Source organism: Lynx canadensis, chromosome C1 (genome assembly GCF_007474595.2).
Source record: "Lynx canadensis isolate LIC74 chromosome C1, mLynCan4.pri.v2, whole genome shotgun sequence".
NCBI lineage: Eukaryota > Metazoa > Chordata > Mammalia > Carnivora > Felidae > Lynx > Lynx canadensis.
In genome coordinates, this window is record NC_044310.1 from 103,417,126 (window position 1) to 103,561,304 (window position 144,179).

At 46.1% G+C, this 144,179-nt stretch overlaps 2 protein-coding genes and 1 long non-coding RNA gene across 3 annotated transcripts; 1 reads left to right on the forward strand and 2 right to left on the reverse strand.

Annotated features, from left to right (window-relative positions):
• Positions 1-17,515: 17,515 nt before the first annotated feature.
• Positions 17,516-36,283, reverse strand: ACP6 (acid phosphatase 6, lysophosphatidic). The gene is made up of 11 exons (XM_030326027.1): positions 36,109-36,283; positions 35,577-35,815; positions 28,064-28,192; positions 27,818-27,948; positions 27,403-27,482; positions 24,618-24,705; positions 23,611-23,743; positions 22,403-22,503; positions 20,164-20,259; positions 18,352-18,517; positions 17,516-17,714 (listed from the first exon to the last, which is right to left on the reverse strand). The coding sequence occupies exons 2-11, from the start codon at positions 35,790-35,792 to the stop codon at positions 17,571-17,573; spliced, it is 1,284 nt and encodes a 427-aa protein (XP_030181887.1). The 5' UTR covers positions 35,793-35,815; positions 36,109-36,283; the 3' UTR covers positions 17,516-17,570.
• An 80-nt stretch (positions 36,284-36,363) lies between these two features.
• LOC115521068 lies at positions 36,364-86,490 on the forward strand. The gene is made up of 3 exons (XR_003970947.1): positions 36,364-37,825; positions 85,258-85,492; positions 85,909-86,490. It is a non-coding gene; the product is annotated as an uncharacterized LOC115521068 (long non-coding RNA).
• Positions 86,491-96,882: 10,392 nt separating this feature from the next.
• GJA5 (gap junction protein alpha 5) lies at positions 96,883-114,086 on the reverse strand. Its single transcript, XM_030326028.2, has 2 exons — positions 113,957-114,086; positions 96,883-100,013 (listed from the first exon to the last, which is right to left on the reverse strand). Exon 2 carries the CDS (start codon positions 99,979-99,981, stop codon positions 98,905-98,907), a length of 1,077 nt encoding a protein of 358 aa, XP_030181888.1. The 5' UTR covers positions 99,982-100,013; positions 113,957-114,086; the 3' UTR covers positions 96,883-98,904.
• Between the last annotated feature and the right edge of the window lie 30,093 nt (positions 114,087-144,179).

Below are 144,179 nucleotides of genomic sequence, written 5' to 3' on the forward strand. Positions count from 1 at the left end.
GGTGCTATAAGAGCTCGGGAGTACTGGCCTCCGGTTGCTAGGTTCTCAGCATCAAATGCAGCCAAGCCGGGCCCAGCACCTTGCTAGAGACTGAGTCATCCCCACTGCGTTCAAACCAAATATATTTGGTTACAGGGAATCCATGGACGACTGTGATTTATTTCTTTCCCCAAATGCAAAAGGTCTCCCAGGCTTTGGTGAAGTTCTTTATTCTAGCTGTCAGTAGTTGTGCTATTAAAATTTTTTGCACACACGGATTTATTTATTCAAGTGTATATGCACCTTTAATATACTAAGGTATGTAAATAATTAAATGCCAGTTTTGAAATGTCAACACGCTGCCGTGAAGATTAGTTTGTTTTTTCCTTGTCAATGAGGCTGGAGAATCCCTAGAATTCTCTTCATTCCTGCAAGGCCTTTAAAAGTAATGACACCAGTAAGGAAATACAAGGAACAGATCCATACAAAGTACCAGGCATCACTTGGCCCAGGAAAGAAAGGATCTTTGGCATCTGTGTAACAGAGTCCAAGGTTTCAGCAAGGACTGTTATAAGAAGGTCTTACCACCAGTGGAATATGAAGGTATACAAGTTGCCTACGAGGAACGTGCATATGTCTCATTGAGAAGATACATGCTAGCAATGACTATAGAGTATGACCATATTCTGTTCTCTGCATCACCATATTCATGTTGATATCACACCCCGAAATAATTACTGAATTCACCAATAAAGATGACTGGGGCTATACAGAATGAAGTTAGTGATCTTGTGACTACTTGTGACCCCCTTCCTGCATTATTAATCTCTCCCCTGGCTTTCCATCATTCCCATCAGCATACAAACAGGCCCTACTTTTGGTCCTAGGCTTTCTGCTTAGTCTTCTAATTCATCTAGTCACCGTCTGTACGCTAACTCTAGAACTTCTATCTCCCTCTCTGCCTATTCACAGGAGTTCTAGACTTGCAGAGTCAACTGGCGCCTGGACACTGCCTTGTGGGTGTCTTGCAGGCACTTCAAACTTAACAAGTCCCACACTTGATTTCTGAATTTCCCCCACATCTAATCTTCATAAGTGATATAGGTCCATCCACTTAGTTCTCAGCTCAGACACAGGGAGTCATTCTTAATTCTTTACTTCTCACATGAAGCCAGCAGCAAATCCTTTTATGTCTATTTTCCATTCTTCTCTCCATTCCAGTTCAAGTTACCATCTTTCATCTGCTCTATTACATTCATTTCTTGTTTTTTCCTTAAGCTCTTATTTATTGATTTAAGTAATCTCTACACCCAACGTGGGACTCAAACTCACAACCCTGAGATCAAGAGCTGCCTGCTCTTCCAACTGAGCCAGCCAGGTGCCCTACATTCATTTCTTTTTCTTTTTTTAAAATTTTTATTTTATTTTATTTTATTTTCTAAATATAATTCATTATCAAGTTAGCTAACATACAGTGTATACAGTGTGCTCTTGGTTTTGGGAGTGGATTCCCATGATTCATCACTTACATACAACACCCAGTGCTCATCCCAACAAGTGCCCTCCTCAATGCCCATCACCCACTTTCCCCTCTCCTCCAGCCCCCATCCACCCTTAGTTTGTTCTCTGTATTTAATAGTCTCTTGTGGTTTGTCTCTCTCTGTTTGTAACTATTGTTTCCCCTTCCCTTCCCCCATGGTCTTCTGTTCAGTTTCTCAAGTTCCACATATGAGTGAAAACATATGATATCTGTCCTTCTCTGACTGGCTTAATTCAGTCAGCATAATACCCTCCAGTTCCATCCACGTTGCTGCAAATGGCAGAATTTCATTCTTTCTCATTGCCAAGTAGTATTCCATTGTATATATAAACCACATCTTTATCCATTTGTCAGTTGATGGACATTTAGGCCCTTTCCAGAATTTGGCTATTGTTGAAAGTGCTGCTATAAACATTGGGGTACAAGTGCCCCTATTTCTATTTTTAATGTTTTGAGGAACCTCCACACTGATTCCAGAGCGGCTGCACCGGTTTGCATTCCCACCAACAGTGCAAGAGGGTTCCCATTTCTCCACATCCTCACCAGCATCTGTTGTTTCCTGAGTTGTTCATTTTAGCCACTCTGGCGTGAGGTGGTGTCTCAACCTACATTCATTTCTTAACTTCTGCTTCCAGTCTTGCTCTTCTCCAATCTACTCTCCACATGGTAGCCAGAGCGATCTTAAAAAGTATAGCCCAGATACATCAATTTCTTCCTTAAAAATCTGTAATGGCTTCCCAGTGCAATTTGTATAAAATCGAAGATCTTTCACGTGACCCAGGTACCTCTCCAGTTTCACTCCATGCCCTTCTATCCTTACTCACTGTGCTCCAGCCAAACCACTCTAAGTCCAGTATCTCCAGTGTGCCAGGACTCACATACACTGGTTCCTTGGACTACATGCTCTTAACTCCAGCCACTCCCAGTGACTGATGCCTTCACCTCCTTCCGTCCCAGATTGTCACCTCCTCAGGCCTTTTCTGATCATCCATCTAAATACCTGCCCATCCCTACCACACACACACACACACACACACACACACCATTTTGCATCACAACATCCCATTTGTGTCCCTTATAGCAAGGGTTCATTCTATTTCACCCACTCCATGAAGTCAAAAACTGAATTTTTCTGGCTTATCACTTATTCACCAGCATCTAGCATAGTGCCCACCTTCTAAGAGGGATCAGTAAATATCTGCCAATGAGAGAAACGAAGGGTCCGTGTGAGTTTGGGTGGCCAAGGAAAGACATCATGGTGGTTATGGTACATGAGGTGGTCTGTATAATAAAGCTGGGGGTGGGGACAACACACGTGAGGGAATGGAAGAGGGAATGAACAGGGGGAGACAATCAGACCACTTGACATTGAAGGGAACAGCTTCAGCAAAATAGTCATTTGGGTAACAGAATGAAACTGAAAAGAGAGGGAGGGAAGAATGGCTCCAAAAGCCAAGAAAAGTAATCTCATCTTGATATGGGAAGCAGCAGAAGCCACTCTTTGGTCTAGATCAGGGGAACTACACAGTAAGATAATTAGTGTATAAAATGGGTCGGGTCTGGTGGGGGGACTCAGAAGGGACTGAAGCAAGGGGCAGCCCCAAAGCTGGGAGAGCTGACTGGCGGCATGTACCAGTCCTCCAGGGTGGAGGACGAGAGTGAAGAGTGGAGCCAAGAGAGCTGTGAGGGAAGAAGCCCCGAGATTTCATCAGACACGGGGTGGGGGGGGGGAGGAGGAGGGAGGACTCAAACAAGACACCAAGATTTCGAGACCAAGGAACTGAAAGAAGGAATTATGGCGTTGGAAAGGACCTACCTCCTGCTCTGCAGTATCCCTAGCAGGTGGCCGTCCTGTAACAGGAGGCCATGCTGTCGAATAACATCAGTTCTAATATTTAGAAAATTCTGAACACGGGGGCACCTGGGTGGCTCAGTCGGTTAAGCATCCGACTTCAGCTCAGGTCATGATCACACGGTTTGTGAATTCGAGCCCCGTGTTGGGCTCTGTGCTGGCAGTGCAGAGCCCGCTTCAGATCCTCTGTCCAATTCTCTCTCTGCCCCTCCCCTGCTCATTCTCTCCCTCTCTTTCTGTCTCTCTCAAAAATATGAATAAACATTAAAAAAAAAATTCTGGACACAATGAGTCAGGTTTCCGTTAGCTCTTTGGCCATCCCAATTTTGCCCTTAGGAATATAGAATGAGGACAGTCCTTACTTCACAGGCCAGCCTTCCAGATGTTCGAAAACAGTTATCAGGTCCCTCCTAATTTTCTTCTTGCCAGGCTAAATTCCCTGGTCCATCAATCACGACCAATGAGGTCTGGTTTTGGGTTCCCTAATAGCCCCCATAGTTTTATTCTGTTTCATTACAGTTTATAAACCTCTTAAAAGTATGCCACTAAGAACTTAAGACAGTAGTATTTGGTGCCCTAGTAATGTCTGGTCAACACAGAGCCCAGTGAGACTGTTACCCCTTTTATCTAAACAAAGTTCCTCTCCTTGGTGAAAGTTCACCTTCCCCCCCTTTCTGTGGGGGGAATTTTAGGAAATGAAAACCCCAAGATCCTTTTCATGTAAAATTAACCCTTGCCCCTAATTCCGTATATTTTTTGCTTATTTTTTTACCCTGAATTCAGGATTTTACAGTTATTCCTCTTTAATTTCAAGTCCAATTCTGATCTATTATCCTAGAATCTTCAAGTCCTTAAAAACCTGTCCTAAAATCCTTGGCATTGGTTCTCTCTGATTTTCATATCAAAAGCAAAGATGTTAAGATTTTCATCCAAGTGATGAAAGGGTCCAGAATAAAGTCCTGAAGCTCACCATTAAAGCTACATTTTTTTAAAACCCGTTTGTTTTTATTGTGGTAAAAACAAAACAAAAACAAAAACAAAGTTTACCATTGCAACAATTTAAAGTGCATAGTTCTGCAGCAGTAAGGGCATCATTGCCATGCAACCGTCACCACCATCCATCTCTAGGATGCCTTTCATCGGGCAAAACTGAAACCCTGTCCCCAAACAGTAAGTCCCCATTTTGCCCTTCATGTAGCCCTAGCAACCACCATTCTACTCTCCGTGTCTATGAATTTGACCACTCTCAGTACCTCATATAGGTGGGAACATACGGTCTTTGTCCTTTTATGACTGGCTTATTTCCCTTAGTGTAATGTCCTCAAGGTTCATCCATGTGGTAGCAATGTGGCAGGGTTTCCTTCCTTTTCCAGCCTGTGTAATACTCCACTGCATGTATCTGCCACATTTTGTTCATCCCATTCCTCTATCTATGGACACTCAGTTTACTTCTGCCTTTTTGCTATGGTGAATCATGTGCTATAAACATGGGTGTACAAATATCTGTTTGAGTCCCTGTTTTAACTTTTTTTTTTTTTTTGCTTAAACTTCTTTCAGTTTAACTTCTTTTCTCTTTTGACTTTCCTTTTTAAAAAAATGTTTATTTATTTTTGAGAGAGAGAGAGGACAAGCAGAAGAGGGGCAGAGAGAGGGAGACACAAAATTTGAAGTGGGCTCCAGGCTTCTAGCTGTCAGCACAGAGCCCGACAGGGGGCTTGAGCCCACAAACCGTGAGATCGTGACCTGAGCCAAAGTGATGCTTAACCACTGGAACCACCCAGGGTGCCCCTCTCTTTTGACTTCATTACAGAGGTGGAAGTGCTGAATCCTATGGCAATTCTAAGCTTAAATTTTTGAGGAACTACCAACACAGTTTCCCACAATGGCTATATCATTTTACATTCCCACCAGGAGTGTACAAGGGTTCTACGTTTTCTACATCCTTATCAATACTCGTTATTTTCTGGGTTTTTAAAATCATAGCTATCTGATGGCTTATGGTGTGAAGTGGTATCTCATTGTGCTTTTGATTTGCATCTCCCTGATGATGAGCGTCTTCTCATGTGCTTATGGGCCATTTGTATGTCTTCTTTAGAGAAATGTCTATTCAAGTCCTTTGCCCATTTTGAACCGGTATGTGTGTGCGTGTGTGTGTGTGTGTGTGCGCGCATTGAGTTGTAGGAGCTCTTTGTATATTCTGGATAGCAATCCTTTATCAGATATATTATTTGTAAACATATTCTTCCATTCTATGGGCTGCCTTTTTACTCTGTTGACAGTGTCCTTTGATACACAAACGTTTTAAAATTTTAATGAAGTTTAACTTGTCTAGTTTTTCTTCTCTTGCCTGTGCTTTTGGCGTCATATCCAAGAGATGACTGCCGAATTCAAGGTCATAAAGCTTTTCCTCTATGTTTTCTTCTAAGAGTTTTATAGTTGGGACTAATCTTCAGATGGACATCAATTCAGTAGTTTGTTAATTTTTAAATGTACTTTTACAATCACTTATAAGTCCATTATCATCCAGCTCACATTTCCCATCTACCTATTAAGTGATTGATTCTTTTATTTGTTTTTTTAGTCAGAACGTACAAAGCTAGGAATGATGGATACGGCAGCAAACTGGTCAGGGATGGTCACATCTGGTCCTCACCAAGCTCATAGTCTACTAAAAAGTCAGACACGAAACAAGTGATCACAAACACACGTATGACACAACAGAAGAAAAGGAAGTCGCCAACATGTTAAGACTGCGAAACATACACTGGCTGGAAAGATTTTTATTGAATTTCTTGGGAATATTTGATTTATTGGTCTATTAACCCAAACAGAAAAGAGAGTTTGCTCACAGACTTTTACTTGTTAAAGAATCCACTCTAGGGCTTGGGTGGCTCAGTTGGTTAAGTGTCCAACTCTTGATTTCAGCTCAGGTTATGATCCCACGGTTCGTGGGTTCAAGCCCTGCTTCAGGCTATGTGCTGACAGTACGGAGCCTGTTTGGGATTCTCTGTCTCCCTCTCTCTCTGCCCCTCCCTTGCTCTTGTGCTCGCTCTCTCTCTCTCTCTCTCAAAAATAAATAAATAAACGTTTTAAAAAAGTTATACAGAATAAAAAACTCCCCTAAAAAAAAAAAAAAAAGAACCAACTCTAGACCTACTGGGGACAAAGAAGCTCTTGGTCTTCAGATTCTACAGTCTCTCATTTTATGGGTTTTGAAAAACTAGGACCACATTTGCGTTTATATTTTGGTTCTCTGAGATAATTATAACTTGTCCTAGGCTACTCTCTGAAGTAACATCTAGAACTTCTTCCTCTATCTCAGGGTATTATGCATCTGCACACGAAGATCTGAACTCATTAGAAGCAACCAGGTGCTATATGCTCATCTAAGTTTTTCATCCATCCCAACAATGCTTGGCCTTTTTTGGCTTGAAGATGGCTTCCCTTCTTAGAAAATCCTGATTAGGGAAGAGAGAAGGATCTGGAGTTAAATGGTTTCATTTTGTCTTTCCTCTACTAAATCCCTTTACCCAGATAGCGGCCCGTTTTTTACTTCTTCATTATTTTCTCAGACTGTAGCCTAGAGGCCGTTAGCTTCCCCTCCCTGCCCCGCCTCACACAAGCCTCTGGTATCATGGGTAAAAACTGGGGAAGCTGGGAAGCCAGTGCTTGTTGGGGTTGAGGAAGTGCTCAGTATGAAGGGATGGTTTAGCAACTATGTGCAGACAGTTGGAAATAAGAGCAGGGGGACGACAGGTTTGGATTAGCTATGGAAATGTGAATTCCTCCACCGGGAGCTGAGTATGGGTTATCTCTCCGTGGAAGTAAGAGAAGAGAGAACCAAGTGGAGGGCCAGGAACTAAGTCATGAAGGATTGGCACCGTTGGAAGTAGGGGAAGAAATTCCAGAGAAAGAAGCTGAAATTCGTAACATAGGAAGAAACCTTAGAAATGATCCTAGCCCACCTCTCTCGTGTAACTGATGAAGACATGGTTGTCCAGATAAAAAAGAATCAATCCGGTCACTGGGGTAGCTACAAAAGTATAGAGTTGCATAAATCCTGAGGGGGTGGGAAAGTGGCTTGCAAGATCCAGGAGGTGGTCCACAGGGCCAAATGCTCCTGAGGAATCCAGGAAGGTGAGGATGCAAAGAATGGCTCTCAAAATTGATTGACTGATGCTCTGGTCCCCCAGAGGGCATTTCTGGTTAAGAAACGGAAGCCAGATTGCCAGCGTAAGGATCAGGGGAAAGGGTTTGGGTATGAAAGAGACGGAGATGCTGAATTGTACACATTCAGTGGGTTTGGCAGTACTAGGCAAGAGAAACAGGATGCTGGCTAGAAGGAAAGCAGAAATAAAGTTTGAGACAATGGTAATATTACTAAGTCAGGAAGAAAGGAAGCAATTAATTGAGTGGGAGGGACCGAGGATATGAGAGAACTTGCGCCATCCTTGGCAGGAAGACCTCAAGAAGGAGGTGAAGAACCAGAGCATGCGTGGAGGTAAGCTTTGGAGAAATGAAGACACCAAAAGGAAGGAGGTACCACATGTGGGGAAGGAGACAAAGCCAAAGGGAAAGCAACATCCCAGGGGACAGATGTGGGGAGAAAAACCAAGCCGACCCCAAGGTCAAAGGTGGGGGTCTACGTCCTACCTCTGCCTCTTGCCAGATCATTGACTTTGAACTCTCTGAGCCAGCTGCTTCACATTTCAATGCCACCGAGTTTGTGAGACTGATTTCAGATAACATATGTGCATAGGTCTACTACCAGCTGAGTTATCAGAGCATTTTTGAGATTTACCCCAGAGCTCACAATGCAGACATCTGAAATGTCTCTGCTAGTGAGTAAATTCTAAAAGCTTCACAGATGTGCTGGTTGGACAATAAGAAAGTTCTATTTGGAGCTGGAAACTTTCTTCTTTCAGAAGGGAGACCCAGGGAGTCCTCTCGCTGCTCCCCTGAAAGGTAGCCCAGAAAAGCCTTAGAGAAAGCTGCACCAACTACAGTGGACATTGTAAGATGGGATGGGGGGAGCAGCCACAAGAAGGTGTCTGCAAGGGCTACTATTCCCTGGTGCCTCCAAGCCCAACTGGGCCCAACATGGTGGACTCTTCAAGGGATTCTTTAAGGTTCAGAATCACCAAATTAGAGGACCAAACCCCATCCCTGACCACATGAAAAGAGAAATGAGGCCTGCCTCTGACTCAGACTGTTTACAGGGAATGAAAGATGCTGTGGAATCACAGAGCCATGGATTCTCAGGGTGGGTAGAGACTTTAAAACCATTTATTCCAACCCCTTGGATGGTGTATGAGCCTTTACAATAGTCTGGCTAAATGCCAGTGTAAACTCAAAATCCTTCCGTGACAGGAACCCTCTGAGATAGCCCGATTCACCCACGGCCAGCTCAGAGTATCTCAAAGGTTTTCCTTACATTGACCTCAGGTCTCCATGGCCCTGTAGCCTATATACTGGTCTGAGTGCGGTCCTCAGGGCCCATGTAAATACTGTATCAAATATGTCCTCAGCCCCTTTGATCCCTCCCCCTTGGTCCTTCTCCGGTTGGCGTGTTTGTCTGTTTCTGCTAGCAAGTGTGGCTGCCAGATCCAAGCACAGGTCTCTGGGTTCTGCAGAGGGACAGAACCACGGCCCTCATTCCAGGCACTGGCACAGCCACAGCACATTTAGAACTTTGAGGAACACATCATACTCTTGATTCACACGGAACACATTGCTCACAACCACGCTTATCCCGTTGTGGGCAACTGATTTTGAGATCAAGAACTTTGTATTTATTCCCAGTAAGTTCCATCTCATAATATTTGGCCCAGGATCAAAACAAACAAACAAACAAACAAACAAACGATATTGGCATGGACATATCTAATACACCTATCATTTATTCACTCAGTCATTCAGTCATTCAATAAGCTATTCCTCCCAGTTTTATGTCTTTAGTAAGTGTATCCAGCCTGCACACCCTGGTTGTTCAGTTGTATTTTTTACTCAGATTATTGACAAATATGTCCAAGTGGGCAGAGGCCTACGTATGCCACAAAACACTTCCCTGAAAAACGACTGACTATTGACTTAGTTACTTTATGATTCAGCAAACACATTCAAATTAAATATATATTGAAACCCTCCTATGTGCCAGGTCCTGATCTACGTGCTAGAGAAACATCCTGCAGTGAGCGAACCAGACGAGATTCCCGCTGATTGCAGAGGGGGAGACAGAGGATGATAAAAATAATAATGATAGCTGACATTTATTGAGTGTTTCCTATGTGCCAGGCATTGTTCTAAACACTGCGCGTGTTTGTTCTTCACAAACTCTTGTGAGGTAAATACTATCACTGTTCCATTTTCTAGATTAAGTGTACAGAGACCCAGAGGAGTGAAGTTACTTGCTCGAGATCATACAGATTCTAAATGATGGACCGTCAACCTCGGCAGTCCGGCTGCAGGGCCTGAGCGTCTAGCCACCGGGCTTCTAGTGTATCTCTACAAAAGTAAACGCTAAATTAACCATACACATAAGCACATAAGGAAATAACCCACACAAGACAGAATCACATTCAAGCTGAGGTCTGAATCACAAACAGGAGCCAACATCTCAAGATCTGAGGGGAAAGCAAGGGGTAGGGGATGAGGTGGAAGGGTGGGCAGGGGTCCTGTCAGGTGGGGCCTTGCGGATTAGGGAATACTAGGTAGGGATTTGGGGTATAGGAATTCAACCAGTTATGAACAGACCTAATTGTTTCGGTATCTGGCCAACACATATCCATCTTGTCCACAGATATACTGTGAATGGTACCCTTTCCCGGGATTACCCTCATCCCGGATACAGGACGCCCCCTTCACACACTGGCCAGTTCCCTTCCAGCTGTCACCCTCCGCGTGGCACTGCAAGGCACACTCTGGACCCACAATCAGGACTCAGAGTCCATTAAAGCTCCTTCATGCTATGGGTCCTTGGCCAAGTCACAGGCCCTCTGATCTTTCAGTTTCTGGGGATTTTTCCCATTGCTCCATAATGTTACCTCACTCCCAGAACAGAACCACCATGGTATTGAGCATCTGGGGACCCTCTGATTTAGGGAACACTCACTCAACCTTTCCCCTTCCTGATCTTTTCCATCCTCGTCTCCACAAGGCCCAGGTAAGCTGGATCTAAACTCATGCATCTGGCTTCCCTTACTAACAGCTCCAGGGACCGCTCTCTCATCTCCCAGAAGCCCCGCTGGTTTGACCCCATCAAATTCGACTTACCCAAGTGTTATACAACCCTCCCCTTAATTACACACTCAATCAGTTCCTTCCGAGCTCAGCAATTTGTGGTCTCTGGGCATCCCCCGACTGCTTTTCTGGAAGGAGCTCCCGGGCTGGGCCTTGGCAAGCCTCGTTTCTAAGGCCACAGTGCCCAGAGTTGAAAGCTCTGCTGCTATTTCACACTCTATTTCCTTCCAAATTAATTCTCTGATGAATACTGTCCTTTGCAGTGATTCAGTGCAGGCCATTTCCTTACATCTCTCCTTTACCTTTGAGATGTTTAATCTCTCTCGAATCCAGATTTTCCTCTGCGGAAAGCCTGCCTCAGAGAAAAATGCCCTGCTTTCCCAACTGGTATAAACAGCCTTATCACCATTGGCCCCAACCTCATGGCAAACTGCTTTACTTGTTTACCTGGGCCATGCCTTGGATTCCAAAGCACACACCTGCCTTCTCTAAGGATCCCCACACCACAAGGAGCGACTCGCACTTCTGGGCCTATGGTGAGCCACTGAAGTCTAGTTTAAGGCCCAAACACATGAAGATGTAGATTCATTCAAGAAGCTGTTCTTGAGCAGCTACATGTTCCAGACCTTTCACAGAGTTCTTTTGCTCTCACCCTCTACCACTTGCTCCCTCCCACTCACAGAGAGCAGCCTCCCCATCAATATTCTCATGAACAGAGGCTCTGCAATGTTAAGTGGGTTGTCCAAGGTCATAGGGCCCGGGAGAGCGTTAAGGCTGGAATCCAAATCCCTGACTCTTTATCTTTACTCCAAGGTAGGCGTTTCTTTCCCCGTCCCACAAGCGGCTTAAACTCCCCCAAAACAGTCACCAGGATCTTCTCACCAACAGTATGCTATCCAGCACAGGGTGCCCATGCCTCGGGAACCCTCAGAGGAACGCTCAGAAGAGGTTTCTGAGGAATAATGTGAGTGATGCCTTACATTTGTATGGCACTTTCCTCCTCACATCATTAAGTGCATGGCATAGCTAATCAAGGAGAAGAGCCCGGGGATAATTCTGTGAAGGAGACACTATATGAGAGCCTCATTTCACAAATGAGGATATACAAGCTTGTTCACGGGAAGTTAACGGACTTACCCAAAGTCACACAGATGGTACATACAGAGGTAGGACTTGAACTCGCAGCCTGTGATTCCCGGACCGGCGGTCTCTCAAGTTCTGATACCAGTTTGGATCTTTGCTTCCAAAATGGAGACTGTGAGTCATGCCACCTCACCCCAACTCCAACCTTCAGGGAAGCCTACATTTCAAAAGCCAGGTAGAGAGAAAGGAGTCCTTGGGAAGATCAGCTTTTTATTGAGGACGGTGCTTTTCATCTCTCTCTCTCTCCCCCTCCTTAGACGGGGACCAGGTTCCTAGAGGCTGGCAGGGTAGATGGAGCAGTCAGGACTGCAAGGCCAGTCCCCTGGGCCACTAGAGGGCAGGGTCTGAATGGAGCACACAGCCCTCTTCCTAGAGAGTTCCCCAGCCAGGCAGAGGCACTTGAGCTTTCTCTCGCAGCCCCAGGATACTCAGGGAATGGCAACTCTAGCCCCAGTGTTGAAGAATGATACTTCCCTGGCATACAGTAAAATATATATGAAATAGTTGTTCTTAACCCCTCCTGCCTCCGTTGCAGATACATGGGCAATGCCCCCCGAGGATTCCAGCAAAGAGAAGGAGTGCCAGGTACCACGTGCAAAGACCTGAATTGCTTACAACAAATACAAACGGGCCAGCAATGCCAGGTCCTGGTGCTCTGAGAACTGGCGCTGGGGTGGGATGGGGACTCTCTTCCTCCTCTGCAGGTGGGCCCTTTGGAGTTTTGATCCCCTGGCTGTCCTTTTGAACCATCTACATGAAACTATTAAAGGGGAGTCAGCACATAGCAGTGACTGGCCTTGTCTAATGCCAGTTATTTCATCTCAGCACCTGCCAGACAGCCAAGAGCTCTGGGAAGTAAGATCAGCCAAGAGGCCCTCAGGAGGGTCTGCCGGGTGAATTCCCGCCAAAGTCCATCTACCCATACAAGCCGGGGGATGTGGGAGAAGAGTCACCACTGTCTGCTACCCGGGGAGGCCCTAACTTTGGCCATCCAAGGAGTGACTCACTCTGCAGATCCTTTTAACCTTAAGAGCACTCACTTAAAAACATAAAGAGAAAGGAGTCAAGGCCAAGGGCGGGTGAGGAGCTTATGAAATGCTCACATCTATCCTGAGGGCAGATCGTCAGGTAGGCAAATGTTAACGTCCCTGCTTAATAATTAGAAAAACACAAGCGCAGAGAAGTTAAGTGACTTGCCCACAGCCACGTGACTGGTGAGGGAGGGAGTCAGGGCTCCCCTGTACACACAAGCACACTGCCCCTGGTAAGGGGTAAGAGAGGAGGCACTGTCCGCTGAGAGGGAAGCTGGGAAGTGCACTCCCAAATTTCCCTACGAGGTGAGGAAGCCTGCCTCAACTCAGAATCTAGAGGGCAGAAATAACAAAAAGGCAAAACAAACAAACAAACAAACAAACAAAAAACCCTCTCTGAAGGCTCTTACATTTACTTAATTAATTCTCACAACAACCCTAATTAGTTGGTATAATCATCTCATTTTATGTGAGAGGCTCAGAAATTCCTGTCCAGGGGTCACAGAAAAGCACAGAGTAGTGTGTAATTTGAACCCAGTGGAAGCCTGGGTGTTTGCCTTCACTCCATGTTTCCCCCTGGTGGCGAGTGGGGAAGAGTGCACAGGAGCAAAAACAAGGAGGGATTTCAGAATCCATCAGTAAGGGCCTCTGGGTGGCTCAGTGGGTTCAGCCTCCGACTTCGGCTCAGGTCATGATTGCCACAGTCTGCGGGTTCAGGCCCCACATGGGGCTCTGTGCTGACAGCTCGGAGCCTGGAGCCTGCTTTGGATACTGTCTTTCTCTCTGCCCCTCCCCACTCATGCTCTGTCTCTCTCTCAAAAATAAAAACATTAAAAAAAATCCATTCAATAAATCTTTGCCCCCTGGGCATCACACTCTTGATTTGGGCTCAGGTCAGAATCTCACAGTTCATGGGATTGGGCCCAGCATTGATGTCCAGAGCCTGCTTGGATTCTCACTCTCCCTCTACACACCCCCTCAAAATAAGTACACTTAAGAAAAAAGAATATTAAAAAAAAAACCCAAATCTTTGCTGAAGTCCATTGTGCCAACTCTTGTACTTGGCTCTAGGAACACAACAATAAACAAGACAGACAGCTGCCTGTTGCGAGACAAGCAGAAACATGAGAGGTATCTAGATAAGCAGGGGTGAGGTGGGAAAAGGGAGTATGTCAGGGGTCAGGGGATGGAACAATGTGTACCAAAGTCCAGAGGCCACAGGAGGCTTCCTGTTCCTAAAACGGTTCAGTCTGGCCAGGGGGGAATATGTGAGGAGGTGCGAGGCGTGGATTGGAGATAAGCAGGGGCCAGCTCTCAAAGGGAAACAGAAGGCAAGAAAGGGTATTAGGATGCCACTAAGTAATGCAGGAGGATATTATGGGCCCCAAGAATAGTAGTGACAGAGGGGATGTGTTCATTCAACAAATGTTTGAGTGCTAGCATGTACTAGGCACTATTCTTGCTGCTGAGGGCATATCAGTGAACCAGGTGAAGTCTATCTTTATAAAGCTTGCGTTCCAGTCAAGCAAATAAATATCAAGCATTGATAAATATCACGAGAGAAAAAAAGATACAGGACCAGGTGTATTGGTTGATTAGGGCTGCCATACAAAATACTACAGATCAGGTGGCTTAAACAGCAGAAATGTATTTCCTTACAGTTCTGGAGGCTTGAAGTCCAGGATCACGGTGTCAACAGGCTGGGTTTCTTCTGAGGTGTCTCTCCCTTACTTACGGATGACCATCTTCTCCCTGTCTCTTCACATGGTCCTCCCTCTCTGTGGATGTCCTCATCTCCCCTCTTCTCATAAGACACTGGATTAGGGTCCACCCACATGACCTCTTTTTATCTTAATTACCTCTTTAAAGGCCTCATCTCCACAGAGTCACATTGAGGTACTGGGAGTTAGGACTTCAACATAGGAATTTTGAAGCGACATCATTCAGCCCGTTAACACAAGGTGATAGAGCATAACTAAGGCTGGACGTAGAGGGAAGAGAAGGGTCTGAAATCTTCTACGTAAGCTAACATGGGAAGGCCTCTCTGAGATGGCAGTGAGCTGAGATCTGAATGAAGAGAGGAAGCTAACCATGCAAATGTCTAGGAGAGCATTCCAGGGAGAGGAAACCGCTTGTGCCAAGGCCCCAAGCTGAGGTGAGGCACACCGCATGGCTATGAGGCATACGAGGACAGCAAGAAGGCTTGCACAGACGGAGGACAGTGGGAAGAGATAGGAGAGGATGTCATAAGGTCCTGAGGACTATTATGATGACTGGCTCTTTCTTTGAGATGGGAAGCTGGGGCGAATTTCGAGAAGAGTGACATGGTCTGTTTTAAAAGCAACACCTATGGTGAGAAGTTGGGGGGGAAGGACAGGGCAGAAACAGGGAGACTTCGAAGAGGTAAGAGATGATGCCGAGACTAAGTAGCAATGGATGTCTTGAGAAGCAGTCAATGCAGTCTGAAGAGAGACACAATAGGATTTACTGATGCATTAGATGTAAGGCATGAGAAACGGGGGCAGCAAGGGAAATTCCCAAGTTCTTAGCCCAAGCAACTGCCCGAGGTGGTACCATTTAAACCTAGATGCGGAAGCCTGTGCGACAAGTAGGTTTGAAGAGGTAGAAATTAAGTTTATCGTGAACAATGGGAAGTTTAATATACAGTAAATATCTTAAATATCCATGTAGAGATGTTGAGTTGACAGTTGGAAATGAGACTAGAATTCAAGAGAAAGGTCCAGAGCGAAGATATAAATTTGGGGATAAATTTGTGTAAAAATATGTTAAACTATGGAACTGCTTGAGATCATGTAGGGAGGGAAATGTAGAAAAAAGGTAGAGAAAAGATCCAAAGACTAAGACCTGAGATACTCCAACACCTAGAGATGAGGAAGAGGTAGATTTAGCAAAAATTAAGAAGTTGAGAAATTTGAGGGAAACCAAGAGAGTATTTGTCATGGAAGCCAAATGAAGAAAATATCCCCAGACTGTTGATGAGAAGCTGAGTGAGCCCGGAAATTGGCTGTTGGATTTAGCACTCAGAGGTCGCTGATGACGTTGACAGAAGCTGTTTCCATGCAGTGGTGGGGTGAATCACAGTTGGCTCAAGACAGAATGGGAAGAATCAGAGTCTAAATGACTTTTAAAAAGTTTTGAGATGTTTTGCTGTAAAAGGGGAAAGAAAAGTAGCGATAGTAGGTCAAAGATGTGGGAAAAAGTTGTAAGACAGATTTTTCAGCACATTTGTATGCTAGTGAGAATAAGTAGGGTAGGAAGATAAAAGTAACAATGTAGAAAAAAGGTAATTGTAGGAGTCAGTGCAAAGCTGGAGGTTGGCCTTAGATAGGAGTGGGATGGTTCATTCTTAGTAACAGGACAGAAGGCCTTATGGGCACCAATGCATGTGAGTTAAAAGATTTGGCAGTGGTCGGGGGTGAGCAATCTTCTGATTGCTTTTACTTTCTTGGCGAAATAGGAAATATAGTAATTAGCAGAGTGAGGATAGGGAGGGGACGATGACCGTCAAAGATAGATATGAATAGATTCAAACAACAAACATGAGAGACTGGTAGAACTTAACTGATTAGACACAGGAAAATGGGAGAGGAAAAAGACAAGAATGGATTTCTGCTTTAGCAACTGAGTGGACGGTGGAGGGGTCTTTCATTCAGATACAGAAGGCTGAGGGAGGAGTAAGTCTGAGAGAGAGGGGGCTGATTCTGACATTGAAAGTTCGGGGCCTATGGGACGTCCTAGTGGTCATGAGTGTCTGCAGGCCAGATGAAAACCTCAGCTACAGAAGTAGGTCTGGGAGCTGTCAACACAAAGATGGTTGGAAGTGGAGAGGGTTTCGTGATCGCTGTTTTCCCTAAGAGGTAAAGAGATCGATTGGTTTGAAATGAGAGCAAGTTTGAAAGAGATTCTGGGTAAAAATGAGAAAATTGATAAGGAAATGGGGGGACCATCAGGTACCTCGGGGGGCCCAGTTAGAGGTGGAGTTCTTAGAGTGGCTCCAGCCTGCCACTGTGGAGCCTGCATCCTCGCTACTGGGGCTACGGCCACCAGAAGCCGAGTGTCCATCCCGCGCCTTCCAGCCGGGTCTCCACAGCAGGGCTCATCTCACTGACCAGCAATGTCCCCTGACTTCCAAGCTTACCTTTTACCTACACACAACACCCTTCCCTCCTTGCTTTACCTGGTTAACTCCTACTCACCTTTCCTACTCAGATCAGCACCAGAACCTCCCTAGAAGCCTTTCTTAACTGCTCCTCGGGCCCCTGCCAGCTGGGGCTAGGAATTTCTTCTGTGTACCCAAAGAGGTCGATACACCTCATCACAGAACGTAACACACTGCATTATCATCACTGACTTACTGCCTCTCCCATGGGCGAAAACAACGTGAGGGCAGAACCTTTCCACCTTTATAATGCCCACGACTTAGTAGGTGGCACAATGTATGTTTGTGAAATGAAGACAGGTAAAAAGAACTCGAGTCCCAAACCAACACAATTCTGCAGGGTCACGATGACCCTAGCCTGTGTCATGGCAGATGCTTCTGGCCATGGAAATCAAGCCACAAAATAGGAAATACCCCTTTGGTCTCAACATTACACCTCTCTTCCTTTCAAGAAGTGACCTCAGTATATCATATCTGCAGGAAGGAAACACCCCTAGGTTAAAATACATTAACCCTTGTTTTCTGCCTTCCCCAAACACGACAACCAGAGGTAGTGTGTTAAGGCATTTTATTGAAAAACCAACGCATCCTGTTTGTATACATCGGTCACTCTCCATCTCCAAGTTCAATCACATGTGCTTGAGAGCAGAGTGTGTGGTATTTTTCTGGGCTCAAGGTGTAAGCTGACAGGGTGTTTAAGAACTTGTCCAGTGGACAGAGCTGGTCAGGGCATCCTTTTGGCACCTGCTCCTGGGGAAGAGACAAAACTCAGCGGGGCCACTGAGGACCCTGGCCTGCTGTTTTCAGCTGTGCCCAGAGGTCCGAGGAACTTGACCCAATGGTGTGTGCATGCACACACGTAACAGCCAGGAAGGCCCCACTAGCCGGTCAGCTTCTGGAATAGGCGCACCATGCCCTACTTCAGACGGTCACTCAAGAACTGCTTCTTGAATTGACCGAGGAGACACGGTCACATCATACCCCTGAGCTGGGAGGCGAAAGTCTGCCCTGGGCGGGGGTGGGGTGCTCCAGCGCCTGACCCGGACAGCAGCTGAGGCACCACAGTGCAGACAGCACACTGCCTCCCAAGGACACCAGCATTAATTTTCAACACAGCCTCCCAGTCAGGATGCCACATCCTGGCAGAGACACTCAGGAGGAGGGGGTCCTGTTCCTAGAAGGAGTCTGTAGCAGGCTCATGATAAGGCCCAAATCCCAGCCTGCCACCATATTTCCAGTTCTGCCCTGTCTCTGGGCCACGGCTGTGAGTCACTCTATTGGGTCCAGAGAGCTGATTGTACCAAGGAGACTCCACTGGGCCCAAGAAGGGAGCCTTGGCGGTAAACCAGGTGAGCAGGGTTGGAGGAAGGGTGCCTTGCCACCTTACCTCCCCACGGTAATAGAGCTGCACAAACCACTCCTTAGATTCCCGGTGCTGGTAGAGTTCCATGGTTAGATCAACAGCAAACGGGGGCCATTTGTGATCAAAAATCCCCAGGATGATTAAGAGAGGCATGAGGGTCACATCGTGAGCCGCATAGAGGTACAGCTTTCTGCAAGGAGGAAACAGTTCTCTATAGGCCTTTCCCTCAGGACTCAGAAGACCAGGATGATGTCTGCCTCCTTTGACACTTATCAGTGAGCCTGATGGAAAACTGCTTTGAAGTAGATGCTGGGGGAACCCTGATGCCACTCTCATATTTTCATGAGGAGGGATCCCCACTGGGATAGCTGGCCTTTCCCTTCCTGCCCACCTGCTTGCCCAGCCACCCACTCACTCCTCCCCTGGTGAGTTTTGAAGTAGAAACCGAGCATGGGTCGCTTGGTCCTACCTCTCTTCTCCCCTTGGGACCTGCCTGCCTGTGGCAAATGTCCCTCCTGCTCTCAGCTGTGTGACGAGTGTAGTACAGCATGCTCCTCCTTGTTGGGGAGGCTTGCAGTTCGGGGGAATTAAGTTCATTTCAAAGGAATATTAATAAGCCTGTTTGGCCTTCAATATATTCTCCAAAGGGCTTTAATCAGTAAGAAAGGTGCCATTTTTATCTTTATCTGCCCATCCCCTGTATCTATCTCTTTAAAAAGATCAAGGATTTCATGTGTTGACTTTTTTTTTTTTTTTAGTTTATTTCGAGAGAGAGCGCGCACACATGTGTGAGCAGGGGAGGGGCAGAGGAGGAGAGAGAATCCTAGACAGGCTCTGCTCTGTCAGCATGGAGCCCGTCGTGGGGCTCAAACTCAGGAACTGTGAGATCATGACCTGAGCCAAAACCAAGAGTCGGATGCTCAACAGACTGAGCCACCCAGGCGCCCCTATGTGTTGACTCTTAAACTAGAAGACTAACACTGGACCCTGTAGTATTCTACAGATACAAAGTCAAGGGGGGCAAGGTGGCCAGGGCCAGTGAGAAATGTACTGTCACTGCAGGTGCTGTGAAGGACAGGGAAGGGCACTGGTATGATCTGCTATTATAAATCTGGCCCAAAGTTCCTGAATGTTCCTATGCCACCTCACTGTCCCCTACTGTTCCCACGTTCGTGAGTTTCTAGCTATGTACAATCTCTCTAAAGAAGGCCGCCTACAACAGCGCTTCAACAGCAGTGTGTGCATAAACCCCTGGGGATCTTGTTAAAATGCAGATCCTGATTCAATAGGTCAGTCCAGATCTAGAAGCTCCCCCAGTAGCGGTGAAGCTGTTCACCTGTAGATCACACTCTGCCCAGCAAATGCCCAGGACACGTCACATTCCAAATCTGTGCCCCCAGCCAGGTTCCAGGCACTACAAAGTGGCGACAGAGGTTTAGGCGCTACTCGCCTCGCGGATATCATACCCTTCTATACACTCGGTGAAGGTGTTCGAACTAAACAGTCTATTCAGCAATTGTATCAGCATGATATCATAATTAGCTACTCTTTCACACATGTTCCATTAGTAAAAAAAAAAGGAAAAATAAATTTAGGGTTCTTTCTCACTAACATAAAATTTTCAAACCATGGCAGGACTGCTGCAGCAGGAAGAATGGTAACGATGTTGTGAACGTCTTTGGGACTCCTGGCCTCTTACACAACTGCCTACTGTCACTGACAGCCTGGTTCTTGCCCCCCTAGAACCTGCCCCCCAGCCCCCCAGCCCCCCAGCCCTTGCAGCCAGAGGCCTCTCCTGCCCTCGGCCGCACAAAAGCCAGTCCCTGTGGCAGGTACCTGGTCTTGCCTGGTGCGGTGGCAGGGTCCATGACTTTCCGCAGGTTGCTCTCCAGGATGTGGAGGAATGGGCCAACTGCCATCTGAAGGCTCTCCCTGCGGCAAGTAAACAACGCTGAAGCTGCCGGCACACGGGGCTGCGGGCGGGTCTGCCACCAGGACCTCATGAGCCCAATCAGACGGCAGAGGAGAGAGTAACCTGCAGGATGGTGGGGGTGGGAGGGGGCGCGTGGAGCCACCTCTGGCGTGAGGGTTCTCTGTGCACAGAGACTTCCAACAACAAAAGCGCCAGAATGTGGATCTGGTAAGAACACAACTGGAACGGGAGTGGTAACCAGGGTACGTCAGGAAGAACCAGGCCCTCAGGGAGAAAAGAACAAGCTGGGAAGGGCAGGGCATAGTGATTTCCAGGAATTCCAGAAGGCCCTTAGAAAAGGGATAGGAAGAACAGCATCCCAAGCTAGGCTTCCCAGATGCCAGTCCTCCTCCTTTGGAGTGTAGACCACAAGGACGTGTCAGATGTATCTGATACAACACAAAGTTCAGCGGTGGTGCCCGCAGGGTTGGCACGGTGGCCACGCCACTTTCCCCCTCGGGCTTGTGCCTTATGATCACAGGGTGGCTGCTGCGGCTCAAAGCCTGTCTCCCAGTGGTAAACGAAGCAGGAAGCTGAGCAGGAAGCTGTGCAGGAAGCGGCACAAAGGCTTGGTCGTGGTGCCTCTCACTTTTTATCGAAGAGGACAAAACCTCTTCCAGAAATTCCCAGAGCCCAATCTGGACAAAAGGGAACGAGGTCATCATGATTGGCTTGAAGCAATCCTTTCATGGTGACTGGGTAAATACATGACCACCCTTACGATGTGTATAATGTGTAAATAAACGGGAATGTTGAAGTAATGGATGGGGAGTAGGCAACCAATACCGTATGCAACATCTACTTTCCAGAAGAAGGTACACAGGCCAAGCCAAGTTGGCTGGCACTGTGAGGCCATCCAATTTGTCCTTGAAGAAACATCAGTTTTATGAAACCAGGGCTAACTGAAATGCAAAGAAGAATCAAGGCTTATTTAAAATGCTTTACACTGGGAGAAAACAAACTACGGCCATTGGCCAAATCCGCTCCACCTGCCTGTTCTATAAATAAAGTTTAACTTGGAATATAGCCATACCCACTTGTCTGCGTATCATCTATGGCTGTGTTCATGCTACATGGGCAGAAATGAGTGGCTGCAACAGATAATGCATGGGCCATAAAGTCTAAAATATTTACTAAGTGTGTGTGGGGGGGAAGCACGGGGGGACAGTGAGTGATAAGTTAGGTCTGGTGGGGCCACTTCAGGAACAGATGAGGGAAGGCGGCAAGTCACAGTGAGTGGAGGCAAGCTGGCTGGCACAGCTGGAGTCTTCTGGAGGCCCCGAGCCAGTACACAAGCGGACACACTCAATCTGAGCGGGAGAAAAGCAGCCAGGGGTCCTTACCCTTATACAACAGACCCTGCAAATTCCTGAAACGTTAGCTGGATTTTGCTCACACTTATCTTCCCCAGGACTGATCCTCTCTTTCCCATCTCCTTCTCTACCAAGTTACCTATTCTGAGTGCAAACAAAGGTGTTTTGTTTTGTTTTGTTTTATTTTTTAACTTGGTTAAGAGAGAAACTCTCCATCCTGGTAGGCAAGAAACAGGCCTTCTAAAAACAGAGCCCTAAGTATAGGCAACACAGAAAACACAGGACTGATAATCAGAAGAGCCGGCCTAAGTCCTGGCAGCTAGCTGAGCCTAGGTGAGGCTCGCACCTACTTCATCTATTAAGCCAGGACTTGGACCCTGACAGGGAAATGACACCTACCTCATAGCGAGAACAGAAAAATGGCTTGTAAGTTGTAAACTAATGAACAAAGTCAGCAATCATTATTCTTCCGTCAGCTCTCCCCACCCAAACCCTTTGAAACTTAAAGTAAATGGGGAAAAAGTCAGTGATTAAGAGAAACTCAGTCGAGAGGTGACTCCTGGTTCTGCCTAACAGTGAACAGAAGCACCAGCTCACCAGTCCCAGCTCCAGAAGTATAAGGTCGCAGGGCCGAACCCACTCAACAGGCCAGCAGAACAGGGTGATTCCCACCTCAGCACATGTAGAGACATGCGCTGGCAGGTGTGAACAGGCCTGGTGAACCCTTTTCCCCACATACAGGGAGGCCTGACCGAGCGTGACTTAGTGACGGTGGCTGAAGGCTTCTCACCTGTCTTCCCTCTGCATAACGTACAAGGCCGTGTCCACAGCTCTCTGCTCAATCATCTGTGCAAATCTCCTCAGTGTGGGGCAGCTCGGGAGGCTGTGCACCTGGAAGGGCCACAGGGACAGTTTCACAAAGAAATGCTTCTCGTTCGCTGAGCTCGGCAACTGACCAGCTTCCACAAAGCCTTCAGGGGCCTGTCTTCTACCTGGGAGGGCCTCAGCAGCCCCCAAAGCTACACCCCCAAGGCCCTTCTAAAGCAATTCCTAGAGATCTGGAGGCCCGGGGTGGGGGGGGGCGGGGAGGAAGCTGTTTTTCCTCCCTTTCTGATGGTTTCCCGTCTACTCCAAAATGAAAAACATTTGTATTTTTTTTTCAACTATAAAAATACATAAATAAAACACAGAGCAAGGAATTCGTACATTTCCACATGGCTTTTATTTTCCCAAAATGGATTTCTAAAAAGTATGCCATGTAAACACTTTTATATAAACTCTCACCTTATAACCTGACATCTATATTACCCATAAGCACAGGGCATTTCTGCCTTCAGGGCACACTGTCATCCAGACAAGAGAAGGAAGGGGGACCCAGGCTACACTGCACCGTTGGGTGTCTGCCTTTTGAATCTAGAGAAGGCTTTCCCATTGGGTGGTCTTCAGTATCCATTAGATAAAGAAAGAATCTATGGCTCAATACATTTGGGAAAAACAGATTTAAAGACTGATCAGCTTTCTTTACTTCTCAGATTCTTTAATATGCTGCTGTGTGTAGAGACTCTCCACAAGGTGATATAACGGAGATTCCAAAACAGTCAGACAGCAATCCCTCCCTACCCATCACCCACCCTGCCCCTGCTGGCCCGGGATGTACACATTCACATCATAGGTATTCTGGGGAATGTGCCTCAAGAAACTCTGATCTAGAATTAAATGACCATGTGCCTAACCAAGTGAGTCCTCCCCCCTACGTGGGCCCTATCCCTCCGCTCCCACATCCACCCCACCTGCACATCCTCCCACAGCTGCCTCCATAAAGGGAGACCTCTGCCTCCACCTTCACCTCCACCCCACAACCCTCTGCCCACACCCCTCCCCTCCACCCACACCCCTAGGCCACACCCCTCCGCCCAAGTCTAACTCAGGAGCCAGTAGGTCCAGCTGCCTATCCCCAGCCCCCCAACCCCCAGGGCCAGAGAAGGACAGTCACCCAACCTGCTCAGCAGCCACATTGTCAAAGAGGCTGAGGAAGTCTACTCCGTCATTATTGGCAATGCCCATCCCTTCCTTCACCTTTTGCAAATCCTCGGAGATTCCTGGCTGCAAACAGGCAGCCTGCCTCCGGCCTCTGCCAAAAAATAAAAAGGAAACCCTTATATTGTATAGTAATTAACAGTTTACAAAGTGTATCTCATTCATCATTTGGGATCTCATTTAATCTTCAATAATAAGACGTTGGGGTTAGCTGGGTTTAGTCCCATCTTACACGAGTCAACTAAGGTTCTATGAATTCAAATGACTTATAAAATAAGTTAACAGGTACCAGAGCTAGAATAATAGCCTGGATTTCCAAATTCCACTCTAGCATTTTCTTCTATTATACCCAAAATGATACAACCATGGCCCTGCGGTCTGCTTGAAAACAATATTCTCTGTCTTCTGTGGAACACATACTACATAGTCTTTGTGCAGCGCAGAAATATCTGAATGCTGAAAAGCGCCCTGAGCCCAAACTGAGCCATTCTACAGGGCAGCAAGCTGGTAAGAGTAGGGAAATCTGGGTCTTCTGCTTGCCCATGTGGATTTGCAGTTTTATGACCTGTTTCATCGCCTTCTACCTAACCTGACAGTTTCGTCGGCCCCCTCGGAGAGTCCACGATGGCCGAGAGGACAATAGTTTGTAAAGGCAAACCCAGCTCGGGCTGTTGGTACCGTCTCTCTGGCCCGGCAGGTGGCCTCCTGCAGGCTTGCTGTACCTTCCCTAGAGGCCTCCCGCTGTGAGCAAGACCTTCATTTCCCGGACAGCATGGCAGGCCTGAGTGCAAAGCAATCCTTCCCACCACTCACCCACCAACACAGTAAACCTGGGCAGGCCCTCAGGTCAGGCAGAGTCCTGCAAGCAGAAGTGCCACGAGGCTGGCTGTCCACCCACCCCCCCCACCTCTCCCTAACCCCCGCCCCCCCCCCCCCCCCGCCATTGAGCAAGAAGCCAGGGCGGTTACCGCGTTCTCTCCTGCAGGCTCCAGCAGTTCTGGTAGTTGGGGTACAAGACTTCAGAGCTTGCTTCATCAGTGTGGATGACGATGGGTCCTGGAAGGAAGGTGAGAGCACAGGCAGGAAGAGGCTTCAGCTTGTCCCTCCCAGCATCCCCACCCCCTCCTTCTCTTGTCTGCTTTAGGAGACAGATCATCAAGGTCACTGTTTCAGGACAGTAACTGCCTTGAACATGCCCTGGCCTTGCCAACAGCAGCTCTTCTATGGGCTGAGAAATGGAGAAAGCAAGGAGCAGCCTTGTTCTGTCTGGCACAACCCCTCCTATTGGGCCACATATGACTAGAGCAGGTACAGACCTGGATCAGACTTGGGCATTCTAACAAAGAATGAGCTGTCCCGGACTCCATCAGAACTAGGTGACTTTCTTGCCTCTTAAAGTCCAATCCTATAGACCAATATAGTGACTCAGCACATGACAATCTAAGGAAAGCCACCACAAGGCCACAAATCCTGTCAGACCCCACAGCCTTGCCTAAAAGGAAAGCCAGGTTTCCAGATGAACTGCCAAGAACCACACGTTAGACCACAAATAATGTTTCTTATTATACAGTTGACCCTTGAACAACCCGGAGGTTAAGGTCACCAATCCCCCAATGCAGTCAAAGATCCATGTATAATTTTTGATTCCCCCAAAACTTAACTACTGATAGCCTACTGTTGACTGGAAGCCTTACCAATAACATAAATAGTTGACTAACCCATCTTTTATATGTTATATGTATTACATACTGTATTCTTACAACCAACTGTATACTTACAACCAAGTAAGCTAGAGAAAAGAAAATGTTATTAAGAATAAGAGAAAATATACTTTTATAGTTCTGTACTGTACTTACCAAAAAATAATTTATGTGTAAGTGGACCCATGCAGTTCAAACCCATGTTCAAAGGTCAACTGTATACCTCGCAGGAGCCCGCTACTACTCAGAGCTCACAAGTACCTTTATCCCCTCCCATCAATACGCAGAGAAGGTGCTCTAACACCTTCCAAGGCTTCGCTCTGTGCCAGAGATGGCAAGGGCCTGTGGCAGCTTCCTTTGCTACACAACTCAAGACCAACCTTCTCTAAATGGCAAAGAGACAGCTGCTGTCAGCAGCTCTCCGGAATTCACTCCGATCAATACAGGGTGATTAGGTGAATCTAAGCCCCAAAGAGCTATTATTCCCAAACAAAAATGTGACAGTCAAAATTCTAGTAGCATATGGTAACTTTACTAGAATATCAAAATTCAGACACACTTTGTCGGGCAAATGATCAGAGGCCCTCTCCAGACAGATGTGTCCTCTGAGCGGCAGAGTGTAAAGATGAAGAGTATTGGATTCTGAAGCCAGACTGCCATACTTTGAATCCCTGTTCCACCATTTACCAGCTGTGTGTTCCTGGGAAAGTCATTTAGCCTCTCTGTGCCCCAATTCTCTTATCTGTAAATTGGGGATACTATTGCCTACGGCCCCGGATTATTACAAGAACTAAACAAGTTAGTAGATACAAAGCTACTAAAAAAGCTTTGGGACATGGTCAAATTGGAGTCCCAGGGCGTGTGGGTCCAGTGGCTCGTGGTGACACCACTTCCCTCCCTGTTGGGAATATGGGGCAGTCTCAGTCCGAAACCTGCCTGTAGGTCAGCCTGCTTTCAAGAAACAGCTTTCCTACTTTTGGTGTTTCAGAGGAAAGGGTATTTATTTGCCTCTTAGAAGCTGGGCAAGTGAAGAGCTCTCAGAAGGCCAGGCACTGTGGACTCTTCCAAAGCTCAGGGGCTCCTAAGGGGCAGCCCCTCTGTTTGCTCTATGTTACTCAGACACACCCTGCTTGTGCTCAGCAGCCAATTTCAGCCGGAATTAGCAGCCGTATCCAACCCCGACTAGGGTAAGGCTGGCCTCCTCTGGCCTGCAGGTTTCTATTCTTTTACATAGTTGTTGTTTGTTTGTTTGTTTGTTTGTTTTAATAAGCCTGATGGCAATTTTATATCTATTTGAGACACTACAAAAGAAGCTAAGCAAGAACCTTTGCCTTATAGCACCATTTTAGTATTTCAATATTGGTGAGGTCGTGAGGATATGAAACTCAGACTGGCAATTACATGTAAATTTCAGTCAAGTATAAATGGCAAAATGAAGGTCCCTCTGACAGTCAAAGGCCCTCAATACATAAGATCCATGAGGGAAAATAACACATGTGGTCCTTGGTGGTGAAAAGGCTGGGCACCACTAGCTGCAATCACTCACCGGTTGAACATGTTAAAACCCAAACTCAATAGACTTTCTCAGTGAGGAAAGGCTGAACAGAATACTGTTAATACCATCTCAGTCATGCTGTGGGTTAACACCAAGACCAAGCCAATGGCAGCAGGCTTGGGTCTCGGCTAAGTGTTCCTCCTGCCCTCCCTCCTTTTCAGCGGTGTCTTACCTAAGCAAAAAGCCCCAGTATTATTCACAAGACCTGGCTGGGGATGCCTTAAGCAGCCTGTGTAGAAGCTTAAGAGGAGAAGTCAGGGACCAGAGGCACATCAGAGTGGCTGACACATCACCGTGGAGGTGGAGGTCAGGCCGGCAAGGCCAGCAGGAGGCCAGACAAGCGAGGGCCCACCAGAGTAGGCACGCCATGGAAGCCACGTGTGCAGGAGAAGAGAAACCGAAGGAACAGGCACTAAGAAAGAGAGGCGGGAGGGCTTTGGAAGGAAGAAGAAAAAGCTCCTCAGGGACAGGGCAGACTTCTAGACTCCAAACTCAAACCTTCTTTCTGACTTTGGAAAAGCCCAGCCAGCAAACATCGGGTAGACTCCAGATTCCGATATATATTAGTGGAACGAACACTGGAAAAAAACAAAAAGGTAGAGACACTCAAAAAAGGAAGATTTGATTCTATAAACTGTCTTATCCTACAGAGCAACTGGGAGGCTTTAAGATCACATGAGGGGGGCTATGGGACTGGGAGGAATCCTTTCTCTGCAGGATGGGTGCCCCAAGGGACCCAAAAGCCAATGAACGTGATCTCCACTGACCACATGTTCACAGGATGCTGTTATATAAGGGGAACTGCCCCAAACTACCTTGGGTGAGAATGGGCACCATCCTGGGGGGTCAGTACAGGTTTCCTCATGTGTAAGATCTTAAAATGGAAGCCACGTCCCTTTTACGAGTGACTCACAAGACCTCCAGTGGATTGAAGGTTGGTGAAAGAAAGGGGATGTTCTCCACATAGCTCTTCCTCAGCCTCTGTCCTAGGGCAAACATCTGCTGCATGCCCACATTAGTCAGCTGTCCAGCAAACATGCCTCCCTGGTGCAGGGCAGAAAGAGAAGCATGAAAATACCTCCCCGTCTGCTAAACTCAGCCCAGAGAAAACCATGGAAACTTTACAGGGGGCTTCCCAGGGCAGGGAGGCAATGCTCACCTTGAGTACGGTCTTACGGTACTGAGAGTCGAAAGGAGAATGTGGTTTCAGGCCACCAGCTAGATTGGTGACAGTGTAATCTAACTGAGTTTGGGGTGGGACCTCTAATAGCTGGAGATTCCACTCTGCCTGTTATGACCACAAAAAAAAAACAACACATTGTTTAGAAGGTTCTTGAAACTTATAGCATTAATATCCAGCAGCACCTGAAAGACATAGCTGCGATCACAGACACTAGACTCATAACCTTCCCATGGGAAGGAAAGAAAGAAGCTTTAACTCTAGCTCCAATTAAAGGAAGAAAAGACAGTAATTTATTATTCCGGGTACCCTCAGCCCAAGCCCTGTTACTGCTCCACTAGCACTGGCTATTAAGACGCTGCTCTGGCAATAAGCCCAGACTGCAGTAAAGGGGAGAAGTCACCAGAAGGCCTGGCATGCAAATACTTGGTGAATGAATGAATGAACAAATGAATGAATGAAAATAATATGACCTCAGTGAGCAGACACTTGTAAGATTTTTCCAGGAATCAACCTCCAGGTTTCTATGCCTCCCCTGCCCTTAAGGGCTTTACCTAATGTCCCTTTGCCTTCCTTTCATCGAGTTTCTCAAACAAGGGGCTGCCCCTTCTTCACCTCTTCACCATCTTCCTTTTCTCCTTGCAGTCTGGCTCCTGCTCCGCTCTACTGTCACGGTTTCAAAACATCCCCAGTAGCCACAGGTCTCAGAGCTCCAACTGCCCATGAAACTCTTACACTCGCTGAGTCAGATGTGATGACTCCAATTTTAAAAACAAAAATCTTTTCTTCTTCCCATATGCCAGCTCCTCTCCCGAACACATTACGTCGCTCGCAATGATGCCACAGGTCTCCTAGGCCCCAAAACTCAAACCTCTGACTCTCCCCCACTACTCCACCAGCCGCACTAAACTCTATGGATCACTGGCTAGGAAAAAAGTCATTCCCAGAGGTCCTCCTTTTATCTGGTAAGAGTGTAAAACCTTACTACCTCAGGCAAAAGCGTGTGACTGACTCCCTTCCCTCCACCCCCACAATCCATACATAGATACAATTCCCTGCCCCCCATTAATCTTGCTAAGCCACTTTCATCATGTCAATAGTTGTTTCCTAATGTTTCAAGAGATAGGCACCTGGCATTCCAGGACTCCTACACCTCGGCCGAGCCCCTGTCCCCTGCTATAGTGTCACTGTGCCTCTCTCCTCCCGTCCCCAGATCAGACCATGCCCACTGCTTCCTCTGCATCTTCTTTCAACTTGCTTCCTGTGCTCGGAGGGACTCCTGCCCATCCAGCTTCTCTTCAAGGTCCAATGATAGCTCAAGTCTTACTTCCCTTCAGTGACTACTCTAGCTCTTAGTGCTTGTCTTCTTAAAAGTACGAGGACGGTGCTGTAGAAAACAACGTTGTGTGGCTAGAGCGTAAGTGTAGAGGGCTGGGAAGAAATGGTGAAGAGAGAGCGGGAGACCTGTAGCACTTAAAATCACAAGATCATTTAACTCAATTTCCCACTATGCGATTTCCCATTCCTTTTAAAACTAACATTTGAAAACTTACTATGTCTTGTAGCACTGTATCTATCTTGGCCCCTCCCAGAAATAGCCCAGGGGAGCACCACTGGGCGGGGGGGGGGGGGACCCCAGGTTCCATTCACACAAAGGAAACCCTCCATCTTTCAAAGGACATTGTCTCAGTCCCACCTGCAGCCAGTCCTCCAGACCTGGGCCTCTTCCCCCACTGGAGCTGCAGCAACTGACATCAGAAGACTGGGTGTTCAGAGCACAGACCTTCTTCTTACCGTCCTGTAACTATGGCTCCTTCTTCCAAAGTTTTGATCCTGTAACTTGCCTGCATAAAACCCTTCCGGGGCTCACAGCTGCATGATGGCCCCCGCCTCTCCTTCTCTCTCTTCACCATTTCTTCCCTGCCCTCCACACTTACTCTCTAGCCACACAACGTTGTTTTCTACAGCACCGTCCTCGAACTTCCTAGCTTTTCAACCTCATGTTCCTTCTACCTGGAATTTTCTTTTCCCTTTCATCTGAAAAGATTTCTGCTTATTCCGCAAGACAGCTTAAACGTTCCCAGGAGCTGTGACAATGGCCCCATGGTCTCAAAGTAGCCTCGGTGGCTCTTTTTGGTGGCCTTTACCAAACCGTATTAGAAGAGCTCCCTTACTAGTCTATCCTGCTCAGTAGTCCTGCTCGGAGAAGAGAGATTGGGTCATCGATTTACCCTTGCATTTTGGAAGCCCAGCAAAGGGCCCGTACACAGATGATCTGCCATACCTTGTGGAAGAAACCAAGACTGAGATAGCATGATCCTGCCTTTTCTAGGTTTTCGGGTTAGCAGAGATAGCAAGCTAGAATGGAAATGACGGCAGCACCAAAAACAGAAACTGTGTGCCACAAGAAACCAGATGAGGGTCACAGTAGTTCAAAGGAGAGACAGACCTCTTCTGGCTGGGGATTCAGGAAAAGTTTCATGAAGGGATGGCCTTTGAAGTGAAGACGATTTAGAAAAGCAAAGACCTGGACTTGAGAGTAAAAGGTGGGTAAGGAGAGACTGGTATTCAGAATTCCAAGAATAGGAAGAAGCTTGAGCGAAGCAGAGATGGCAAGAATGCCATGTAGGAAAGAAGTGGTTTGATTTGCTTCAACCTGGGACCAGTTTTGAAACTTTTTTTTTTTTAAATAACAGCCCAGTTTGTTGTTGTTAAGTTTATTTATCTATTTTGAGACAGAAAGAGAGAGAGTGAGGGAAGGGCAGAGAGAGAGAGAGAGAGAGAGAGAGAGAGAGAGAGAGATGGACAGAGAATCCCAAGCAGGCTCCACACTGTCTGTGCAGGGCCCGATGCAGAACTCAAACTCCCAAAATGCGAGATCATGACCTGAGTCGAAATCAAGAGTCAGATGGTCAGCTCACTGGGCCACCCATGCGCCCCACAAAATTTTTAATTAGCAAATACCAAGTAGAGTTTAACTTTAGATTTCCACATACAAAGGCAAAAACTGGAGTTCCTCTAGTTGAAGCAGGAGTGGGAACACAGAGCCCTAGCCCCTCAGACCCTCTGAGGCCACAGGCTCCAGGGAATAGCTTGACAACCAGCAGCATAGATCATAACTAGAATGGGAAGTCTAGATGCAGAAGCCAACTAGAGGAGGGCCTAAGGCCCCATCTAAGGCAGTAGGAATAGAAGGGGTGGATGCAAGAGATTCGAGTCAAACCTGGCAAGTGAGTGGATAAAAGCTTTATGTGGGGGCTATGTTGGTAGGTAAATAAGGAAGGTTGAAGAAAGAAATTACGTTGGTTTTGAGCCTGGGTGCCTAAGGCGACAAGGGTAATAGAGGTCCTCCTCGACTAAAACTAAGGCCAACGCAGAACAGACAAACTGAGTTCGGTTTTAAGTTTGAGGTACCTTCTTTGCGTTCCCAGGGCTCCCAGCATAGGAATCTCTTTTCTTTCTCCTTTAGCACATCTTAAAATTCTTTTACAGCCGAGACTGAATTATCCATCCTGGTAAGGCCATTGTCTAGCACAGGCTCCGATACCAAGTCCACAGGGTCTATTCAGCCTCACTTAAGAAATCTCCTCTTATTAGCGACATTCACCAACAGAGGATCTTTGGTGTTTCCCAAGAGATGACTCCTGGCAGTCCAGTTCATGCCAAATCTACAATGCACGTTTTCAAATTTTTAAGACTACACGATACACTAGTTCCGTACATGGTGTCTAACCGCCCCCCCCCCCCAACACACACTCTCATTCTTGTTCCTGCTCTTCAGCTTCCGAGTTCATGGCAAAGACTAACTTTAAAATCTTACTTATTTATGCCCCATTTTTAAGAACTAACTTAAAGGAGAGGATAACAAGAGCTAAAACAGAGTAAGACAACCCATTCAAAGTAGGCAAGAAAGACAAAAGCAAACAAGTATGGGGACAAAAACTGGATACGGAAATAAAGTTTCTCAAAAAGGTACACTCTAAAGACCCACGGATTTCACTGTAGGTGGGCCAAAGATTCAGCGCTAAGCTTTCTGGCTTTTATGAAGGGAGAAACTCGATCAGCTAGACAAGCTTAAAGATAAAAGCAAGCCAACTGTTCAGGAGAAGCACACCACTTCTAATGTGAACAGACAAATTCCTCCCAAGGGTCCTCATAAAGAGGATAGAGTAATATAATGAACATCTTTTCACTAGTCACAGCAACGAGTTCTGTGGGATTGTTTCTCATAGTTTTCTCAACACAGAATGATGGCATCTCACCAAAGCACATTTCTGTGAAGACAGTACTATACCGGGATTGATATGCTACATTCCAGAGGTAAAAGACAAAATCTACATAAAAGTAAACAAAACCCTTCCAGGTGTGGATTTTAGAATAAAGCGGTGGTTTGAAACCTTGGCTGCACACTGGCATCACAAAAAAATAAAACAAAACAAAACAAAACAGCCCCATCCTGAGCTCATCACATCTGGATCTCCTGGGATGGGGCCTCAACTTTGTTAATGCTATCCAGTCCAGATAATTCTAAAGCTCCACCAGAGAAAACGTTGCCATGTCTGGATGCTCTGGGCCAGTTAAATCAGAATCTCCAGAAGGGACACCCAGGCATCAATATTTTTGATAGCTCCCCATCGGAGTGTCCAAAGTCTTTCCAAGAACAAACAGTCATGAACACTGCTCCAGAGGAATGAATGGGACTATTGGCACATCCTTCATGCCACGCTTCCTGAATAGTGAGTGCTTCTCTTAGCTGAGCTCTGGGTAAGTATTGAGTAACAATTAGACTAACAGTACGCCTTCCAGCTGGCCTACATTACCAAATAAATAGGAACCCAAATGCCTTAATCAACAGTGGAACTGAGATAAGCTAGATTTTACTTTATAAAAACTGGAGGAACCTGCCTGAGTTGGAGGCCATCTTGCCTAGAGGTGAACTAAGGGAAATCTGAAAGCAGGGCCACACTTATCTTGTGAATATGTACTTGAGTCGAATCTCATGATCAGAAAAAAATAGCCAACCAAGTTCCAGAGCTTATATTCCCAAGCACAGCTAAAGGAAGACAAATTAAGTCAACAGCCATTCAAGCCAAATGAAAACAACTCAATAACACACCTCGTTTTAAACAATGCTGCTCTCTGAAGATTTCTGAGATAACTGAATGAAGTGACTTGTCTCTTGTATTCATCCATTAACCAGTCACAAGCCTGGAAACATCTACCAAAGGCAATTTTCGTTTTAGAATTGCTACCAGGTGGTCCCTTCTGACTACAGTTAGTAACAGAACCAGGAAGATTAGAAAATCCCAATAACAACCGTTATCAAACTGGACCTTGAAAAGAAAACCTGAGAGAAATCATCCAGAAACAAGTTACAGGGAGCCAAAGACACAAGCTCACAGCCTAAATGGAAAGAGGTTTGGTCCCACCCCTGGCATTTGTGCTAATCGAAGATGTTTAATGCATTGGCCTGATGTCTGGAGAATGTGAGCAGGCAGGAGGTGACGTGCCTTCCCTAACTGCAAAGGGAGGCCATGGACTCAGATGCTTCTTACTTTGTGGCTACACAGACAGAAGAGAATGAAGCTGGCATTCTACCTGAGCTACAAACTGCGCCTTCCAACAGAATGGCAGAAAGTAGCCATCACACCCCCGCTAGCTCAGGAAGAAGTAAGTCCTAAAAGAATCTAAATCTTTCTCAGGCCTTAAGGGAGTATATATCCTGTATATATTAGGCCCAAGCCTAGACACTCAGACTTTAATTCTCTGCTACCACCGATAGCTTTGTCTTTAACGTGATGAGTCTTCTATCCCTATGTTACTTTCCAGCCTTTCTGTAACAAGAATAAACGAAGAAGGGGGAAGTGCACATGAGATGGGCGATGTGCAAAAGTCACAAGGAAGATTTAGTAAAAATAAAAAAAAGGGAGAGTAAGGGATTGAAAAAGCATCAAAAAGAAAGGAAGGAACGGTGGGGGTGGGGGTGGGCGGGGGAGGAGGGAAGATGAGAAAAAAGAAATTCCAATACCAGATGGAAAGTGGTACAGCCATTCAGAAAGGCTAACTAGAAATCTGGTAGCAGAATTAAGTGCCTGCCAAAATTTGTTTATTCATGTGGGAGGTGCTTTAAAGGTTTGAGTTCATGTGTGGCCAGCTTTAAAAACCAGATTTTCAGTTGGACACTGTGAGGACACAACCCTAAGGGTTTCTGGAAAGCAACGATGATCATGAAGAGAATGCCAAATATGAGGTTTAGACATCTATTGAACTTGCTCCAACATCAGCCTGGAGGACCAATTAATGCAAAAGCACTCCACAGGTAAGTGTGACAGCTGGGGGCCTGAGGATTTCAGGCTGCCTCTTTATCTTCGCTGGGAAGCCAGTTCTTCAATTACAGGCCTGCTTGCACCAAAGGCCAGAGACCTCAACTGCCTCTCTCCAAAAATCAAATCCAGGAAGGTTAATCATTAAAAAAAAACAAAAAAACAAAAACAAAAAACACCTAGGGGCTCCTGGGTGGGTCAGCCAATTGAGCTCAGGCTCTTGATATTGGCTCAGGTCATGGTCTCCCAATTTGTGAGTTGCAGCCTCCTGTGGGGCTCTGCGGCTGACAGTGCGGAGCCTGCTTGGGATGCTCTCTCCCTTTCTCCCTCTCCTGCTTACTCTCTCTCTCTCTCAAAATAAATAAACAAACATTTAAAAAAAATAAATAAATAGAAACTCTTTGTGCTTTAGTCATAATTACCCTGGCCAAACCTGGTAGATTTTAAGACATTATAAACACAGGACTAGCCAATTAAAAATGTTTTCCTACCTCAAATCCCTTCCACAATAGTTTTAGAAACCCAAAATAGAAAATAAGACCCAAGATACAGCACTTATTTAAAAAAAAAAAAAAAAAAAAAAAAAAAAAAAAAAAAGCCTTCAAGGATCTCAAACGATCTCCAGCAAACTGAAAGCCGCTGTGATACCTGTTTCCAAAGATGTTGACCTCTGCTACCCGCTGTAATCCCAGTTATGGGGGTTCCTGCAACTCTTGACAACCTTCAAACAGTCACACAGAAATGCACTACACTTTCACTCTCAAGTTCACCCAAGTATCTGTTAGAAATGCAGCATCTCAGGCTCTACCCCACACACCTGCTGGATTCGAATCTTCATTTGAACAAGATCCCTAGGCGATTTCTAAGCCCTCCAAGCAGCGCAGTGCTACCAACTGTGCTACACCACTGCCATCAATCAGGGGTTACAACTAGAAGTCCCCGGGGTGCCCAACATCCGGAGGGTACGAGGAGGATGGGCGGCTAGCAGTGCCAGGCCAGCCCCTCTGCTCAAGGTACTGCAGTTTTCCTCTGGTCTGGATCCAGCCGGAATCCCGCTCGATGAGGGTAAAACTCCCAAGGTGTGTGTTTCGGGGCCAGGCGCCCGGTCCGCCTGCGGTCGACCGCCCCGGTCCTTGCCCCACCAGTCCCGGCCCCGGCCGACCTCTCACCTGCTCCCGCGGGAGCGGCTTGAGAGGACTCCGCGCCCCGTGTCGGAACACGACCTGCACCATTTTCAACTCCAGCAGACTCCGGTCGACGGGACGCTGGCCAGGCGCCCCCGGGGTCTCGGCCCGGGCCACCCGCCGCTGGTGGACGCAATACGCCAGCGAAGTCAAGACGCCCACCGGGGCCCACACGCGCACGCTGAAGACACGGGTGATCATGTGGACGCCCCTGCGGGGTGAGGCTGCACGGGGCGAATACAAACTTTCCGCCCGCTCCCCGGCTCAGCGGCCGCTCCCAGATTCCCGGGAACCCGCGGGGGCGCACATCCAGCCCCCAGCCAAGCTGCGGCGACCGCGGCGACTCGCGGCCCTGGTGGGGGGAACCCCAAGTGGGAGCGTGGCGGGAGAATCGGAGGTGGGAGCAGCGAAGACTCCCCGGGAGTTTTAACTCGGGTAGGGGTTGGCCGCTCCCGCAACAGACACCGCAGGGCCGGGGGGGGGAGGTCGGCTCCTTATCTTTCGCCCTCTAGGAAACCTTAAACTTGTAATCCCAGTTTGGCCTCCGGGGCTCCGAAGGGACGGGAACCAGCCCTGAGATCCTCGGCGGCTGAGACTCCACGAACACAGGGGACCAGATTCCACTTTTCGGTCAGCAAGCTCGCACACTACTACTGCAACCACCCAGGGACCAATCCCAAGTGGATCCGCGCCGAGGAGCACGGGAAAACGAGTCCCGCGGTGACGCCTCTTTGGAGGCTCTGAGTTGTGAGAACTACAACTCCCACAAGGCTGCGCGCGGCGGGCTCAGAGCTGGGAGGTAATTTCTTGCCCCAGACTTTGCATCTCGCTCCCCAGCAGCTGAGGGTCCAAGTCTCCGGGACTGGGTGGTCAATGTAGTTGGTAGGAATGAATCCGCGACTTTGCCTGGCCGATAAGGTAGGAAAAGAGAAGACTGGGGTAGAACTGGGTGATAGAGGGGAGTAATTTTGAGTCTAAGGTGTGTAGGACACTTCCGTCCTGGAAGCTGGGGTCTGTGAGGCTAAAAGCCCAGACACCAATTTACTGAGTGATCACCCCTTGCGAAGGATGGCACTAGGCGTTTTATATTTAATCTTCACTTACCAAGATTAAAGATTAAACGGCCCTTTCTGAATTCAAAGAGGCCCAAGTTGTCGCATACACGTAGAACTTTAAGCTCACTTATATCCATAATATTTCTTGTGGAAAAATCCAGGGCCTGCCTGTGAGTGTCCCAGTGACTAAACACCTTAATTTACAAAGGACAGTGTGACCTGTAAGCACCTGTTGGTCTGGTTTCTCTTGCATATGGGACTGCCTCAAGCCTGGGTTCTAAATCTTGACAACAGAACATAATGGAACCAGCTGTGTCTGAAGGCAAAGGTCAAGTTGAGAGGAGAGACCTGTGTGAGAAGACTCTGAATATAGGCCATCTAACCAGTTCCTAAATCCTTCTGATTTTTAGTCCTGGATCAAACTGGGCCAAATCTGAAGACAACATACTTACGGAGTATGACTTCTGACCTGGATCTAAGCTTGTTCAGCAAGCTGCAAGGTTATGAATACCCTACTATGGGGGAAGGGTGATTTTGGAACGGGCTCATTGTCACAGTTTTCCCCCTGGCCTCACCCCTGCCTGGTTGGACTCTCTTCAAAGTCTTATTGTGCATCCTGATGTGAGTACAAACTGAAAGCTGTTTTTCTATAGGCCCCAGGAGTGCCAGACAACACTGCTTTGGAAACTATAATCCCCGTAGTTAGAGATATCTGTTCTCCACAGCGTGGCAAAACATGGTACAACTTTTGTGCGGAAGGACCCTGATAATTTGAACAGCTTCGGCAGCTTCAGTACATCAGGGTAAGCTTTAAGATGATGTAACGTTGGCATCTGGGAACCAGTACCTTCGGCCACAATGGACAGGCCACCCTAGCCCACACCCTCCACTCTGGCAGCCTCAGCACAAGTTTGTCAAACATCAGGAGCAGCACCTTCGACCTATTTAAGCAAGAGCAGCGGGACACACACATTGGCCGGGACACACATGTGTGGTTGGGGTGACTGCGCTGGGGATATCTTAGCAGTGGATCTCCGCAGGAAGCCAGAGCAGGTTAGGTTGGAAAATGACAGATTCTGTGTGGTGGCTGAGAGCACTGTTTGTCAGCACATATACGACAGCTCTTGGGGAGTCCTATAAATATTGAGTACGTGATGCATGGTGGTGCTGATACTGCTGGTAAGTGCCATTTGTTTGTTTGTTTATAATTTTTTTTTTTTTAAGTGAGCTGCGGTTTAAAGGAAAGGCTAGACATCGTGAAGTCATGCCCTAGGGTCTGGGGATGGCCCCGGGGGGAGAGGGGAGGAGGTGGACGAACTGAACTGCTGTTGTTGTGACCCCAGTTTTACCATCAGGCAGGGATGGCTTGGGAAACCCACCAAATTGTGTGCAGACAGTGGCATTTAACATGATGCCCAAATTGGTTTTAATCATGAGATTAGATAAGAAATAACCACATTCACTTGTTTTATGTGCAATGGTGAGCACAGAGCCTGGTTCATAGTAAGTACTCCAAAAATACCTGCCGAGTGAAATTATAGGATCTATCACAGGGATGCTGTTGAGAACATTGTCCATTTCATCGCATTTTGCTCCCTATATAAATCTCCTCCTGAGAAATTTCTTTTAGAGTAACGTGTTAGCCTTAGAACGAGGATTACAAACTATGAAGATTACTTTTCCTTCATTTTTACTGGGTTGACAGGAAGCTTGGAGCCTACTTTTAAATTAACTACAGCAAATATTTGGTCAGTATAACTGTGGCCTTTTCTTCCAGGGTATCACCCTGGATGGGAAGGGAGCAAGATTGGGGAAAGGCTGTTCCGAGTGTGAAACATTTAGGAGGGAGTTAACAGGAGAGAGAGGGAGGAAGGAGTCAAGGATCACTGGTAAATTCCTGACTTGGGCAGCTCCACGAGAATGCCTTTTTACCTGGAAGGGGGTTGAGCGGAAGTTGCCAAGGTAATTTTGAATATATCTGATGTGAGGTACCTGTGAGGCATCAAAGTAGAAATGCCTTCTAGATAATTGGTTGTGTGGGTCTGGAGCTCAGATGGGAATGTATACATGAGGTTCTTCTGCACCTAGTTATTAGCTGAAACAATAGGCTTGGGTAAGATTCATGGGGCGAGTGGATAGAGTGAGGCAAGCAAAAAAAAGGGGGCTAGGACAGGACTCTAGGAGCCCGCCGTTTAAGGGAAGGGCAGAGGGAGAGAAGCCTGAGAAGGAAAGTGGGAAGGAGCAGCACAGAGATAGGAAGAAGAGAGTGAGATATCAAGGAAGCCAAGGTTCCAAGAAGGGAATGGACGACAGTGTCAAATAGAACTGAAAGGTCCGATAACGTGCAGACTGAGTGTCCACTGGATTTAACGACAAAGGAATTTGGGGTCATTTTAGTGAGAGAAGTTGCAGGAAAATAGCGGGGTGGGAATTAAACAGAAGTGGGCAGCAAGTGGGCAATAAGTGTAGACATCTTGAAGAAGTTTAGCCGAGAAGAAGAGGTGAATGAGTACAGTCGCTGGAGGTGTTTGGTTCATGAAGTTAAGGGAGAATCGTCTTGAAGATGGGAGATGTTTGCACAGTTGACCCTTGAACAACACAGGTGTGAGCAGGGCGTGTACACTTACACATGGATGTTTTTTCAGTAATTACAGTACATACTGTAAGTGTGTTTTCCCTCCCTTATGATTTTTTTAATGTTTATTTATTTTGAGAGAGACAAAAGTGCATGCATGTGGGGGAGGGGCAGAGAGAGAGGGAGACAAAGGATCCCAAGTGGGCTCAGAGCTTACAGCAGAGAGCCCCATATGGGGCTCCAACTCACGAACTGTGAGATCATGACCTGAGCTGAAGTCGCATGCTTAACCAACTGAGCCACCCAGGCGCCCCTCTCCTGTATGTTTTTCTTAATAACATTTTCTTTTTACTAGTTTGCTTGATTGTAAGCCTACGGTACCTAATACACATAACGTACAAACTACGTGTTAACTGACTGCTTGTGTTACCAGTAACACTCCTGGTCGACAGTAGGCTGTTAGTAGTTAACTGTTTGGGGAGTCAAAAGTTATAGGTGGACTTTTGACTTCGGGCGCCGGGAGGGAGAGGTCAGCACTTCTAACCCCGTGTTGTCTGAGGGTCAATTGTACATATGTTTAAATGTTGATAAAAAGAAGGCTGTGGATACGGAGAGGTTAAAAATATAAGAGACTGGATAGTAGATCGAGTGGAGCGCTTAGGAGGGTAGGAAAAGGGGACAAATGAACTCAGATGTCATAATTAGCCTCAGAAGGAGAAAGTACATATTTTCCATGTTGACAGGAGGAAAAGTAGAAAGGGTAGGTGTGTGTGAATGGAGTTATGTTTCTTTTTTTTTTTTTAATGTTTATTTATTTTTGAGAGAGAAAGAGAGACAGAGCCTGAGCAGGGGAGGGGCAAACAGAGAGAGAGAGACACAGAGCTCATAGCTCCAGGCTCCGCGCTGTCAGCACAGAGCCCAACACGGGGCTCGAACTCACGAACCGTGAGATCATGACCTGAGCCAAAGTCAGACGCTTAACTGACTGAACCACTCAGGCACCCCATGAATGGAGTTACATTTATAATATGGGAATTAGAGGGTTTTTTTTTTCCTTTAATGGTTTCTTTTTTCTGCAAAATCAGTATGTGTATGGGAAGGGAGCCAGGCTTGATGCTTTTGAAGATTTGAGGATCATGGGAAAGTGAAATATTCACAGTACACACAAGTGAGGGTAGTGCACCATTGCCTGGTGCATTGGAATCACCTGGAGGGTTTGTCAAAGTGCAGGTTCCAGGGCACCATTGAGTCTTACAGATCAGGGTGGGGTCCAGGACTCTGCAATTTTAGTAATTTTAGTTTTAGACAAGTACCCCCAGGTGATTCTGATATAGGAGCTCTTCAGATCACACTTTCAGAACTACTGATAGTCTAGGACGGCGTTATTTTAGTACAGGGGGATTTTTTATAAAAATGGGAGAAAATTGCCAGTAGAGAGGAAGCAAGAAAAAAGGAATCATTGATAGGACAAAGCCCTTAAGGAGGTGGGAGAAGGTATGATAAAGAAAGGAGGAAGGATCCACCTTGGACAGGAGAAGTCCCACCTCTCCAATTAAGATCAGCCATCCACAGGAGGGTTATGTCTTTCATTAAGGGTCACCTCTTCCAGCAAGATAGGGAAGAAGGAGGTAAAGACACACATTGAGGCAGGTAAGATTGATAGTTTCACCTCCAACAAATTATTTCCCCCAGTGATGGGTTTTCTCTTTTCCCCAATAAGTTTGGAAAAGAGAAAACCCATCAATAGTAATAATAATAAAAATAATAATGTTACTTATGTATTATCATATTAATTATAAAGATATAAGTACATAATTATAATTGGATTGCTGGGTAGTTTGAATTAGAGCCCTTGCCCGTGTAACATCTGGACCTATAATATGAGCCCCAGATAGATACTGCTAAACTTATGCTGGGGAAGGGGTTAGTAATTTGTGTGCTATATCGCGTGTGTGGTATCCCTCCAACATGTGAGATTAAAACGTTGGTTTTCCTTCAGAACTTCTCACCAGTAAGTCTCTCTCTCCCTGTTATCACCTCAGTGATTGATGGCTTCCTCGATTATTTTCTTGAATATCATTTAGCACTTGTTGGGTCACAAGTGGCAGAAAACTTGATTCAAGCTGGGTTAACAGGAGGAAAGAAAAGAGAGGAATTGATTAGCCCACGTTATGGAAAACTTCAGAACTGCCTCAGGCTTAGCTGGCTAGAAGCACTGATAACATTGGTTTCTAATGAAAAGAAATGGGCAGAAGCCCTGAATGGATGTTTTTCCAAAGAGGACATACAGATGGTTTCTGGCTTCTTTTGCGGCCTCCAGCTTCATTTCTCTCTCTCTGTTGCTTTGAGCCTCAAACTGTGTAACTTCAAACTGTCTGGCGACTGCTAGGCTGCCCCTGGTTTGCACCGTGGCCGTCGCTCTTCCCCATTCAGCTTAGCTGGAAACAATGAGCTTTTTTTCCCTTCATGCAAACAGAGATCCTGGGCCTCAGAATCACTTGCCAGATTCGGGACACATGCTTAATTTCTGAACAAATCATTTCTGACCATCCCTGGAGTTGATGGGGAAGTAAGTGAAACCCACCCAAAGCAAACGAGCAGAGGGGTGAAAGCAGCTCTTCAAAGGAGACTCAGAGAACTGTTCTCAGCAGCAAAGGGACAATGGATGATGAGGGGACACAGCAGATGTCTTCCACACCTTTCTGCCGTCTTTCGTCCTGTTATTAATCAACCCCCTGTGCGCCTTGTCAGGGGCTCACGGCGAAGTTGCTCATCTTTCAGCAGAGGGACGTGGGCTTAATCCTCTCCTGCAGCTCTTAGAACTCCAATTAGGTATGTCTACCTCTGCCTCTGTACCTCCGTCATTTCCTTGTGTAAACACTTGTATTGGCTCCCCTTTGCCCACAGGATGATTCTTGGTATCAGCGTTCAGTGGCCCACCAGTCTGGTATTCCGTGCTGCTTTATACCTGGAATACTGGTATTTCTGTTGGTGTCATACTGTTAATTTAGGAGTTTAAAAAAAAAATCTCAATTATTTATGTCTTGACATACCACAGACATGCTTCATTAAGACTTGGACTATATAGCCCCGCGTCGGGCTCTGGGCTGATGGCCCAGAGCCTGGAGCCTGTTTCCGATTCTGTGTCTCCCTCTCTCTCTGCCCCTCCCCCGTTCATGCTCTGTCTCGCTCTGTCCCAAAAATAAATAAAAAACGTTGAAAAAAAAATTAAAAAAAAAAAAGACTTGGACTATATAGATGGGGCACCTGGGTGGCTCAGTCGGTTGAGCGTCCGACTTTGGCTCAGGTCGTGATCTCATAGTTTGTGGGTTCAAGCCCCGCATCAGGCTTGGTGCTGACCGCTTGCCCAGAGCCTGGAGCCTGCTTCAGATTCTGTGTCTCCATCTCTCTCTGCCCCTCCCCTGCTCATGCTTTGTCTCACTCTGTTTCTCAAAAACAAATAAATGTAAAAAAAAATTTTTTAAAGACTTTGACTATAGGTGAGCTTGTTGAGAAAGCTGTCTTCTATACTTCCATAAACTTCAAGCAAAAGAAGAAAATAGCAACCACCAAAGGAAAGCTTCTAATGCAGAAATGATTCTTATCTATTACAAAGACTTTCCAGCAAATGGAATATGAACAGACACTATTGGCATTAATATGGTATCTGCATTAACATCTCTACTTAGGTAAGATAAAATAGGAAGATGAAAACAAATGAGAAATACTTTTTTGGAAGATACACACACACACATGCATATATACATATACATATGTGTGTGTGTATATATGTATATATATATATATATGGCTTGTAGCTTGTAACCAATAAAAAAATTGTTAGGGGTGCCTGGGTGGCTCAGTTGGTTGAGTGCCCGACTTTGGCTCAGATCATGATCTCAGGGTTCGAGGGTTCAAGCCCCACATCAGGCTCTGTGCTGACAGAGCCTGGAGCCTGCTTCAGATTCTGTGTCTCCCTCTCTCTGCCCCTCCCATGCTCATGCTCTGTCTCTCTGTCTCTCTCTTTCTCTCTCAAAAATAAACATTAAAAAAATTTTTAATAAAAAAATTGTTGTTTCTGCAGAGAAGCAAAATATTGCCCCCCTCCAAATTTCCTCAAAGTTATCTCCCAAGAGATAGGATTGTTTGAAGATCATAGGCTACAGAAAAATATTTGAGAACAGCTTACAATTATCTCCTTATTATTCCCTTAACCAGTGTAGATTCAGAAAGAAACTTTCAGCAACTGGAAAGTTTTTCATAACTCAATGATGACATCATTGAAAGACCAAGATCACTTTTTAAAAAAGATCATAATTTTATTTCATTTTGTTGTTGTCAATTTCATTTTTAACTCTCAATTAAACTTTATGTAGTGCTTAAGCAACATTTTATCTTTATATTAGAGCATATTTAATATATATTCAGTATATTTACATTTTACTTACGATTATCAATTTTTGTATTTGTAATGTATTAAATACTTTGTTTTACTGATCTCAAGTACTTAAAATACATTATGTGAAATAAATACCAAATACACTGACATTTTACTTTAGTATTTAAGTGACTCTTTAGCTTGGCACTGGAGGCCCTTCCAGTCAGCTCCCTGTCCATATTTACAGCCTCCCTCACGCTGTCCCTACTCCTGGGATAGATGTATTTATCTATGTCTCCTTTGCCAAATAAAACTTGGATCTGGCTACCTCCATAATTTTGCTGGAGGCTCCTTTTCCTGTTTCTCTGCCTGTAATACTTCCATTGAACAAGCACAACTGGTAGAATGGAATCTTAAGGCAAATCCATTTTTGACCCCCCACTGTCTCTTTACATCTCACCAAGGGCTGTCTCTTCCTTGCCCTTAGAGGAGACAAAGGCAGAGGTAATAAAAGCACTCAGTCACTTTTTAAGTCACAAAATAAAGTGGCAATCAGGAATTAAAATGGCAGTCCAAGAGAAGAATTAGAACTTGAACCTTGAAGTTTCTTCCCTCCTCACGCTTGGGCTGACCGTAGGCTAGAAGTTTGACATTTGAAGGTGAGGAAGAGAAGCATTCTTGGCTTCTCTTTCCTCCTCGAATGTTCCTTCTTCTCTTCTTCCATTGTATCAACCTATCTCTGACCCCTTCAGGGTCTGGAGTTTGGGGAGGGACATTAGTAAAGAGGAATTAGGAAGGGAAATTAGCACAACCCTTGTTGATAAGTACTGTGGAAATGATCGAACCGGTGCTGTCTGGACCTTGCAGCTGTTTAAAGTTGATTGCTCTTTTAGGGACTTTTTCGTGGGTTCCCCAGAGACCTTCCCTTTCCCCATACTTCACCCTGAGGTATGGCACAGCAGTCCCCCATCCAGCTTGCTTCTGCTAAGGCCCCCACCCCTGCGGGAGGTCATTTTGAGCAGACTGACTCCCTTTCCCTCGGGGACCTCCTCTGGTCCCTTGGAAGGAAGCACTGTTTGCCCAGGTGGCCTCTGGGAGTGTGGCTGCTTCCCCACACCTCAGCCCTCTAGATTTACATGTCTCAAGTGCATGCCAGGTGGCAGTCCTGTGTGCCTCAAACTGCCAGAGACACACATTAAGTTCTGCAGGTGGTTCCCTCAAAGTCCTGTGCTGTGATTTGAGGTAAGGAGCATATCTCCCTCTCTCTCCTCCTTCACCCTTGGGGAGGAGGGTAGAATTCTTCACACTCAGTAGTTCTCTCTCCAAAGAAATGCTTTGTTCAAAATGCTTCCTCTCTCCAGTTCAGCGTCCCTTTATGCCATCAATGTAGGTGACAATTTAAGAGTTACCTGCCTCTCTTCCCCCACTTTTTACCACCTACTTTGAAAGTGTTTGCAGTTTGGTCCAACACACAGCTCTGGAATGTGCCTCAGCGGAAGCTTTCATTTTCTCATCTTGTTACAACCCTAAAGTTCACTTTCATGCCTCTACGTCAACAAAATCTTCTTCATCACCCCCAAGGTAGTCATTTTTTACTTCACTGAACTGCTAGCTGTGGATTGTCATGCCATTCACGTGGCGCTTATTTTCTACCTTGTGTCGAGGTATACTTCGGAGACATTGTGAGCTCAGTTCCAGACCTCCCTGCAAAATAGTGAGCCAAATGAATTTTTTGGTTTCCTAGTGCGTACGAAAGTGATGTGGCCACTGTGCTGTGGTATATTAAGCGTGTGGTAGTGTTATATCTTAAAAATGCATATACCTTAATTAAAAAACACTTTATCACTAAAAAATGCTAACCACCAACTGTGCTTTTGGCAAGTCATAATCCTTTTTGCTGGTAGAGTGTCCTGCCTCAATATGGTCAATTGGCTGCTGACCAATCAGGGGTGCAGGATGGTGGTTGCCGAAGGTTGGGTCGTTGCACAATTTCTTACGCTAAGACAGCAGTGAAGTTTCTATGTCAATTGGCTCTTCCTTTCACAAACAATTTCCCTGTAGCATGTGCTGTTTAAGAGCATTTTAGGGGAGGCTGGGTGGCTTAGTTGATTAAGTGTCCGACTCTTGACCTCAGCTCAGGTCATGATCTCATGGTTTGTGAGATGGAGCCCCACCTCAGGCTCTGCGCTGACAGTGTGGAGCCTGCTTGGGATTTTCTCTCTCCCTCTCCCCCCACACCCCACCGTGCACGCGTGCGCTCTCTCTCTCTCTCTCTCTCTCTCTCTCAAAATAAATACCTAAACATTAAAAATAAAGTTTAATAGCATTTTACCCATAGTAGGACTTCTCTCAGAATGGAACCAATCCTCTCAAACCCTGCCGCTGCTTTACTGAGTGTATGTAATATTAGGTAATGTCCTGAATCCTTTGTTGTCATTTCAACAAGCTTCACAGCATCTTCACCAGGGGTAGATTCCATCTCAGGAAACCGCTGTCTTTGTTCATCCATCAGGAGCCGCTCCTCCTCTATTCAAGTTTGATCATGAGATGGCAGCCATTCAGTCCCATCTTCAGGCTCTACTTCTAATTCTCTTGCTATTTCTACCACATCTGCGGTTACTGTCTCCACTGAAGTCTGGAACCACTCAAAGTCGTCCATGAGAGGTGGATTCAACTTCTTCCAAACTCCTGTTAATGCTGACATTTTGACCTCTTACCATGAGTCATGTATGTTCTTAATGGTATTAGGATGGCAAATCCTTTCCAGGTTTTCCATTTACTTTGGCCAGCTCCATCAGAGGAATCACTATCTATGGCAGCTACAGCCTTATGAAATGTATTTCTTAAATAGACTCAAAAGTTGAAATGACCCGTTGACCCATGAGCTGTGGAATGGATGTTGTGTTAGCAGACATGAAAGCAACGTGAATCTTGTTGTACATCTCCATTGAAGCTCTTGGGCACCCAGGTGCATTGTCAATGAGCAATAATATTTTCAGAGGAATCTTTTTTTTCTGAGCAGCAGGTCTCAAAAGTGGGCCTAAAATATTCAGTAAATCATGTTGTAAACAGATGTGCGGTCATCCAGGCTTTGTTTTTCCATTTCCGTTTAGAGCATAAGCAGAGTAGATTTACCATAGTTCTTAAGGGCCCTAAGATTTTCATAATGGTAACTGAGCATCGGCTTTCAACTTTGAGTCACCAGCTGTATTAACCTCTAACAGGAGAGTCAGCCTGTCCTTTGAGGCTTTGAAGTCAGGCAGTGCCTTCTCCTGCTGTAGTCATCAAAGTCCTAAATGGCATCATCTTCTAATATAAGGCTGTTTGTCTACATTGAAAACCTGTTGTTTAGTGTAGCCACCTTTGTTAATTGTCTTAGCTGGATCTTCTGGATACCTTCCTGCCGCTTCTGCATCAGCACCTGCTGCTTCCTCCTGCACTTTTAGGTTACAGAGACGGCTCCTGTCCTTAAGCCTTACGAACCAACCTCTCCTAGCTTCAAACTCTTCTTCAACTTTCTCACCTTGCTCGGCCTTCACAGAATTGAAAAGAATGAGGGCCTTGCTCTGGCTCAGGCTCTGGCTTTCAACACGCCTTCTTCATGAAGCTTAATCATTCTAGCTTTTGATTTAAAGTGAGAGACGTGATTCTTCCTTTCCCTTGTATACTTACAGACCATTGTAGGGTTATTAATTGGCCTAATAGTATTGTGCCTCAGGGAATAATGAGGCCTGAGAAGAGGGACAAAGACATGAGAATGCTCGGTGGCTGGAGCATTCAGAACACACACAACATTTATAGATTAAGTTTGCCAATGGTGCCCCAAAACAATTACAGTAGTAACATCAAAGATTGCCGACCAACAAATATAACAATAATGAAAAAGTGTAAAATACTGCAAAGATTACCAAAATGTAATGCGGAGAAACAAAGCAAATGCTATTGGGAAAATGACACCGACAAACTTGTTTGATGCAGGATTGCCACAAACCTTCAATTTGTAAAAGAAAAAAAACCCCACAGTATCTGTGAAGCGCAATAAACTGAGGTATGCTTGTATTTAAGTGTGCTTATTTCCACCAAAAATTTGTAAGTTCCTCAAAGGTAGAGACCATGCATCTTTCATTTTTATATCACTGAAGTCTTGCACATAATGTGTGGATAATATTTATCATATCCAACAAATGGATTACTCAATATTGCTGTGTATTATAAAGTCTTGGAAAGTAGGTAATATCTTCAGTTCAACCCGTGTTTATTGACTGTGTGCTGAGTTTCAAGCAGTGTGCCGGGTAGAAGATACAGGCATAGACAAGATGCAGTCCTGTCTAGGTGGAGCTCAGGGGCTGGGATATTACAAAAAATGACATGACTCAATAAAGATGTGATCTAAAGCTTGTGCACAAGAGGGAGTGGTTAACCCTAACCAGAAGGCTCAGGGAGGTCTCCGTGAAGTTGGAACTATCTGAACAAATTTTAAAATTGAGCTATAATTTACATATCATAAAATTCACCCTTTTAAAGTATAAAATTCAGTGGTTTTTAGTATGTTCGTAAAGCTGTACAACCATCCCTACAGTCTAATTCCTGCACATATTCATTACCCCCAAAGGGAACTTCAGACTCATTATCAGTCACTCTCCATTCCTCCGTTCCCCCAGCCCCTGGCAACCACTAATCTACTTCCTCTGTGGATTAACCAATTATAGACATTTCATATCAATGGGATCGTATAATATGTAGCCTTTTGTGTCTGGCTCTTTCACCTAGCGTGATGTCCTCAAGGTTAATCCACATTGTAGCACATATCAGAATTCCCTTCCTTTTTAAGGCCGAATAATATTCCATGGTATGTACACACCACTTCATCCAACATTTGGGTGATTTCCATGTTTTGGCTATTGTTAATGATGCTGCTACAAATATGGGTGCACCAATGTCCATTCAAGTCCCTTTCAGTTCTTTTGGGTAGGTCCCCAGACGTGGAACTGCTGACTCTTATGATAACTCTATGTTTAACTTTTTTGAGGAACTGCCATATTTTCCACAGCAGCTACATCATTTTACATTCCCACCAGCAATGTGTAAGTGATCCAATTCCTTCACGTTGTTCCGAATGCTTATTTTCTGTTTTTCATTTTGTTTTTGTTTATTTATAATAACCATCCTAATGAGCATGAAGTGGTATTTCATTGTGGTTTTGGTTTGCATTTCCCCCAATGACTAGTGATGCTGAGCATCTTTTCAGTTGCTTATTAGCCATTTGTGTATACTCTGGGGAGAAATCTCTAATCAAAAAGTTCATTTTTAAAAATGTTTATTTATTTTTGAGAGAGCGCAAGCAGGGGAGAGGGCAGAGAGAGGGGGACAGAGAATCCCAAGTGGGCTCTGCACTGACAAGCTGACAGCAGAGAGGCTGGTGAGGGGCTCGAACTCATGAACCGTGAGATCACAACCCAAGCCAAAGTCGGACACTCAACTGACTGAGCCACCCAGGTTCCCCAAAAAGTTCATTTTTGAGTTTTGTTTGGCTTTTTTTTGTTTGTTTTGGGGAGTTCCTTATATATATGTCAGTACCTTATTAGATATATGATTTGCAAATATTTTCTCCTATTCTGTGGGTTATCTTTTCGCTCCATTGATAATGTCCTTTGATACACGAAAGTCTTGAATTTGGGTGAAATCCAATGTATTTTTTTTCTTTTGTTGCCTATGCTTCTGTTGTTACATGTGGGCACCACTTTTGAAACACAACTGTGTTTGGCAGAATAGTGCATTGTACTTAGTCATTAGAACCTGTTTGCATTAAGTGTGTTGGTCATTTTCCAGGCTTAGCCAGTTGTAGAAAAGAGAGATGGAGCTACCTGAAGGAGAGGCTGGGGTAAGATGTTACCATGAGCACAGGGATTTTTGCCAATATTAAAGCAACAGCTGTCTGAGAGGAACAAGGAAAAGAGTTGCTAGCAGGGGAGAGAATTGCATTGAGAAGAGGAAGCGCTTAAGTTCCCTGTTTCACAATTTGAACCAATCTTAGATGAAATGGCCTTACTGAAGTGGGGAAAGCAAATGTCATGAAAAAGCTGTGCAGTGCTTTTAAAAAACATCCCTCACAGTCCTCTTGGTTCCGTCCTATGAATTAGGGAAGCGTGCCATATGTGAGAACATGGTAAACGTGCTATGTAAGATTGTTTTGTTATTGTTTGTGTAGTAACTAAGCATGTGATGCGGGAGCCTAAGAACTGGGATCGAGGAGGGAAGGCATGGTTGTGGAAGGCACCTAGATCTCCCTTCCAGGAAAGACTTACTGCCCAACTGCAAGGGGTGTAATCAAGAGGAGCCTCTAGCTGTTAAATCCGTCTGATTCTGCCTCAGCTACAGAGGCCACTCTTCACCTGAGGTCGTGCCCTTCTGCGTGCAGCCTGCATTTGGTGACTGAGAAAGGTCAGGCCATTTTGACCCAATGTGGGACACTTATGTGGGCAGTGCTTGCTCTAAAGTGCTCTAGTGGGGTGGTAAAGCCTCTTCAGGTCTTTACTGCCTCCTCTGATTCATTCTCCTTCCACTCCCTTCCTTGCCCAAGTATCGATCCTTGACCAACATCTTCTACCTGAAATCCAGCTCGGCATCTGCTTCTGAAGAACCCAACCTGTGACCAGTGACCCTAATGATGATATAATCTGGACTCTTGTTTTTTTTAAATAATGAAAGTTATTTTTTCCAAATTCAAAATAATCCTCACTTCTTTTTTTTTTTGAAATTTTCAGATTAAAAAAAATTTTTTTAATATGAAATTTATTGTCAAATTGGTTTCCATACAACACCCAGTGCTCATCCCAACAGGTGCCCTGCTCAATGCCCATCACCTGCTTTCCCCTCCCTCACAACCCCCATCAACCCTCAGTTTATTCTCAGTTTTTAAGAGTCTCTTATGGTTTGCCTCCCGCCCTCTCTAACTTTTTTTTTTTTTTTTTTTTGCCTTCCCCTCCCCCGTGGTCTTCTGTTAAGTTTCTCAGGATCCACATAAGAGTGAAAACATATGGTATCCGTCTTTCTCTGTATGGCTTACTTCACTTAGCATAACTCTCTCCAGTTCCATTCACGTTGCTACAAAAGGCCATATTTCATTCTTTCTCATTGCCAAATAGTATTCCATTGTGTCTATAAACCACAATTTCTTTATCCATTCACCAGTTGATGGACATTTAAACTCTTTCCATAATTTGGCTATTGTTGAAAGTGCTGCTATAAACATTGGGGTACAAGTGCCCCTATGCATCAGCACTCCTGTATCCCTTGGGTAAATTCCTAGCAGTGCTATTGCTGGGTCATAGGGTAGATCTACTTTTAATTTTTTGAGGAACCTCCACGGTGTTTTCCAGAGTGGCGGCACCAGTTTGCATTCCTACCAACAGTGCAAGAGGGTTCCCGTTTCTCCACATCCTCTCCAGCATCTCTAGTCTCCTGATTTGTTCATTTTGGCCACTCTGACTGGCATGAGGTGATATCTCAGTGTGGTTTTGATTTGTATTTCCCTGATGAGGAGTGACGTTGAGCATCTTTTCATGTGCCTGTTGGCCATCTGGATGTTTTCTTTAGAGAAGTGTCTATTCATGCTTTCTGCCCATTTCTTCACTGGATTATTTGTTTTTGGGGTGTGGAGTTTGGTGAGCTCTTTATAGATTTTGGATACTAGCCCTTTGTCTGATCTGTCATTTGCAAATATCTTTTCCCATTCCATTGGTTGTCTTTTAGTTTTGTTTGTTGTTTCCTTTGCAGTGCAGAAGCTTTTTATCTTTATGAGGTCCCACAGTTCATTTTTGCTTTTAATTCCCTTGCCTTTGGAGATGTGTCAAGTAAGAAATTGCTGTGGCTGAGGTCAGAGAGGTTTTTTCCTGCTTCCTCCTCTAGGGTTTTGATGGTTTCCTGTCTCACATTCAGGTCCTTTATCCATTTTGAGTTTATTTTTGTGAAGCGTGTAAGAAAGTGTTCTAGTCCTCACTTCTTGTAGAATGAAGTAAATATTTCAGCAGAAAGAAAAAAAAAAATCACTCGTAATGTTGTCCACCATCTTTGGAAACCATTTCTCACAGCGTTGGGTAACTATTCTAACATTTGGGTGGGTCATTATTTACTTATGCCTTGAATGATTATTGTTGTTTATTCTTTTTTTTTTTAAGTTTTTTACCAGCATAAATAATGCTATCATGCATGTTCTCGTGCATGAAAGTTTTTATGTGTTCTAAATTATTTTCTTAGGCTCCAGTCCCAGAATTACTGGGTTAAAGGTGTGCCATTTTAAAGGCTCTTATCGGATAGTTTTCCAAAGATTTGAACCAGCTTTTACTATTATCAACAGAGTACAACAGGGCATTGGGGTGCCCCTTTCAATGCCTTTTCCCTATCATTTCATAGATGAGATAATTACTGGTTAGTCATTTGTGACAGTGAAGAGTCTCCTGAATCTTCGATTAGATTAGTTCTCTTTTGCCCAAATGTGTATAAAACCCAAAAGTGCAAAGCAGCTCTTCTCATCAGCTTACCAGTGTACTTTATTCTTAGACGTGGAATGCTAACTCTCGGGATGCTTTTGTGGGGAAAAAGGAATAGGTGTGATGGTAAATGTGCAGAGATTCCACCCTGGGGAGTAATTAGAGACAAATCACAGAAGCTGTGGCCTTGAAAAGAACTGTCCAGGCAGAGACTACACCAGTGGACAGGCACCCTGGACCCAGTGGGTCCCCTCGTTTCTGTCACGGTGCTGTGCGTGTGTGGTAGCAGTGGGCCCAAAACACAAGAAAACCTGGGGACACCCAGACAGTTGTGTTATTTCACTTTACAAACGGTGATATTCTACACCTGTAGAATATTCTATACCTGTAGGTATTCTACACATGTTCCCTAACCTTCTCTTTTTTTACTTAATATATCATAAAATTTCCATGTCATTAAATACGTGTCTATACATGGCTTGAATAGTTTGCATTAGGCTAAATAAAATATATAGATTCTGAAACAGGTCTTAGTATTTTCGTTTTATTTTTATTTTTTTAATTTTTTTTAACGTTTATTTATTTTTGGGACAGAGAGAGACAGAGCATGAACGGGGGAGGGTCAGAGAGAGGGAGACACAGAATCTGAAACAGGCTCCAGGCTCTGAGCTGTCAGCACAGAGCCTGACGTGGGGCTCGAACTCACGGACTGTGAAATCATGACCTGAGCCGAAGTCGGCTGCTTAACCGACTGAACCACCCAGGCGCCCCAGTATTTTCATTTTAAAGATGAAGGCACTGATGGGCAGAAAGCTTAACAAACTTGTACAGTTCCCACAATTGGTAAGTGGAGTGACTCCCATTGAACTGAAGTCACATCTGAGTCCAGAACCCAAGATTTTTCATTATACTATGTGACCCTCCAGGCATAAACAGTTAAGCCCAACACCAACCCCTTTCTTTTGACTATCTGGCAGGAGCTATGCAGAGTGGGGGGTGTGTATCAGCAGGCAGAGTGGTAGAAATGCAGCTCCCAACCACCATCCCCCTGAAATTTTTCTGTTCCTTTGCAATTAACAAGCTTACAGCAATTTAAATTCAGTTCAGTCACGTAACCATTAGGCACTGGGAACACAGAGATTAACAGGGATGCCGGTTTAGACAGCTGTGTCTGCCTCAACACGTTTCAAACACGAGGGCAAAGGGGAAACATGTTCATGCCTGTGTGCCTACCACACGCTCACGTGCCACCCGAGATCACTGCTGGTCCCTCACTTGTGTATGTACGGTCTCTGCCAGAGAAACGGGGCCTAATTAGAGTGGCACACATTTGCTCATATGTCAGATTCCTCTTGATACCAAAGGAAGCCTTTCTCTCTGGTTTTTAGTGATGAAGATACCAATTGCGATTTCCTCCCCATCGTATGCTACCACTAATGCTGATGTCCGACTTGGACAGGACACGAGCATTTGCCTCTTAGAAAGGGTGCCTCTGATTCCCACTAGAGGGCACTTGATGCTAATTCTGGGCCAGGTGCCATCCCTGGGGGAATTGGAAGTCTTCCTTCTGTGATCACCGGCTGTCAGATTCACAAAAAGCCCCTGGTGCTCGCTTTGTTTGTTCTAGAGAATGGTTGGGGAGTGTTTCCTTGGCCAGCTAGGAGAGGAGGAGAGAGTGGTGGGAGCATTCCCTGCCTGCCTGGCTCTCCTTAACGCCCCCTCCCCTGCCTTCCCTCCAGAACCTGTCCTTCAGGGCAGCAGGCCCTACAGAGAGTGGAGGCAGAAGGGTGTCACCTGCCTTCAAGAGCAATAACCATGCACAGTGCCGCTCGGAGCCTGCAACGTTTGGAGGAGTGGATTAACCATGGAGGGGTTGCGAGAACTCCCAGTTCAGAACACAAAAGAAGAAAGAACAGAACATTGCGATGCAAAGATTTATGAGGGAGAAAGATTCACTAAGAAAAGGAAATTGGAAACCAAGGAAGCAGAATATTCAAAAGACAGCCATGCACCACGCATAATAATGAAGTTTCCCTGACTCCCTTTGGCTCAGGTCGGTCTCTTTAATAATTTATATAGCAACTCTCCTTCGTCTGCCAACAGGTGGGTCTGGGGGCTTTGCAAATGTTTCCTTATTGCTCCTTTCACCGTGTCCGAGAGGAAGGTCAGGGTGTCCAGAAGGCTTTCCTTTGGGCACCCAGATGGAGAAACAGCCTCTGTGTGCCTGCCATTTGCATAAGGTAATGGAGTGAGACTATGGCAGCTAGGGGACTAGCGGGCAGACTTCCTCGTTGGTGCCATATGGACCATGCCGAGGTCCCACAGGCACCTCAAGAGGATGGGTTGGGGCTGAGGAGTGCAGGCAAATGTCCGTAGGTGAGTGGACTTTGAGATGGAGGCAGGCACTCAGACTGAACTAGATCCCTTTGCACAGTGGTGCCACCGAGACCTGATCTCTGGCTGTGTCTCGTTCGGTTGATTTATGATGTGGGGGATGCTCACCGCATGCTCTCTTGGCTCCCATCCCCCTAGTGTGGGCTCGTGTGTCTCCCCCCTGGGCTTGCAGCTAGCCCCCCTTTGCCCTCTCCCTTGGGGTTGGGACTGGGCACAATCACTGCCAGAAACCTGCTCCCCAGACCCCGTTTCTACCGTGCCCTCCCCAGACAGAAACCCTTTTGGGGTGGAACTCACAAGCAAGTTGTATCAGTCCTGCAGAGATGCTCTGTTTGTGTGATGTTTTAAACAATATTTTGAATTTGTTTCCAATGTTGAACAGGGACGATTTTAGATAAAAATCTGAATTTCTAGGGGCGCCTGGGTGGCTCAGTCGGTTAAGCGTCCGACTTCGGCTCAGGTCATGATCTCACAGTTAGTGAGTTCAAGCCCTGCGTCGGGCTCTGTGCTGACAGCTCAGAGCCTGGAGCCTGCTTCACATTCTGTGTCTCCCTCTCTCTCTGCCCCTTCCCTGCTCATGCTGTGTCTCTCTCTGTCTCAAAAATAAATAAACATTAAAAAAAATCTGAATTTCTAGCTTATGGGGGGAAAATTGAAGTATTTGTCAACATTAGTTCTGCACTTCCACATTACAGTGGATTGAGCAGAGTAGTGTCACTGCCTTCAGACAGGGCTTGTGTTTCCAGTTCACTTCTGTCCCTACACCTCCCCTGCCTACATATCTCCCCAGCTTTACTGCTAAGGGTGACCTGTCTGGGTCCCCTAGACCGAGCTTATGATTCTTGTTCTATGGCAGACCTTGACCCAGAACAGAGGGTCCCAGAGCAGCATTACCAACGGGGTTTCAGCTTCATGGTCTTCATGCGCAGTGATGATAATTCCAAGTCTGGCTTTCAAAGAAAACACACATGCGCACGCACACGTGCACATACACATATACATGCGTGCACACGCGTACGCACATGCACACACACACACACACACACACACACAAGTGATACTGTTTCTTAGCCAGGCAATGTCACTAAGGATAGAAAGGAGGGGTCAGTTATAAAAAGAGATTATTGAACTGTGTTGTAAAAGCAATACAATTTAGTAATTTGATTATGGGAAGTGAGGGAGAGAAAGAAGACAAGGATGTCTCCCAAAATTTCTGGCTGAATAACTAGGAAGATAGTGGTGACATTTACTGAGAAGTGGAGGCCTGGAGGAGGGGGAGGTTTGGGGAGCACCAGATAGATGCAGAAAACAATTGGATCTCTGACTCCCAGGCTCAGTGGTGATGCCTGGACTGAAGATAGAGTTTGCAGAGCCACCAGCTCTGAGGTGGATGATGAAGCCATGAGAGTGAAGAGATGGCCCAGGGAGGGGATGCGGTCTGAGAAGAGAATAAGGCCAAAGTTAAAGTATTAGGAAGCACCAGGCAGGGGAAGAGTCAGCAGGAGACTGGGAAGAGACTTCTCCTCACAGTGGCATGGCGACTGTCAGAAGCTGGAGTCTTAGAAGCCCAGAGAGAAGAGAACTTCTAGAAGGGAGTGGTTAGAGAGGCCATATCAAATGAGGTGTGAAGGGAAGAATCTATCTGGGAGTTTGGAAAGAAGTCATTGTTTTGTTTTCAGGGAACAATAGTTGTAGGGATGGAGACAGGAGCCTTATTGCTGTGAGTTGACACATCAATGGGAGAAGAGTGGAAATGTGGTTGCCAACTATTCTTTTGAGAAGAAGAAGAAGAAGAAGAAGAAGAAGAAGAAGAAGAAGAAGTTGATAATGAATGAAGGGAAGAAGGAAGGAAGGAAGGAAGGAAGGAAGGAAGGAAGGAAGGAAGGAAGGAGATAAAAAGTAGTTCAGAGAAATTGCAGAATTGGAAAGGGTGCTTGCTTTTTCTTCAGGTGGAAGAGGTATGGGCATTTTGACATGTTGCAGACTGCAGTGGGGAAAGAGGGGCTGACTTTAATGGGGTGTGGAGTACGCATGGAGCAGAGCCCAGCACAGTGCAGGTGGGGTGCAAAGCACAGGGCCAGTGTCAAGATCAGAGAAAGGGACCGTTCACCTGCTGGGTCTAGAGAAAAAAAAGGAGAAGGAGGTTGTGGGTAAAGAAGTAGGAAGTTGGAACTCATGTTTGATTGTTTCAAATGTCTTTCAAGTTGGAAGTGAGGCAGGTGGCTGGAGGAGAGGACTGGGGTGTGGAATCTGTGGTGTGGAGAATGCTCTCCTTTGGGGGCTCTATCTGAGCCCCAGAAGTAGTTATAAGAAATTCCTCATAGCCGCTCTTCCTATATTCTTTAGAGGTTTTTTTTACTTCTTTAAAAAATTATATTGCCCATTTTAAGTATACAACTTAATAATTCTTAGTGCATTTATAGAGCTGTACAGCCAGAATCACAATGCAACTTTATCAACATTTCCATCACCCCTTAACAATCCCTCATGCCCATTTTCAGCCAATCCCCATTCTGTCCTTTAGCCCCAGGCAATCACTAATCTACTTTCAGTCTCTTTGAATTCGTCTGTTTTGGAAATTTCAGAGAAATGGAATCATACAACCTGTGGTCTTCTTTTACTTAGCATAATGTTTTCAAGAGTTCATCCATGTCAAGCATGTTTCAGTACTTCATTCCTTTTGATGGCCAAATAATGGCCTACTGTGTGTATATATCCCACTTATTTATTTATTCACAGTTCATTTGAGTTGTTTCAAGATTTTGGCTGTTCTGAATCATGCTTCTGTGAGCATTCATGTCCGTGTCTGTGTGCACATAGGTTTCCTTTTCTCTTGTGTAAATACCTAGGAGTGGACTCACTGGGTGTTACGGTAAGGATTTTTTCTCCCTTTTTAAGAAACTGCCACATTGTTTTTCAAGGCAGCTGAACCATTTTGCAGTCCCAGCAGTCCTTGCCAACACTTGCTATTGTCTGGTATTTTTTTTTTTAATTTTTTTTTTCAACGTTTTTATTTATTTTTGGGACAGAGAGAGACAGAGCATGAACGGGGGAGGGGCAGAGAGAGAGGGAGACACAGAATCGGAAACAGGCTCCAGGCTCTGAGCCATCAGCCCAGAGCCTGACGCGGGGCTCGAACTCACGGACCGCGAGATGGTGACCTGGCTGAAGTCGGACGCTTAACCGACTGCGCCACCCAGGCGCCCCTGGTATTTTTTATTATAAACATTCAAGTGATATGAAGTGATATCTCATTGTGGTTTTAATTTACTTTTTCCTAATGGTAATGATGCTGAGCATCTTTTCATGTACTTATTAGCCATTCATATATCCTCTTTGGTGAAATATCTATTCAAATCCTTCGCCCATTAAAAAATGAGTTTTTTCTTATCATTGAGTTGTAAGAGGGCTTCTTTACTTAGACAATTCCGCCTTATTCCAGTCCCCTGTTATAGTTAGTATTTCTTCATATGAAATTTCCCCTCTTGAAATTACTGTGTGATATCTCTCTGTATTGCATTCCGATTTATACACGTGGCTACTAACATCTGTTCTCTGATAGGCAAGTAGGAAATACTCAGAAAAGAAATATGAGGGGTGTCTGAGTGGCTCATTCGGTTGAACATCTGACTTGGGCTGAGGTCATGATCTCACAGTTCATGAGTTTGAGCCCCTCATTGAGCTCTGTGCTAACAGCTCAGAGCCTGGAGCCTGCTTCGGATTCTGTGTCTCCCTCTCTCTCTGACCCTCCCCTGCTCACACTCTGTCTCTCTGTCTGTCTCTCTCTCTCAAAAATAAATAAACATTCTAAAAATGAAAGAAAGAAAAGAAATACAAAAAAGAGAAAGCCTCGGAGCTAGACAAATGTGCATCCGGATTCTAGTTTTGCCACTTACTTCAACGTGACCTTAGACAAGGCATTTAAACTTTACAAACTTTTGTGTTATCATCTGTAAAACAGGAAAATGATGCCCTCCCCCCACACACAGGATTTCCTTTTTTTTAAAAGAAATTTTTTTTTAACGTTTATTGATTTTTGAGACAGAGAGAGACAGAGCATGAACGGGGGAGGGTCAGAGAGAGGGAGACACAGAATCTGAAACAGGCTCCAGGCTCTGAGCTGTCAGCACAGGGCCCGACGCGGGGCTCGAACTCACGGACTGCGAGATCATGACCTGAGCCGAAGTCGGACGCTTAACCGACTGAGCCACCCAGGCGCCCCTGGATTTTCTTAAAGATAAGAGTTACATAAATAGCTTATCACAGAGATTGACACTTAGCAACGACTCAATAAATGAGGGCGAGCCACAAGGGGAGCAAGTGGTCAAGAGCTGAAAATAAATCTTAGCGTGTTCTGCCACTGAGAGTATTATTCAGTCAAACCACATTTGATGAAAAGGTCCTTGTTATTTGGTGAAAAACGTCCTTGACCAGGGGCGCCTGGGTGGCTCAGGTGGTTGAGCGTCCAACTTCAGCTCAGGTCATGATCTCACGGTTCGTGGGTTCGAGCCCCACGTCATGCTCTGTGCCAACAGCTCGGAGCCTGGAGCCTGCTTCAGATTCTGTGCCTCCCTCTCTCTCTGTTCCTCCCCCAGTCACACTCTGTCTGTCTGTCTCTCTCTCTCTCAAAAATAAATAAAGATTAAAAAAAGATTTTTTTAAATGTCCTTAACTGGCACCTGAGTGCTACTGTTGTTGAAGAGATGTCAAAGAGAGAGGCCAAGTGATGGCTCAGAAAGGTCCTCCTGTCGCTGCTGCGCTGTGAGAGCTTATCACGAATGTGGGCTGCAGTCCTCAGTTTCATGGGGCCCATTTCATCAGGACCTTCACAGTGTCCAGGCTTTGGAAGCCCGACTCATGGCAACTCAACTCACATTGTTATTTTAGTCTTTAGGATAACGACAGCGACTCGCTCTTTCGGGGATTGATCCATTACTCAGTCACTAACCGTCATGAAGGTTAGAAAGCAGTTTCTTATTTTCATGTCCAACTGACTATATACGGAGACACGGGCTTAAGCTAAAATGCCCGAGTTTGTACTGAAAAAGCGTAAATGACGACACATCACGAGCACCACTGCACTGCTTATGATGATAATTATTTAGTTTACAGGTAGATTTGGACATTTCCATATATTCATGTCTTGTGTGTAAAATGCTTTGCTGTCTTCAACAGTGTTAGAAGCAGAATCAGGAATAGACACGATGAAGGAGTCCTAAAGGGGTGATAGACTGCCAGATGAAGGATGGATCTTAAGGCTGTTAGAGCCCGACACTGCCACCTGGGGGCTCGGGGCAGTTTCTGCACTCCTGGGTGGGGAGGCCGGAGTGTGCTTGCGAACACCTTCCTCTTGTTCTGAGAGGGTCTTCTTAGTGATCAGTGTGGTCGAGGAGATATAAGTGGGGAAGCCTGCCTCACACGTGTTAAGTATGCTATTTAGATCTGTTTCCCGGAGTGTGATCTGTTACCTGCAGCATGAGGACACTTCCTTCTACACTTGCATTTGAGCTGTGCACTCTGCAAGCTGCGTGTGTGTGGAAGGCACGGGTGGGCTTTGCTCCAGCACCTACCCTCTAAGGCCTAGAGCCCAGATTGCAGGCACGTGTGACACACAGGCCTGGTTGCTCCTTTGTTGCACACCAGAGAACAAACGAGAGGACGAGGTGGGCGGCGTACCCTTTGGTTTTACTTAGCACCAGGCGGGCCATTTGTGTCACAGACAGGGGGCATGATGCACCTTGTATGAGGATGAAGACACAGAGGCAAAGAAATGAGGTGGGCTTTGCACTGAAGAAGGGGAGAACTTTGGGTCTGTGGGAAGTGGAGCCCAGTTTCTGGACGTGGAAATGTAATGACATCTGTTAGCTACTCTCTGTTGTATGTTCCTTGGCCCAAGGGCATTTATTACACATTCAGACCAGTGTTAGCCATGTTTGGGGAGTTGAAGAGTATGATTATGCTCACACGAAAGGCACAGTGTGTGGCATGGGCTGCTGTTCCACTTACAAGGAGACAAGAGGTGAAAGCAGGGTCGTAGTGCCTTGATGTTCCAGAGCAAGGACTGCGCCTGAGATGACATGTGACAAACAGGATTTATGAACAAGTAAGCTTTTCTTAGTGACCACTAGAGGTGCTTGGGAAGGTGAGACGGATAGAGACCGGACTTCCTGCAGTCATAGAGGACAGAGGCTCAAGCTAATGTTATTTGGGGATGAAAGGTCAGAGAATTTGAGCACCTCCGGGTCATATAAATACCGTAGGGCTAACAAAATCACTGACACTATCACAAGCAGAAGCATAATCCAAGGACAATATTAGCGATCTGGCATTGCCAAACCATTATTAATAATAAGCAATACAAGACTGACATTTATTTCCCCCCCTCTTCTCTTGCCACACGTGGAAATCTGGGCGGGGTCAAACAGTCCTTGCTCGTGGTTCATACAGGACCTTGTGCTCTCTGGAGCTTCTCCTAAATGCCCTTCTTGCTTCATGGCTCCCGCAGTTGACCAGCTCTGATGCTCTGATTCAGTTTCTATTCTTGACTTTTATTTTGCTCTGCATTATTCATCACCCTGTGATTTTTAAGAATTAGCAGTCCGTTCTGCCTTAGCCTTTCATGGTGTCCTCAGACTTCGTGGTCTCTGATTGTCCTCCTTACGTCCTCCTTTCCTCCTTCTCTTCCCTGCTCTAGAAAAGGATTTAAGGTGCCCATAGAGATGTAGTTGACCAAGATAATATATTAAGTAAATTTAAAATATTAAATTAATTTTAAATTAAAAGTAAGTGAACAAAAGAAAAACGAGAGCAAGTAATAAGGGAGATGCAAATGTATATCTCTTAGAGTCCCAACTCTTGGTTACTAGCGGGTCCTCCTTCGGTCCGTGCTTGCTGGAGATGATTCAGAAAGAGGAGAGCGAATTAACTGCCCCAGTCCCAGGGATCATGACGTATAAACACGCCATACCAACATACTCCTGATACTAAAACCAGAAAGAAAAAATTTCCGAAAGAATATCCTAAACAAGATCGTGTATTATGCAATCACAAAGGCCCTCACCCACCACAGCAATTCTTAAGGTAGGCACTGGGGTGGAACTCATTAGGGGTGACCACACCAAAGCTCCGTTCAATAAAAGTGGTTTTCCAGGCGGCCAGTTCAATAAGATCTGCTGGTCTAGATTTTAATTGTTGTTGGATGGTGGTGAGTATGAGACTCTTTTCCCTCAGGAGTAATGGATCTTCTCTCCTGTGTTTCCCAGTAAGCTCAGGACTTTGTCCCATAATGGTGGTCCATCACGCTGTGGATAGGATGACTTTTGACTTTGTTCCCTGAGCCCTGCCAACACAGCCTTCCACTGCTTATGACCTGGCTTCTAGGCTCAACCTGGGTCGCTCTCCCCTCTCTTTCCTGTCAATCTTTAAAATTCCAGCATATTCATCTATTCCTATCGAAGGCAGCCCCTCCTTCCACACCATCTGTGCAGCCTTGGGTGGGTTCCTCATCCTTCCCAAGACTTACTTTCCCTAACTAAAATGGGCTGTATCTATGACATGGTTTTGATGCGAAGAGTCAATGAAATAGATAAATCCTCTAGCACAGTGCCTGGCAAATATAAGGCAAAAGAAAAATCTTGGTTCTCCTCTCCTTTAATATGAGACCGCATTTAAAAAATTTATAGCTTGTTAAATCTAGCATGTTACTTATTTCATGTATAATTGTTTTCTTCTAAGGAGAGCGTGCCTTTCAATTATTTAAGCCCCACTTCCCCCCAAATTACAGATCATAGTGCTTTGAGCATAGTAGGAACTCAATGCATATGGATTGGATAATTCCAACTGGAATGCTTTGAAAGGGAGGAGTAGAGCAGGAAAGGGGACAAATCCATCTGAGGGTCCATATGGTGGTCAGTTAAAGCTGTGGCAGTACCTTGTTCCCAAGGTACCCTCCTATCATTTCCCTCCCTATCATTTCCCTATCATTTCCCAAAGCTATTTGTCCTGTCAGTGTGATTAAGAGACAGTAAGACAGTGAGAGAGACAGAGACAGAGACTGAGAGAAATGTGGGTAGGGAGTAAAAGGCAGGAGGGAGCTACAACAGTCTTTTTTTCTCCCCATTCAATGTCACTAAATAACCCAAATATTTTAATAGCCCTATTTTCTCAATTCTCTTGCAATTTAATTGAGGACTTTGGTAATGCACAGTTGTTAGCACATTAAGGATTTTTATTTTTCTTAAGAAAAGCTTTGTGGTTGAATGAAAGTCACATACAGAAGGAATATATATATTTTTTAAATCTCTATTGTAGAACAATTCTCAAACATGAGTCAAACACTCTCCCCACCCCTTTTTCTTCACCAGCCTCCCCCAGTGCCATGTAGGGAGACTTGAAAATAACTCACGGTATTTCAGGGGAAATCGGCAGGCTATTTAACTTATCCTAGATGGGTCTTAATATAGAAGTATCCTCCCCTCAGTATATAGCACAAAGCAGGTGTAGGCGGGTCCAGGGTGGAGGAGTTGAGTGGGCCTGCCCATTTAGGGAGCTCAAGCATATCAGAGCATGTCAGAACGTTGGGGGCGGCTGGCCGTGGGTTCTGTTCGAGTGTGGGCTTAATGAGCCTCAAGGGAGAGGACCAGGGCCAGCTGGAGCTAATGGTTGCTCCTTTTAATAATTGCAGCCAGTAAAAGGGATACCTTTTAACGTCACCAACTGGAACGTTTTACCTGGAGAAAAAGGACAGACCGAGTGTACTGAGTCAGTCCAAGGAGGCTGTATGGGGTGATGGGGAGGGATGGTTTTGAGCATAACTGCATGACACTGTGGGGTGTGATATCCCTGATAATAAAACTTTAGGTGGGTCTCTGTCTCTGCCTGGTTCTGAGCATTTTGGACAATCACATACTAACTTTCAAAAGTCAGGTAATGTCCATCCAATCCCAGATATCTCTCTATATTAAGAACTACAAAAGTCTTTTTGCTTTGGGACTTCATGAAGTTGGAAGAATTAAGAATGACTAAGCTCACATTCTGGAATTAGAATTTCCTGCATTTTACCATATGACTAACGCACACACATAAATGCATACACAAGCTGCAAAGCATATAAAGTAGACGTGCTAGGACACTGGTAAAAATCCTCAGGTCTGACTGAGAGAATGACCTGTGTTCGTGTCCAACTCATGACTCACTTATTCTGGTTCTGTAGATTCTCTTCTATGCACCATGCTAGTTTTTCTAAATGACAGGCCACCCCGAGATGTGTATTTCTGCTCCTGGGGCCTTTCTTCCCTCTCTTTATTATACGCTGGTTCACTTTATGCATGGCTTTTATCGGCATATTGCCAAGAAAATTGCTGACTTCCTCCTACGAGCAAAGAGAAACAATCAGACTAGAGCTGCCCCCAGCACAGCAGCCCGCCCACCCGAATCTGTTGGGGCTATGCTGCCTTTCTGACTTCGGTGTAGATGAGCCCTCTGTCTTGTCTACAAGTCCCAGCTTCCCCACTTGGACCTCTGATCCCAGCTCCTCTGACCGACTCCAGCACAGCTCTCCCCGCCCTTGCCTCCCTGCCCTCTATGGTCAGCATGCACACGTGCTGTTATTCTCCCATCTAGACAATAAATCTTTTCTTGACCCCACTTCCTTCCACAGCTGCATCCCATTTCCTCGTTCCCCTTTACAGCAAAACTCCTTGAAAGAGGTGCTGCCTCCAATTCCTTTCTCCCATTATCTCGTAAACCCACTTCAAGCAGGTGTCTGTCTCCATTAGGTCTCTGAGGCCACTGTCCACAGGGTCAACAATGACTTCTACGGAGCTAAAGCCAGTAGTCCTTTCTCGTGATCGGCCACTGCCCCTCCCCCCGTCACCTCTCCAACCCCACCACCGACTTGGCTCCCTCCGTCCCCACTCCCCACAGTCCTTACTGTTCCGCAAATCCTCCAGCACACTCTCTCCTCAGGCCTTGGTACTGGCTGTTTTGTCAGCCTGGGATGCTCTTCCTCCAGCGATCTGCATGCCTATCTCCCAGATTTCTCTTAAAGCTCTGCTCAAGTGTCACCTTTTCAGTGAGACCCACCCCGACCATCCTCCTTAACCTTGCAGTCCCCACCCCAACTTGCTGTCCCTCCCAGTTCTCCTTTATATTAGTTAACTATTGCCGCATAACAAATTGTCCCCAAACATAGCAGCTTAAAACAACAACAGATATTTCTTATCTCTCATAGTTTCTGTGGGCCAGGAATTTGGGAGTGCTGGGTGGATTCTGGTTTGGACTCTCCCGTGAGGTTGAGGTCACACGTCACTGCAGCAGTCATCTGAAGGTTTGACTGGGGCTGGAGGATTCATTTCTTTCTTTCTTTCTTTCTTTCTTTCTTTCTTTCTTTCTTTCTTTCATGTTTATTTATTTTTGACAGAGAGACAGAGCATGAGCATGAGCATGGGAAGGGTAGAGAGAGAGACACAGAATCCAAAGCAGGCTCCAGGCTCCGAGCTGTCAGCACAGAGCCCGATATGGGACTCGAACCCACAAACTGTGAGGTCATGACCTGAGCTAAAGTTGGACGCTTAACCAACTGAGCCACCCAGGCGCCCCTGGAGGATTCAGTTAGAAGATGGTTTATTTACCTGGCTGTGGGCAGGAGACCTCAGTTTTTCCTCACATGGACGTCTCCCAGGGTATTTGAGTATGCCTTATGCCATGGCAGCTGGGTTCCCCCAGAACAAGCGATCCAAGAGACAGCCCACAGAGACCACAACATCAATTTAACCTAGCCTTGGAAGTCACACACTATCCCTCCCACAGTCTCCTGTTGGTCACATAGGCCAGATCTATACAGAGAGGAGGGATCATGGGCACCATCTTGAAGGCTGACCACCACACCTTCACTCTGTTTCTTTCCATAGTGCTCACCACCCTCTGAGACACCATATTGTTTGCCTATTTCAGATGTTTACTTTTGGTCTCCCCACACTAGGATGTAAGGTCCCTGCGGGTGGTTGTTTTGATCTGTTTCACTGAGTGTTAGATCTCTGGTGTCTACGCTGTGTCTGGCATAGAGGAAGCACTCAGATATTTGTCAAATGAGCAATTGAATATAAAACCCTGTAAAACTCTGTCTGCCTACCTGATTGTTATTCTGGAGAAGCTTCTCTGTCTTAAATTGCAAAAAGCTGCAGCTCCAGCAGACTCTTTACACTTCCCTGAGCATTCAGTGACCCATCTTTGTTTTCTGACCCAATCCATTTAGTGCCTTTGCCAGAGTGAATAACTTCCTGATTGAGATCTGAGCTAAAAACAAAATCTTCTCCACTGGAGCACCCCGCCCCCCGCCCCCCGCAACAACACCATCGCTATACACACTTGCACAGTAAGAGTTTTTCTTTGACCATTTCATGCCTACTTATGTACATAAAAGTAATGAAGTCTCACAATATCTTCTGACTTGGGACTAAGTAGCTAAGGGAATGATGGTACGTAGAAGGAGCAGGTCAAAGGACAGAGCTCTGGAGTGAAGGTTGCGCAAGAGAACCAAGGGCATATGGTGGCTCCGTTCTGTGGTCTAAGAAAGGAATTATTAGCATGCGGGGGTGGGGGGCGATCCTGCCACCACCAGTATTCAGGAATTACTGAGAGGAGAAGCATCTGTCTCCTCCCTGCTGGGTCTTGGCAATGCCAGCAACTGAGGTGGTAGGGGCATGCTGGTACCTGAGGAGGAGGAATCCCAGCTGAGGGCAGTGGTGAAGGAGCAGGCAGCAGGGCGAGCTGGTGAGGAGAGAGCCCTGGCTTCTCCTCCGTCCACAGCTCATGGCTCCATCTGTGCTCTTGGGGCTCATCCTGACTTTCCCTCACGAGTCCTTGCTTCCTCCATTTCTCCACATACGTCCCTTGCTTCTTTCTCTACCACAGACTGACCCCCTCAATCTGAAAATGTGATCAGGTCTCCCCTTTCCTAAAAATCTCTCCTCTCTCCTGGGACCACTTTTTCTCAGGGCTTAGCTATCTCCCAGGTACAATGAACACACACATACAAAACCACTTGGTCCTGTTTCCAACCACCATTTGTCTTTCCTTAGCAAACTTGTTAAATGAGCTCTTCACATTCCTGGCCTTCCTCATCAATTTATCCAGTTATTCATTTATTCATATAAGCAATTTATTGAGGACTTACTATATATAATATACTGTGAATAGAGCAATGGAGTATGGTTTCGATGCTCAAGGCGCTCTCTGCCTAACAGGACACAGATAGGAAACAGATTATAATGTTATATAAGGAGGTGACACAGGAGAGTCATTAGAGAGGAGAGAAGCAGGAGTCAGAGATGGTTTCCCAGAAATGTGGAGCCTGAACTAGATTTTGAAAGACAACAGGTGGATCTAGGGCTGGGCAGTCGAGGGAAACAGAGAGAATCTTGGAAGCTGAATAAGAGATACTGGCCAACTTAAAGGCACCGAGGTGATGTAAAATGAAGAAACCATATTTGAGATGGCAGCATGAAGATCACTGGAGGTCTTTGCAGATGCAGTTGGAGTGAGGAGTATTCTAGCAGGGAGAAATATTCACATAATAATCAGCAGCCTCTTCGGGTTGGTAGGCGATTAAATGAGTTAATACAGGTAGAGTGTCAATGCCTGGCACACACTTGATTAGTAGGTGGTGGAGCCAGAATGCATATTCTCATTCTTGGGTGCCAGTCCCATGCTTGTTCAGCTGCATCAGGAATGCCTACTCAAAGGTTTCCATGTTCAGAGATCTCTTGGGGACCTCTTGGGGGAGAGAAAAGAGAGGTGGAGCAGGGCAACCCAAGGCAGCTCAGAGGTGTCTGTGCTCGTTCAGGAGAAGCAGGCTCTGAGCTCCCTGTGTTCTGACAGGGCCAGACCTCCTCACCAGTTCTCCCCACATGGCTTCCCGTTCTGACTTCTTCAAAGAGGAGGATGCCTTCTAGGGTGCGGCTGAGGGCAGACCGTATCTCCTGACAGTGCCTGGACACCCCTGCTCCCCTCTCTGCCACACATTGCAGTCGGGGGGCTTTGCTATCAGGGGAGGGGACTGAGGCTGCTGGGGATGGCTGTGCTGTGGCCACTGCAGTTTCGTTGACTGCCCTACGATGAGGAGGGAGTGTTCTCCAGGAAGAGAGCTGTGGGAAGCTTCTGGACACAAGCCCAGGAGGCATGAACCACATGGACTAAAGGGATTAGCAGATCCCCTTCGGTTCCTGACCTGGGGACAATCTCAGATGAGGACAGAAGGAGCATATTTATGCTACAGTTTGGGTGTGCCTGGGTGGCTCAGTCAGTTGAGCGTCTGACTTCGGCTCAGGTCATGATCTCGCGGGTTCGTGAATTCAAGCCCTGCGTCGGGCTCTGTACTGACAGCTCAGAGCCTGGGGCCTGCTTCGGATTCTGTGTCTCCCTCTCTCACTGCCCCTCCCCACTCATGCTCTGTCTCTCTCCCTCGCTCTCTCAAAAATAAACATTAAAAAAAATTTCAAGTTTAAAAATGTCATTCATGAAGAAGCAAGAAGTCACCCATAATACCACCCAGAGATAACCACTGTTAACATGTGGGGGATCCAAGCTTTTCTCTTCACTGACTTTTTCCACTTAATATGGAAACTTAATTTCATATTAATAAATATACTTCCAAATACATCACTTTATTTTTTTCATGAAGATATAAGTGGGGTTTTTTTTAAGCTTTTATTTTACTTCCAGTGAGTTAACATACAGTGTTATATTAGTTGCAGGAGTACAATATAATGATTCAACAATTCCAATATATCACTTTAAATGGTTGTGCAGTATTCCTGTGAATCAACTGAAGGGGTATTTGAGTGGAACAAGAAGGCATGGTTTATGCAGTCCTATATACTGCCTCATCCATTGCCCACCAGGTAGCCTCTCCAGAGACCACATTCCCACACCCTCAGTATATCTCCAACAGGGCTTTTTCCTCCAAACTATTGCCTCCTTCCAAATTCCATTCTTCTAGCTACCCCCACTCAAAACCCAAGAGTCACTGTTTCTTCCTTTCCTTAACATCTGCTTATCACACATCTTGTCAATTTTTTGCAATACTGTTTCACCCACCCCCCCTTTCATTCCTGTTTTCAGTACCTGAGGCCAGAACTTTATTAACTTATGCCTAATTACAAAATTCTCCAACTTACTGCAGTTGCTTCTTAATGTATGTCTCTGCCTTCTGTCTTCTCTCTCTCTCTCTCTCTCTCTCTCTCTCTCTCTATTTCTCTGATTCATTCTGCAGAATGCTGCCAGACTTCAAATACTACTCAGAAACCTCCAATCACTTCAAATGTCCTTAAAAACAAGTCTGGCATTTGTGTAGTGCATCTCATATCATTTCTACTTCTGCAAAAACAGTATGTCTGGTAACATATAGGAACATATTATTCTCATTAAAAAAGGTCTACTTATATCTATGATCTAGAAATATCCGTCCACCTCATACCTAGCCCAATGCTTGACAAATGGTAGCCACTCAAAGTGATGAATGGATGGATACATGCATGAATGAAGTGCATTCTGTTTCCCACTGACTTTCATCACAAAACTGGAGCTTTGTCTTCTCTGTGTTAAAATTTAGAAGTTAATTAATGGATAGACTTGAAGATCTTGGTGAGGAAGAACCAGCATGGTGCATAGGCATGAGGCATTGTACTGAGCAGGTTGGTGGTAGGAACTTTCCATCACTCTTTTAAAAGATTCTAGAGTAACACATCTAGAGTAGCATATCCAAAATCTGGCTAGTGCTCTCCAGTTTCCCTAGCTTCCTTCCCTAGATGACCAGAATGTCTGCCAAAAGAAACTTGGAAGAAAAGGTGAAATATTTGGTTTTGGATCTAATGAAAGGAAATCTCCTGTTTGGTAAGGGTCACACGGGTGACCAGAAAACTGGTGAGTCCTATCAGTACAGCGTGTGCTGGACTTTGGAATGAGAGTGCCTGGAACACACTACCATCCGTCTCTGAGCCTGATTCCTTATCTGTAAAATAGAGCTAATACCTACCATGTAGGGTTGTAGAGAGGAGTAAGTGCAGTTGGGATGTGTTTGTGCTTAGCATATAGTAAAACAGTGAAATAAATATTACTATTGAATTAGTCAGGGTTCTTCAGAGGAACAGAACCAATAGGGTATATGAGACTCATTATAAGGAATTGGTCCACATGGCCATGGAGGCTGGCAAGTCCAAAACCAACAGAGCCGATGTCTCAGTTCAAGTCCCAAAGCCAGCAGACCGTTGTAGAACCAGGAAGAGCCAATGTCCCACTTTAAAGGCCATCAGGCAGGGGAATTCTCCCCTACTCAGGAAAGGGTCAGCCTTTTTTTCTATTCAAAACATCAACTGATTGGATGAAGTTCACTTACATGACAGAGAGCAATCTGCTTTACTCAGCTACCCCTGTAAATGTTAATCTCATCCAAAAACACTCTCACAAAAACACCCAGAATCATGTTCGACCAATTATCTGGGTACCCAATGGCCCAGTCAAGTTGAAAGATAAAATTACCCATCACAACTATTATCAGTGATAATAAATTGTGGGCACCGAGGGATATGAGAGTAGATCACAGGATATTGATCCGTTGGGGTGGTAGGTATAGGGCAGGGCCTTGGAGGAAAGGATTGATGAAGGCTCCCTGGAAGTTATGGAGTCTTAACAGATTGTGCATCATCCAAGGGAAGATGTCCATTCCACGTAGTGATCTGGGGCTCAGGGGAACTGCCGGGAGATAAGGATTTGAGGGTCACGTTCGGAGCTATGAGAATGGATGAGATTAATCAGAAGTGTATAAATTAAAAAAGCGGGGATGGAGCCATGAAAAAGACAGCATTTTACAGGCAGCCGACAGAGAAGAGTAGCTAAAGGCAAACCGTACTGAAATGGAATATTCCCCCAAATCTAAGACTTGAGGCAAATGAACACCTTCTTCTTGATCTGTTCTGTCAATTCAGAGATGTGAAAAATGAGTTTGCAGACAGTTGGTGCTACTTGCACTGAAACTATAAGCACACATGGGGTGAGGACTTTGTGATATTTGGCTCTGGCTATAATTATACCTTACTTACCTGTTGTAGGCTCCCTGCCTCTGGCCCAGATTTCTAGGAACCACCATTAGGTACCCAAGGCAGGGGACAACCCAGGAGATAACCACCTACATGGAATGATTTGGGAAGGTCTTTCTATCCCAATCCCACCCCTTCTAGTACCTACAGCAGTTCCTCCATTATATTCCCTCCTTCTTGAAGGGAAGGACCATTTCCTAACCAACAATAAAAGTTTAAGAGAGCTGGCTCTACTTCTTTTTTTTTTTTTTTAATTTTATTGAGAGCTGGCTCTACTTTTAACTGGCTGTATGATTGAAAGCCAGGCACTTCCTCTCCAAGACCCAGATTCCTTCTTTGTAGAATGAGGAGATTGAACTCCGATGGGCTTTTAAGTCCTGTCTTGCTTTAATCTTCCATCAATCAGACTATAAAGAATTGAATTGTCTGAGTTAATGAATTTGTATTTTTCCATTTGGGTTAGGAAATCCCACCAAGAAGGGCAACGTGTTGTAAGATATTGATATTTCTGATGGCTAAGTGTAGGATTTTGTCAAACTGGAGGCCCTGTAGGATTTTGGTGGGGGTGCACAGGGGGGAGGTTAAGGGCAGAGAAAGAGAAAGGAACACTCCGAGCAGGGGACACTGATGGTGAGAAAAAGCCTATTGGGTAAATCGGGTTTGGGGTGGAGATGATAGGATAAAATCTACACCAGCTAGGAGAGCTCCTGGAATCTCAGAAATCTAAAGGTTTTGAGAACAAGGATGGGGTTTGGTTCTGTTTAACAAGCATTTGTTGAGAATGTACAACATGCCAGGCCTTGGCTAAGCAGAGTGGATGCAACAATGAGTAAAAACCAAATGCCTGAACTTCAGGAATTCAGTCAGAAACTAAAAGGGGAAAAGGAGCATTTCAATAGAGTTTGGTAATTATACTGCAGGTGGTTAAAAGTGTAGACTCTTTTGAGACACGGAATCTGAAACAGGCTCCAGGTTCCGAGCTGTCAGCTCAGAGCCTGATGTGGGGCTCGAACTCAGGAACGGCGAGATAGTGACCTGAGTCGAAGTCAGACCTTAACCGACTGAGCCACCCAGGCACCCCATACTTGAATGTCTTTTTAAAATTTATTTAATTTATAGAATTTACAGCAAAAAAAAATAAAAAGAATTTATAGCATAATTTAAAAAAAAGTATAGACTCTTTTCATCTAAGTCAGATTGCTTAGATCTGAATCCCAGCTCTGCCACTTACTAGTTGTGAGATCTTGAGCAAATTTCTTAACCACTCTAGGTTTCTATTTTCCCATCAATGAGATAGGGATAATAACAGTACCTACTTATAGGGTTGTGGCAAGGGTAGAGTGCGTTGCCTGGAATAAACACTATATAAAAGTGTTCTTACTTGAGCAGTCGGGGAGGTGGGCATTAAGTAGTATGGGAAAAGAGCCAGGGAAGTGTCAAGAGGCGGGGTGTCCCCTATACAATTGGTGGTCGTTCTGCACCTTTGCGTTTATTTCTCTTGGGCTTTCCCGAGTCTCTACCAAACCACATGCCTGCTCACCCCACCCCACAGTGCCAGTAACTTGCCATCGTGAGCCAGCAGAGTAACAGTCTCCCATTCTCAATGCCTCTTTCATGAGGAAGCCCTTGCCTCCAGGAAACAGAAACCATCTTTATTCTTGTGCAGCGTACTTCCGTCAGCCACAACTGTCAGTCATCCCCAACATCCCCCTGAGTTCCTGTCCTGGGGTCATTTGCCTGGGACACCTGTGCTTCTCATCACAGTCTGAGCAGTGGGTGTCGCTGGTCTCCAGCTTCTCCTGCTCTGGGGATCTGCTTCATTCTCCTTCGCTTTGGACGTGGTGGGCTCCTGCCATTCTGTGCTTCCAATGATGTTAGGAATACCAGGAAGCAAAGACAGGTGAAGGGAAGGCAGCTGTGAATGTTCTAGTGTGGGAGCTTTAAAAGCACTGATCCAGGAAATAGAGGTCAAGTTCTCCCTGACTCTGCCGCCAGCGAGTCACATGGCCCAGGCAAGTCTGTCTACCTCAGTCGGCTTCCTTCCCTGGGTTGTAAAGCGGGCGTGTTGGGTGAAGTCAGTAGTTTGCCAACTTTTCACCACCATCCCTTTTATCATTTCTCTCTGCGTGGACTTCATGTTTTGAAAGATCGATCTTCCTCCAAAAATCCTCTGCATTTTCAAGAATTTATTTTACCATCTGTAATTAATCAGAAACTTTAATAAGCAAGGGAGAGTTTAATAACCCTGAATTCACAAAAGCCCAACGAAAAGCAAATATAAATAGACCAGACTTCTTTAGACGTTCTGTCATATTATTCCTGGTTAAGTGCATGATTTCCAGCAGACTTTTTGAAATATTGGAAATAGCTTTGGCTCTCCCGTTGTCACTTTAGTATATTCCTGAGCATATACATGGTCTCTGAGCTTGAACAGCTTGGCTAGGTGATCTCTAAAGTCCCTTCTACTCCAAAAATGCTTTAAATTTATGACATGTTTATGCTTCTGGTGAGCTGAAATGAGCTGGAGGCTAGAGATCCAACCAAAAGAGGCATGTGGGGGCCAGCTGCGCTTCTGTGTGCAGTACAGTCAATCTTCATCCATTTTGATACGATGATTCAAAATTGATGTTATTTTCACATGGGTTGAATCGAAGTCTATCTTTGCTAAGCTTATGAAACAGGTTTGCTAACCACAATAGCATATGCCGAGTCTGCCTGTCAGGGTAATCACAGGGCAGGCACAGAGTCTTCAGGCACTTGATTTCCCCAACTCCATGCATGCACCCCACAAAAATGATATCCTCATAATCAATCATTTTGACTGTCTGAAACATCTTAAGTTCGCTGGAAGTATAGCATTGCATAAAACCATATATTAATTGAGCAAATAACTTTCTAGGCAAGAACCGTGCTAGGTACTGGAAGGGCTACAGACGTATACAAGATGTAGCTTAATTGCATTTCTACAAAAACATTTTTTTAGCAGGAAAACCTTTTCAAATAGTGTGCATTACAGAGGCTCTGTTCCGTTCTCATTTCTGGGGAAACATAGAAGAGAGATGAGCAGAAAAGAGAGAATGAAAGAGAAGACCGGGGCAGCTAGAGGCTGCTGCCAAAGAAGCAGACCCCACGAAGGAGTTAGGACATCTAGCTTCTGATTCTTGAGACTGGGGTCGGCTTTGACATCATTAGTTAATAGAGGTGTAAAAAAAAAAATGCTGAATGCAGACCAGAAATGCTTCGATAAGTCTATTCAACAACTACTTGTTGCCTATCTACAATATGCCAAGCACCATGTGGTGATAAAATGCCAAGTAAGTCCTGGTCCTTGTCTTCAAGAATCCTGATGCCAAAGGGGAAGCCGTATAGGAAAATAGACATCTGTGGATGAAAAGTGCCACAGGAGTACCAAGCAGCACAGAGAAGCGAATGATTTTTTTTCTATCATGGTTGCTGAGGTTACTTTACAGAGGAAGTGACCTCGAGGCCAGCCTTGAGGTAAGTTTCAGCCTGATTACCAAGAGCATTCTAGGCACAGAGAGCCACACGGACAAAGCCACAAACGTTCGTAGACAGAGGTGGCTGGACTTGAAGGGAGGGCCAATGAGGGTAAAAAAATGGAAGATGGCATTTGATTAGTCCAGATCAGTGTTCCCAGATGGAGACAAATCTAATATTGTTGTAAGGCATCACTTCACTTAAGATATTTAAGGGTATTTCCTTCAAGACTCAGTGGGGTGTGATTCTCAGTTGACTATCCAAGGCTATGAGTAGATGGACATGCAGCAATCACGAAAACTATTTTGTTTATTTATTTACTTATTTATCTGGGTTTGGGGTGGGTTTTTTTAATGCTAGTTTTGTCATTTTATTTTTAAAATTTTAATTCCAGTAGAGTCAACATAGTGTTCTATTAGTTTCAGATGTACAATAGTGATTCAGCAGTTCCAAATATTACTCAGTGCTCGTCATGACAAGTGCACCTCTTAGTCCCCATCACCTATTTCCTTCATCCCCCCACGGCCCCTGGTAACCATCAGTTTGTTCTCTGTAGAGAACAAAGTTAAGAGTTAAGAGTCTGTGTCTTGGTTTCTCTCTCTCTCTCTCTTTCTCTTTCCCTTTGCTCATCTGTTTTATTTCTTAAATTCCACATATGAGTGACATCATATGGTATTTATCTTTTCTCTGACTGACTTATTTTGCTTAGGTTTATACTCTCCAGCTCTGTCCATGTCATGGCAAATGGCAAGATTTCATTCTTTTTTATGGCAGAACATTATTCCATTGCATATATATACCACCTCTTCTTTATGCATTCATCTATCAGTAGACACTTGGGTTGCTTCCATAATTTGGCTATTTGTAAATAACGCTGCTAAAAACATGGTGGGGGGGCAGGTCTCCCTTTGAATTAGTGTTTTCGTATTCTTTGGGTAAATACCCAGTAGTGTGATTACTGGATTGTAGGGTGGTTCTATTTTTAACAACTCTGTACTGGTTTCCACAGAGGCTGCCCCAGTTTGCATTCTCACCAACAGTGTACGAGGGTTCCTTTTTCTCCACGTCCTAACCAACACTTGTTGCTTCTTGTGTTGTTGATTTTAGCCATTCTGACAGGTGTGAGGTGGTATCTCATTGTGATTTTTATTTGTATTTCCTTGATGATGAGTGATTTTAAGCAAGTTTTCATGTGTCTGCTGGCCATCTGGATGTCTCCTTTGGAAAAAAATGTCTGTTCATGTTGTCTGCCCATTTTTAATTGGATTATTTGTTTTTTAGGTGTTAAGTTGTATCAATTCTTTATAGATTGGCCACCCAACTCAGTTCCTGGCTTCTCCTTATTCAAGAACCTTTTTTAAAAAATTTTTTTTCCACGTTTTTATTTATTTTTGGGACAGAGAGAGACAGAGCATGAACGGGGGAAGGTCAGAGAGAGAGGGAGACACAGAATCGGAAACAGGCTCCAGGCTCTGAGCCATCAGCCCAGAGCCTGACGCGGGGCTCGAACTCACGGACCGCGAGATCGTGACCTGGCTGAAGTCGGACGCTTAACCGACTGCGCCACCCAGGTGCCCCAAGGACCTTTTAAACTGTTTGTTGTTTTATCCCTTTTACCCCCTCCCTGTTCCACAGGTCCCCACTCCTGTGTTTTTAGTGTATGTCCTTTCAATTCACTGTCCATACATTTACTACATAGAGTAGGTCTCAGAGGACTGGCCGGAAGGGTGACACACACTGAGCTGAAGTTACTTGGACCTTGTTTTCCTGGCAAATCAGGATATAAGCAAAGCAGCAATGTAGAAGGCATCCACCAGAGGAAGAGAATGCAGGTTCTAAGGTTCTAAGGTTCTCCAATGCCTGCCTTGTTCTCATCATGGAGATTCATCTGTGAAGTTCGGTGGTCTCAGCATCCCCAGAATAAGGAATTCTCCAGATCACAGGAGGTTAGAACTGTGGGCTCACTGCCTTTAGTCCCTTTCTGGCCTGAACCACTATCAAGCAGCTTAGAGATAACATTGCTTTAGACCCTCTCGGCCCCATCTGCAGATTCTATCACCACCTGTAAGGGAGGTGGGGTGGGGTTGGTCAGGGCAGGGGACAGGAGGGGTTTCACCTTGAAGTGAAAATGTTTCTGTTTGGTCATTGGCAATATCCTCGTTTCATATGTCTTCCCATATTTGTATTGTGCCAACCCCTTTTGAAGGAGAGGAAATGAGTTTTTACAGATTCCTATTTAACAAGCTTCAAAGCTTGGCGGAAGTCATGTGATCACCTGTGATCTGTGTGACACGAGCCTCTGGCCTCCTGGGTTTCCCATGTGTCTGCAACACATGTTCGCTGCAATCCTTTCTAGAGAAGTTCTACATGACCATCACAAGGCTTACACTTCTATGTGTGCTATGTGTATGGTACCCTTCCTCTGCATGTAACAGGCAGCTTGAACACCTCCTGGATAAGACATGGAAACAGACTGGGACGGGGGACAGGGGTGGGAAAGCATCATTTTCAAGCTCTGGCTTTGTATTGAGTCACTTTGCAGTCTGAGTTTTCGGCTCTGTCAGCACCCCAGGAGTCACTGGGCACAGCCACCCTGACTCTTGGAAACGGAGCCGGGGTGTGGCTATTGTGGGAGCCAGTGTTAGAGTGTGACTGGATGGGGCCCAGCCTCAGCTGTGCTTGTGGTGACAAGGAGACTGCCATGCCAGCCCCCTCCTATCCTGACTGCTCCCTATTCACTCATCCCGCCTGGTAGCCTCCTGAAGGAGGTGAGGGAGGTGACAGAGGCCACAGGAGGAGAGGCTAAGGGAGGGGCTGTGGAGGGTGGGCATCGGCCTTGTCGCATGTGCTGTAACCTCTAGTGCTGGCTCAGGCACCGCACCCACAGTAGCACATGGCCCGCACTCAGACCCAATAGGTCCCTGGAGGATGAGCACAGGGTGACTTGGGCAGGCAGGCACTTCTTGGAACTCTCTCAGAATTTCCTGTTGTTGTTCAGAGTCATGTGACCTTGGGAGGGGTCCAGCTCGGCCCTCTGGGGGTACCTTAGACCGGCCCACAGAGGGGACCACCATCATCAGAGCTTGGTGGCCATCTACAGCCTGCTACCTGCAAGCTCGTATCTGGGCCGCAGGCTCACGTCAGACCACAGTGAACTCCTTCCTGGCCTCGAACAAAAGCTCGGAAGAGTTAAGGGTGATGGTCTTCCCATTTTATGCACGCGTGAGCACATTTCATAAATGATGTAGCCTAAATGTGCCTTTATTTTTAAGTCAGTTTTGGGGAATTTCACACGCCAAATCCACTGACCTAAATGAATAGGACCAGATCCCACTTCCCCTGCAGGCTGTGGGACCCTGGGCAAGTTATTTAAGTCTCAGCTTCCTCATTTGTAAAATGTAAATAAAAATAGTCCACCTTAGAGGATTGTTGGAGGGGTCAAATAAGCTCTTTCAAGTAACACCCCCATCACAGGGCCTCACGTGTGCGCTGCTCAATAAATGGTAGCTCCCATTACGATTTTTACTTACAGCTGTCCCCTGCCTTACAAGAGGTACACACTCGCCATGTGCCTTCACCCTCAGAGAGGCTACTGTTACCTGCCATCTTGTGAACGCACTGTGCAGAGAGATGTTGGGATCAATGGGGCCATAACCAACCAGAACTCAGCGAGGCCTTTCTTACAAGCCACTAGCACCCAGATGCGTGGGCTCCCACCAGCCCCTGGAACCCCGTAACTGAATAGCAGTAGTGGATGGCACGCTTCTAAAAGTGGCGTAGAGTGACTGCAAAAACACAAGTGACCCATCAATGGCAAGCAATTACAAAATACCGTTTCACTTATTGCAAGTGGGAGAGGATGAAACATGGGCAGACAACCTAAACCATCCATTCAAAAGGGCAAAGGGGACCCTTGGAGGACAGCAGCTTTCTTCATGAAGGCCTTCTACTGAGGACTCACTCCCTGCTTTCTAGGGCCTTCTCCTGGGAGACCCCAGGAGGCTCCCAGAGCCACTCTGACAGACACCTCCAGTGCTTCTAGTGCTGTTCCTTGCAAGCACATCTTCTCTGAAGCTTGGAAACCTTCTCCAGGGGATTGGCCCCCCCTGGCTTGGGCACGTTTCTGCTGCCTAGCCAAAGAGAGGCATCGGCGATGGGCGCAGAAGGAAGGAAAAACTGGGGATCAGTATTAACAGGCTGCCCAGCATCTTAGGCTGGCAGGCCAGCAGGATTTGGGGGCTGTGCGTGGGGCATCCTGCCACCGTGCGTCCTGGCTCCCATGTCACTTCATGGTAGTACTGAGCTTAAGGAGAATAAGAGGCAGCTGGGAGTAGAGGAAGTAAAAGTAGCTCCTACTTGCATGGCATTTTGCAGTTTGTAAAGATTTCCTAAGCAGGTCCTCATGTGACCCTCCTAACAACCCTCGGAGCGGGGGAGGGAGCATCGTTCCGACTTGGCGGAAGACACCGAGCTCAAGTGAAATGACTTGCTCCACGGAAGGTCTGGATTCACAGCTCTGTTTTGCCACAGGCAAGTCATGTGGCTTCTCCAGGGTCAGCTTCCTCCTCTATAGAATGTGGGGGGTGGATATGCAGACCTTACGTGGTCTTTTCACCTCTGATATTCTCCAACCCATCTAATTTAGTATATATAGGCTCTTCTCAGCTCACGAATCATTCTCCGTGAACATTTATTCTATACAAGTGTTCGTTCCAGCCAAGGATTCCCACTCCAAAAGAAGCATATGAAGTCCTCTCTTCTCCTTGCTGCTGGGGACACTTAGGCACCCACTTACAGACGCTAGCAGCTTCAGGGACTCTCCCTTTCTGCCATTTATGCTGGCAGAGGACACTAGGAACTCAGAACTTCTGCTGCCGCGGTGGCCCTATGCACAAGACAGGATCGCCGAGCCCATGTTGGGGCTCCCCTCGGCAGAGACCGCATTCTATTTTAGAATGCAGAGTGACTTTTTCTGCTGGAATCAGGTTTTAAAGGCTGCTGGAGATCTGTAATGGTAAGGTGCTATGGTTAGTTACATTGTGAGTTTAATAGGCCCCTATGGAATAGCCTGGAAGCCTCTCTCTCCCGTTCATAAGTTTCTCTGAAACAAGCCTGTTAGTTTCAACACATGTGGCTCAAGAACACTATCTGTGGCTGCAGACTGACTTGTACTTAACCATCATTCCCAACCTATCAGGGTTGTGGCTCCTACAGTCTCTGGTCCAAGACCCTGCATGGAGACACGATCAATCAATTATCTCAGGTGGCTATTATTTCTCTTAAATAACCATTCTGCTCATTGCTAAGTGCCTGTGTTCTCCCAGAGTCTCCATAGACTAAGCAACATGTCAGCATGAGATGATAGATCCAGAGTGAGAGGAAAAGGACTTAAGGCACGTGGTAGGTAATGTCCCAGTGTTATGATATTGACGCCATGCCTGTCCCCAAATCGCCAGCCTGGCTCCACTGTTAGACATAACACTGGGCTGGGAGGGGTGTGGGAGATTCTTGGCCAACTCGGCATTTCTTATCTAGTGCTGACCTCACTTACCATAGAACAGGGCTAGAAAGTGTGTGGGTCTTAAAAGTTCAGAGTGTCCTGGGCTCAGGATGGTTCTTAGTTTTAAAGATTTCTGTAGAACTATCCACCACTGCCCACCCCCACGCCACCCCGCACCAAAGTTTATAAGCTCTGCTAGCCCATACAAGAAATTCAACTACATATTTTGTTAACTCTGTTTTGCTTTCTTAGAACGTACAGCATAATAGAAGAAACAGACATTTATAAATAACCCTGACACTAGGCAGACAGATAAGTGCTAGACCAGATACACTAGATATACAAACACAGTGCCTTGAGAGACTATTTCAGAGGATCTTAAAAGGGTTTGGGAGGGGCACGAGATTAGAACCGGGCCTTAAAGAGTAAGAGGTCTTTGACAGATACTTCTGGGAGAGGGTAATGGGTGCTGGAGACGGGAAGGAGAATAGGTGGGGGGTGTGGTGGGCACCAGCCAGGGAGCGGGGCGGGGGGGCAGAGCAGGGGGGAACCGTGGGTGCAGGCGCTGGAGATGGAGGCTGTAGCATCATCGTGGAGGACTCTGAAATGCAGGTTTAGGAGGCTGGACTTTATTCAGCGAGGATCCCTTGCAGGAGCTGAAGGAGGCAGGGGCTGTGCCGGTGTGTGTTTCAGGGAGACCACCACAATGTCAGAACGGAGGACGGACTCATGGGGGATCGGACAGTGGGCACCAGCAGGAGGCTGAGTGAGGGCCTAGGGGGAATGACTGGGCATCTAAACTTAGGTGAAGCAGAGATGACGGAAGGGAAGGGGAGGGTGCAAGAGACATCATGAAATGCTTACTAAAAGTTTTTATAGTCCAGACACGTGCCTCTTTAGGGCTGATCTTATGAGAGCGTGTCCACTATTCTTCTGGGGTCTCTTTTATGAGATATTCCTCTGCTCAGAAAGTTACAGTGGTTCCCTGTTGCCTGTTGGATCAAATCCAGGCTTCTTCCCATTCTGACCTTCAAAGCTGCCCACTAACTGGATCCTTCGTGATTTCCTCTCCACTGTCATCTGCAGATGTTAACATTGTAAGCAGTGTAGTTCTGCTTGGGCCAAGACAATCTGCTCATAGTCTCTGGCCCTGCTTGAATCGTGCCTCAAGGCCTCTCTCCTCTCAGCTGAGGCCACCTGACGCCCCTCATCTGCACCCCGACATACATATACAGGTTTAACTCAGTTTCACCCAGCCTCCTTAGTACAATACTGACACGAGGTAGGATTGAGTTCCAGGTTCTGGCTTGGTTCGATGTGTCCCTTCCTGCTAGAGCTCTCTGTGCCTTACACTATTCTTCCCTGAATATGACAGAAGGGATTCTTCTAGCTTGTCCAGACCCACAGGAGGGAGAGACAGAGGAGGGGCAAAATGGACAAGGCTCAGCCACACCTCTCTCCTTGCTCCACAATTCAGTCAGGATTGCTCGGTTTGACCAGTTCTATATGTGAGCTGACAGGACATTGTATTTGAAGAGTTTCATACCACAGAGGGCTTTAAACGCATTGGCCTAGACTTGGCCAACTTCTTCTTGATGTAAAAATGGAGCACAAGGTCAGAAAGACTTGCTTTCTCTATTTGCTTCCTGGTCAGGTGCCGACAGTGGCGCATGGCAGGGGCTTAAGCATGAGGGAAGAGGAACCCGGTCCCAGGGCCTTGGAATTTACACTCAATCTGTTTCTGGTTACAGCAGTTGTTCAGTACGATTTATTTTGAGACTCTATAATCCTTGAGTCAGAAGGTGGTGACTTGGTGAATCTATATTGGGCAGGAGGTGGTAAAGCAATGGGGACAGCCATGATGGGGGTGTGGTATGTGGTGGTATTAGACGTGGGGGGTGGAATGGAAGGCTTGGATAGCCTTCCTTCAGGGGGCCTGGGACAGGAAAACAGACTTCACCACTGCCACCAGGTGCTCACTCTCCCCTTGCAAAGGCCCTATGAAGTGCTCCTTTTCAGAAGTCAGACTCATCTTTCCCAGCGCACCTGCTTCTGACAGACACTGTCTGTTTCAGGGCTTATTTTTAGCCAGTTTTGACTGCACCCAACCGTGTTTCACCCTCTGCAAAGTTCTAAAGAAGCGATGGTTTAACAATAGGACCAGGCATCAGGCCCCGGAGTCTGTCTTATCAGGGGGAAACACCTAAAACTGTCGTAATCCTTCCTCTCACACATCTCTACAAGGAAAGGTTTCCTTGGTTGGCCAAAAGGAAGTGTGGCTACTTGTATAGAGGGGTGGTGGCAGATGGCAGAGCTCCTTGTCCCTGCTGATCGCCAGTGGTAGGGCTGCCCCAACTCAACTGCACCTAGTAGGCAAGCCCTGCTTTACCTCACTTCCCCCCATTGTGTGTCCTGTGCTCTCCTCCTAGCTGTAGGCACACACCACGTCCATTCATTCGGTGAGAGCTGGGCACCGGCCAACCAGGCAGACTTCCAAAGTGCCAATCCATAAGGGTTGCATTACCAGGCTGTAAAACATCACTGAGTATAATGAAATGAAAGAAGATACGTTTACCAAAACACCTTTCAAGGAGAGCGCTAAATTTATTTCATTCATTTACTAAATAAATGTTTAGTTGCACCTATTCCATTCCCCCAATCAATAGATATTTATTTAGCACCTTAAGTTTTGTGCCAGACACTGGTCTAAGCACTGAGATACAATAATGAGCATAACAGCCTTCACCATGGTAGAATTTATATCCTAAAAGGGAGACAGACATATACAAGGATCTTAGGTCAAGTTCCTCACAAGCAGACACTGAAATGATTTGGGTTTAGTGATCTATTAATGAAGTAGAAATGAAAGGTGATAGGGATTGTAGAGACATGAGACCTTGTGGGATAGGAAAAAGTCAAATCGTCTGAGTCCCAAACAATGGGAGGTAAGACATAAAATTGGTGTATGCAACAAAGGTCCATTAAGATTTCACAGTTACATAGAGGGACTCAGTCTATGAAAAAGACCAGCTTCAATCTCCATATTCAAGCTTGTGCTTCAGACAGCCTCAGAGTAGCCTCCAATGAGTTGACAGAGGCATGAGGCTGAGAAAGCAAAGAAATGAGGCAATATTGAGACTTATGTCTAGGAAAGATTTCTGGGTATGGCTACAGGCCTACAGGGTTAGGGTTAGGGTTAGGGTTAGGGTTATGAAATTGACTGGAAGCAAACAGATTAGAAGCCTACTGGGTTGTTGTTGTTGTTGTTGTTTTTAATTTACTTATTTGTTTTGAGAGAGAGACAGAAAGTGAGTGGTGGAGGAGCAGAGAGAGGGAGAGACAGCACAGAGCCTGACACAGGGCTGGAATTCACACACTGTGAGATCACAACCTGAGTTGAAATCAGGAGTCAGATGCTTAACCAACTGAGCCACCCAGGTGCCCCTAGAAGCCCACTGGTTTTGAGAGAGCTCTGTTGTCAGAGAAATCATGATCCTGATTCGAAAAGCAGAAACAAAAACAAAACAACCCTGCCCCCCCCCCCCCACCAAAAACACCTTGTAATATAAAACATTTCTCAGGCCTTTAAATTTGCATTGGCTGGAAGCAGGCTGTGAATTATATAGTCCCAAGGATGGCCAAGTCAGCAAAGCTCACTTCAGAGAAGGCCATGGGGGAAATAGGGCATGGACCCATATTCCAACGGTATACTCTGGCACCAGAGAGAACAGTGGACAAGGAAATTCCTTCAGAGATCAGGATTAAGGTCTAGTCAGAGAATTTCACCCTCACACTGGAACAAACAGTCTTCACTGTGTCTATCCTGAAAGATTTTATCGTTGCTGTGGGCAAGTGACTGCCTTGTAGCTCCCATTATTCCTTTTTCTGAATGGAATTTTATTATGGCTTTCCTGTTCCTACCTCCATATCGTGTTTTGACTGGTGGTTAGTGGAGAGATGATACTTGTCTTTGTGTTCATAGGTCTCTGGACCACAGGGGGCTACATCTAGACTTGTTAGAGATAACTGTATATCACCCAGAGATCCTGGTCTTTGAGCTGGATATAGTGACTGAGTGGGATTTTGGAGGTGTGTGTGTGTACTAAGAGTGTAAGTATAAGACAGGTGTGCAGTAATATTTAATGACCAGTCTACCTCCTTGGCAGGCTGATAACATTAGACCTAGATGGCTAGCTGTCTATCCAATATTCATATAATATACAATTGATATGGGGGTAGACTACATTTCCTAGCATCCCTTACATCCATATAACTCGCTACCACCAATGGAATGTGAGTAGAAATGATGTGTGTCACTTCCAAGCTGGGACTTTTAAGAAGCTAATGGGGAATATCCACATTTTCTTCTCCTGTCTGCCATCTGAATGTTGAAAACTCTGAGTTTCTAGGGAATAGTGGAGCCACAAGATGGCCCCTAAACACCACATAAAGGAATGCTCGAAACCCAACCATATGAAACATGTACATTGGACAATTACATGATCAAGAAATATAGATTGTGTTAAACCACCATTGAGGGGGCGGGGTTGCACAAACTAGCGTTACCGTAATGCTAGAAACAACTTCATATAAGAGTTCATGACGCTGAATCAGGCATTCATTAAGCCCTTAAATGGTGTTCCTACATCATGGTACGCAAAGACAAAAATGCATATCCAGATAAAAACATCTATTTCAGTGAGAACCAAGTTACCATTCACTCCACGATAAAAGGATTTAATGTAGTCACCCTTCCAGGCAGCTGACAGTTTTGTACCTCTAGGTCATGATACCATACCGGGGGTTCAAGGTTAGTCACTGCTTCTGGGAAGTTAGATACTCAGCAGCGATGGTGGCCAGGTCAGCCTCTGCGAAGGAAAATGCATATTGTAGCCTATCTATAATTGTAACCCTGCCATTGTGATGATGTTCATAACCTCACTGATTAAAGACTGAGGTGACTGGGAAAGAGGCTGGCTGACATTCATAGAGCAAGATACCTGCACTGTGGACATCTTTGGGAGAACATTCTCATGGAACAAACATTTTCACATCCTGGACCCATTATGATTTGTCCATTCATGTGCCTCTTTCCCAAAAATGCTTTGTCACGTATCCCTTCCAAGTCTTTGACTATTTTTCCAAACCATTAGTCATTGTCCATGAATTGGCTTAGATCCAGATCTCAGGTCATCTCTCTTTTCAGACCAAATACCACTTAAAGCTCTGTACAATGGAAGGATTTCTCTCCTCTGTAGTCCTTAGGGCCACCCCTTCCAGCCTGTAAATAGAGCTGTAACATGACAGGAGTCCCCTTACTGCTGGTGCCAGCATATTGTGCAGATCCATCTATAAACCAGCTTATTTTCTTTTCAATATATGAAATTTATTGTCAAATTGGTTTCCATACAACACCCAGTGCTCATCCCAAAAAGTGCCCTCCTCAATACCCATCACCCACCCTCCCCTCCCTCCCACCCCCCATAAAACCAGCTTATTTTAAGCTAGGACTAAAGATGGGAGATGCTGCGATTGAAACGTGCTCCCTGAGTTCATAGAAGATGATGGGATTCTGAAGTAGAAGAGGCAACATAGCAGCACTTAGCCATCAAAGGCAGAGTGGGCATGGTTAGCATAAGGGGTATCAAGCCCAGAGTATAATCCTATAATTCCTGACCCACAGGAATCATTGTAAGTGTTAAGCTGATGATGGATCCCTAGGAACAACATAGAGGAGCAGCTCAATGCATTCCTTCTTGACCTGTATAAGCAAAGGAACTCTAGGTCTGGAAAATATAAGCCTGACTTGAGTCACTGCAGTAGAGAATCTAGATCAGCATCAACTCAAAGACCCAGAGCTCACTGAATGAAAGGAAGACTGAAAACCCTTGAGAAAGTGCCCTGAGGTATTATCACAGGTATGTACTACAAATCTTTCTAGCCTTCCCTAAGCAGCCTTCCTGTAGCCATTGCCCACGTAACTAACTGTACACTGTGGGGGAAGCAAATACCCAAACATTTTCAGAGATTATTGAACACTGGATCTGAGCTAAACCCTGAGGACCCACACCACCACTCTAACACATAAGCCAGAGTGGAGGCCTTGGGGGAGGGTGTCGTGCCATAGAGACATTTTTTTAATTGAGGGTATCAAGGTAGGTGGCTTGACCGAGATGGTAAAAAGGAAATACATGGAATTTGGGGCTTTGTCCATATCACAGTAGTCCCAGTAGATCACAAATATACCCCATTTTTCCCCCATGTTCCTGAGTATATATTGGGAATAAATATACTCAATAACTAAAAAATCTGTATGTTTCCTCCTGACCTATAGAGTGAGGACTATCATGGTAGGAAGAAAGTGGAATCCGTGGAGCTACCCTACCGAAATGGCGGATCAAAGCACCCTGTTTATCGTGGAATCACAGAGATTAGAACTAATAAAGCCTCGAAAGAGGCAAAGAGGATAATCTTCACTATACTCCCATTTACATTACTTGTTTGTCTTACGTAGAAGACAGATCATGGAGCATAGTAGCGGACTCTCGTAAACCAAGTCAGGTAGAGGCTACATTTAGTTCCAGACAGACTTTTCGACATTGTAGATCAATACATACCCTGGCACTTAGTATGCAACTGTTCATCTGAGAAATGATTTTATTTCTACAAGGAAACACCACCATCAAGTAACTTTCATGTGGAAAAGAGAGTTTTCTCTATCTTGCTACAGAATTACATCAGTTATCCAGAGTCATGTCATGTTTTTACTCTAAAAGGCATGCATTTCTCAATATGGTGGCAAAGAGAAATGTCTTGGAACCCGTTCCAGAGACAAAGGTAAGGAGTGAATGAGTGGGGTCTATATGATAAATACATGCTGACATTCCTATTTCCCTAAATTTTTGGATTCCTCCCTTTACATTACACCAGAGAATTTCTGTTGTTGCTGATGAGAAGTCCACTGGTGTTCTTTTGTAGTTAATCTATCTCTGCCATAAATTCTGGGATTTTTCATTATTTTTATGTTTTATAGTTTACTATAATGTGGAGTTTGGAGATTTATCATATTTAACACTTAATGAGCTTTATAAAGCCGAATATTTATTTCTTCCTTCAGTTCTAGAAATATCTACATTCTGTCTTCAATTTTTGTGTCTTTGTCATTCTTTAGTCTCTCCTGAAACTGTTTTATTAGACTATATTGGACTGCCTCCATGTGTTTTAATTTTCTTTTTAGATTTTCTATTTTTTAATACATTGGGCTGAAATTCTAAGAAATTTTATCACTTCTATTTCCCAATTCACTAATTCCCTCTTCAGCTCTGTCCAATCTATGACTTGGACCTTTTTTTTTAAATTTCAGTGCTCTATTTTTCATTTTTAAGATATATACTTTTTTTTTTTTCATATTTACACATTCTTGTTTTGTGAATCCTGTAGTTCTTCTGTGGATGCTGCTCTATCCTTTATTCCTTTGAGGATTTTAAACATGCATGTTTTAAGTCTTTTTCAGAGTACTCTGTTATTTCTCTTTTCTCAGACGTGTTTCTTTCAATTTATTGGATATAATGACTATATCATTATCCTGCCTTTCCTCAAATGCCTTATTAAGAATTGTGAGCTTGTCTTCGATGAAATTTTTAACAGCTTTTTTGCAGTATAACCTATCTACCATACAATTCACTTATTGAAGTGTATAATTCAGTCGCTTTTAGAATATTCACATGGTTGTATGTCCATCACCACAATCAATTTTTCATTACCCATTCCATGACATTTTGTCTCATATGTACTCCTGTACTATGATGACCTCCCTGTGGAGCAGTTTTACAATTTCAGTGCAAAGCACCAAAGCATATATTTTGTTTGAGGCTTGGCTCAAGACTTGGGCTCTGAGAAAATAGAGTCATACTAAGCTCTGAACTCATCATAAAGGTTTATGCCTGGGTATTATGCAGGTGACTTTTCTTCCTTAGCCACTGGTAGTACCTCATTTTGGCATGTAGTTCCAGGAGGGAGGGGAGAGTTATTCTAACTTCCTCTTTTACATATCATCTTACTCAGGAATTCTGATTCAGACCCACTGCCAATAATGGAGCTACCAACAAGAACACTGGCCTTTATCCTTGCTTGGGCATTAAAGCTGTGGTTTTGATGATGTTTATGTATTTCCTCCTCCCCGGGATCATGAGGCTCCACTCTAGCCTTTGCCTGTGACTGTAGGTTCTTTCCGTATATTTTCTTCTCCCTTTTTAGTGCAACAACTTTATTTCTGGTCCATGAAGACTTCTGTTTCTAGTGATTTATGTATGTATTGATTTTTAAATGTTCTATCTATTATATGTGATGTGGAATGAAAGTGTGAGGTTCAGTCTGTGCTCAATCCACCCCATTGCCATAGAATTGGTAAAGGCTTTTCCAGACAACCTTCTGGCAGTCTTCTCAGATTCTCAGGGTGTTCATCCTGCCCTCGACTCCCCAGGATGTTCCCAGTGGCGTATCCCATGCTTTGGGCCATTACCTCTATAGAATAGACTCTTTGGATGTGGAATGTTTTTGCAGTTTTAATGCAAGACCCCCTACGGAACTGAAAGACTAATCTTGTCTTTCCAATATACTTGCAGGCCAACTTCCTGTCCTTGAACCAACTTGTTAGCATGAGCAAGTGTGTGCAGGGGAGATGGGTGGGATCTCATGGTGGACTGCTATCTGTCTGCATCTGCAAATACCTCCCTCTCTGATCTGTGAAGATGGAAGGGGCAGAGAGAACCTCTTCAAAGTCATACCTGTGGTGGAGTAGAGCACCAGACTAGAGAGGACACAGGTGATTTTAACTGGTTCTATCACTACCTAGCTCTGGTGCTAGTGGAAATCACTTCGTTGTCTTAGCTTCTATGGGAATACTTATAACAGCAGTTTGTCATGACAAATTGCTTTTTTTTTTTTTTTCATTCATGCAGCATGTATTTCAGAGACAGTCTGGCCTGATCTAGTGCCAACTCTGCCACTAAACTCTAACTCACTTGATGACTTAGGGCAGCTCATACAAGATGGAAACTCCATGGGTACCGATTTCAACTAAGAGAAAACTTAGAAGTTGGTAACAGAGCTATCTGAAGATAGGCTGGATTGTCTGGGGAAATGGCATTATAACAGCTAACATTTATTAAGTAATCATTTGCTTACTTTTCACAGCAATCCTATGAGTTAGATACTATCACCCCATTTCAGAGATGAGGAACAAGAGCTCAAAAAGTTATATGGAAGTAGAAAACTAGGCTCGGACCCCAGATCTGTGAAACCAGGCTGACTACTCCCACCCACTCTTCTGTTTTGCCAGTGGAAGTGCTCAGAAGAAACCGGATGACCACTGGCCAGCAGGGGAGAGAGCACAGCAGCAATTAGGTTGGGCTGAGTGACTGCTCAGCACTGAAGTTCTAGAACTCTTCATTCTCTAGGGCTCTGTTTCCTGGAAAGTAAGACTTGAATTTGATTGCTAGAGGCTCCTTTCTGTTTTATTTTTTTTTTAATTTTTTTTCAACGTTTTTTATTTATTTTTGGGACAGAGAGAGACAGAGCATGAACGGGGGAGGGGCAGAGAGAGAGGGAGACACAGAATCGGAAACAGGCTCCAGGCTCCGAGCCATCAGCCCAGAGCCTGACGCGGGGCTCGAACTCACGGACCGCGAGATCGTGACCTGGCTGATGTCGGACGCTTAACCGACTGCGCCACCCAGGCGCCCCTCCTTTCTGTTTTAAAATCCTGTGATGCATGTGCTAGGGATAGATGGTGACAGAAAAGAAATATCATATATACTCTCTGACGTCTCAGGATTTAGTTGGGAAGACGAGCCATGAGTATGAACCCAACTGCCCATGGCCCACTGCTCTGCTGGTGGGCAGGGAAAGTCAGCAGGGGGGACAGAAAGTGTTGGAAGGAATGAGCAGGGGGCTTGGAATGGTAGGGTCTAAGTGGGTGCCAAGAAAAGGAAACAGAAAGGGTGAGTGTTTGGAAAGCCAGACGTGTTTCCCTTTGAAAGCTTAGCTGCCACACAAGCAGCTCTATCCATGCCTTGACAGCTCCTAGCCTCAGCTGTCAGAGGGTGTGTTCCACTCTCTCTAACCAGCTAAAGTGTCCTGGCTGTCCCGAACTCAACACCTCCTCTCCTGGTCTCCTGCTTGAGCCTGACACAGGAGGCTGAGAGGAAGACCACCATCGCTTTGGCTGCTTCCCACTCCCAGAAAGCCCTTTGGGTTAAGGGCTGCTATAAATATTAAGATAGGAACCCTGACGTGTGTGTGTGTGTGTGTGTGTGTGTGCGCGCGCGCGTGTGCACAATTTTTTTTATTTTCCCCAAATCTTCAGAGTATTTTAGGCATGGGGAGGAAGAAGGACAAATTAATGACAGTGATGTCGTCAATTAACTGGGGAGGAGACTTACACTTCCTACACTTTAACTTCCTTTCCTACCAAAAAGTTGAACAAAGCTAGGAGGTTGTCATGATTTGTTGGTAGGGGTGGATGGGAGAGTGGGGTTGCCCTGTAAAGAGGGACATAGCAGCATAATAGCAGCAACCAGCTTGGATATTTGTAGGCAGAGCCTTTAAAGCCACTGCTTGGGAAAGGGGAACTCTTTGGATAAACCACTGTATCTGTTGGAGCGTGGTCACTTTCACACTAAATGGAAGTTTCCATCAGTGGTATCTTACCATGCACAAGCAGTACAAGGAGAGGAAGGAAATGCCCTTTTGGAAACTAGTTTACAGATAAAGTGAGGCAGTGGACAAAAACGTGGAATCCAGGAAAATTAAAGGGAACAACTTCAATTCAATTTGGAAATGTTTTCTGGCATCTTCTGCCTGACCAACATTGTCTAAATGCTGTGAGGCACAGGGTCTTGGAGGTAAGATCTATCCAGGCAGATAAGACTAACACACAAGAGGGGCACCAGGGTGGCTCAGTCGGTTAAGCATCCGACTTCGGCTCAGGTCATCATCTCATGGTTTGTGGGTTTGAGCCCTGTGTCAGACTCTGTGCTGACAACTCAGAGCCTAGAGCCTGGAGCCTGCTTTGGATTCTGTGTCTCCCTCTCTCTCTGCCCCTTTCCTGCTCATACTCTGTCTCTCAATAATAAATAAATAAATGTTAAAACATTTTTTTAAAAAAGACTAACACACAAGAAACTATGGGAATCCCTATAAATGCTGAACAGAAAAGACAGAATTCTTGACCTACACTCCTATACTGTACTTGTTCTAGAAGTGAAGTATTGCTACCAACCTTGCTGTTCCAGACTTGGTCGAATGCTATATAAGTTTGGGTAGAGTGAGGACAGCTAGAGTTCGAGTAAGAATCATTGGTTCAATCTGGATTCCTCAGGGAGCAAAGTCTGAGGCAGAGACTGATGTGCTAACACTTTGTTAAGGCATACAGTTCTAGTAGCAAGAGCGGGAAACAAGGGGGAGAAGAGCATGGAAGGAGGTAGGGCCAATAGGTAGATAGATGTATTATCAAGCTGGGCACTCTTAAGTGGGACCGGTTGTTCAATCTAAAGTACTATATCCTGGAAAAGCCCTAAGAACCAGGTCTTGGGAGGTGCCTGGGTGGCTCAGTTGGTTGAGCTTCAACTGTGGCTGAGGTCATAATCTCGTGGTTCATGACTTCGAGCCCTGCATCAGCTCACTGCTGTCAATGCAGAGTCCACTTCGGATCCTCTATCCCCCTCTCTCTGCCCCTCACCCCCCTCTCAAAAATAAAAATGAAACATTAAAAAAGAAGAGCCAGGTCTCGGAACCACTAGCAGGGTGGGGGTAGGGGTGGAGGGAGGGCTTCTTTCCCTTCCTGGTCAGAGGTTTGCCCTTTATTGCACGGACTACTCAACGGTTCTTGGTGGTTCATTTGTTGGGCTGGGTGCTGAGCAGAGTTCTGCCACTGTGTCAGTAAAGGAAACCTGGGGAGGGGTCAGATGCGCCTGTGTGAAGTTGGGCCACACCCACAGCTGGGAACAAGAGGCAGGTGAGGCTGAGAAGATCTGAAGTGATACGAAAAAAGGGGTCTAAAATACCCATTACCCCTCTGCTGCATGATAATCACTGTCTTACCACAGATTTTCCTCTCTGGGTGCCCAGGTCCTAGCACTATGTGAGGCACAGAGCAGGCCCACATTATATCTGTGCTAACTAAGTGAACAGAGTGAATTTTGTTGAAATAAATGAATAAATGATCACACCGACCTGAAACCCCTTCATTATCCCGGACTTGCTTCTCCTACCACTATCCCCACCCTGTACCTAACCAGCCACCAAGTACCCATAGCCTGAGGCTCTATGTTGTCTCACTTCCTCCCTGGTTCAAAAGGGAGCCTCCCAGCCTCCAGGGGCTCCCCTCTGCAGTCCGTTGACAAGCTGCTTCGTCTAGTCAACCTCAAGTACAGCGCTGATCACCCCACTCTCCAGATGCCCCAAGAAACTCGGTAGCTCCTCATTGCCTACACAGTGAAAGGTACGCTCTCAACCAATCTCCACAAGTGCCCTTCCCACCTCCTGGCCTCATCTTCCCCTTCTGGATCCTTGTAGTTCCTGGAACATACGGTCTTAATCATCTTTCACAGCCGTTTCAAGTGGTACTCACTCTGAGAAGCTTTTCCTGCTCTTTCCCACTCCGGGGGTCCTTGCCTTGCCCTGAAGGCCTGCACTGCCATTTTCCTCTCGCTTAGCACACCCAGCTCCTCCCTTGGAATATGGCAGCATTCTCCTCTCCTACTAGGTCTGAGCACCTGCGGGCCCTCCTAGTGATAAGCTCCCAAGCTGCCCAAACAGCGCCTGCCCATGGCCCTGACCACACCCACTGCACTGAGGGGGCGCCAGCGCTCCTGGGTGCCGGTCAAGCCCCCACAGGGGGCGCAAGCGCTCGTGGGTGTGGGTGGAGCCCCCACACTCACTCCAATGCTCGGCCATAACCAGGCGCGGCTACCAGACCATCCGCTGTCATGCAGTCGGCAGCCCTGACCTTGGGGTGGGTGCCTCCTGCTAACCTTATTCCATTTAAGGGTGGCGCTCAGAGCCCAAATAAAGACCGATTTTCCCAGGCATGAGTACTGCGGAAATGAAGAGAGGCGGCTCCTGGCAGTCACCCCAAGGGAACACCAAATTTAGCCCAAAGGTTGAATATAAATATATTTTAAATTTTTTAATTGCAAAAATAACACGATAACATTAAAACAGTTTAGAAATAAGGAGAACTAAAGCCCTCCCACAGATCCACCCTACCGGCACAACTGCCTTCATTTTTGTTTGTTTCTTTCAGATCTTTGTCCTTTTAAGTTCCTTTGTCCTTTCAAGTACCTACTTTACACGTAATCGTGGTATGGGTACAGTTTTGTATCTTGCCTTTTTACAGAAGACTATAGGAGAAGCACTTAGGAGAAGCAGCTGTAGACAAAGAGATGAGTGGTTGAATCTCACTTCTACACCTGCCAGCTGTGTAGGTTACTGAATCTTTCTGTTTCCTTATCTGTGATGGGGGGGGGTAGGGGTGGGGGACAAACAACCTCAGGATTATTACTATTACAAGGATGAGATGATAATTCAGAAACTCTCTTAGCACAGAGCCTGGAAAACAGCACTTAACAATTCCAGGTTTGTTTTACAAACAAACTTGGGGATTTTTTTTATTTTTAATTTTATTTTATTTTTCTTAAAGTTCACTTATTTTGTGTGTGTGTAAGAGAGAGAGAGAGAGAGAGAGAGAGAGAGCAAGCAGGGGAGGGGCAGAGAGAGGGAGAGAGAGAATCCCAAGCAGGCTCTCTGCACTGTCAGCGTGGAGCCCAGTGCAGGGCTGGAACGCACAAACCATGAGATCAAGACTTGAGCTGAAATCAAAGAGTCGGATGCTCAACCAGCTGAGCCACCCAGGTGCCCCTGGGGATTTTTCTTTAAACAGACTTTTCCCCAGCTAATGACACCCTACACAGGTTTTTACATTGGTTGTCAAATGTATAACTTTGCCTCAAACCTTTGTAAGCTTACACCCCTCCAGGTTATATTTCGGTCCACTTGAGAAAAGCCCCAGGGAGGCCTACACCGACTTTCCACCCCACCCGATTCCCTTCCCAATATGGGCTGCTGTTTGACCCGCAGGTGCTTCCTTGGGGGATTGAGCTTGGCCAGGCTGCGGAGCCCAGGGCAAGAGCTCTCCTGAATGGGTTCATGCAAGGCTCTCAGTTTCTCTCAGAGGAAACCCTTGTTAGCAAGTAATTGTGGCCCATCCATAGGGCCTTGAGTCAGAGTCTTGGAAAATCAGCTAGGTTAAAGGGACAGAAGGGACTTAAGCCTTGTTTCCTGGCCATGACTTCCCGGGGCTGCATCAGCCTTCCGTGTAGTTGAAGAGGTGCCAACGAGGTACCATGCCAAAAATCATCTCCCCACCCACCACCATGCTTGATGGGGGACCTGGGAGTCTCACTATTGGTTATTCCTCAGATTTCTGACTTTGAAGGCATCTAGTAAGTCTTGTGTGTCACCATCAATAACTGTCCTTAGCAATAAGTGTCCTTACCTCACTGTAATTCTGATAATGGGCACCCACCTTGTACTCTGTTCAAGACCCTGGCCTGATGCATTGCCCGCCTAGTACCCCAGCCCCTGGGATGCAGCTGTTACCCTGCTGCCAACTGACAGATGTCCCCCGTGGTGCCTGCCTGGCATCTTGCACCACTCCTGTGGCCTGGCTTCCGTACTGATGCACTCTCCCTCCTTCCTCACTGCCCCCGTCTCCGTGTGCTCGATGTCGCGTTGTTCTGACTCCTCTGATGCCAAGGCTCCTCTGGACCACATGCTGCTGGCTCTCTGCACACAGTCTTCTGCCCACCAGCCTGGACTCGAGGGAATGGGCCCAATTTACAAGGCCCCAGGCATGTTATAAGAATCAGTCCTGGAAATAACAGTTGCAACATCAAATAGGGCTTTTCAGAACGTTGACATATGCTATTTAGTTGTTTTAATTAAGACTTCCCTTCTTTTGAGTAAAGAGACTTTTCTGTCCTTTGGGGCTTTTACTGAAAAAGGATGTATGTTTTGTAATAGTCATTGCCAAGTGGTGGTGTTTTAGGTGCTATTTAGATGCTGCTTGAATTCTGTGTCTTTCAAGAATGTTGGCCCAGACTGAAGTCAGGGACGGTTGTATTGTGGGGTTTCCCGGAAGAAATTCGGGTTCTTCTGCTCATCAGTGGCTGGCTTTGTCTCACCTGTCAGATCTCAACCTCATTATTACCTCCTCAGAGAGGATTTTCTGCCCATCCTGAGGAACATCCCTCCTCCACCTTTGTTAGCATCTTATCTGTTTCCTCCTTGGCGCTTATCACAATTCATAATTATTTTGTTTGTTTCCTTGTGTTAGGGTGTCTTCCCTACCAGAATGGAAGCCCCAAAAGATGGGACTCACACGTTTTGTAGAATTGCATTCCTAAAACCTGACATAGTGCCCAGCCCAAGCTAGGTGCTCAATAGATATTGTTGAATAAAATTTTTCTCTTTTCCAAATGAAGGAAGATAAAAAAAACCTATAGATCATACTCATTGCTGCCATCAAGTAACCAATGAGAAGAGAAACTATTGATCCTGTTCTATTTACATATCTATCATTTATACATTCTGCTTACTGTTCAATCCATGGATCGACTACAGGGCCTTCTAGGGTCAACAGAGGATTGGGGAGTGGGAATCCTGTTTTTGGCACCCCTGCGAACCTCACTGTTTTCTTCATCTGCACATCATGAAAGCAGTCCTTCAAGACACCAGCGGGGTGCCCACTGCCCTTGTTCCCCTGTTTTTCTCTCTGCTGGGAAAATTTGCTACTAGGAAGAAATCTGAAATTCATTCCTACTATGATTCTTCATAAAAGTGTTATTAGCACTTAAGCACTAAGATACTTTAACCACAGTAATGAAACACTGGTAGTAGAAATTCTGACCTTATCTGGCACTGGAGGGAGGGAATTTGGAAAGGAGTCTGCAGGGGCCTACAATCCACAGTGTGTTCACTGTACTACCTTCCTCAGTGATGAACCTTTAAAGGGGAGAGGAAGAGAAAATGAGAGCAGATACATGAGGTTGAAATCTTACTTGCTGTAAAATAAGTCCCTTGGCTTTTGCAGTCTGGGTGTAATATAAACTGTTAAATGTTAATAGCTATGTTTATAAAACCGTGAGAGGCACTGCTTCTTTTCTAGGAGAAAAAATGGATCTCAGAGGCTTTTTCCAGTTGGACTCCGCAGGCCCCTGTGGGCTGAGCACCTTGCTCTTGGACAGATGCCCCCTGAGTCGCAACTCTGCCGTCATGAGATGTGTTCTATGATCTTGCAAGCCTCTTCAAATGAGCTTTCCTACCCTGATGAACAGCACTGACCAGGAATTAAGAGAATTCTTCTGTTTGTGTTTCTCAGCCTTTGTTTCTTCCTCTAGGAAATAGGACCTCTGGGGGGAGCGGGGGGAGGGGGTTGGTCAAGTGCTAGGTGGTCCCTTGACCCTTTGTTTGGAGCAAGAACCATTTCTCTTCATCCAAAATGATGTGATCCCAATCAGGGAGACCAGTGAGAAGCCTCCACTGTCACGGAAATTTCCTGGGCCTCAGTATCTCTATAGGAACACCAAGACCCATTTCAGAGTCATCCTTGAGGCCTTCACTTGTCTAAAACCTCAGCCTCTTGAGGCCCAGGCCAAGTGTCCTGTTCCATGTCGTTTCGTCCTGTGTTTCACTTCCCGGAGCCTGTGGTTCTTAGAATTGATAATAAATGAATTCCCATTTAATTCTATTCCAATTGTTTCCTCTGTGTTAATTTGAGTTAATTTGACCTCAGTTAATTGGACCACCTCAGTTAACTGGTAGATTGTGAGCTCCGTGGGGAAAGTTCTGGAATCATCTCTTGACATCCCAGGTTTTCAGATGCTATGAATTCAACACAATAATGAAAATAATAAAGACAATAATGACAACAATATCAATGATTATAATTTAGTGACAGATATTATTTCCCAGGCATTCTGTTGAACTCTTTATGGTCTCTCATTTAACAACCCAATAAGGTAGATACTACAAAGCTCAATTTACAGATGAGGAAACCAAGGTTCAAAGATTAAGTAGCTTGCTGGAGCCCAGCTATCAATCAGAAGCTGGGATTTTCACCCTTGCAGGCTGGACTCCAAAACTGTTTGCATTACTGGCTGATGGGTGGGGTCCGAGTGCTTCCCTCCCCCACCAAGTCCGCCATCCTTCTTTGTGGTCGCGGCATGAACGAGACACCAAAGTGACATGCAGGGCCAAATTTTATTAAGACACACTACACATATCATTTCCTGTTTCATTACTGAAAGTCCCATCATCAAGGATAATCTCATAGGATTTCTAATCCAATAACACCCATTTCACAAAACAAACCCATTTTCGAGATGGAAGGAGAGTCTTCTTGGTTTTGTTTTGAACAGTCTTCATGACAATGCCAGACAATAGATAAAAAGGTGTCTAGGGACCTGGAATGAGCAGTCATTCTTCCCTAAATGGCATCCTGGTCAGTCCCCTCCAACTCTCTACCCTCATACTTCTCTCTAGCCACCAATAGCCAATAAGCAAAGGGGCCTGGAGACAGGTGAGTGGGGCAGAGGCTGAGCCTACCTCTGAACCTTCACCCTCCTCTGCCTCGAACTCTCACCTACATAGGCCAATGCCACTATAAACAGTGAGGTTCAGTCCCTCTGCCAGGCATCTGGAGGTGAGGGCAGGAAGATACAATTTCCTTTAAGGTTTCCTTTCCTTATTTCAGACTCTCCTCCCCCTCCCCCTCCCCACCCTATTGGCACGCGTGTGCACACACACACACACACACACACACATATGCATTTTAAGAAGTAATCATCTCCCTGTAAGTCTCAGTATCCAATTCTGAGCATCCTTTACCTTCATCCAAAATGGCAACCACCCATTATGGATGGACTGAACAGAGAAACCAGGCCAGTCCCTGGGAAGGCAGGGCTTTTTCACAGTCTGCAGTCCCCACTGCTTTCTGGCAGTCTCATTAGGAGCACCAGGGAGACATAGGAATTTGTGTGCTCTTAAATGAGGCCCCTGCCAAGAGAGCTGGAGATTCCCTTACTGCTTCCATGCCCCTGCTAAGCCCTCCAGGGAGAGAGAGATCTGGGGGCTCCATAGCTGTCATCACACCTCCTCTTGGCACTCTAAGTTGGCAGTCAGCAAGGGAAATAAATAGGAGGGAAAAATAGTTTTCCAGTATTTTCTCTCTTTTTTTTTTTTCACTTTTATCTTCACAGCAGAATTATTTTTTCCCAACGGGAATCTGAGAAGCACAATGCCATCTTTGTTTTAATAAGACCTAGGGAAATTCCACTGGCCTTTGTGGCTGGTGATCTGGTCAGGATCTGAGAGAGGACGACGGCTTCTTGGGCATTCTGGTCGATAAGGTCTTTAGGGGAGCACTGAGTGAACAACCAAGGAAGGGAGGGATGGGATGGTTTCTATCATCAGGTTGAGCTGTAAAAGAGCCGCAGGATGACAGGTGGTGGCAGGGATTCCAGTGGGGCCTGTGTACACAGTCGCTCCCTAGGGGAGTGTGCACCCCCATGGGCTAGTTAGTTGTCACCCTGGCAGAAGTAAAGTTTGCAGCATCACCAAGTGGGACATTTGCCAGAGGTACATACCAAAGCACTTGTAAAGTTGAGGTTGCTGGTCAAGTTCCAAGGGCCTCTTTTTAAGTAAGACTGGATAGAGGGAGGGCAGCCAAGGGCAGCCCAAGGCCACCTCATTGTCACTCCAAGGTTTGACCCACAGAGACAACAGATTCAAGAGCGCATCTAATGTAAGGTCCTTGATTCATGCTCTTTATTGGCTAGGAACGTTGGGCTCTTTCTTGCAGGAAGAAGGGTGATCGGGTCAAGGAAGCCATAAGAACTTGGAGAACCCATCTGGTATGTGGCTGGTATGTAGGGAGCCATCTTATCCTTCTGGCTATCCCTCCCAGGCCAGATTTGCCACAGTTCTCTTTTCTTCTTCTACCCCCTTGACTAAAGAATCTGAAAGTCTTCTAGGTACACTGGGTAGAGGATGGGGAAGGGACAGTAGCCTGGGTGGGAAGCCATGTCTCTGCCTGCACTTGCAGAGCCCTGGTCCTACCTTCTGGAATAAACGAGCAATGGCCTTGAGACCCAGAGCCCAAAAGGAGCAGAACAGATATGAGAATGAGAGATGGGGTCGGTAGGGACACATCTTCCCTCTCTGAGCCTCTTTTGTTCCCACCTGGTCCTGGTTCCCCCACACTGGAGGGTCACACTGATAGGTCATCTGACCTGGCCTTGCTGCTGGCCTTGCTGAGACGGCGCTTGTCGCTCTGGTAACCATGGGGGATGCGGTGGCCTGGAGAGGCTCCATTGGGTACCTCAGGCTTCTGGGCATAACGGATGTGAATGAAACCCTCCCCGGGAATCTGCTCCTGACCTTGCACTTGCTCAGTGGCCAGGTTGTCTGTGTTCTGCTGGGAAGCCATCTTGTTACTGAAGGGATTGAAGAATTTCCCCCCAGGGCCATTCTCCAGGCACTGATTGAAGTCAGGGGGTGGTGTGCAGTTCTGGACTATGCCGGCAATCGGACCAGGAAGCTGACACTCAGCCGTGCCCTGCCGAGATTTGGCAAAGCGCTGCCTGATCTTCTTCCAGCCCAGGTGGTAGAGCTCAGCCAGGCTGAGGAAGAGGGACAGTGCGGCCACCGCCAGCATAAAGACGATGAAGACATTCTTCTCCGTGGGCCGGGAGACATAACAGTTGACAGGGTGGGGGCAGGGGCTCCTGCGGCAGACGTGCAGGGTGTCCAGGAAGATCCCGTAGAGGAGGTACTGGCCCACAATGAAGGCCACCTCCATGGTAGTGCGGATCAGGATGCTGCAGACATAGGTGTTGAGCAGAGTGCCCTGGAGGACGATCCTTCCATTCGCTTCTTCCCAGCAGGACAGCTCTGCCTTCTCGGCCACGGGGTACTCGTAAGAGCCAGCACCCCGGACCGCTTTGGCCCTCTCGGCCTCCCGCAGCTTCCGCTTCTCCTGCATGCGCACGGTGTGCATGGCGTGGCCCATGTACACGAGTGACGGCGTGGACACGAAGATGGTCTGCAGCACCCAGTAGCGGATGTGCGAGATGGGGAAGGCTTGGTCGTAGCAGACGTTCTCGCAGCCGGGCTGCTGGGTGTCACACTGGAAGTCCGCCTGCTCGTCCCCCCAGGATGACTCGGCCGCCGTGCCCAGCACCAGCATGCGGAATATGAAGAGGACGGTGAGCCAGACCTTGCCGATCACCGTGGAGTGCTTGTGTACCTCCTCCAGGAACTCTCCCAGGAAGCTCCAGTCACCCATTCCGGCTCAGTGGGGGACAGCCACCAGGACTTCTGCAAATGGGGCAGAGAAAGAGAGAGAAAAAGAGAGGGAGACTTGCAGAGTCTCGAGGGTGCAGTCATGCTCTGGGATGCCACCGGTCCGTGCCAATGTGTTCTTTAAAAAAGGACAACTCAGGAGTCAAATTCACCTGAAAAGCTCTCTCTCTCTCTCTCTCTCTCTTTTTTTTTCCAGGCCAGCAAAAGATAAAAGGAAAGAGAAGATTAAAAATGGTTGTGTTAGCAAGATTCAAGTGTGATTCCCGCACTTGAATGGATCTGGAAATCGACTGAAGAGTGTGTTACGGTGTGGATTTTGTGCTATTACCTCGAGAGAGTCTACTTCAAGAGGTCTGGGGTGGCCCCCGGGATCAGGATTTGCCCCAAGCAGCCCAGGTTGTTCTGAGGCTGGCTGTCCAAGGGCCATGCCTGGAGAAATGCTGGTGAAGCGGAAAACACACAGGACTGGTCTCTGCCATCACGAGGCTGGCCATCTGCCTCACTGAGTCTGCTTCCTTGTCTGTAAAATGGGGATAGACTATAGCTATGTCAGTGTCCTGAGGGTTAAATGAGTTGAGGTATATGACATGTTGGGAATCATAACTCAAATGTTCCATAGGTTTGAACGGCTCTGGGGTGAAAAAGAATTATTCTGGCTCCAGAAGGCAGAACTGGGCGAAGGGGAAGGAGTAGGTGAGGGGGCGGCAAGTCTGGCCTCTTAGGACGCATTCTCTTGTCTTCAGACATGGCCCAGCTGTCTTGGGAGGTGGCGAACAAAAACGTGTTGGGTCACACCAGCGAAAAGCACTGCAGATGAGCGCTCGGGTTCGTGCCCACCTGCTATGCCTCAGTGTGGTGCGGCCACTGCAACCATACAGCTCGGCCTATCCTCCCGCGTTCAGAAGGCACCCATGCCCAGACCTGCTCCTCCTCAAATCCAGAATAAATGCCCCAAACAAAACCTTCTCTCGTCAGGCCCTTGCCTGCTTCCTCGGCCTCATTTCCTGTCTGTCCCCATGAGTGCCTTTGGTTCCATATCCTAGAAGATTCCCAGATGCCCTCTTCCCAGCCACATGCCCCCTCACCCCTAGCTGAATCCTATTAACCTTTAGAACTTTAACCCAGTCAGGGCTCCCTCCAAGCTCCCTGATCCTTCAAGCTGAGGCTCTTCGGCTCCTGTGGTGGCTCTGAGGACACTCAGTTCCCTCCTAGCACTTGCCATCTTGTTTTGTGGTCCTCTGCCTGTCTGCGTTCTTCCAGTAGGGGCTCCTTGAGAACAGAGATTGCCTTTTCCTCTGTATCATCATCACCTGGCCCAGAGCCTAGCCCGGAGTGGATGCTTAGTAAATCTTAGTTGAGTGAATGAAGGAGGGGTGGCAAGCTCTGGTGTTCCCTACCCAGGAGCAAACCAATTCTCTATTCCTTGGCCGCATCCCTGTAGCAGGGTAAAAAGGCCAGATTTCACTTCTCAGTCTCCACTGCAGTGAGATCTGGCCAGCCAGGTATGGGGACAGTCTAATGTAGAGGGAGTGCTCTAGAAACTGTTTTTCCATTCCCCAGTAAATGGAGGGAACCTCGCTGGAGGTCTCGCCCACACCCACTACCTCCTGTGTGGACAGGCCTGTGTGAGTCAAGATGTCTGAAACTGTCCAAAGATTCTCAGAAATGCCAACCAATATCCTGAGGCCTCTGAATCAACCCTTGAATCTCCTACCTCCAGAATTCTTACTTGATGAGTAATAAATGTCCTTATGGCTGAAGCCTCTAAACAATCCTAATCAACAGAGTGATAAAATATTATAATGAAAAAAAAAAAAAAAAGGAGGGAACCGAACATAAATATTCCCTTCTTGGAAGGACAGAACCTCAGACTCTACTGGCATCTTAGAGATTGTCAAGTTCAAACCTTGACCTTCACATCTTTATTGCCGATGTTCCTATCTGAACATTCTTTATGCATATGAGGGAGGACAGGGTGGGGTGCCATATTTCATGATGCAGGCTCCCTGGACTCCTGAGTTGGGATCTCCTTGACAGAGACCAGCCTCCTGGCCCTGTCTTCTGCCAGGCCTCTGCTGCCCACCCCTGAGAGTCCGCACATGAGTGTAAAGGGCTTTATCTCTGTTCCCCTCCATATCAAAGACCCATCCAGGTCTTGAGGCCTTTCCTCTGGCTTGCGAGCAATCAGACATCTGCCCTTTCCCTTAGGTGGTGAAGGGTCCCCCCCTCCCTTAGCCTCCAAATGTGGAAAATTGTGGAGCGTTTGCTCAAAAGGAAAATGGCTGATTAGATAAGAGTTTGAATGATCTGTCATCTCTTCTAGGCACGTGCCTAGTGTTCAGCACCTTCAGGGTCATCCACACACTTGCAGGGACCAGGATGTGCTGAGTGTCTGAGAGAGGGGAGGGAGAGAAAGTGGGGCAGGTGGGGGAGACATGGGAAAGGAGAGAAGGGGAGAGGAGGAGCAAAAAGAGGGAAAGGACCAGAGGGAGTTGGGAATGGAAAAGGAAAGACCGCGTAGTGGTTAAGAGAAGGCAGTTTGGGGGTTAGTTAAGTGGAGTTCAAATCCCTAAATACCACTGAGCTTGGAGAAGCTACTGGATCTGTATCTCAATTTCCCATCTGTAAAATGAGGATACTGTTATTTATCTCATAGAGTGTTATGAGGCGATGTATAAAAAGCACTTAGCACAGTCCTTCCCATATAAAAACTAAAGAATAAAAGGCAGACTTTACTAGCAAGGGAAACGGTAAGAAAGAACAAGAATGGAGAAGGAGGGGGAAGGAGAAGAAAGAAGAGATTTGCATTACAAAGAACAGATGGAAGAGCAGAAGGGGAGAAAGTGAAAGGGAAACAGAAATGGAAATAAGAAAGACACAAAAGGAAAACTAGAAACAAATGTCATATCCTTCCAAAATTTGGGGCAAGTTTTCCAAACTGCCCTCAGTCCCTGAAGACTTTCCCCTTGATCTTTTGTGTCGCTCATTCCTTGCATGTCCCCCAGGAGATCTAAAAATAGTCCCGGGCGAAGAATGTGACGCTTTGGTCTGGTCTGCCAAGAGGCTTGACTGCTGCCCCCCTCACTTGCGGTGCAAGGGATCCCACCTGGAAGAAAGAAAGCGCGGTGGAATAGGAGAAAGCCGGTTACATCAGGTAGGCTCCCTCATGGGGAGGGAACAACAGAAACTAGCTGACGAGGTGGAGGGGTGATGCAGATTCCATGTGCCCTGGAGGCCGCAAACAGGTGACGGGACTGTGCATCTGCGACTTCCTGGATGACTTAGGCGAGGTCAGAGAAACTTAAAGCTGCTACCATGTACCAGTTGCTCACTTTATAATATGAGAGTCAGTTTCCCAGCTACACTGGGTCCCTTTGGGGGGGACTCAGCCAAAGAAATATGTAGATTCGATATTCATTGAGTTTACTGGGTGTACAGCATACAAAATGTTTTGTAGGCTATTATCTGTTTCTTGGCAGGAAGTGTGTCAGAAGGGGCAAAGGAAGCTGCCCATGCCATGAATAAATTCTATCAAATACAATGGCAATAATACACCTCACTGCTTTAGCTGTGATCCTCACTGGCTTCCTACTGCTTATGAAGTTCAGACCCTTTAACTTCAACTTGAGATCCTCCACAGCACAGCTACATCCTTTTTTCCCGTTCCGCTCACATACCCAATACTTAGGCTACACAACTCCCCACTCACAATTGGGGAGTATACATGGCCCACACCTTCTCACCTCTCTTTGTCTTAGCTCCTTTCCTCTCTACCTACAAAGTCCTTCCCTTTCATTCATCCATTTAAAATTTTTTTTAACGTTTATTTATTTTTGAGACAGAGAGAGACAGAGCATGAATGGGGGAGGGGCAGAGAGAGAGGGAGACACAGAATCGGAAGCAGGCTCCAGGCTCTGAGCCGGCAGCCCAGAGCCCGACACGGGGCTCGAACTCACGGACCGCGAGATAGTGACCTGAGCTGAAGTCGGAGGCTTCACCGACTGAGCCACCCAGGAGCCCCTCATTCATCCATTTATAGGAGTGGTTACCAGGTATCATACAAGACCCTTAAGACACAGCAGTTAAAAAGACAAATGAGTCCCTGCTTTTACTGAACTTAACTGCCTTCATATCCCTTAATGAAGGGGAGAGACCAAACACATAATTGCAATAAAGCATGATGTGTGTTAACATTAAGAAAGTTTAGTGTGCTCTGGGAACACCTCGGGGGAGTTGGCTCTGGCTTAGGGAGTTGGGGAGGGCCTCGTTAGGTCAGGACCCTCTGAGGAACCCTGGATAATTGAACTCTACAGCCTTTTGTAACTGATACAACTGAAATCCCCAAGGCAAGAGATGGTCCCCGGAAGCCAGATGAGAACATCCCAACTCTGTAGTTTCTTCACTCCAAAACCTTCAACATCCTCTCTATGCGTGTCATATCCTGGGGCAAAACAAACATTTGGAAGAGTCACCAGGGAACTTGCTTGGTAACAGTGACATGGTGCTTAGGTAAGAGGGAAAGGGCCAAAGGAAGGCTTTTGTGTATAGTGAGCAGGAATCATTTTATTCCCCTACTTTGTGTATTACGTGGCTACACACAAAATTCAGGTACCTACATTCCCAGTCCAGTGTTAGCATTGTTGCCTTCCTACACAGCCAGTGTTTTCAAAGAAAACCAAATTAGAGCAACCTGGGTTAACATAAGCTCATAGCCAGGACCTTTTCCTATGACCCCACAGATCTAGGTAGAAATGGAGAAGTCTTTCCTCAAATTGATCCCAGCCCTCTTTGATGTCTCCTGAACTCTAAAGACTCTAAATTACTGTTCAGCCTATAGGGTACATTCTTACTTATATGCTGCCTTACACTGATTTTCCAAAATTTTCTATCAGCCACCCCACAAGTACTTTTTTGAGTCCCCTCTATGTGCCTACCACTGTTCTGGGTACTGAAAATTATATCTAAGAGACACCAGACTTGGCACTTACTGGGCCCTCAGTGATGTCTGTTGATCCAATAACATCAAGCAAGAGTCCTGCCCTCAAGCATTTAACAGCGTTTCCCTTCAAATGAGTAACAGATTTCTCCAAGTCAAAAGCCCTGTCTTCTACTTTGTATTCTTATTGCATTAGGTTCTCACGTTAGGTAAATAATAAATGCTTTCTTGTTCGTTTATTTTTGGTGTTTTGTTTTGTTTTATTTTGTTGTTTCCTGAGAAGGGGAGGAGCAGAGAGAGGGAGACAGAGGATCCAAAGCTGGCTCCGCACTGACAGCAGAGAGCCCAGTATGGGTCTTGAACCCACAAACCACGAGACCATGACCTGAGCTGAAATCAGACACTTAATCAACGGAGCCACTCAGGTGCCCCCATAATAAATGCTTTCTTAATGATTGAAAAAAAAAATGCTTCATCTAGCAGTAAGATTACAGAGTGATCAAAAGGAGGCTCAAATCTTCCTTAAGTCCAGCAAGAAAAAATAAAACCCTACACGGTTCAAAACATGCTTCTCCTACCTTCTCTTGTTGACTCCAAGAGTGCAGGACCACGTTTGTTTTTTGTTCACAATTGAATACCTTCAGAACATATAGACCCTCAATTTTTATTGCTGAACAGAGGAATCCTCAGAGCCACTTTGTGGGGTGATGACTGTCGCCTCTGTTGTGCAGAGAAGGAGACATCTACAGAAGCTAAAAGACCTGCTTGAAGAGATGAAGACAAATGGAGACAGAACCTAGACCACTGGGTTTCTGGTCAAGTCTGGTGCACACCAGAACGTTTCCCTCCATCTTCCTTCCAAGGGTAGAGCCCATCGATTCTTATGTCTCCCCCTTCAGTACTTCAAAAGCTTCTTCTCACCCTGGGGCAGTGAGTTATTTGAGACTCGACTACATTTAGTGATAAGGCCTGGGGGCCAGCTTTTGGGCAAACAAGAAAATATTTGTGATGCTCCCTTGATGTGACCAGCACTGGGTGGGGTGCTGAGGGGATTATGGGAAAGTATAATTCAGTTCACCCTCACAATTCGGGCCCCAAAGATCAGTAAGACTCAATGTTGAAGGAACTCACTGTCTGGTGACGGATACAGACACAACCAAACGTGCAAATACACCAGGCTTCCCAGAAGAGGCAACCCTTGAGTAGGAGTTAAGTGGAGGTGACATTTGTGGAGGTGAGGAGGTGGGAGGCATCCCAGACAAAGGCAACCACAGGAACAAATCTACCAAGTGAAAAGCAGCATGGTTTTAGAGGACAATGAGCAGAGCAGGGGAGGTAGAGTCTAAAGAATAGGTGGGGGCAGGTTATGGAGGGCTTTGGAGGCCATGCCTAGGAGTTTAGAGTAGTTCTCAACCCCTATGATAGACCATGTTTTTCATACATGACTTGCTCCTGTGGGTAGACCCTAATGGGACACAGCCCTCAGATGAGGTGGGGACATAAGGCACGGCACAGTCAATAATCATCCTGCTGTCCTTTAGTAGTGGCTGTAGCATAAACTAGGTAGGCTGCAGGTTACAGGTGCCACCCAGCACCCTGCTGAAACAGCACCCTGTCTCTCCTGCTCAAGAAAGCATATTGCAAGAGAGCAAGAAGCTACCATGGGGATTCCTTGAAAATTCTCTTCCTTCTATTGATTCTAATCCTGTCGTGTGGAGCCACACATAACAGTTGCCTTCTCATTTCTGTGCCCCCACCCCAACCCCAAGTCAGAAGCTGGGCCTCAGACTGAACTGTAAAGTCACTGGGGTTTCAAACATGTAATGAGAATTATGTGCTCTATTGGCTGTGTGTTATGTCTCCAACTCAACCCTGAGGTCTTTGAAAGGCCCGCATCTGTTCATCATTGTATCCTCCCGCTAAAATCCCCCTACCCACTCTTTCCTCTTAGTGCTTGACATTGTGCCTGGCACCTGATAGGTTAATTCATGTACTTTTAAAAATCAAACACAGTGAATGAATTACAGCATTCAGCTCACTTGAAACACCTGATGCCAGAAGAGGGACTCCCTGGGAGGGTAACCTTGGGGCACCTGCACAATGGCTGTGGTGACCAGAACACCAGGGAGACAGCAGCCCCTGAGCCTTCCTTCTGTCTGTCGGTGACAGAGCCCTCTGCTTCGCTGAGAGCAGGACTGGATGTACCTGCTCACCATGGACTGTTTCTTCTCCATTTCCTCCCCACAGATCACTGGGGAAGCTCACCCAAGTTTGTCAAAATTAGATTATAAGACCACTCTGCAGAGCCTGAGTCTAATTCTGGACAACGACACATGTTAGGGGCATTATCTGACAGATCTCTTGTTCTCAATAAAGGTTGTTATTCATGGTAATAATAACAGCACTCTGGCCCATGCTATAATTCCGCTCACCAAACAGTGGAATGTGGCACAGAGCAGGGCTGACTTGTTTCCCAATGAAGAGAATTCTGTTGTAAAAGGACCCGCGGGGCCTCACTTAAAGGGTCCTTGGACATAATACCACATCAGTGCAGCTCAGTTCAGAAAATGTTTATGGGACTCCCGTGCTGTGCCGACATCAAGGGTGTCTTTATAAAGTAAAGCACCAAGCATGACCATCATCTCAAAACCCTTTTGTCCCTTATTCATTAGTGCACGTCTTTGTGATTTCCCCTTCCTCCCCCTCTACAGTTTCTCACTAAAATGCAGAGATACAGGGAGGATTGCATAAGAAAGTGGTCTTGATCTTCAGCCAGATCAACAATCTTTATTACCCTTGGAGATGCTCAGCTCCATTTTCTAGTTTACCTCAAGTGACACAACAATCAAACTTTCAGTCTAGGCGATGATGACTATAATAACATAAAGCTACTGAGACCTTTCTATGTGCCAGACATTTTGCAAGTTTCTTGACATGCGTTTTCTCATTGGATTGTCCCAACAACTTGGGCAAGTGGGGATTATCCCCCTCCCTTTTATCCGGACTGGGAGAGGTTGGCTGAGCAAGGTCACTCGAGGAAGACTGGCCAGTAAGCAGAGGAGTTGACACCAAAACCGGCTCTGGCCTTGTCTGACAGCAATACCCCTGCCTGTCTTCACAACTGTGCTGGATTCTATCTAATCACCTAGAGTTCCTTTCTCCAAAAATCCTTACCAGTCAGAGGCTGGCCACTTTTACATAAGGTGAGCGCTGCAGGGATGTTTTCAAAGTGACTATTAGAATCGGGAGTTGAGTTCTAAGTGCTTGGGGGTAATTCTCAACATTTAGAATTTCCACTGTTTTCCTGACTTAGGTTTGGGGCAGCCTCTTCGGCCTCCGGGGAAATAACCATGTGGGTAATATAGCTACAGCTCTTGAGCTGGGCAGTGTGGGCAACCTTCTCAGAAGTCTGGGGCAGGGGGCTTATACCCCTGAAGCTTGATCACTAAAGAGGGGGGAGGGAGACAGAGATGAGAGAGAAGAAGGAGACAGATGGAGGAGATGAAGTGTCACTTTAATTTCCCTTCGACTCCAGCCAATGGCAGATAATTAACCGCTCTCTCCATTTCATTATTTTCATTCTAACAAGGACAGAGTGGGTCGCTCAGAAACACTCTACTGGCAGACAGTTGTTTCAAAGCCACGGGGGTGGAAGGGAGCAGGCAAAGTGGGGAAGGAGAATTATGCCGGGATAAGTAATTTTCTTCTTAAACTGTTAGAAGAAGAAATATTTGTAAGAGGTGGATGGGAGGTAGTGGCAAATGGAGACATTCAATTACAATGAAATATTGGAGGTCCTTATTAATTACCCCCAAAAGGTTGATTAAAACTTATGCAGGTATTAATGAAAATTGAATTTATGGGATGCTTACATTTCTTTATTATTTCCACCATCTTGTCATAGATTCATATAGTACAGGAGAGCCAAAAGGAATCTAGACATCAATCAAAACCAATCCCTTACTTTTATACCAGCTGAAGACCAGGTTCCAGGAAAGTTCAGAATAGCGATAACAGGTACCACTCAGTTGAGAGTTTTCCACGTGTGAAGCATTTTACAACTATACCTTTAGCCCTTCTGTTAACTCTGGTAGGAAAGTAGCTATGATCCCATTTTACAGCTGAGAAAACTGAGGCTCAGAGGTCAAGTGACTTGTACAAAGTCACACCAGTAGCAAATGCTGCCTAAGGGACTTGGCAGCTGGTCTGCCTGACTCAAAGCCTAGCGTCGCTCTGTGTCTCTCAAAGGGAAAGCAAAGCAAAGAGGCCCCAGCACTGACAGCTGGTGACAAACCTATGACCAGAACTCTATCTAGTCTCTTAACTCCCTGAGCAGGGCTCTTCCCACTTTCCCAGAAGAGGCTCAGGGTTTTTGCTGTTAGCCTCTGGCTTATTGGCTGGCCAGCCCTTGCATATGCTGTTCCTAGAATGAACGATTCCATCGAAGCCCTCGGCCCCCAGTTCTCAGGATTCCCAGACTCTTCAGCATCTGCCACCATTTGGCCAGAATTCACATATAGAAAGTTATTTCCTTTTTTAGCCACTAAGTGCTCTGGGCTGCAGCAGTGTCTACTGCCGGGTTTTCGGCTGGCCAAACAACAGGCTTTGGTGCTCCATTGATGTCAAATCGTGACAAGAACAGCGGAAACAAAAATAGGTAGTGGGCCTCACGTTTCCTGCGAAATGGTGGGATTCGAACCCTGCCTCCACGCTCCAGTTGTGAGCCCTTAGGCAAGCCACTCAGCCTCCCGGTTTCCTCCTCATCTGAAAAAAGGGACTGTTTCCTTGTGGGGGTTAAACAATACGTGGATGTGTGGAGGCCCCTAGAACAGTATCTGGCACATAGTAGGCCCTCGGGAAGGTGAGGCCCTTGTCTTCGTTTCTGACATTTCCAGTAAGAACTCCTCTCTGGCATGACCCAACTAGTCAACCTGACACAGACTTTGGCAGTGCAGCCGGCCGGTTACAGTGATTCACAGGGACCCTCATTGTAGCACCGGGTGGGGTAGGTGACCGTCAGAGGCGAGGAAAACATGGGCGATGGGAAGGATATTCATTTCACTGTAAGTTAATTATTTCACTGGGTGTGCAGACCCTCGGGGGCAAGCGTGGAGAAGAAGGGAGGTACAGAGCCCCACTCAGATTAGGCCTCTCTCGTTCTTGAAATAGGTCCGGCCTGCCTCCAGACTTTTCTCTTAAGTCAAGCCTTTGGGTCTAGGGATGGACTCCATTGGAGGTCACATTACAAAACGTGTGCTTCATGTAATTCCTGCCTTCTGAGAAACTGCAGCTCTTTTGGATCTGCTCACCAACCAAGCCAAAGGCACATCCACAGGGTAGGTTTGAAGCTGGCTCAGTTCTACTTCGAAGGGAAATAAATAGGTGATAGTCTATTCTGTGACCTGAGGGAAGGGTCATCCCGAACCCTCACCAAATCTGCCCTCTTCTGAGGTTCTGAACGATGAAGATGCCAGGTTGGATTAAGGTCCTGGAAGTTATCTCTGAACAAGAGCCTTGAAAGAGGGCCTCTTTTCAATCCCAGCTGTTTCTCTGTGACTCTAGATGAGACATGTCCCCTCCCTGAGCCTTAGTTGGCTCATGTAGAGAAGAAAGCAGTTGAGCTGGATGGTTGCTAAGGCCCTTCTAGCTCTAGGTGAGAACATCCGGGGAGTTTGTGACTTGACCAACTGTGATAGTGTGGCAAGTTAGTGGCAGAGCCAGAAGGCAAAGCTAGAGTTTCTGACCCCCAGCTTAGAGGTCAGCACAAGTAGTCCCAGAAAAAAAGTCTGTGGTCGTAAAAACCAAGCGGTTCTTCCTCAGAATTATTTGCCAATATGAGCCTTCCCTGTAGAAAGGCTTTTACATAAAATGAGAGGTAGTTTAAAGAAACGGGCTGAGGACAAGGTGATCCGGATTCTACCCTATTGTTCTATTGTTCATTGAGCACTTAATATATACTAGCCATTTTAAATACAGGTTTCCCCCACTATCCAAAAAGGTAGAGGACTCCTATGAAACCATCTGTAGGCCAAGATGGTGTAAAGCGAAGACGCAATGACCTCGACATAAGTATAAATCCTCTTTTGGGGAGTGCCTGGGTGGCTCAGTTAAGCAGCCAACTTTTGATTTTGGCTCGGGTCATGATCTGAACAGTTCGTGGGTTTGAGCTCCGCATCCTGCTCTATGCTGACAGTGCTGAGCCTGCTTGGGATTCTCTCTCTCTCTCTCTCTCTCTCCCCTTCCCCACTTGCTCTCTCGCTCTCTCAAAATAAATAAATAAACTTTAAAAAAATAAACAAATAAACTTAAAAAAATAAATAAAGAAAGAAAATAAATCCTCTTTCGGATTTCCATCAGTGAAACAGACACTATAATGTAGGTCTCTTGTAAAAGTTGAAGTGGCCTAAAGCAAACTTTCTGGTAGTGGGGGAAATCTGTACATTATTTTATTTAATCTTCACAAAACCTTACAAGGAAAGCATTTATTAACCTCTTAGGCAGATGAAGAAACCGGGGCTCAGAGACATCAAATAATTTTCCCTAGGTCACACAGCTGAAATTCCAGCCCAAATGTGACTCTGAGTTAGATAAATTCTACCTTCTCTCTGCGCTGTTTCAATACCTCTGATTCTGAGACCTCCTGACTCCCTTTCCTTATGAACATGAGTGGATTGTTGAAAGCTGATTTTTTTTTTTTTTTGATTTGCTAATATCCAGAAACAAGTGAATCACAAAGGGGACTCGAGCTGTCATTCTCCAAGAACAGCAGCTTCCGACTCGAGACAAGGAGTCAGTTTCTCTTCTAGGGGCCCTGAAGCTTTCCTGGAAAAATGGGCATCTCTTCCCTTCGGTCAGCTTAATCCTTGAGCCCACGTTGGGGCCAGCTGGTACAGAGAACTGCTAGAATCCCAGGTGGGGGAGGTCTTCCCTGACACAGGGAGCTAAGCCCGGGCCTTGGGTCTCCCTGGCCCTGAGGACTACGGGTCTCCTGCCGGATCCAGGCAGACAGCCTCCCTGTCCTGCTTCCATCGGTGCGGTGGGATCAGCCAGGCTCCAAGAGGCCAAGCTGCACGGTGGTAGCCCCCGCCAGCGGCCAGAGCCCAGAACCCTACACTGCGCACCGCCCTGCCCCCGGTGGCCCGCAGAGATGAGGAGGTGCAGGTGGGCAGGTGGGTGTCACTGCCAGAAAACAGGACTGTGGAGATGCTTAAATGGAAGAAGCAGGGAGGCCTGGAGAGAAATGGAAGCTCAGAAAACAGCTGAGGACAGAGTCCGAAGGGGCCGAGGTTGGCATGAGCAGGCTCGGATGTTCTCCCAAGCAAACTGGCCTGACTCACTGCGTCAGCCCTCAGAGGTCACCCTCCTTTCCTAGGCTTCATTTTCCCCATCAGTCGAAGAAGGTGACGGGAAATCTGAGAGACCTCTTCCAGTCCTCATGGCCTAGGACTTTTGGCCAATGGCAGGACAGGGGACAGGAGTGAGGCAGCTAACAGACAAGAACCAGTCTCAGGAGCTCGGCGAGAACGTCCATGGGGTTCAAAGGCAAAGCAGGACCGTATGATTGTGCTCCTGCCATGTCTCTATGAACTTCATGGCTCTGGGTGGGAGTGTGGCCAGAGGGCACCGGTGTGGAAGCCGGGGACACACCTCCTGGTGTTCTGTGCTCTGCAAGCCGAGCCGTGTCAGAGGACTGCTCCTTGGAGGAACAGCCAGGGGAGTAGGCTCTAAACAGCGCTGCCGCCCTGGGGAACCTACCGGAAGGTGGAAAGTTCAGAGCTGTCCCTAGAGAGCCGTTGAATCAGGCTCTTGGGCCGGGCTGGGACTCTGGGGGCATTGGGTGGAAAAGATGAGGGCCCGCTGACAATGAAAGTCAGGCTGGGCTGCCTATAGACACCAGCTCGTGTCCCCGGTGGTGAGCCCACACAAGCTGGCACACGGAGGGGCTGCACCTCCACATGCCGGCTGCTGTCTCCTCTCCAGTTTTGCTGGATTTCTCCTGGGTCTCCTGACTCCCCGTCCAGTGCTCCTCTGTCCTGCCTTTTCTCCGGCCAGTCGGACCCCATGTGCCAGAACCTTGTGAGACGCCGAGGAGTAAAAACCAAGAATCCCTCCATTATGATGTGACACTGGGAAGGGGGGGTCAAGTTAAAACTGAGCAAGGGCACAGGAAAGATGTAAAACCCTCACGTGAAGCTTTCCTTTTTCAAGATTCCCAGGTGCATTTGAGCCGAAGGAATCATAACCTTGTACAATGTTCCTGCTGAATGGGACCGGAGGGATCATTCTACTTCAGACCTTTCATTTTCTAAATGAGGAAACTGAGGCCCAGAAGGGGGAAGTTTCTGGCCCAAAGACACACAGCCACTCAGGGCACCAGAACCCGGGCATCTCGACCCCCAAGTCAGGGTTCTTTTGCCACATGCTCAGAAGAGAGACCAAGGGGCCCCGCACCCAGGAGGAAAGGGGACCTTCGGTGGGCACCTCCTCCCGCTTCCACTCTGGGGGGCTCACCAGCCTCTTTCCTCCGACAGCGACAGCGAGTGGCAGGCCAGCAGGGACATGATACTCTGCAGGAAACTAAGCAGGGAATATTTTTAAACCACCCAACATGCCTTAGGGGGGTGGAAATCAAAACACTCCCCTAGATGCTGCTGCGGAAAGCATTTCAAAAAAGATTCCAAGCCTAGAGGAAGCATCGTAAAACAGTGATGGTTTTGGTTTTTAAAGGGCCAATTCCGTCTTAACCTAAGTTCTTGGAGATGGACCGCCACGCAGCTTGGAAGATGCCCCTGGAGCCACAAGTCCAGACCCAAGGCAAGGGCCCTCCCCTCCCACTTTTAGCACTCCTTATAAATCAAGTGTCATTTATCTGCTGCTTCACAACCTCAGGGGCGCAGGGACTAGCCAGGAGTAGGGGGCAAGCCCCCAGGGACAGAGAAGGAGCTTTGTTGCTCTCCAGCCTGGAACTCAAGGCTCTCCCGTCAAGGGTCGTCTCATCTCTGGAAAGCAAGTCCGTCCTTACCTTCTCCTCGTCCTCCTTTCTGGAATGTCCGCGGGCTTCCCGCCCCGGCTCCGGCCGCCTCCTCCGCCGCCCACCGTTCAGGCTCTCAGCCTGCCAGTTGCGCTCCCACCCCGCTTTTGACTCCCTGTCTGTCGCCCTCCCTCCTCCCACTTCTTCCTACTCTTTCGGTCCCCACCCCCTTCCCCCCGGGTCCCTCCCTCCAGGCTCATAATCTGTGCTCACTTCAAAAGTTTTCTTCCCTCTACCTCCCTGCAGCCTGTCCTCACCACCCTCTCCCGAGGAGACTGACAGAGCCCTCCTCCTCCCCCGCTGACCTCCGCTGTCGCTGTCGCCACAGTCCTGGCGCCCCCCCCTCCCCACTCCCTCTGGTGACAAGCCGCCTCCCTAGCCTCCGCAGAGCCTCCTTGAGCTCCTCCTGGGCATCAGGGGAAGACTGGCACATGGCCCAAGAGATCCCTCTTTTCCATCCTTTTCCCACCACCAGAGAAAAAGAGTGCTGCTTCACGGAACAGGTCTTTTGGGGACCTCCATTCTGTCCTCCTCTTGGAGCTAATCAGCTAGCATAGGAAACCGTGGTCTCACAACTCACAGCCACCAGCACCCAGAATAGACACCAAGGGTAACTGAAAAGCTCCAAAGGGCAGGGAGAGGGCACCCCCACTAACCAGGATCATCCTCCTCGCTCCCTCTTCTCTAAAGAGACGAGAGCACCTTCCATGTGCCCAATGCTGGGCTAGAGTATGTATATATATATATATATATATATTCCATTTTTATTTCGCTAATCATTCCAGTTTCCAGTTCTACAAGGTAGACATTCCTACACTTGAGGAAACCCAATCGTGGTGACCCAGTGGGTTAGTTAGTGGTAGAGTGGGGTCAGAAGTTTTAGCCAATGCCCAAATTCACCTCTGTGCTCCTCCCACAAAAGCATACAGGTCTCCCAGCTGGACTCCAGTGGATGGAAGGAAGCTTATCTCTTGTTAGATCATGTGTCACAGGGGAGCAAATTCAGAAACTGAGAGTTTTCTCTCCCCTTAATCTCCCCTCATTCCCAACTCCTCAATTCCTCAACTTAATTTAAGCACGGGGCCATGGGCCCAGTCGTAGTGTGATAAACATCAATGACAGGTTGCTGTGAGTGGACTGAACCCAGACAAAGCAATGACCAAGAGCCCACAGGTTGTGACAGCAAGAGGAAAACCTAGAGATTATCTGGAACAGCCAGGGAAACTGAGGCTCAAAGAGCAGAGACCATGTGTCAGTGTCACACACAGGAAAGTAGGTGGCAGAGGCAGGACCAGAACCCAGATCCGTTCCTTGGCTCCCTCTTGTCGCCGTCACACCTAGCGCTGCTCACGCACATGCCAACATTTTGCAAAAATTGTTTGTTTCTTTAGTGGGTGACGTTTTTCATGGGTGAATAAGCTTAGGACCAGCAAGAGGGGGAAGAACATGGGGCCAAATTTCCAAGGGAGGCAGCAGCCCTATTGGAACTAAATTCTGGATTCTGGATTCCTTAGTCAGAGTTCCACTCTTTTTTTCCTATGTAGCAGATTCCAAGGCCAGCCCGTCCGGGTTTGAACCATGGCTCTCCTGCTCACTAGCTATGTAACACCGAGCAAGTTAACTTAACCTCTGTGCATCTCGGTTTTATAAATTGGAGATAATAATAATTACCCCCTCAGGTTGTTGTGAGGACTAATGAGTATGCGTAAAGCACTTAGGACAGTATCTAGAGCACTTAAGTGCTGTGGATGCGACTGCACAATCAATACAATACAATACCAGTCTCCTCCTGCCTGTACAGCCATTTACCATGGCTGGGCCACACTCCTAGGATAGAATTCAGCATGTGAAACCACAGAGAGCCCTAGCGATACCAGTTTATTCTCCACAACAGAGATTATCCGTCTACTATGGCTTTGTCCTCATAGCCCAGCCAGTCTGGGGGCTCCTGGAAACCCCTTATTATATCTATCCAGGAAATGGGCCAAAGAACACATAAGTCTCCGTTGAAGGATAATCTGAGAGTGGGGAAGATTTAATGAAGTACTAATTCCCAGATCACTGGCTTCCAAAGGAGAGTCTAGCTGGGATTAGGGCTATGGGTGAAGGAGAGCGCCATTTTCCTCTGAATGCCCAGAAGGAAAGAACTACAAAGAGGTAGGCACACCCATGATCTGGGGCAGAACACAGGGCGCAGAAGGTAAATGCTCCCACCGTGCTTGGCAGGTAGAGAAATAGGGCAGTGAAGAAACTGGATGGGCCACTAGAGGTGACCCAGGAAGTCCGAGTCGGTGTTGGGAGAAGACTGAGGTCCCCAACTAGGATCATCCCAACACAGGGAAGTGGGGCAGCTCTCCAGCCAGGTACTGCACTCACGGTGCTATCTAGGACAGAGTGCATTTTGATGGTCCAAAGCTGGAAGTCTGGTTTATTTCTTACCTGGGTCTCTTCCAGGCTCACGTAAGGACTCTGCCAAAATTAAGGAAAATATCATTCAGGCTGTGGATTCTGGGTGATCATCTAATGGAGCTAAATCTAGCTGTCACCACATATCCAAAAAGGATGCCACGAGCAGATGCTCAATGCCCCAGAAAAGGAGGTGTCAGGCCAGGGGCCGGGGTGGGAACTGAGGGTCTGACTGATGTGTCGTCGCCTTCATCCTCACATTCCACTTAAGACACGGTCTTACACAGAGGTGCCGAGGTCTATGTGCCATGCATTTACAGATAGGAAGAACTCAGGGGGATTTAGAGAGCCAAAGAATTGGTTGGCAGTACCTGTAAGGGAAGGGCTGTAGACGTGGGATAGCAAAAGAGACATCCCTCCACATCTACTACGTGCAGGGCTTTGTGTGAGGCACTCTTCACCTTATTCTACTTGGAGATGAGAAGACAGACAGATGACCTTCTAAAGACTGTCTGAACCATCCATCACAGTCTCCCGGACAAGGAGCCCCGCCTATGGGCCCAGCCTCTGCTAAGTAGAAGAGAAGGGCCATCTTTTGTCCACAGTCAGCTATGCAGGCAAAACAACTAGTATCAATGACAGTACTCGATATGTGTTTGTCCTCATTGTATGATGATATCCTAAAGTGTTAAGTTAGATGAGGAAAACAAATCTTTTGGAAAACAGATTCATACAGTGTGATCTGTTTGTTGTGCTTTAGTGAAGGAGAAAGGGCAAGGCACATTTATTGAAGGCCTTCGATGTACCAGGCGTTTTCACCTCACAACACCACAAGGTAGACACTGTGTTATTATTTCTGTTTTGCAGGAAAGAAAATTCAGCCTCAGAAAAGTTTAGTAAATTGTGCAAGCTTACTCAGTTAAGAAGTGGAGAAAAGGCCTGCCTGATGCGAAAGGTCAGGCACTTTCTCCCATGGCTGTGGAGGAATTCTCATGGAACCCATGGCCTGGTCAGAGAGTGGGGCACAGGGCTCTCCAGGTGGGAGCAAACAGGCCTGCAGATGCCACAGAAGGAATGGGCTCCAACCCCAGCAAGAAAGACTGCATTTGGCCATGACCAGGAAGGTGGCGCAGCCCCAGCTGAGATTTCCAGGCAGAGGCACAAAGTCTTTTAAAGGTGGCATTTTGAAATTGCTCCTTCTTCTTCTTCTTCTTTTTTTTTTCTGTTGCTTCTCCTTAGAGGCAAGAGGGCAAATGAGAAGACCTTTGAATGTCCTTCTACCTCATGAATCTTTGACTCCCCAAGTTTCCTTCCCAAGACACTGTGGTCCAGATGTTTGAAGAGCCTCCTCCCTTAGGACCTACAACCATAACACATGCAAGTAAGTTCTGCCAGCATTTAATTAAGAGAGTGATGAGTCCCACATGCCCCCTCGGAGGTCCTAAGTAGGTAACTGGAGCCATGGTTAGTGGGCTGAACTCACCCTTTCCTGCCGGTGGAGAGGCAGACACCACAGGCATAAGCCGTCCCCTTTAAGACTTTTGCTTTCCAGATAGTGGCTAAAACGGGCAAGAACACCCTGTTCCAAGAAGCAGAAAGCAAAAGAAACACAGACTTCCTTGCCCCTGGTGCTTTGGTCTATGAATCTACTCTCAATACATCTCAAGTTTTAATCCCAAAGAAAAGCTCAAAGTCACAGCCATACCTCTTCTCGGGCTTAAGGCAGATGGGAACTTTTGGGATCCCAAACTTAAGGACTCTTTTGTAGTGGGCTTGGGCCAGTGGCCTCCACGGACGTGAGAAGAAGAGAAGGAGTGGGGGGAGGAGGAATCCAGTATCAGCCAAGCCTGATTCTCGCCCCCTAAATTCAGGGCATGAAGACAACAGCTGGATATAGCCTCATTGGAGCCTTGGAGTACCCGGTCCAGGGATTTCATTTTATGACCCAAATGAGACCTTTCTCTGGGAGATCTTGGGATGGCATTTGCCCTCTAGATCCAAAAGGAAGTCCTTGAAAGCAAGAAGACTATGAATTTCACATTATTTTAGTTATTATGTCATTATAAGCAACATCTAGGGTTAACAATGCACACCTCTTTTTCCTGTAACAGATTCTGCATCCTTGGTCTACTCACCTCACAAAGACCAAAAAGAACTTACTCCTCCTTTGTTTTTTTTTTTTTTTATTTTTTTTTTCAACGTTTATTTATTTTTGGGACAGAGAGAGACAGAGCATGAACGGGGGAGAGTCAGAGAGAGAGGGAGACACAGAATCGGAAACAGGCTCCAGGCTCTGAGCCATCAGCCCAGAGCCTGACGCGGGGCTCGAACTCACGGAGCGCGAGATCGTGACCCGGCTGAAGTCAGACGCTTAACCGACTGCGCCACCCAGGCGCCCCAACTCCTCCTTTGTTTTGAAAGGTGTTTTCAGTCAAGTCCAAGGTACAATACCAGGGGGTCTAGTGGCAAAAGTAATAAAAATACAAGGTCAGGAAACTTTTTGCCAGATATGCCATTAACTCAGGTGCCCTCAGACAAAGCATGCCAAAAAAGAGGCATTTCCTTGCGTTTAAAATAGAGATACAATATCCCATGCCTGTCTTGATAATTTAGACAATAATGTTCAAAACCTAACTCAACAACAAAGTTTTCATCTCCTCCTAAATTAGTGCCCAGCTTCAACTATAGCTGCTAGGGTCAAGTTATTGCAGAAGATTAGAGGCATATTTAGGAGATTAAGATTATTCCATTTCTTCAAAGTTCATCTCACATTCAGCAGCTAAATACTCAAAGTAGAATGGATAAGGCTGGGGGCAAATCACCTTGTGGTTAAGAGTACTTGGGTTCAGATTTTGGCTGCACCTCTCAGCAGCTATGTGACCCTCTTTGGCATGTGGGGACCCGTTTGGAACCCAGGAGTTGGTAGGGAGATTATTGTAAACTGAAGACATTTGAGATTCATCAGACACAGGAAGAAGCCTTGTTGGAGCTTCCCTTATCTGACTAAAAGCAGCAGCTTCTGGGAAATGAGGCCACCATAAATCCCTTCTCTGGGGGGGAGTTGCATGGCCGTGAAGAAGACAGAAAGATCACCACACCTGCATAAACAAACATTATCACAAACTTTCTTATCTCCCATTTGTTCTAAAAATTCATTTGTCCTTCCTAAAGAAATCAATTTGTTCTTCCCATAGAAGCCTTTTCTCCCTCCCCCTTTTGCACTACCTAAGTTTAACCTTTAACCTTAAAAAATTTTTTTCAATGTTTATTTATTTTTGAGAGAGAGAGAGAGACTGAGCATGAGTGGGGGAGAGGGAGAGAGAAGGAGGGAGAGGAAGACACAGAATCCGAAGCAGGCTCCAGGCTCCAAGCTGTCAGCACAGAGCCCGATGCGGGTCTTGAACCCACAAACCGCGAGATCACAACCGGAGTCAAAGTCAGACACTCAACTGACTGAGCCACCCAGGCACCCCTTAACCTTTAACCTTTTAGTGAGCTAGCTACTTTTGTTAGTTTCCCTATGCATATGAATAAACCTCTTTTTCCCCTGTTATCTATCTTCTGTCAGTTTAATTCCAAGCCTCCAATAACTGAACATAAAGAGTAGAGGAAATTTTTTTCTCCCTGGCAGCCTCATCTGGCTCACTTTTGAAATGAAAATAACATGGGGCGCCTGAGTTGAGCATCCAACTCTTGATTTCAGCTCAGGTCATGATCCCACAGTCATGAGATTGAGCCCCATGCTGGGCTCCGCACCGAGTGTGGAGCCTGCTTAGGATTCTCTCTCTCCCTCTCTTTCTGCCCCTCCCCAACTTGTTTTCTTTCTCTCTCTCTCTCCCCCCGTCTCTCTCAAAATGAATCAATAAAATTAAGTAAACATTTAAAATGAGAATAACATAGGGGACGACTGGGTGGCTCAGTCATCAGTTAAGCGTCCGACTCTTGATCTCGGCTCAGGTCTTATCTCAGGGTCATGAGTTAAAATCAGAATAACATAATAACTATGAAAGTTATAGATTGGTTATGAAGATTGAATGAGATATATGTTTGGCATGTAGTGACTGCTAAATAAATATCCTCTCTCATATATATAATACAGGCATATATACCTACACATTCATGTAGATAGATAATAGACACAGATATATACATACATGGATACATACATACAGCATATAATGAATCATGCATCTGTTTTCAAGATTAAAATTAAATCATAGAGGGGAGACTACTTTGAAAGAAATGAAAGATAAAAGATTAATAATGGAAACATGGTGTTATCAATATTACAGCTATAACTATTTTGTCCATTTCCATTGGTTCCTTTGACCAAGGCCACCAGATGGGGCCACATCTGGGACAACGCACACATCCAAAGGTGCCATTCAAATACAACCTTCCCTTTGTACCTGAGAGCACATTTCAGTTGCTTTTCCAGGTGATACTGCACTTCCCTCCACCATCCTCCTCCAGAGTTTGAGGAATAGCACCTACCCTGTAGAGTCATTTATCTGCTAATCATGAATTCAATGAAGGTATACTGAGGACACACTCTGTGCAGGGACAGGGCATACAGAAGTAACAGAGACGTAAGTTTCCCCCCATACTTTCCATGGCTGGGGAGAGAGCCCTGGGCACCGGCAAGTAGACTATAATGTAATGAGTGCACAAGTGGGCGTAGGTACAAAATGGTACAAGGGGGTTACAGCAGCTCCCCCTGATTCGCAGTTTAACTTTTCACAGTTTCAGTTACCCATGGTCAACTGTGGGTCTGGAAGCATATGATCCTCCTTCAGACATATCATCAGAAGGCCAATAGTAGCCCAACACTATGTCACAAGGCCTGTGTCATTCACCTCATTTCCTCTCACCAGGCAGGCATTTTATCATCTCACATCATCACAAGGAGTGTGAACACAGTACAATAAGTTATTGAGAGGGAGGGAGAGAGATCACATTCACATAGTTTTTGTCACTGTCTATTGTTTTAACTATTCTATCTTGGTCTTAGTTAGCTACTTGCCTAATTTATACATTAAACTTTACCATAGGCGTGTATGTGTGGGAAAAAAAGATAGTACATATAGGATTTAGTACAGTCCATGGTTTCAGCCATCCACCCCTGGGGGTCTTGGTACAAACCCCCACGGATAAGGGGGCACTACTGTATCAGCTTTTCCTTCAAAGTGGTGGTGGTGGTGGTGAGGTAGAGGGCAGAGTGGTTATCAACAATAGCACAAAGTCAGAGTCTACTTCCCTTCAAAAACAAAAGCTCCCACAAGCACCCTAACAAAAAAGACTTAACACGACTCTGTAACGGGGTCCAGATGGCCAGAGAAAGCCAGTGGGGAATCTTCTTTTACGGCAAAAAGGGACTGGCCATTCTGTTAAGTGTTCATCAAACCTCTTAGGCAGGAGGAAGGATCAAAACTGCCCGCCCCCCCAACACCAGACCCAAGCCAACCCTAGCTTTGGAGTATGTGGAGGGGAAGAGGAGAAGAGACAGGGATCTAGCACTTAAGCCCCACATCCAGTGAATTTCAGATGTTGATTCTTATCTAACATGAAGACTCAGTTCTCAGATGATGGACCAAAATCTATCAGCTCCAGACAGACTGCTTCTCTTTGCATTGACATGTCCTCTTTCAAAGAGACTGAAACTCGGAGTCAGAAGACTAGAGATGGACTCTCAACCCTGTCCCTTACTTGTTGTGAGATCTTGGGCAAACCACTGAGCCTCAACGTCCTCATCTATAAAATGGTGATATCGTCTTCACAAGTTTATTCTTTGAGCACAATACAACTTCGTTATTATTACATGCTATGGAATGGAGGTAAGATCTCAAGAGAGAAGCAGTGGCCCGGAGGCCCAGCTGGGGCTTGCATGCCCTGAGCTGCCTGTCCACCAGTCCACAAGGAGCCTCTGTAACTTGTTGCAGAAAGGCGATCTTGCCCTGGAGCATTGTGCTACCAAGCTGGTGAGCTCAGCCCTTCCCTGGCTCCAGCATCTTAATTTGTAAAGAAGGAATTCTGAGGCTATCAGAAAGGAAGTCAGATTGTTTTCGGAAAACAATAGCCAAGTAACTACAAGTCATTAGCTTCCTCCCTGGGGCCTGAAATCCAGCTTGTCTGGGTAGCAGAAAGGTCTGGTGGCACTGTTTACTTAAAGACCTCTGGACAGGACCCATAAATTAATTCCTGTGCATGACTTTCTGGAATGAGAGGAGGTGAGTCATGGAAATGGGAGAATTTCTGAGAACGGAGAAGAGATTTCTATTTCTTCAGAGCACAGCTAAATCCCTGATGCTAGCCTGCCTCTCCTGGTGCCCAGTGGACATCTTCCTTTCAAGATGACTCTTAATAGGTTTCTTCCCAGAGCAGAAAACAAACAAACAAAAACAAACTCTGTTCTTCGCCTTTTCCCTGAAGGCCTCTGGGAAGCTAGATGCTTCTCAGGCAGGGTGCTCTAGAAGTTTCTCTGGACAGGAATCCTCTCAGTGACAGGAGCAGACCCAAGTTAGGATCCAGAATCATGACTTCTTAGATGCTTGTCTCCACCACACAGCTATCAAGGACTCACAGATGACAGAACACCACCGGAGCTTGACAGGAACTTAAAGAGTGACTGTGCCAGATGAGGATACTGAGGCCCCCAGTGGGGAGGCGACTTGTCCCAGGTCAAAAGCAGAATCCAGATCTTTCAAAGAATTAAGGAAACCTGGGGACTTCCCTTAGGGCTGAACAGGCCAATTAACTGATAATAGATCCTCTGACCTCTGTTAGGCCTCTTAGCTGAAAGTCCCTGGAGCGTAACTTACTAAGAACTAGAGAAAAACATGATTGCTTGACCTCTTTAGGTCCTGGAACAACTTGTCTCCCAGAGCTTAGGATGGCTCTAGATCCGGAAGGGTTTGAGAGGAGATGCAAAACTCGCTCTTGAGCTCTTTTTAAACATCTCTGGCCAAATCATGAACTTGCTGATTTGGACTTTAGCCAAAGGAGCTTCTATTACATCCATGGACCCCTAGAAGGTTTTTGGTGAAGTTCATGGGGCCTAGAAGCCCTTGCATTCATACACAAAGCTTTAGGGAAGAGGGATCGTTGTCTTGATCTGATTCACAGAGCACTCTCGACCCAGAAAAGCTTAGAGATTACCGCTCTAGACTACTGCTCTACCGCCAAGAAAGGTCATTTTTCACCAACCTCCAAAGTAATTGAAATGGCTGACAAATCTAACAGAGGCAAGCATGGCCTACTCCTTCCCTGGCCTAGAAGTCTCTTGCCAAACAGGTTGAAATCTGTCCCACAGACATGAGGTGAGTTTCTCAGTTCAGACTTCACCTGTCAGATATGGAAAGGCCCTCTGAGATCAGGTTGTCCGTTCCTTTCTTTTATAACTTGCAAACTCACACAGCTACCCAAGGCCAGCACCCAACACAAGACATCAAGTTGACACATAAAATTAACCACCACAGTAAGCAGAGGAGTGCTGAGGAAGACATAAATCACTAGCATAACTAGGGAACCCTGGGCAACTCCAGCCAACTTGATCAATGAGAAGTAATACTCATTAAAAAATGAGTTAGTGGTGCCAATCTCCAAGAACTCTTCGGTCTTGAAAACTGGGTGCCAGGCTACCAAATGGAGTGTGAACCAAAGAATTTGTCCATAACTTTACAATCTTTCACAAACTAATAGGGATTTTTGAAATACTTAGGGAATAAGGAGGAAAGGGTCAAGTAGGTCTCCAAACCGAAAATGTCTGTGTCCCAAAGCTCCAATGTAACCTGGTGATGTGGCATTGGGAGTATGTTTCCCCATAGAAATAACATGGTAAAGGGTAGTTGGCTTCCCAGGCTAGTCCCTAAAAGTTTATTTAAGGCATAATGCTGCTTAACTACAGCGTGGAGAGTACTGGAGACTCTAACAACCTAGTTAAGATGGTCTCAGGATGGGAAATAATGATGCCAAGTTCTGACTAGGGACTCCAGGAATACATCCCCTTGGAGTTTCCGATTGAAGAGTCTCTGCCCCACACCTACATTGAGGATGGCCTCTTCCTGCCTCCTTCTCTTCATAGCGAAGGGAAATAACATTTATTGATATCCCAAGTTTCTTAATGCAATGACTGACCTCTTCAGCAAAATCCCCTTCATAAATGAATCTCTGGGCCCAGCCACAAATAGAAAGCTTTATTTTTTCCAACACTTACGGTGTTTTCCAAGTATCGAAAGTAAAAGTATATGATGGTGAAATTTTTGGTAGTGCAGAAAAAGTATAAACAGGACTTAAAATCACCTATCATCACTGTGACAATATTGATATCTATTTTTTGCCCACCACATTTTTATCATTATAAATTTTACAAAATCGGAATTGCATTATAAGCATTGTTTTCTAATTCACTTAATATGCCAAGGACATCTTCTGTGTCAATAGATATACATCTTCTTCACCTTTTTAATGATTATCAGGAGTATAGTGACGGGAAATGACACCCAGAGGCCATACAATCTGCTGGTGCCTTTTCTCTGCAAGAATGTTACCACAGCACTAGAATTTGCAAGGATTAGCATCTGCATACTGTGTGGTACCCCCTAGACTGATATATCTCCTACGCCCCTTGCTAAGTCCTTGGGTTACATAGTTTCCTACTCTTTGGATTTACCAAAGTTCATTTCACTCCCTAGTATTGGGCATTTCAATATCTGTTACTAAAATATTACTCGTTGAAGGTAAGTAGCACCCTTTTAAATTTCTAAGACAATGTAATTTGGTGCCGCTGACACATCCCCCTCTCTGCCCCAAGTGAGTTACTCTGAGTTACTCCATGTGATTCTGAGTCCTCATTTCAAAGCCTTGCAAGCAGATCGTGGGAAAAAACAGAATTTCTGAACAAAACAATTTAAAACAAAACAAAAAATACTAGGTTCCCCCATCCAACCAACCCCTTCCCCACCACACATAACACACAAAAGGAAGTGTGCTGGGTGAGTGGTGAATAAGTGGAGATAAGAGTGACCTTGACAGACCCTGAGAAAACCCTGCAAAAATCTTGAGAGAAGATTTCTATGGGTAAACATGGTAGAAGTTTAAATCCTGGACAACAAAACCAAAGTTTGTAAAAACCTCTCCAACCTCCAGCCCTACCCCCACCCCCACCACCCATGGAGCCTACTGCCCCCAGAACAACTATCTCCTGTGCTTCTTGCCTCCAGTCCTGCCCAGCTTTCAGTAAGCTTATAAGGGTCTGGAAATGAGTAGCAGCTATGCCCATGGAGGCGAGGACATGTGCAAGACACAAAGGCTGATGGGATAGTGAGAGCCCGGGGACAAAGGTGCTGATTGGGGACTCAGGAGATGTGAGCTCAGATCCTAACTGACATATAGAGCTGAGCGACCTTGAGAAGTCACTCTTGTTCTTTGGCCCTTAGCTTCCATGTTGGTAAAAAGAAGAGATTGGGCTAGATTACACTGACTCTTCCTTCCAGTTCAGTGTCTGTGATTCTAAGCAATTGGTTTTCTCCATACCAAGCCAAAGCTTGGAAGAAACTGAAGTTTGTCTTGGGTGCCTAACTATATCTACTCTTGAAGCTGCTCTCTGGGGAGCACAAAATATGTCCCAGACACTTTTTATTCCAGATGGTGGCACTGTACTGAAAACTCAAGGGTACTCCAGATAAGGAGAATGGAAATGAGCAAACACTTGGAGGTGTGTTTCAATCAGGACAGTTTCATCTGTGAATAGCAGAAAGCCCAGGTGCATCCAATCACACTGACACTGTACTGTGGGAAAGTCAAGGATGACTTACTCTTACTTCTCCATTTATTTATTCGTTTTAAAAACCCACTGAGTTTGGTACTGTGTTGGGAAATAGATGTACAGGTGACTCAAACATGGCCTCTATATTAAAAAAAAAAACAAAGCCTAGAGTGTCATAAGGTGTCAGGGGTGCCCAGACCCCTCTGAGAACCAAATGAGGGGTGTTACCAACCAGGCATTCCATGGGCATAGAGATCTAGTTGGAAGAAAAAGTCTGCCTGGTTTAGATCACCATGTGTAGGAGGATATCCTGATATCTGGATTGAGGGAATTGGACAATACATGCTGGAAGTTGGTGGCAAAGACTATAAAAAGGATCAAGATGGAGCTCTGATCTGGGAGGAACATTGAGTGGAAATCAGGAAGCTTGCCTGTCAGCATCTATTCACCCTACACACAAGGGTAGAGAGAGAGAAAGTCACATTCCAGGTATGGCTTATGGACTGTGGATGTTCAAGTGACCTCTTTGTGATGGTCGAAGTTCAGGTAGACATGAATAGGAGGGAACCATGACAGGTGACTTCAAACAGGTAACGGTAACAACAGCAACACCACTAACACTTACAGTGCCAGACCGTGATCTGAGTCTTTAATACATGGCGGCTCATTTCATCCTCATAAAAACTCTGTGGGGTGAGTGCTAGTGCCCCCATTCTACATAGAAGGAAGGCAAGAACAGAGACCGTGTCCAAGGTGACCTTGTCTAAGGTTGGTGGTACAGCTCGGATTTGAATCCAGGCAGTCTGGTTTCAGTGTCCGTTGTGCACGCAAACACAAAATCAATCACATGACGATGTGATAAGTGCCACAGCAGAGCTGAGGTCAGAATGCTGTAGGAACCGAGAATGGGGCAAGTCATGACCGTGCCAGGGGGCTCCACAGAAGAAATGACATTGTGGAACATCTTGAAGAGGGAGTAGAAGTTCTCCAGAAAGAGAAATGGGGTGAAGTACATCTCAGGCAGCATGAGACAGCATGAACAAAGGCATGAGGTGAGAAAGTGAGATGGCACTTTCAAAGACCAGTAAATAATTCTACCTAGCTGGACCAAAATGTATGGGGAAGCTTGGCTTGCAAGGAAGCCAGAGTTTGGGGCCAGATTTTTAAGGGCTTTGCAAACCACATTAGTTTGTCCTGAGGAGAGCCAAGGAAAGGGATGAATCAGGACTGTCCTCCAATCTTCAGGGGTCCACAGGGTGATTTCTCAGTTGCCCTATCCTGGATCACTCCCAACATAAAATCACTTCTGCTTTGGCCACCTGCTCCCTGCTTTTAGCTTCCCCACCCCCTGCAATTACAGGTGGAGCTCAGGGCTGGGAACTTAAGTCCTACTGCCAGTCCAGGGCTGGAAGGACACATAGCTTCTCAAAGGCAGAGCTGGGCAGGACACCCCAGTAGCTTTCCACCATGGAATCCTGGGCTCCTCTCTCACCATGCAATCCCCAAATCCAAGAAAATCCACAATGGATGCCACCAAATAACTTATTTTCCTTAGACTCTCTAGAAAGAGCCCTAACATTAAGCCCCTTAGTCAGAAGGCTCCCTTGGACTTTATAAGTGATGGGATGAATAGACATTGGAACTTGACTCCCCCAACAACTTCCAGTTCACCAGCGGATTCTCATTCTCTCCAGGGTACCCCTGCAGCCTTACCAAACATCATGTGTCTTTCAAGTCACTGTGTCTCTATTTCCAAAAGTTTCCCCTTCCTCGAAGTAGACTAGGATAGACCTACTTATAGGTCCCAGGCCACCTGCTCCTTGGTGCCTCTGCTGACCATTGAGAAAGAGGCTACTAGAGGTCCTGTAGCCTCCGGGGCAGAGTGACACACTCATGGGAACATCCAACAGCGGCCCCAAAGCCTTCAGAACAAGGCATGTCACAAAGAACTCTAAGCGCAACTCCAATGCAAGCTCTGTCCCTTGTGGCTGTGTGAACGGGCAAGGCCGTTAACCTCCTCGGACCTGAACATCCTCCTTGTAAACAGGTATTCCTTTTGTGAAAAAAAGACTATTCTTCCTATGACAAATCCATCCCAATGTTGTAGTGAATTGATGTGTTCCAAACTGCGAAGTGCCATGCAACCGATATGATTAATCAGATTCTTGCTCTCCACACTGTGGGGAAAGCTCTTCCTATGAGTAGAAACTCTTCAGGTTTGTCAGTGGCATGTCAACAACCAGGAACAGCTTAGCCCAGGGACTTGCCTATGACTCTAAGGCAGAGCAGACAAAGTGCAGAAAGTATGTCTGGTCAGCTTCTGCATAAGCCTGGGTGGGGACCAGCAGGGGAGGCAGGAAGTTTTTCCCACTGCTATTATTTCCATATGCCTTCATGTGCCATTCTCCTCCTGACCCCAGTCTCAACCCTCAGGCCCAGGTAGTCGGGTGGTGCTCAAAGACTCTGGAGTCCAGAAGCTGTTGGCATAGACCCTCCCCAGTGTTGAGGGGAAGCAGGTAGATTTCAACCCAAAACCTTGTAAGATGTTTACTTGTGTTTTACTTTTGATAAAATAATGAGGCAGACAAGTTGAAGACAGGTTTGGATCTTTCCAGTTTGATCAGTTTAGACCACAAAGAGCAGCTTGGCCTGACTGGGAAGAAGTCTGCAGGTAGGACAGAAGGAAGCTGGGCATATTGAGCCCAGAGGAAGGAGGGACACAAATGGAGCATCCTGGTATTTGAAAGATTGGCACTAAGAGGAAGATCTGGCTTATTCTGGGCAGCTCAGAAGAGTGGAGCTGGGATCCATGGTAGGAATGAGGAGGAAGAGGAGGATGACTCACAGGAACTTACTCTTACTGGAAATCTAAATGCTTCACAAGTGTTATGACATTGAATCTTCACAACGATAGCATGAAATGGTTACTATTATTGCCTTCTATTTTACAGGTGAGGAAACCAAGGCATAGAGGCTAAACAGCTTGCCCAAGCTTCACAGTGAGTAAATGACTGAGCCAGGCTCCGAATCCAAACATTGTAGTTCTAGAATCCTATATAAGCTTTCTGCCTAGTATGACAAAGTACTTTCAGAGTTCACCAATTTAAAAAAAGAGACAGAGAGAGCTGTTTTATGGAAATATTTAAGCCATTACTAAGGGGCCATTTTCATGGGATGCTGGCTCAGTAAAGATTTTTTGGCAGAAAGTATCAGAAACCAATGCTTACTACTTTGGGCTTGGGGAGGAGGGAGAAGGGTGCTTGGTGGGGGGTAGGAAAATGGAAGGAGCAAGAGAAGAAAGATGGAGAGGAAGAGGAAGATGAGGAGGAGGAGGGAACATTTGTTGGAAGAATGTGGGGAGTGGAATGCAGAATAAAAAACACTTCTGAAGATCCAGAACTTGAAGACCAGAAGAAGGATGGCTAGGATCTAGGGAATAGGAACGGATTAACCATTTCTTCGGGGCACTACCCAAATGAATCAGCTCTAATGGATTTCTGTCTTTTTGCCATTCTGCTCAGGATTCAAATTCCAGGAAAGAACACTCCCTCCGCCTAGCCTTGGGAAAGATTAATGATTTTTTAAAAATCACTAATATTTATGGTGTGCTTATTTTCTACCAGGCACTGTTCTAAGCACCATATTTACACATGTTTTCTTCTCACAATAACCCTGTGAGGCGGGTACTATTGTAATTAAGAAACTGAGCCACAGAGAGTTTGAGTTATCAGTCCAAGTTAGCACAGATGGTCTAGTGGTAGAGCTGGGATTTAAGCCGAGGCAATGTGGTGCCACCATGTTATGTGTCCTCTAATGTCAACAGGGAAAGAGTAAGTCCCTCAAAGCAGAATTTTTGTGTTGATGAAAGAGGAGAATGGATGTGAAGAGATAAAACCCACAGATGTTCCCTCATGGCTGGGTCCTGTTAGAGGGAAAAGGTGACTTCCTGCCAGGAATTCCACATTCAAGTCTCCATGCTTACCCTCTGGCCATTGCCAGGGGAAGACAAAAGCAAGCAAGGAGCGAAAAGATAACAAAATATCAGATGTACAACAACTAAGCTGTTAGATATCTACAATGAAAGGACTGTGTGAAATACAGATATAAGAGCATTAATAATTTCTGAACAGGACCCAGCCAAATGACAAAATTCTGAAAGAATAAGAGCCACACCTAGGGAGGGCAACATGGAAGACAACAAAGAAAAGATGCCAAATATGGAAGAACTTTGAGAAAGTGAGATCAACTGGAGAAAAGCAGAGGCCAATTTCTCACAAGTAGTAAAAACGTGATGTGAAGCTCTAAGTATTCCAGGAGGCCGGATTCCATGGTGGTTTGGGGGGAAAATTTAGAGTCAGGCTGCTGGGGTTAAATCCTGCCTCTGGCACTGTCACTTGTGGTCCTTTGGCAAAGCTGAAGGATCCCTCTGAGCCCCGGTGTTCTGATCTGTAAAAGTTTAATAATGCCTATGTCGGTGAAGGTTGCGAGGCTAAAACAACGTGTGAGGATGTGTTAAGCACCGTACCTGGAGTAGAGCAAGTGCTTACTAAATATTAGCTACTTAGCCAGTATTTGTTAGCTCCTGCAAGCCCACCACGGTCTTGGGACCGGCACACAGGGGCCCCTGGAACCAGCCCCATTTGGGGAATCACAAGCACCAAGTCTATAACAGCAGAGATCTGGACCCAGCATGGGAGGCCAGGGAAGGCAGTGCTGGTGAACAGATGAAGGCATGCATGGAGGGGCCCTCACCAGGTAGATGCTCACGAGAGGGAACACAGTCTGGTCTGAGAGTCGGGATAATGGAACACCAGAAGTGAGGCCCTGGAACAACATTCCACCTAAACTATAATTGTAGGAACTCTTTGTATAACTCTCAGAAAACCCCTTTGATGCCCACTAGGTTCTGGGGCCATGTGTAAGCCATTTATGCTTTCAGGGTCTCAAGTTCTTTGTCTGAAAAAACAGGGGCAATGATATCCACCTCAAATCACTATAGTGAAGAGTAAATGAGGCAATGCATGTAAATCTCCTGGTGCATGGTAGGTACCAAGTAAATAATAACATCCCTCCCTCCCACCCACTGGTATAAAAACACCCACTGGTATAAAAACATTAAACAGGGAGTTCAGTGGAGCCAAAGAATAAGGAAAGTGGCTACTTTTTAAAAAAAAATTTTAATGTTTATTTTTTATTTTTGAGAGAGAGAGAGAATGAGCAGAGCAGGGGCAGAGAGAGAGGGAGACAGAATCCAAAGCGGGCTCTAGGCTCTGAGCTATCAGCACAGAGTCCAATGCAGAACTCGAACCCACGAACCGTGAGATCATGACCTGAGCCCAAGTCAGACGCCCAACCAACTGAGACATCAAGGTGCCACTAGTGGCTGCCTTTTGAACTTAATTTCCAGAACATCCTTGCATTCAAGTGAATCCATATCTTTTCCAGTCTCACAGTCCAGAATGACCTCTCCACTCCATCCCATCCTGCCTTGTCTAACAAAAATCTTTATCCTTCAAGGCCAAGTTCCACTATCACCACCACAAGGAATTGTTTCTAGAAATTCCCTCAGCATGTGACTTGTTCTCCAATTTTGCTCTTATTTCCCTCTGCCTTGTGCTATAACCAATTCTTGAAGACAGAGAAAATGTCTTACCCATTGTGGTGTTATTCATGGTCTAGACTACACACACATTTTTTTTAGCACTTTACTTTCATGGGGTCTGGGGAGCATCCTGCCCCCTGAGTTCATGTCTCCGTCTGTAGCAACACCTAGCGTGTCCACTTTGGCCTCCTCAGTACTCCCCAAGAAGGGAGGAGGGGCTATTCTAGTTAGCAAATTTGAGAACAAGGGCCAGCCGTCCAAGGCCAACTTGACCATTCAGTACAGTGGCTAGGGTCCAAATACTTGTAGGGATCCACAAAAAAAATGTTTTAATTTCTTTTAAATTCAGAAGAAAAAAAAAACTTTTTCAGGCTAGGTCCAAGAAAATGTTTTAAAATGTAATGCTAAAGTAATGTCATGCTACTATGTTCATCTTTATGCCAATGCATATGTAATTTTTAGTATCTTTTATGGAAGCAGGGACCCCTGAAGGCAAAAGGGCCTATGACCCACAGAAGTCATGGTGCAGCTCTGTGGGCATGGGTGGCTCAGATCCTTCCCCTCTCTTCGTTCCCTGCCTGCCATCATTTAGCCCCTCCTCCATGCTCACCATTTGATAAGGCCATAGCCATGTCCAGTAACTGGGAAGAAAGGCCCACTGTTGTTATATACCCTAAGCTAAGCCTTTGCTCTTAGGCTCATCAGTACTAAAGGCAATATGTTGACATCCTTCTGCCTGGACTGGACTGTTTTCACCCATTTTTCCTAACTTGGACAGAGGAAGGGGATGTCATTTATTCGGACCCTTGCGATCATTGTATTGATCCTTTAAATGACCTTGCCAGGTAAGTATGATGTTTATTCAACAGATGAAGACGTAAAGAACAGAGAGTTTTCAGATTTGAGTCAAGGTCAAGCAGTTAACAAAAGGATTTGGAACCCAGACTTTTGGACTCCAAGTTAAAGCTCCTTTCTGCCACTACGTTAATTAATTGAGTGTTGAATCAAAATGGCCAGAGGATATTTACCAGGCACCACAGAGCTTGGTTGAGATCTTCCCAAAATTGTTAACTTGGCAATTAGAAGCTCCAGCTGAAACCTTCAACATTTGCCCTCCCCTGAACAAACACGTTATAAAGTTCCAATTCCATTTTCCTGCCATGAAGACACTTCATCAGTTGGAATATATTTTGACACTCTCCTCTGCTATCTTTGTAGGAACATATTGGGGGGGGGGGGGAAGAAGGTCTTTCATATACTAGAGTACTTGGAATAAAAATATAATGTTTGATTTTCATGGAGACAGAAATATGAATAATAATGTACCTTTTTGAAATTAAATTTCTATTCCAGGAGGCCAAAACTCAAGATAAGCCCTTTCTACTGTCTGGCCCACAAACTTGCCCACTGAGCCTTTGGAAGGGAAAGAGGCTTTGGGGATGAAACTAACAAACAGCTGTTCTTGTACTCTTATTCCAAGAAGACTCTTTCTTGTTTCCTCTCAAACTAAAACCCAGTAGATCAGTGGTCAAATTTCGAATCCTCAAATATTTGCCAAAAGAAATGTTTTGGGAGAAAAATATCTCCCAATTTCTTTGCCAGATGAAATTCCAATGTTGTTAGGCAAGATGGAGTACATGATTTGCCAGAAAGGAGTCCCTAATTTCCACCTTGAATTTGTGTGCATTTCTGCCTCACCTTGTTCCTATCCACCAACCCCAAGTAATTGTTAAGCTTGACTCACCCAAGTGCCTAGAGCTCCCTAACAGCAAAGATTTATAGCTCTCTTTGGTGTGAGTACTATAAACTTTGCATTCTCTTCTCTCACTCATGTTTCACACACGTAATTAACTCTTCCTGTTAGACTGTGAGCCCCATGAAGGCCTTATTCACAGCTTTGAGCACAGTGTGTAGCTGTATAACAAAGGTTAAGAGCATGGGTTCAAGGGGAAGACAGACCTGGATTTGAATCTGAGCTACATAATTCATTGTATGACTTACAGAAAGTGACTTCCTATTACTCAGTTTTTTCATCTATAAAATGGGAGTGATAATAGATCCTGCCTCATAGAGCTATTGGGAAGATAAAATTAGCTCACACATGTAAAGCATTTATTTAGTTTGGCCCCGGGTGCTTTATAAGTGCTTGTTTAATAAGTATTCACTAGTAGTATTGTATTAAGCACTAAATGGGTATTCTGAGTAGAACTTTTAAAAATGAGACCAAGCTCAGGCAAGAGGAATGCATAGGTCTGGCCTCGTTAAGGGGGATTCTTCTTCTCCAGCCCACGGGGGTATTGCCTGATAGGCTTCTGGGGGCAGGAGGGCGGGTGCCTCACCTGAGTCCACAGGGACCCATGAGCATATCATAAACGGTCCTGGAGGGAACCCCTCTTGAGATGTTCACCTTCAGTCTTCCCCTGCCCCACTCCCAGCGCAGTAGGAACTGAGACCTTTTGTCCAGGGAGACTGTTCCAAGAAGAACCTGACCCAGAGCAAGGGAGACAAACCCCACCGTGGAGGAAGTGTGCCCCAGTCTCTCACCTGCCCCGGATGGATGCTGTCTGTGAGGCTATCAGCTCAGGGCCTGCCCCAGCTTCCTCCACTCTTGTTCAGCACTCATGGCTCCCCTCCCGATAGTCCAGCTGTGGGAACCGCTGCCTTCACGGCCTCAGGGCCAGCGCAGGGCAGGAGTGCAGCTTGGAGGGGGCTGTCTTTCAAATAAGGACTGAGGGGCATGTGTGTGTGTGTGTGTGTGTGAGACTAAGATGAGGGACCAATGTAAGGGTACCCCAGTAATAATATAGTAAAACCCCCAACACAAATGTGATCAAATAAATTGTTTTTTCAAACTAAAGAAAAGCTATAGTCTATGCAAAGAAATGTGTTAAGGCACTCAGTTGTCCTCAAAGGCTAAACTGTCCCAACTCCAAACATTTTCTAGGATTTCCTAGATGTAATCGGTCCTAGGAAATGTCCAAGAAGCCCTAGAACGTAATTATAAACGAAAGTATCTAAAACATCGCAATTGCATTAAAGGTTTCTGACCTTCAGAGTTCGGGATATTCTTTCTTTGTTTAGTTACTGCATCAGATATTTTGTTAGTTTTTCCTTTTAATGATTTTCTCTTTATGCCAATATCTGAGTTAGTATCTTTTAGACACTCTTCACCATGAAAAGGGCTTTTTTCTTCTGATTATATAAATAATACATGCTCAATGTAAAAAAAAAAAATTCACAATATGTAAACCATAAGGAAAAAAGTACAAAATCACCTGAAATGCACTACCCGGAAATAATAACTATTAATATTCAATGATTATATCTGTGTAATCTATATATCAATATTTATATTTGTATAGATATATACAAATATGTGACTTTTCACAAAAGTTGTGGATTTTTTAAATTTATGAACACCTGTTTTTGCTTAAGTGCAGTGTTCTATATATTCCTGACATAAAGATCCAGGAAATAGGGTAGTATCTGATGCGTATCTCAGATTTATCTACCTATATATATATATATAACTAGCCCTATGTATCATACAGTGTCTATAAGTAGGTAGAAATTTCTATGGCTAGCTATATATACAACTGCCTAGAGATCAGCTTATATGACGTGTGTATTTTTATTTGGCATCCTAATATGAATTCCTACACCGTCAACCTATCAACCTGAATGTATCATAAAGAATAGGACACATCTGTGCTTCTAAAAGTTTAATGCATAATTTGTGATTTGTTACTTTACAGGTTAACCTGGCCTATGTCCCAAGGCACGTGGTGTACCATGGCTTATGGACCAAACCTGAGATCGGGAGATCTTCTGATCAGGCGCTAAACCCAGGAGACTGTTTGAAATTCGAAATCCTAAGAGTGATCGTAGCTCAAAGGGAAGCAGAACACAGCCAAAAAATGTCAACTCAGAAAGGCACCTCTGGTATCAGCTGCAGCAAATCGCTCGCGTTAGGGATGACGAGGCTGGGACCCTGTGAAGTGGACCCGCGTACCTAGCGCGGCTGAAGCTATACTTCCTTTCCTGAAACATCATCCCACTTCTTTCCATCAGCTTTTGTTTCCTGTTACATGTGGCACCGCTGTTTTCCTCTTCTCCCAGAGTACACTTGCCCAGGAAGTACTTGCACCTTTTTGGTCCAGACATTTTCAGAGATTGAGTCAGAGGTGGAAACAGGGGAAGCAGGCTCCAAGAGAAATCAGATCCCATTACGTCTAGAAAGGGCAGAGGGAATAATAATAACATTAAAACAACGTGTAACAGCTCCACAATTATCACAACAGCCAGTCCATGTAGCATTATGTTTCCAACACTGTCCTTCCTACTTTAAATATTAATTTATGCAAATGATGTGTGTATATCATCTGATCCAGACAACGACCCAGTGAAGGAGCCACTGTTATTATCCCCTCCTTACAGAGGAGGAAACCGAGGCACATAGAAGTTAGGAAACTTCCCAGGATTATAAAACTAGCGAGTGGCAGAGCCAGGATCGTGAGCCCAGTAGTCCAGCTCTGGAGTCCAGCCTCTTGCCCACTAGCCCCCCGTGGCCCCTCACAGAGGCAGGAGTACAGACATGCTACAGTGGTATTGATGACATGGCAGAAGCAGAATTCATCCAGCCCTTGCCTTTGTCACCCACGTGCCCGATGAGCGAGCAGGGCAATCCTGGCCCCTCTTCTCAGTTTACCCTGCCTGGATCTGCGGCTCCTGCCCAGAGCTTCCGTAACTGTTTGTTGGCCCCCTTTCTCGGTTCATTGTTCCGTGTTTGTTTTTTCTAACATTTCATGAGAAGATCTTAAACCTATGCAAAAGTAGTCCAAATAATAAAAATAAATCCCCATTACCCAGCTCCTACCCACAAGTGTTGGTCCCTGGGCTTTAAAAAATACATCATTTCGGGGCGCCTGGGTGGCGCAGTCGGTTAAGCGTCCGACTTCAGCCAGGTCACGATCTCATGGTCCGTGAGTTCGAGCCCCGCGTCGGGCTCTGGGCTGATGGCTCAGAGCCTGGAGCCTGTTTCTGATTCTGTGTCTCCCTCTCTCTCTGCCCCTCCCCCGTTCATGCTCTGTCTCTCTCTGTCCCAAAAATAAATAAACGTGGAAAAAAAAAAAAAATTTTAAAAAATACATCATTTCATTTTTTGCCCTTTTTTAAATTTTTACTTGTTTTGAGACAGAGACAGAATGTGAGTGGGGGATGGGCAGAGAGATCGGGAGGCACAGAATCCAAAGCGGGCTCCAGGCTCCAAGCTGTCAGCACAGAGCCTGGTGCGGGGCTCGAACTCACAAACCGTGAGACCATGACCTGAGCCGAAGTTAAGACACTCAACTGGCTGAGCCACCCAGGCGCCCCTCATTTTCTGCCCTTTAAAAATATGTTTTCATAGGCTGTATAACATGTTTATATATTAACGCTGTCAGGCATTTTATGATTTATGGGTAATTAAATGCACATACTTTGGAGGACACGGTCATACGGCACTTAGAAAAGTGTGACTACCGGTGATTTATGGGCATAACTGACGTGTCAAAGCAGAAATGCAGTCGGAATATCTGGGTCCAGGCTCTGGCTCCACTGCTCACTAGTGCGATGACCTGCACAGGTCACCTCCCTTCTCTGAGCATCATCTTTCTCATCCATGAAATGGGGCTAGTAATTCTACCCACCTCTCAGGATTGTGTTCGGGGACGTGAAAGGCTTTACGACAGTAACAAGCCACATAGAGACAAGGAGCAAATCAGACTAATACAAGGTGGGTGTCTATGGCACCAACACTAAAAGCTGAAATCCAAGGCCGCAAAGGTCAATTTGAGGATCACACCAAGAGGCATGAAGTGGAGAATCATTGCCAACCGAAGTTACCTACGTGGGCTTTAAAACATGGCCCCTTTGTCCTTCCCTGAATATATGAGGTGGCTGCCGTCCCAGCTGGGCCCAGGATCCTTTCGGGTCAGTCAGTGCCTTATGGGCTACGGAGGTCATGAGATGACTGAGGAAAGGAGGCTGGGCCCCATTTTATCTCCTCGGCCCCACTACTTTTTGTAGCCTAGTTAGATGTCTTCTTTGGCTGACATCTCCCCAAAACCTTCAGTAAGGAATTCTCTCCTCCAGTCCTAGTCCACTAGCTTGGCCGGCCCCAGTCACCTGGCCAGCCAAAGGGAATTCAGAGACAGCCCTTCTGTTCTCAACACTATAGATTCTATTGTTTTGGGGTTTTTTTTTAATGTTTATTTTTGAGAGAGGGCGACAGAGCGTGAGTCGGGAAGAGGCAGAGAGAGAGGGAGACACAGAATCCAAAGCAGGCTCCAGGCTTCTGAGCTGTCAGCACAGAGCCCGATGCGGGGCTCAAACTCACGAACTGAGATCATGACCTGAGCTGAAGTAGGACGCTTAATCAACTGAGCCACCCAGGCACCCTGGGACATATATGTTTTTGATTCCTTAAAGTATCCTAGGTGACCTTCATGAAAACCCTAGGAGGCAAGTGTAGATCTTCTAAATGAAGAAAGCAGGAGATTAGGTAACCCAGCCGAGGCCACATTGCTAATAATGGCAAAGAGACATCCAAATGTAGCACTGGGTGTTGTGGAGACTTTTTCTTTTAATTTTTTTTTTAATGTTTATTTTTGAGAGAGAGACAGAGCACGAGTAGAGGAGGGGCAGAGAGAGAGGGAGACACAGAATCCGAAGTGGGCTCCAGGCTTCTGAGCTGTCAGCACAGAGCCCGACGCGGGGCTCGAACCCACGAACCGCGAGATCATGACCTGCGCCGAAGTCAGATGCTTAACCGACTGAGTCACCCAGGAGCCCCTGGATTCTATTGCTTAAATCATATTTATAACGTTTGCCAGCTACCCTCTGACACTGTGCCTTATTAGGCCAGTGACTGCTCTCACTCTGCCTCCAAGGACACAGAACAGGCAGGACTGGCCGCCTACAGAAAGTGGAGTCAAGATAGCACCAAGAATGGTTTCCACTACCAGTCGAGAAAATACCAGCATGCTACTCTCTCTCGATGGACACACTGCCACCCAGACGACACCCAGCCCTGCCCACTGCTGCCCAAACTGTCCCCAGCCTCCACTAATGTCCACCCCTGGAGCACAGCAGTCCCAGCCAGGCCCACCACTTATGTGAGGGAGCTGACCTCTGTTCTGAGGGGCTCCCGGCCTCTCACGGAGGAGACAGGGCAAGACAAATGCAGTCCCTCTGAATAATCACGCGTCAGAGGAGCAAATAAACACAGACAGACCAGCTGCCACAGCACAGGGAAGCCGAGAGTAATTGAACTTGTACACATTTTAGAAGCCACTTGGAGAATATTTTTAAATTGGGATATTTCTGCCCCAGAGTCCCCCTGGGGACTTTGCTCACGGACATGCCTGACGCCTGAGAATGGCAACTTTCCACAAAGACTTATGTGTTGGGGTTACAAGGCCACATACTCTGTACGTTTCCCCAGTGATCAAGCCTGGCAGAAACCAAAACTGGCTGTAAGACCCAGGGGGCGGCCCAGTTATACGGGCTCAGGGCTTCGGGCGGCCCATGCTTGCCATATTGGGGTAGGAGATTTCTCTCCAACCCCAAAGAAGGACAAATGAACACCCTCGAGCCCGAAGGCTGTAGCCTGGGCTATTCGATCCCTGACCCCGTGATCACAGGTTGCTGTTCTTATCTGCACGTGTGTTTACTTGATGCCTATAGTACCTCAGCTCCTGAGAAACTACCAGGCTTAAGGCAAATGTGACAGATGGAAAAAACAGCCTTTAAGACAAAGGATTTAGAAGCTGCTTGTGGCATGTCCTGCAATTTTAAAATGTATCATTTAAAAGGACCGTTTTCGGGGGGTGGGAGGGAGGGGCGGGTGGGTGATGGGTATTGAGGAGGGCACCTTTTGGGATGAGCACTGGGTGTTGTATGGAAACCAATTTGTCAATAAACTTCATATAAAAAAAAAAAAAAAAAAAAAAAAAATAAAAGGACCGTTTTCTTTATTATCACCAGACGATGCTTAGTAATTGCGCTTAAGAAACAGTGCTCGACAGCACATTTCTTGAGCAACTACTGTGTCAGGGAGGGTTTACCAAAATCGATAAGACACAGACCAGCCTTCAAGGAGTCCACAGGCTAGTGGGATACATAGGCAGTTGAAGCTGTCGTTTTAATTCCAGAGAAAGAACAAATACTTAAAAAGAACTGGTGTAGGGGTGCCTGGGTGGCTCAGTCGGTTAAGCATCTGACTTCCGCTCAGGTCATGATCTCATGGTTTGTGGGTTCGAGCCCCACATCGGGCTCTGTGCTGACAGCTCAGAGCCTGGAGCCTGCTTCAGATTCTGTATCTATATCTCCCTCTGTCTCTCTCTCTGCCCCTCCCCCACTCTCTCTCTCTCTCTCTTAAAAATAAATAAACATTAAACAATTAAAAGAGGAAAAAAAAAGGAACTGGTGAAATGTCTGTGAGCACCAGAACAGAGTGACCTCGTGTGTGTGGAGAGGGATTTGGGCATTAGAACAGGCTTTGCAGAGGAAGTCAGGGCTGATGAGAGGGAGGCTAGAGGAGGTAGCCGAGCGCAAGTTGAGAAGGAACCAATGCAGGGGTGGGGTCGAGGGGTGGTGCGAGTGCTGCTTCCCCAAACTCAAACAGCACCGCGCGCTTGCCCTGCAAATGAAGCTTGGCCGTGCGTTTTCTGGGCTCGCTCACTCTTCTGATCAGACTGCTATCTGAAGACCCTCCAACACAGAAATGCCGGAATTTCCACTCTGAGAGCCACAGTAGAATTTTTGGCAGAGGACAGACTTGTCTCAACCGGTAAATCTATCCCAGACAAACCACAGGGGGCGCCTCTTGGAAATCTGGATCTTCAAGGTTGCCAGGTGCCTTAATGTGAATTAGAAAAAGTTCTTCTTCAAAATACTTTATCCTGACAGTCAGAAGAGCATTGCAATATATTGCTTTCATTGGGACACTTCACTGCCACCTGCCAGAAAGTTATGATATACAAATCTAGAACGTCTAAAATGTAAACAGAAACCTCTTAGGTATGTCATCCTACGCAGTGTCCAACCTGCACAACCGTACACGGCAATAGTTATTCAGAGAAGGGCTGATCCATGTGCTTTGTTAAAAATGAGGCTGCTCAAGGGGTGCCTGGGTGGCTCAGTCGGTTAAGCGTCTGACTTCACCTCAGGTCATGATCTCACAGTTTGAGTTCGAGCCCCACGTAGGGCTCTGTGCTGACAGCTCAGAGCCTGGAACCTGCTTCAGATTCTGTGTCTCCCTCTCTCTCTGCCCCTCCCCTGCTCGCCCCCTGTCTCTCTCTCAAGAATAAATAAACATTAAAAAAATTAATTAAAAAAAAATGAGGCTGCTGGAGACAGGCAGAGATCCAGTATAGTAATGGTGGGGGGGAGGGAGGAAGAGTCCTCGCCGGCTGGTCCATAAAAAACATAATGAGCACAGACACTGCCCTTTGCCTTCTCTGACATCACCAGGCACTGTGGGTAGGCCTGACGCTGGGGCCTGGGAGCAATGCTTCCCTCCAGGCTTTTACTCCGTGTCCACTCACCCCCCACCCCAACCCAGGCTGTCCAGTATCTTTTGGAGACATACCTCCTCATTCCCTTAGTTTTTGCTCAAATGTCACCTTTTCAAGGAGGCTGACTTGACCACCTTGTTTAAAATTGTAGGGGTGCCTGGGTGGCTCAGTCGGTTGAGCGTCCGACTTCGGCTGGGGTCATGATCTCGCTGTCCGTGAGTTCGAGCCCTGCGTCGGGCTCTGTGCTGACAGCTCAGAGCCTGGAACCTGCTTCGGATTCTGTGTCTCCCTCTCTCTCTGACCCTCCCCCGTTCATGCTCTGTCTCAAAAATAAATAAACGTTTAAAATAAAATAAAATAAAATAAAATAAAATAAAATAAAATTGTAAACCCCAAGGTGCAGGGGTGGCTCAGTCAGTTAAGCATCCGACTCTGGATTTTGGTTCAGGTCATGATCTTGCAGTTCGTGAGCTCAAGCTCCCATGGGGCTCCACGCTGACAGTGTTTGAGATTCTCTCTTTCTCTCTCAAAATAAATACATAAATAAGCTTAAAAACATTGTAAACCCCAGAAACACCCCCACACACACAAATTATCTAGATTTATACATCTTTTGATATACCATATATTGAATTTATTTCTTATGCTTATTAGACATCGCTTCAAATAGAAGGTAAGCTCTATTAGGGTAAGGGTTTGATCTGTCTTAAATCACCGTTGGATCTCCAGTCCTACAAACACTGCCTGGCACATACTTGGTACGTAAATAATCAGCTAAGTGAATTCAGTGTCCTCCTTTTGGTCACCACCCTGCCTGTTTCTGAGGCCTACTCTCTAAACTTTGTTGATTCTGGAAGCTCTTGTTCTTCTGACGCACCCAGTGTGATTCGCCCAAGACCTTGAGCATGACCCCGGGCCCCCTCTCAGAATGCCCCCGGGCCCCCCTGGAGCAAGGTGCTGGACCCTATTAAAATGTCTCTGGAAGGAGAGAGCATGTTAAATGAAAGTCCAATATCGGCACCCTTCGCTGGATATATTGATGACATTCCTTCCCACAATAATATGACTCAACTGTAGCTATGTACCAAGTAGGCATTAAAGTCCCCATTTCACAGATGAGGAACGTGAAGCTCAAAGACACGAAGAAGCATGTCCCAGTCCCACAGGTAGAAAGTGTTAGAGCCTGGATTCAAATCTAGAACTGCCGACGCCCCAAATCTGGAGTCAGCTGGCCGTCTTCTCAACAGTAGTGCTACCAACTGAATAGCTGATGTGGTCGGTTCACACCAGAAATTCACAGTCAACATTAACCAAGTGGGCCCCATTTTTTTTCTCTCTCCGTTACACACACTTCCAGGGATAAATCATTTTCATCGAGGCAGATGGTTTCCTATCTAGGGAATTGAAAGCAAGGAAACCAAAACAGAATCTGTCACTGTTTAACTTGAACTTGAGGAAAAGATGAGAGGGAATAAATCTCAGCCACTCAGATACTCCTTTGAGTAGGTTTGTTTCTCGCTCTTCGGCAAAGTGATGAAGCAGAGAGCTGTACTGTGGGCTGTACCCTGATTCCTCAATGCTCAGCCATTTGTTCAGTGTTTAAAAAAAGAAAAAAAAAATTTGAGACAGATGGGTCCAGAGGAGAAGGCACTGGCTTTAGAGAAAGGGTGCCAAGCGGGCATTGTGGAGAAGCCATACCAAGGAAGGCACCAGGCGCCTGGGCCAAATTCCTTCCTTTACTGAATCACGACAGAGCACCTCCCACGTCCCAGGTTGAACCAGAGCACACGTGTACAAGAATACCCTTTGTTAAGAAACAAGTCCTACCCCAACGGAACTCTAGAATCAGGACCAACATAGTTGTCAGATCTACGGGGTTGAGATCAGACATCTGGAGAGTTATGAAAACGTTAAGGAACACATTAATTTCATCTTTGCTGGGGGAAGAGAACTGTGTGCCATTTACTCTCTGGTAAGTGGACAGCATGATCATACACAGGTGCAAACACCTCACAGTGAGAACCTGATGGTGACGCGCCACCCTTCCCGAGTAAGGAATTAGTAGTGACTCTTAGCCTGCAGTCCCCAAGAGACTGCCTCAGCATCTCAGTGGATCTGGATTTCTTGTCTTCTTTCTCTACCCAGATACTGCCTATCCTTTCCGGAATGCCACACTATGCTTGTCCCAGCACCACCTGGGGACAGGTCACTTCCTCGTGTTGTGACCTCATCGAAGCTTTCAGGAGAAGCTCAGCGTCTCTACCTGGCTTGGTCTGAATGTACACGGAGTACTCACTGTTAATAAGGTTCAGAGGCCTTCCAAAACATGTGACAGACCATCCCGCCCACAGCCCTTCATCATCTTCGTGTCTCTCCCTCAGCTGCCTGCCTTCTGCCCCCCCCCACCCCGGTTCTGCGTGGCCCTACCTGTAATGTGACAATGGGGACAGGGCTTGCAAGCCCCTTGCAAAAAGAGTAATTGACAGGTTGGTAGGAGCGGAAAATGGGTCCTGTAACTAGAACACAAACCCCATGTGATCACCATTCCCCCCTTTGGCTGAGGTCATACATCATCAGTGTCTGTCATCAGTTCATACACCAAATTTTATGACCCCAACAGGCTGTGCACTGAGTTCTGTGATACAAAGATGAACAGGACCCACCTCTGCCCTTGGGGGATCTCACAGTTTAGCTGGGGAGACACAGTAAACAGATGATGACAATCCAAAATGAGGAGGGCTCTCATAGAGCCCAGGGGAGAGGGCTTAGAAGGAACCATCTGAGCTGAGAATAAGGGAGAAGAGACATTGCAGTGGCCCTAATGACACAGTCCAGCCTAAGACCTGACAACTGCGTGCTGTTCCAGCCAGGGGGGATTTGAGCTGC

Coding starts and splice junctions, on each gene's coding strand:
- ACP6 (XM_030326027.1), bottom strand. CDS start 35,792: ATGATCACCCGTGTCTTCAGCGTGCGCGTGTGGGCCCCGGTGGGCGTC. Junction 22,504..23,610: donor ACAATGTGGCTGCTGAGCAG/GTTGGGTGACTG, acceptor TGGCCCTTCCAG/GTGCACAGCCTCCCGAGCTG. Junction 17,715..18,351: donor AGCTCTATTACCGTGGGGAG/GTAAGGTGGCAA, acceptor TCTCTTCCCCAG/GAGCAGGTGCCAAAAGGATG.
- GJA5 (XM_030326028.2), bottom strand. CDS start 99,981: ATGGGTGACTGGAGCTTCCTGGGAGAGTTCCTGGAGGAGGTACACAAG.